The sequence below is a fragment of the Anolis carolinensis genome, chromosome 1 (genome assembly GCF_035594765.1).
Source record: "Anolis carolinensis isolate JA03-04 chromosome 1, rAnoCar3.1.pri, whole genome shotgun sequence".
NCBI lineage: Eukaryota > Metazoa > Chordata > Lepidosauria > Squamata > Dactyloidae > Anolis > Anolis carolinensis.
In genome coordinates, this window is record NC_085841.1 from 298,882,849 (window position 1) to 299,027,027 (window position 144,179).

The 144,179-nt window shown below is 40.2% G+C and overlaps 2 protein-coding genes across 7 annotated transcripts; both read left to right on the forward strand.

Annotated features, from left to right (window-relative positions):
- The first annotated feature begins 1,795 nt into the window (after window positions 1–1,795).
- Window positions 1,796–26,165, forward strand: api5 (apoptosis inhibitor 5). The gene is made up of 14 exons (XM_008105712.3): window positions 1,796–1,991; window positions 6,302–6,463; window positions 6,969–7,062; window positions 8,272–8,337; window positions 8,515–8,666; window positions 16,300–16,506; window positions 18,020–18,124; window positions 18,579–18,668; window positions 19,302–19,483; window positions 19,775–19,868; window positions 21,229–21,285; window positions 21,568–21,644; window positions 22,144–22,280; window positions 24,215–26,165. The coding sequence occupies exons 1-14, from the start codon at window positions 1,923–1,925 to the stop codon at window positions 24,292–24,294; spliced, it is 1,572 nt and encodes a 523-aa protein (XP_008103919.2). The 5' UTR covers window positions 1,796–1,922; the 3' UTR covers window positions 24,295–26,165.
- A 3,122-nt stretch (window positions 26,166–29,287) lies between these two features.
- Window positions 29,288–115,268, forward strand: ttc17 (tetratricopeptide repeat domain 17). 6 transcript variants are annotated; one of them, XM_016992496.2, is made up of 26 exons: window positions 29,402–29,522; window positions 34,243–34,300; window positions 47,905–47,994; window positions 50,745–50,914; window positions 52,650–52,761; window positions 53,622–53,753; window positions 55,020–55,129; window positions 55,963–56,107; window positions 56,452–56,591; window positions 57,470–57,630; window positions 58,209–58,321; window positions 59,201–59,347; window positions 60,170–60,279; window positions 64,007–64,181; window positions 65,171–65,248; window positions 68,536–68,760; window positions 69,817–70,003; window positions 87,427–87,594; window positions 88,785–89,044; window positions 89,436–89,601; window positions 95,342–95,462; window positions 96,989–97,148; window positions 101,128–101,211; window positions 105,379–105,498; window positions 106,484–106,627; window positions 114,233–115,268. In XM_016992496.2, exons 3-26 carry the CDS (start codon window positions 47,917–47,919, stop codon window positions 114,362–114,364), a joined length of 3,438 nt encoding a protein of 1,145 aa, XP_016847985.1. In that variant the 5' UTR covers window positions 29,402–29,522; window positions 34,243–34,300; window positions 47,905–47,916; the 3' UTR covers window positions 114,365–115,268. The 6 variants fall into 6 exon arrangements, with proteins under 6 accessions (XP_008103929.1, XP_016847985.1, XP_016847989.1 ...); XM_062967904.1 differs by lacking the exon at window positions 29,402–29,522 and adding an exon at window positions 29,671–29,785; XM_008105722.2 differs by lacking the exon at window positions 34,243–34,300 and having other exon boundaries at window positions 29,288–29,522.
- Window positions 115,269–144,179: the final 28,911 nt, after the last annotated feature.

Sequence of the window (144,179 nt, forward strand, 5' to 3'; positions counted from 1 at the left end):
AACTCCCCCTCTGGGTACACAGAAGACTGGGCGACTTGGTAGGCACTGAACAGACTGCGCTCTGGCACCACGAGATGGAGAGCCAATCTTAAGAAATGGCGCTATAAGGCAGAGTCCACAACATGCAAGTGTGAAGAGCAAACCACAGACCACTTACTACAGTGAGGTCTGAGCCCTGCCACATGCACAATGGAGGATCTTCTCACAACATCAAAGGCGCTCAAAGTATCCAGCGTCTGGTCAAAGGAAATGTAATATAATGCCAAGATTTTTAAACTTTGTGGGGTTTTTTATACATTATAACTGTATAATCAATTTGCTTATGACAACATAAATAAACGAATAAGCCTGTGTTGTTGAAGGCTTTCATAGCCGGAATCACTGGGTTGCTGGGAATTTTCCGAGCTGTATGGCCATATTCCAGAAGAACTCTCTCCTGACGTTTTTCACACAACAATGGCAGGCATCCTCAGTGGTTGTGAAAGAACTATTGCCTGTTTGAAGAAAGTGTGAATGTTGCAATTGACCACCTTGATTAGCATTGGATAGCCTTGCAGCTTCAAGGCATGGCTGCTTCCTGCCTGGGGGAACCCTTTGTTGGGAGGTGATTAGCTGGCCCTGGTTGTTTCTTGTATGGCATTCCCTTGTTTTCTGAGAGTTGTTCTTTATTTACTGTCCTGAATTTAGAGTTTTTAAACACTAGGCCAGATTTTGTTCATTTTCATAGTTGCCCTCTTTTTGTTGACACACGTCTGTGGATTTCAATGGCTTCTGTGTAGTCTGACATGGTGGTTGTTAGAGTGGTCTACTATTTCCGTGTTCTCAAATACTATGCTGTGTCCAGGTTGGTTCATCAAGTGCTCTGCAATGGCTGACTTCTCTGGTTGGATTAGTCTGCAGTGCCTTTCGCGTTCCCTGATTCATGTTTGGGAATTGCTGCATTTGGTGGTCCCTATTTAGACTTGTTCACAGCTGCAAGGTATATGGTAGACTCCTGCAGCGGTGAGAGGATCCCTCTTGTCCTTTGCTGAAGGTAGAATTTGTTGGATTTTCTTAGTGGGTCTGTTGATTATTATTGTTTTATCTTTTTATATTGTGATTGTATTGTGTTGCTTATATTTTGTTCTTATGTTGTTGGGGCCACTGCCCCATGTAAGCCGCCCCGAGTCCCCTTGGGGAGATGGTGGCGGGATATAAATAAAGTTTTATTATTATTATTATTATTGATAGTTTGTAGGTTGTGTTTCTTCATCAGTTTCCCTATGTGGTCAGTGATGTATGGGAAGAACATTTTTCCTCCGGGTAGATCTTTGTTTACTCTCGTGGCTTGTTCTTGAGTCTTGGTTTTTAATATTGGCTACCAGCATTAAAGCAGCCATGCCTTGAAGCTACAAGGCTATTTAATGGTAATCAAGGTGGGCAACTGCAGCATTCACACTTGCCTCAAACAGACAAGAGTTCTTTCTCCCACTCTGGACATTCCACAGATACATAAAACCCAGTTGCCTAGTTTCCAACACACCTCACAACCTCTGAGGATGCCTGACATAAATGTGGGCGAAACGTCAGGAGAGAAAATCCTTCTGGAACATGGCCATACAGCCCGGAAAACTCACAGCAACCCAGAGTAAGCATCGACTAGAAGGGCTACTTCAGCGCCCCTTCCCCCCTCCCCAGACACGCACACACTCTCTCCAGCTGCAGCGCACCCTCCGCGCCGAAAGAGGCCGCTATAGGGCACGCACGGCCTGCTTCTCCGGCGCCGGATGTTGCGACAAGCCTGCGCGGCTTGACACGGCGCTTCCGTTCGTAGTGAGGGTGGTGAAGAAAAGCTGTTGTCGCCGCCGCCGCCGCTGTTGTTTTCGCAGAAGCCGAGGGTTTGACAGGCCTGAGCGGGAGGAGGAAGCGCAGCCCTCGCCGCCATGCCCACCGTAGAAGAACTATACAGGAACTACGGCATCTTAGCCGACGCCAAGGAGACCGCGGCCGAGGTGGGGAAGGGTGCGGGGCCTGCCGGGTCGCTCTGCGCGGAGCTCCAGACGCCTGGGCCTCGTCTTCGGAGCGGGGAGGGGGGGGGGGGCAAGGGAGCAAAAGGCCTTGAGTAGGGTCCTTGCGGATTCGCGCCTCAATGAAGGGAGCCGGGCTCGGATTCTCCCCCCTTTAGCCCTGGCAGGCCTCGGTGCGGCCTCCGGTTAGCTCAGTGGAAAGTCGTCCCGGTCTGTTTTGCGGGGGGAACTGTCGGAAGCTCTTTCCACGTCTCCCTCGATCCCCGGGCTCGGCTACGGAGTATATTCTGCTCTTTCATGTGTTGGGAGCCAGGGCCGCCGCTAGATTTTGCTTGCAGCATCATTGGCGTGAATTCAAAACTGCTTCTACAAGCGCCTTTCGCGCCACGTGATGAGTATTGGAGCTAAGAGAGGTAATAAGCGTTTGTGATTGTAATAATAATATAACAACAACAACAGCAACACTTTGTTTATATTCCACTCTTATCTCCTTGAGGGGATTCAGAGCAGATTACAACATACACAGATAGGCAAACATTCAATGCCTTAATACAATGGAATAACAATCACTAATACACAGAACAAAGGTAAAGGCTTTCATCTCCGGCTTTCTGGAGGCGGTGCTCAAGTCTGGCCATGGGGAGGTGCTCTTGTTCCATTTCCAAGCTGAGGACCCTGTTGTCCGTAGACATCTCCTGGTTGTGTTACTGGCATGGCTGCATGGGCCCCTTTATTACCTTCCCAATGAAAACGGTACCTGTTGATCTACTCAGATTTGCATGTTTTCAAACTGCTAAATTGGCAGGAGCCATAGCTGACAGCGGGAGCTCACCCTGACCCACAGCTTCAAACTGCCAACCTTTAGGTCAGCAGATTTAATATTTCAATGGTTTAACCTGTTACACCACCGCAGTATTGGAAAGCCATTTCAATCTTTGCCAAAAATTATTATTATTATTATTATAAAATTGTTTTATTTCTTATCCGCCTCTCCTCATGGCTTGAGGCGGGTTACAAAACAATTAAAATACATTAAAACAGCTAAAACACTACAAATACACATTAAAACATATCTTCATAAAAGTTACATATCAAAACTTATCTCTGACATACATATTACAACAGGTAAAACAGAGATTAAACAAAGGACATGCATCCAAATTCAGGTTTATATTTAAAGACTGTCTGGCTAGGCCTGCCAGAAGAGACAGGTTTTCACTTGTGTCTTAAATTCCAACAGCTGATTTAGCTGTCAGAGCTCTACCGATAGGTTGTTTCACAGCCTTGAGATGGCCGATGAAAAGGTCCTCTGGTTGGTTGTTGCCAGTCGGGTTCTGGCTGGTTGGAGCAAATGCCCCCCCCCCCCGAAGACTGAAGTGTGTGAAGCAGATTGTATGGGAGAATGTGATTTTTTAGATAGCCTGGATCTAAACCATGTCAAAACCAACACTTTTTACTTGCCCGGAAACTAATTAGCAGCCAGTGGAGTGACTTTAGGATAGCTGTAATATGCTAATTCTTAGATTTTCCTGTAACCAATCTCGCTGCTGTATTTTGAACCAACTAGGGTTTCCGAACTTGGTACGAGGGTAGCCCGACCTAAAGTGTATTGCAGAAGTCCAACCTTAAGGTTATCAGTGCATGTATTAGCATCTTTAGGTCCACCAAATCGAAGAAGGGGCACAGCTGACGTATCAGCCAAAGCTCATAGTAAGCACTCCTAATCATTGCATCTACTTTAACTGACATTTGAAGAGACGGATCTAAGAGCACTCCCAAGCTGCAAACAGTTTTTCAGTGGAAATGTAACCCCATCCAGAACTGGTTGACACAGCTCTATCACCAGATTAGTATCTTTGATGGCAAGCACCTCTGTTTTGTCTGGATTCAGTTTCAGTTTGCTTTTCCTCATCCAGCCCATTATCTCCTCCAGGCATTCATTCAAAAGAGACACACTATCCTTAGCTGAAGCTCTTTTTGAAGACATGTAGAAATACTTTTGGATGTCATAAGCAACAGTGTGTATGTTGAGGTTGAAGTGATATCTGCTTGGTTCAAGGTCTCCTGTTCCTGAATTAAGTGTGATGGCACACTGTCCACAGGAGTACGAGTATGGTCTAACGGTTTGAACGAAGACCGGGATTGGCTACTGGCATAAAACCCTCTGGTTGAATTTGAACAAGCCATCCTTTCTCATCCTCATGGGAAGGCAGTGGCAAACCTCTTCTGAACAATCTTACCAAAGAATTAGATACATACCATGGTTTGGTTTGTGGATACTTTACTTTCCTAAGATACATTGAGATTTGACTTATATTGAAATCTTAAATTTAAAAAGTGAGTTTCCTCCTGCTGCTGCTGTAACAAATGGCACACTTCACAATTCTATCATTTTATTTTTGTCTCATCAGTAATATTGGTTTTTGAGGTCTGTGTACATCCTCATAACATAATACAATGCATTATCCTTTTAATTGTCTGTATGCTGTGATGCTTGCTCCTTGCAAATCTTGTACGTAAAATTATAGCCTTCACATGAAAATTATGTTCCATGAGTTTCTTTTAGTAAGTTTCCTTGGAGCAGGAAAATGTGTATACATATGTCCAGGATTTATTTAGGTTTGTTACCTAGCAGAAAAATCTGGAACCTTCCTGTTGTTTTAGACTGCTGTTGCTAGAGAAGAGGCTAGAATATGTTGTTTCATTAAACCTGTTGCCACCCATGAGGACCCATGTTGCAGAAGCTTCCAGCATTACAAGTTATGTTAATTTCCAATCTCCAAAGATGTGTTTATTTATTATTTATTTATTTACAGCATTTCTATCCTGCTTTTCTCCACCTTGGAGGGGACTCAAGGCAGTTTTACATATAAGCAGCTATTGAAACCTTAAAAACAATATAAAATTAAAATGAACATTTAAAATAGAATAATAAAATCCATTAAAACAATTAGAAACGTTTAAAAACAATACAATCATAATTAATCACATAATCCACAAATATAATCCAGGCCGTTTCTATAGTCATTGCTTGTCATTCCATATCTATTGCACCTGTAGACATAATCTTGAGTTGTAGCAGAAAGCAGTTAAGAATTTTTGGTGCTTTAAAGGTTCCAAATTAATCTTTGTCACAAGACAGGTTGCTTTAATTTACAAGAACAGTCCTCATATATTTTAACAAATGCTTTCTATGACTGTATAGATTGTAAGAAGAGCCCCTTTCTTGCATGCATTTATAATCCAAAAGTCTTGGGACAGGTGGCATAAGCTTGCTTAAAGTCTCAATTATTATTTTTAAATCCACAAATACGAAAACTTCAAAGATTATTTAATTATTTATTAGGTTAAATAAGATGCCCAGCAACTGAAGCAAAGGGGAAAGCAGTTGCATAGTTTAGGGATAGGCATCTCTGGGTGTTTATATAGCACATGGATGATGGTGGTCTGTTAAAACTTTAGAAATTGCAGTGGGTGACTGTACATAGAAAGAAAGAAAAACAATAGTTTCATAAACCAGTACCTTGAATTGTGCCAAGTGTGGATGCTTAAGCCCTGGATTGTTACGCTTTTCAAATGTCATTTCTATGAAATATGACATTATTCAGCACCACCTGTACCTTCTGATAACCCAAAGTTGGGTTTCATTGAAATATGTAGTATTGTCCATTTCTACATGGAAAAAAGTGGTTTTGATTTTTCTCAAATTTGGAACTTTAAAGAGTATTGACCACCCAGGTCCCTTGTGAATTCGTGTCATTTGGGGAAGCAAGTTTTCTGCGCCTCTTATTTGGAATTCTGAATCAGAAATAGTCCCAAAATTTAAAATTGACCACATGAGTGACTGACATCTTTGCTTCTGATGATTCAGTATGAACAATAATAATAATAACTTTGTATCCCACCCCATCTCCCCAAAGGAACTTTGGTGCGGGGGAGGGTTACAAGGTTTGTTTCATGCACAAAATTAAAAAAATATATATTGTATAAAATTACCACCAGGCTATGCATATAAGGTGTATATGAAACATACATGGATTTCATGTTTAGACTTGGGACCCATCTCCAAGATATCTCATACTATACATATATACAAGTACAGATATTCCAAAATCTGAAAAACTCCAAAACACTTCTAATTAAGCATAAGGGATACCAAACTTGTATTAACAACTATATGTTCTTTACAGTTCTTGACTATTCTTTACAGTCAGGCATTATTATTTTCATTAATCCTTACAACATTTTGCATCCTTAAATTATATAAAGCTAATAACTTCTGTTTTCTCTTTTAGCACAAAGATGCCTATCAAGTGATTTTGGATGGTGTCAAGGGAGGTGCCAAAGAGAAGAGATTGGCAGCACAGTTTATTCCAAAGTTCTTCAAACATTTCCCTGAGCTGGCAGATTCAGCTATAAATGCCCAGTTGGACCTTTGTGAGGATGAAGATGTTTCTGTAAGTGCCTTTCATCCTTGTATCCTGTTCCTTCTTTGATGTAATGCTTTTCCCCGTCTGAAAATATTAAAATTAAAAACATTATTCATTCAGGAAGTCTTAAATTAGGAGTAGCAGCTATGCCATCTATCATATTCATGTTGCATTGTCGTATTTCACAATTAATACCTTTGATTTAAACTAATGCTCTCTGTGGAGCAACATGTTTGTCCCCTGCCCACACATATAAGGCACTAGGAGTAGAAATGACCAGCAAAACACTGTAAATCACTCAATTACTTCTGGTGACATTTTCCTTGAGTTCTTGAAAATCTGAAGTCTTTTATGACCTTAATTAAAGGAGTACATTAAGAAGGGTTTTGAAAATCCTCACATGGACAGAAAAGAAGAAAGATGTGTCTCCCCCCATCTGTTTGTTCAGAATATCATACAGCAAGGATAAAATTTAATTCATTTCTTTAGTTGTTGAGTAAGTGTATGTGTGTGTGCCTTATTGTGTTTACAGATCCGACGACAAGCAATCAAGGAATTACCCCAGTTTGCTACAGGTGACAACCTTCCAAGGGTGGCTGATATCCTCACCCAGCTTCTGCAATCAGGTAGAAAAATTGGTGTTTGCATTTGTACTCAGTTTGAAAGTTATAATCAAAGCAAAGATAAATATTGATTGCTCTAAGTTCCTTTGTCACTTTGGTCTACTCTGTTTTCTTTGCCAGTGTGCATTTTAAAAGACTTTCTGACCTTCATTTATATCTGGTCCTCTTTTCTTGGCTGTGTAGCATGCTATGATGGCCATTTATTAGCTGACCCTAATGTCTAGTATTAGGAGCAAGATAAGGCAAAGGTAAAGGTTTCCCCTGACATTAAGTCCAGTTGTGTCCGACTCTGGGGGTTGGTGCTCATCTCCATTTCTAAGCTGAAGAGCCGGTGTTGTCCGTAGACACCTCCAAGGTCATGTGGCCGGCATGACTGCAGGGAGCGCCGTTAACTTTCCGCTGGAGCGGTACCTGTTGATCTACTCACATTTGCATGTTTTCAAACTGCTAGGTTGGCAGAAGGTGGGGCTAACAGCGGGCGCTCACTCCGCTCCCCGGATTCGAACCTTTGACCTTTCAGTCTGCAAGTTCAGCAGCTCAGTGCTTTAACACACTGTGCCACCGGGGACAAGATTAATGACTACCAATTTATATAATCTGAGAACCACTGGTGACAGTTCTTGTTCTTAACTATCCTTAAATATCCTTTCAAAGGTGTCACTAATGTAGCCCTGTACCTGTACTCCCAGAGCTTTTAACTATAGGACAGCATATATGTTTTCTTGTGTTAGTGCTTATTAAAGTCTGGGGCAACTAGGTGTTACTCAACATTTCTCCCTATGAATGGAAGAAATTGAATCTATTGGTCCTGTTGTTTTCAGTTTTTAAAAGGAACATAGAAAAAGGTTGATTTTCCTCTTTCTTAAGAAAATTATTTAAAATCCATTAAAAGATGGTATCTTTATGTTTAAGGGATGGTTATATCCATATAACTTCCTCTGAGGGTAAGAGAGTATAAATTGCACAGGGTCACCAAATAGTTTTCCATTGCCAAGCAGGGATTCAAAGCTTGGTCTCCCATGATCCTGTTCCAACCCTCAAACTAGAAGACCACACTGTCTCTCAATAATGAGATAAGAATAATTTAATATCTTATTTTCATGGCTATGGAAACGAGGACACACATTCAGCCCAGAATATTCTGATTTAGTTGTGCTTGGCTTTGTTTTAGATATAAAGATTTTTTATTCTTCATTTTCTTCTTTTCCCTAGATGATTCTGCAGAATTCAACTTGGTAAACAATGCCTTGCTAAGCATATTTAAGATGGATGCTAAAGGTAAGTAATGTGTTTAGCAATGCAAACAATAATTGAATAATATTTAAATACATAAATGATAATGGTTCAGTAGTGCAACAACTATTGGAGAGTGTAATGCAGATCTGTTGGAATCAATTGGATTTTTCTACTGTGTTGGACTGCAAAGGAAATAATATGTCATCATTTTTTTTAAAGGAACATTGGGTGGTTTATTCAGTCAAATACTACAGGGTGAAGATATTGTGCGAGAAAGAGCAATCAAATTTCTCTCCACAAAACTCAAAACATTAGCTGAAGAAGTGTTGACAAAAGAAGTAGAAGAGCTCATATTGACAGAATCAAAGAAGGTAAATGTATTAATTTAGTTAAATTATAGAGGAAGTTATTATGGATGTGTGTTTATAATTAGACAGGATTATAAATGGCAAGATTAAATGAGATATTGTACATAAAGATAACTATGTTATTGACAACAACCATTCACAAAAAATGGTTGTGGATGATAGCACAGATTTATGGCAGTATCTGTCATAAATTTGTACATGTCATGTGATGAGAAACTGGTCAACATCCGGTGGCATGTGAATGGATCTACACTTAAGCATCAAATTTTGTCTGCTGCTCTTCCCATTTTCCCCTTTGGGTGTAGAAAACCCCTCGGTTCTCTAATGCAGATTTTGAGAACAGGCAGGGAACAGTGGAGAAGTGAAATGATCTTTCTCTCATCATTCCACTTATAGGATGTGTTCATCAAGCTTAATTGGATACTACTCAGTATTTCAATTTGAACAAAAGACAATAAAATCGAAACACTTCATGAGTTGCAGTTTAGTGGCTTTATGTTTCAGTCTTCCTCTGATGCTCTTTTGTTAAGTGATAGCATAACTATCAAATTTGGCTCTTGTTTTAAGAGAAATCTGGTGACTTTGATTATTACTTTTGAGATGTTTTAGCTCATGCCCTTGGTATGATTTCATGGATGAATTTCATGGATGGGAATGGAGGTGGGATGGCAAAAAGTGTATGTTATGCAATACTGTACTGCAGAGTCACTTATGACCGGATGCAAACCCTGATTGATATTTCCCAGTGGTCCTCAGTGATTTATAGAAAAAATGTTTTCCGTTCATTTTAGTTAGTTTTAGTAAACATATTGTAACTATGGTTACATTTGTATTTGCTACTTCTTTGTTTAATGCAACTTGAACATTGTTATGTTGCAACAGTAGGATGTCTGGATATCCATCCTGTGCTACATTTCTAAAGCAATCTTTCGTACCCTGACATAATTATATTATAGTCAATAAAACTTCCTTGAGTGTTTTATGAAATTATTTTGATTTATAAGAGCAATCAGGGGCGATGTCAAGGACAGAACGCCACAAGATTCAAAGTAACAGAGTTTATTAGATTACAGAACTCAAAAATGCCCGTAAAAACACAAGAGCCAGGCAGTTTTTGCCTTTAGGAGCAAAAAGGGACAAAAGTAAATGTTCAAAAGATAAACCGGATTAAACCGGAGTTTAATCCGGGTAAAAACAAACTGCTTGCTTCAGCCTAGGTATTAACAGAACGAAAGCCAAGGAACAAAAGATACAAAGAATGCAACTAATTGGCAGCAGATTCCTCTCTGCTGCCAGCACTGTGCTTAGAGTAACTTGCGTCGCTCCCACACACACACAGTAGACAGGATCTCCAACACGAGCAATTCAGCCAAGGATTGTAGAAGTAGAGTAGACCAGTTCCGTTCCGTAGATCAAAGCCAGAAGCAGACGTTTGTAGTTTTTCCAAGTCCAAGAAGGGGGGGAAGACAAGCCGTGGTCAGTTCAGTCCGGGTTCTCAAAGCAGGAGATGGCGTCCGTCAGAAAGACGACGGAAGGTCAAGCTAATAAGAGTAAGCACAGGTTTGCACAAACAAATGCCCACACAATCCCTCCCGCCGTCTGACCCTGGATTCCAATCAACTTACGTCTCAGCACAGGAAAGCACACAAGTCTTCAGGGAAGCGTCCCACACACACACACGGATCCCAAGCGTTTGCCCAGATTACCTTGCCCGACGCAATTTGCAATTGCTCCCAAGCCCCATTTTATGCCAGTTACAAATCTTCATCACTGTCAGCTGTCCTCCTTAACCCGGGCGTTTCCTCATCACTTTCCTCGTCAGAGCTGGAACACCTCTGACTACGCCCAACAGCATCTCCAGCTGTGGATCCCGTCCCATCCCTCCAGCTAAGCCATGGGTCTAATCCTGAAGGTCCCCATTCATCTTCTGTCCCATCATGACCAGTGGCACCCAATTCCTCCCTCACCCGAGTCCAATCCATCTCATCCTCCTCTGAGCTAACCAGCCCCTCCTCCATTCTCTCCGTAAACCCTTCGAAAGATTCTTCGTCAGATGGTGCTGCAAATATGTCTCGCAGTCTTTTTCTCTCTCGCTCCTCGAGAGTATCTGACTCTCGAGGAGTCTTACGCCCACGTCTGTCAGTAACAGAGCCATGAGGCTCAATCATAACACTATCCCCTCTCACAAAGGCCTCCTCCCCCGATGGCGGAGAAGTGGCAGTGATACCCTCCGCTATAGCACCACGACGACTAGAGGTATCAAGTTTCAACAGCGAACGATGAAAGACTGGATGGACCTTTAAACTAGACGGTAAACGCAAACGAAACGCAACGGAAGAAATCTTTTTAACGATAGGAAAGGGACCCAAATACCGAGGCGCAAACTTTCCCCCAGCCTGTTTAATATGTTTGGAAGATAACCACACCAAATCCCCTTCTTCCAACTCCTCCCCTGCCTGCCTGTGGCGGTCAGCCTGAGTCTTCTGCGTTGCCTTGGCTTCCAACAGTAAGCGACGGGCAACATCATGCAGTGCAGCCATTTCCGAAGAGCGATACACAGGGTCCGAAGAGACCACATTGGTCGACGGCGCCACACCTCCCCGTGGGTGAAAACCATAAGTTAGCTCAAACGGCGTATGCTGACTAGATGTGTGCACCGCATTGTTGTAAGCAAATTCCGCCACCGGTAGCCACTTCACCCAAGCCGTGGGTTGATCTAAACAAAAACAACGTAGATATTGCTCTAAGAGCCCATTAACCCGTTCCGACTGTCCATCCGTTTGCGGATGAAAGGCTGAAGAAACGTTTAACTTAGTCCCCAAGCACTCATGGAAATGTTTCCAAAAGCGTGACACAAATTGCGGAGCCCTATCTGAAATAATCACCTCGGGTGCTCCGTGCAAACGATAGATGTGCTTAGTAAATAGTAAGGCCAACGTAGGGGCCGCCGGAATGGTTGAACAAGGAATAAAATGAGCCAGTTTACTAAATAAATCCACCACCACCCAAATACAAGTATAACCCCCAGACTTAGGCAAATCTGAAATGAAATCCATGGAAATGATTTGCCATGGCCTGTCCGGAACAGGTAAAGACGACAACAACCCTCTAGGGCGCCCAACAGGCGTCTTACTCTGCTGGCAAACGGCGCAGCTGTCACAAAAGCGCAGAATGTCTTGCCGCATCTTTGGCCACCAATAGCTCCTGGTAATGAGCTGCACGGTCTTGAATCTGCCAAAGTGCCCAGCCATGGGTTCGTCATGGTGGGCTCTAATCACCTCCAACCTGAGGGCCCCCACTGGTACGTAGACCTGCCCCCTGCGTACCAATACTCCGTCTTGATCTTGTAGATGCGGCAGTATGGTACGGTTACCTGCTGAGAGCAGCATCAGTTGCTCCTGTGTCCACACATCATCCCTCTGAGCCTCAAGGATCTGGTCATGTAACCCGAGCTCATTATCTACAACACACAGAGAGGCAGTAGGCAAGATGGTCTGACATACAACCTGCTCATTGGTCTTAAACTCCGGCTTGCGGGATAAAGCATCGGCCCGCAAGTTTGCCTTCCCCTCTACGAACTGCACCTTGAAGTTAAACCTGGAGAAAAACAAAGCCCATCGGATTTGACGCTGGTTTAACTTCTTTGCTGTTTGCAAGTGCTCTAAGTTCTTGTGATCAGATCTGACCACGATCTGGTGCCGTGCCCCTTCAAGCCAGTGCCGCCACACCTCAAACGCCACCTTAATCGCCAACAACTCCTTCTCCCATATGGTATAGTTCTGCTCGAAGGGTGTTAGTTGCCGTGAGTAAAATCCACAGGGACGCAAGGTCCCTGAGGAATCCTTCTGAGACAATACAGCCCCCAACGCGTAGCTAGAAGCGTCCGCTTCTACCACGAACGGTTTGTCAACATCAGGATGGGTTAGTATGTTGTCCGATTGAAAACTAGACTTAAGTTGTAGAAACGCCTCGTGAGCTTCCCGCCCCCACACAAATGGCTGTTTCTTGCGCAGAAGCTGCGTCAAAGGTACCGTGAGCTTTGCAAAATTCGGAATAAACTCCCGGTAGTAATTAGCAAAACCTAAGAACCTTTGTACATCCTTCTTAGTTTTCAGCTCCTGCCATGAGTTGACGGCGTCAACCTTATGTGGGTCCATTTTAAGTTCCCTACCTGACACTACATGACCTAGGAACTCCACTTCAGGCACATGAAAGACGCATTTGGAAGCCTTGGCGAAAAGCCCATTAGCCCGCAGTCGGTGCAGAACCTGCTTGACATGTTGACGATGTTCTTTCTCGTCCTTAGAAAAAATCAAGATATCATCCAAATAAATCACTAAAAATTGGTCAATTAGGTCCCTGAACACATCGTTCATGAACCTCTGAAAGACCGCAGGAGCATTACAAAGCCCAAAAGGCATGACTCGGAACTCGTGGCATCCGAAACACGTGTTAAATGCCGTCTTCCATTCATCCCCTTCCCGTATACGGATTAAGTTATAGGCCCCCCGCAGGTCAAGCTTGGTAAAGACCTTAGCCCCTTGCACCCTTGATAACAGTTCCGAGATTAAGGGTAGCGGGTACCTATCCCGAATGGTGTATTTGTTTAGGATCCGATAGTCGCAGACCAGCCTAAGTTCCCCAGTCTTTTTGGCTACAAAGAATACTGGTGCCGCAGTTGGAGAACTAGATGGGCGAATAAACCCCTTGGCTAAATTTTCATCTAAAAACTCCCGCAAAGCTTGCCTTTCCGGTACAGTCAAGGCATACAGCCTCCCTGCTGGCAGTTTCGCACCTTCTGCCAACTTGATGGCGCAATCATATGGCCTGTGCGGTGGTAATTTGTCCGCTTCTCTTTTACAAAATACATCAGAGAACTCCCCATACTCAGCAGGCACTCCCTCCATATCAGCATGAGTAACGTTTAGAGTGCAACAATCCTGCCTCTTTAAGATCACTTTACGTGTTGCCCAATCCACTTGTGGGTTTACTACAGCTAGCCAATCCATCCCCAGGATCACATCATATCTAGGCAAGCTCGTAATATCCCACACAAACGTTCCCGTTACTCCCTGCACCTCCCACGTTACTGCTGAGGTTTCCTGGTTAACCACCCCAGTCTCCAGCAGTCTCCCATCTGCTCCCTCCACCCACACGTCGCATGCCTTGCGCACTCTAGGAATGCCATGCTTCTTAGCAAACTCAATATCTACATAGGAGACCGTAGCTCCTGAGTCCAGCAGTGCCAGAGTAGAAACAAGTTCCCTTCCCCCAACAGATAATGTAATGGGTACGAAAACATGCTTCCTCCCCTCAGTTGACTGCTTGAGGAGCCCTAGTGCGTTGGACTCACGTCGCACTAGGGCTGGCCTTTTCCCGAAAGCTGGGAAGGTTTCACATTACAATTTTTGGCAAAATGCCCAGCATTCCCACAGTACAAACATAAGCCCAGCTGCCTCCTACGGCTCTTTTCCTCTGTAGACAGTTTTTTAAAGACCCCAAGCTCCATGGGCTCTTCCCCCATCACCACAGGTGCCCTGGTTACATGCATGGGTGGCGCACACATTGCTTTTGAGTGTTTACGAGCCTCGAACCTTGCGTCTAAACGCAGCACCTTAGCTACTAAGGCGTCCCAGCTTTCAGCCGGCTCCAAGCGTGCTAATTCATCCTGGAGCATATCACTTAACCCGGCAGTAAATAAAAGCATGAATGCATTTTCCCCCCAATCCAGCTGGTGGCGATACAGGTTAAACTTATTTAAGTAATCCAAAACAGTCCCCTTTCCCTGTTTCAACCGATACAGAGCCCACCCAGCGTTCTCCGTGCGGAGAGGATCCCCAAAAGTATCAGTTAACAACTTTTTGAAATTATTCAAATTGTCCTTGACTGGGTCATTTCCCAAAATTAAATTAGTGGCCCATTGTCCTGCGGGACCGGTCAACAAACTCAAAATAAAAGCCACCTTACTAGTGTCAGTAGGAAAAGCATGAACACTGAGCTGAGAAAAATAAAGCTCCACTTGTGCCAAAAAGGTTGGCAACTTGCACCTGGTTCCGTCAAAGCGTTCAGGAGTCAAAACATGTCCTTTCACAGCAAAAGCTGTTTGGCTAACGGTAAAGGCCGTTTGCAATTGATCTACTTTGACTCTTAACTCATCCATCGTCTTCCTGACGGGTTTATTGCTGCAATAAACCTTTTATGGGCGTCGGGCAATCTGTCAAGGACAGAACGCCACAAGATTCAAAGTAACAGAGTTTATTAGATTACAGAACTCAAAAATGCCCGTAAAAACACAAGAGCCAGGCAGTTTTTGCCTTTAGGAGCAAAAAGGGACAAAAGTAAATGTTCAAAAGATAAACCGGATTAAACCGGAGTTTAATCCGGGTAAAAACAAACTGCTTGCTTCAGCCTAGGTATTAACAGAACGAAAGCCAAGGAACAAAAGATACAAAGAATGCAACTAATTGGCAGCAGATTCCTCTCTGCTGCCAGCACTGTGCTTAGAGTAACTTGCGTCGCTCCCACACACACACAGTAGACAGGATCTCCAACACGAGCAATTCAGCCAAGGATTGTAGAAGTAGAGTAGACCAGTTCCGTTCCGTAGATCAAAGCCAGAAGCAGACGTTTGTAGTTTTTCCAAGTCCAAGAAGGGGGGGAAGACAAGCCGTGGTCAGTTCAGTCCGGGTTCTCAAAGCAGGAGATGGCGTCCGTCAGAAAGACGACGGAAGGTCAAGCTAATAAGAGTAAGCACAGGTTTGCACAAACAAATGCCCACACAATCCCTCCCGCCGTCTGACCCTGGATTCCAATCAACTTACGTCTCAGCACAGGAAAGCACACAAGTCTTCAGGGAAGCGTCCCACACACACACACGGATCCCAAGCGTTTGCCCAGATTACCTTGCCCGACGCAATTTGCAATTGCTCCCAAGCCCCATTTTATGCCAGTTACAAATCTTCATCACTGTCAGCTGTCCTCCTTAACCCGGGCGTTTCCTCATCACTTTCCTCGTCAGAGCTGGAACACCTCTGACTACGCCCAACAGCATCTCCAGCTGTGGATCCCGTCCCATCCCTCCAGCTAAGCCATGGGTCTAATCCTGAAGGTCCCCATTCATCTTCTGTCCCATCATGACCAGTGGCACCCAATTCCTCCCTCACCCGAGTCCAATCCATCTCATCCTCCTCTGAGCTAACCAGCCCCTCCTCCATTCTCTCCGTAAACCCTTCGAAAGATTCTTCGTCAGATGGTGCTGCAAATATGTCTCGCAGTCTTTTTCTCTCTCGCTCCTCGAGAGTATCTGACTCTCGAGGAGTCTTACGCCCACGTCTGTCAGTAACAGAGCCATGAGGCTCAATCATAACAGGCGATGTGATTTATGATAATAAAGTACTGGAATGGACATAGGTACCAATATTCAAATCTCTGTGCAGAAATGACCTTGGTAGAAATTATCCTGAGCCGAAATCTTATAGAAATTTTGGGTTAAATAGCAGTTTGTATGCTGAAATACACTGTAAAACCAAATCAATTGTCATATATAAGGAGGAAAAATACAATTTTTCTACTTATTTCCATTAGTGCAATTATACATTATTTTCAATTTTCCCTCCTTTGCTTTTTTCCCCTTTAGGTTCTTGAGGATGTAACTGGTGAAGAGTTTGTTTTGTTCATGAAGATACTATCTGGATTAAAAAGCCTGCAGACAGTGAGTGGGCGGCAGCAGCTAGTTGAACTAGTGGCTGAACAAGCTGACCTTGAACAGACCTTCAATCCATCTGACCCTGATTGTGTGGACAGACTTTTGCAGTGCACTCGTCAAGCAGTTCCACTTTTCTCAGTAAGTATATACCTATAGTTTATGTACCCAATGTTGCTATTTATTAGAAATACTTACTGTTAGCTTTATGATTTTATTAATGGTCCCAGTAGGAAATTTATACCCGGGCAACGCCTGGTACCTAAGCCAGGCATTCGTTTTTCCTTTCCCCTATTATTTCAGAACTTTTAAAATTTTGCAGTCTTCTCTATTAAGTAGAAGTGGTGCAACTATAAAAATAGTTCTGATTCCTACTTGTATTGGAACAAGATAAGGATAAAAAATATCAAGATTTTCCAAAAGGTCCATGAAATTGTATTTTGGTTCATAAGATAGCAATAAGTCTTGTGACATAATGAAAATTATCGTATATGCTAGAGTATAAGCCAACCTGAATATAAACCAAAGCACCTAATTTTACCACAAAAAATTGGGAAAACATTGACTCCAGTATAAGCCAAGGGTGGGAAGTTTCAAAAATAAAAATAGATACCAATAAAATTACATTAATTGAGGCATCAGTAGGTTAAATGATTTTGAATATTTACATAAATCTCAAATTTAAGATAAGACTGTCCAACTCTGATCAAATCATTATTCTCATCTTCTTCAATGTCAATGTGCTTATGTATCCTTTTAATAATAATAGAGTAAAATAATACATGTAATAATAGAGTAAAATAATAAATGCAATAATAATAAGAAGAAGAAGAAGAAGAAGAAGATCAGAGTGAAATAATAAATGTATTAATAATAATAATAAAAATAGAGTAAAATAAATGTAATAGCAACAATAATAGAGAAAAATAATAAATGTACCATATATTCTCGAATATAAGCTGACCCAAATATAAGCCAACCAGGACCCTCACCCGATGATAAACCGAGGGGGGCTTTTTCCGTCTTAAAAAAAGGGATGAAAAACTAGGCTTATACTCGAATATATACAGTAACTAAAATACCATATAATTTCATGGACTGGAGTAATAAAGCCTGTTAGAAGATTATTCTACTATTAGAGTAAGGGCTCACTTTTCTTGATATTAATATAAATTATTTTCAAACAGTCCTCAAAGATTAAAATTATATTTACTCTCATTTGTGAAATTCTTTCTTCAGGAAGCTCAGATATTTGAAAAGTATTAGTAAACAGGTGTTTTAAATCTGCTCACATGGCCATGAGGAGGGAATCCTTTTTATCATTTAATAATAGTGTGTCCAGGCTCTTCCAAATATTAGTCTACCTGTGTATTAATAACTTGAATGTCTGAAATGGTTTGATCCATTGTGTAGGTGAATGGCTAACTGAAAATGCTATAGCTGCATTTGTATAATACTCCTGTTTGTCTGAGAATGTTGTATTTTTAAAGCTTTCGTGGTGTTTCTTTCATAAAAAATCAGGGCCATGTTTATCTTTGTTAAGATATATCACAAGCTTGCCCAGTTATCAAGATTTCTAGTGCTAGCTTCTATTGATTGAATTGAAATTGTGCAAAAAGCATGGGAAATTAAATTATTTTTATATATTCCACAGAAAAATGTTCATTCCACAAGATTTGTCACTTACTTCTGTGAGCATGTTTTGCCAAATTTGAGTTCTCTGACTACCCCTGTTGAAGGCCTTGATATCCAGTTAGAGGTAAGCTAAACTAAAATGTAATGACTATAACCTTGGTTAACTACACTTCTTATTATGCTAAGTAAACGCAGGAAGCAATTTAATACTATTTTGGATGTATAACTATGAAGCTTCCTTATTTCACTCCCTGCTTTTTATTTAAAAAAGCAGAGTCCCTTTTTTGAGTGTTTTTTAACAGAGGTTGGATGGCTGTCTGTCAGGAATATTTTGATAGCAAGAAGTTGGACCAGATGACCTTTTTGCTGCCTTGCCTCAAGTTTAAGGCCTATTTAGAGGATACAGGGTGTACCAAAAAGATCTCATCTAGCTTTTTAAAAACAGCGATCTTCTAAAAATGTCGTATCCAGTGACAAGCCAATTCTCTTTTTGTTTTCATTTTAGAATCTGCTCTATCTATAAAGTTGCAACTTTTAATTTTCCACGTATGGTCTTTGTGTTTTTCCCCTATTTCCAGGTACTGAAACTGCTTGCTGAGATGAGTTCCTTCTGTGGTGACATGGAAAAGCTGGAATCAAATTTAAAAAAGCTTTTTGATAAATTATTGGTAAGAAGATTGTTAGCTTAAAGGATATAAATATGACTTCATTAGAGCTCAGATTGTGTATTCAGTACTTCAGCAATTGAATGGTGCCTATTGTGACAAATAAATTGAAATTGAACTTGGATGTGTCATATAAAATAATTGTCTTAGTGGGATTATATAGCAGATCTTCTCTGCATGTAACATCAAAATATGTTAGAATTCATGGGTTTTGGTCTTTTGAGAATAGCAAAGCAGATATATGTTGGATGGCAGTTTAGAGATGATTAAATGTGTGAGGTTTTTTGCTTTCATATTGAACTGCAATGCTTCACATACTGTGGCTGAGTAAGTAACTTGTGTTTCACTCAAATTGTTGTTGGACTGCAACTGCCATTGCCTTAGTCGGTGCTGTTACGAACCTGATCTTTCAGAGAAAGAGCAGCTCCTTTCATAAAAGGCAGTGATCCCAATCCCAAGTTGATTTTGCTATCAGCCAGCAGCCTTTCTCTTTTGTGTAGATTAGGCCTCAGTCTCTTTATCCACATCCAGTCCTTTGCTGCTTTAAGACAACAATTCAGCACAGCCTCCTCTGCATCGATTGCACAGGAAAGATAAAAAATATGGGTGTAGGAATCACCTGTTTGTTTTTTACAGGAGTACATGCCTCTCCCTCCAGAAGAAGCAGAGAATGGGGAGAATGCTGGCAGTGAAGAACCCAAATTGCAGTTCAGCTATGTGGAATGTTTATTATACAGCTTTCATCAACTGGGACGAAAGCTTCCAGACTTCCTGACTGCCAAGCTGAACACAGAGAAAGTGAAAGATTTTAAAATCAGGTTGTGTGTTTTTTTTATTAATGAAGTAATTATTCCTGCCCAGAATTTAACCAAATAGCACTAACTGAAGTATAGCTACAGAGTAGTGCTCTTTTCCTCTGAAGGCTAGTAAGTAGCTGATTTTATTAGAGCAGGAGAGAGAATTCACTTTACTCTCAATTTTTCTAGTGGGTCAAAAGTTGGTTGATTAAATATTGACAGTGGGCACCTTTTTTTATTCTACTTTAAGAAGTTTCACCTTGATTTCAATGCTTGCTATTGCATAACTTAATCTTCAACTACTTTTGTTAGGCTACAATATTTTGCTAGAGGACTGCAAGTTTACATCCGTCAGCTTCGTTTGGCACTCCAAGGCAAGACAGGAGAAGCATTAAAGACCGAAGAGGTATGAGATTATCACACATTTAAAAATGCAAAGGCCAGGAAGACTTGGTACAAAACTTAGTTCCATGCATACATACAACACTTCTGTCATGAAAAAAACATAATTTATCGCTTGTTTTCTGACTCAAGTTTTCATGTTGCATGGGCTTTAATTAGCTTAATAAACCTGCTTCAGCAACACTGACTGAAAATTGGCCTGTTCTGAAACTAACCTGTTGTAAACAAATATCACTGATCAGACAAAAATTAAAGAAATGGAAGGTAAACAATGTTGATTTTCCTGGCAGATTTGGGAGAAAGGGGAATGTGTGAAAGAAAGTGTCGCGCTGATTCATTCTCAGATCACATAACAAGCTGAGGCTGAGGCAGGCTAGAGATCGACCTCTATGTGTATGAGTAGGTGAGGGGTTTAACCCACAAGTATAGTTTCAGTATAATTGATTTTTGTTCTAGCATTTCTCAGCAAACTATGTTTATAGTGATATGTAAACCAACTGATGTCTTCATTACAATATGCTCGCTCTATGTATGCATTTAGTTAATAATGCTCAGTTCATAATCATACTTGGCTCATTTCTATATTGAGTGGAGTGCCTGGGATCTCCTGTCCCACTTGAAAATCTGTTTGAAGGAGTTTGAAAAGATTTCTAAAATATACTGAAGGAAGGGTTGCAAAATTTTGGAACACCTTCTCCATCCATAATTGCCTGCGTAGGTTTAGAGTTGTAATTGGATTAATAATAGCCAGTTGAATCCAATGAAGCAGGACTGTAGATTGGACAGTAAAGAGACAAGGCAATTTCTGGTGGTTTCTCTGCATCCAGTGCCTATGAAAACCTGTTTGTGAGGCTTGGCAACCCCCCCCCCCCCCCCATGACAGTTTGTAAGATTATGTGAGTGTTGTATCAAATGAAGAAGTGTGTACAAAATACCACCCTGCCCTCTTTCTTGAGCAGAGACCTTTCGTTAGGTCCATGTTTATTCATCCAAGAGGATTCCTGTTTGCAGAAGGGTCCCTTCCAGGGTATCTAGGCAACAAGATTAACTGAATATTAATGGTATATATTGCTGTTTTTACAAATCCATTTCTGTATTGTTGGAAATAGGAAAAATAGTGCATTGCTTACATCACTGCAAAATAGGAAAAGAACAACTTTGAAAGAAACAAGAACTGAATTGCATAGTCTTTAAGGCAGTGTCTTGGGATATACAAAAACAAAATCCTGAATTAAACTGTTACAGGTGTATCCAATTTAGGGGGATAACCTGTAGTTGCTGCTTAGAGGAGGCTTACAAAAATATTAAATGTAGCTTTTAAAATAGTTTGACTTGAGAAATAAACAATATTCTCCTTTTTGCAGAACAAAATTAAAGTGGTTGCACTGAAAATTACTAATAACATCAATGTTTTAATCAAGGTGAGTACTTTTTGATTGTAGGGCTTGTGGCAATAGTCCTAAAACCAGTTTTATTATTTACTTAATCTTTATTTATCTAGTGCTTAGCAGACTACAGATGGTAGGGCAAACAAAAGTTTCAAAAAGGATAAATTCAAGCTTGTTTTGTTTTAAATAGGTTCTTTTTGGGCAATCTTGTTTCATGGTTCCAAGAAATTTGATTTCAGGAAATGTGAAAAACTTAAAACTATTTTTCTCTATACTCAGTTTCGGGGGGAAATCATCCTCTCATTTTATCTTTAGGATCTCTTCCATATCCCTCCTTCATACAAAAGTACAGTTACACTGTCTTGGAAACCTGTACAGAAAGCTGAAGCCGGGTAAGTATTGATGTGCTTTTTGCTATATCTATACTAATTTCTTCTCTGTCAGTTCCACTGAATCTTGTTTAATGTCATGTTAGGCTTTGTCGTCAAGGTAACTACAAAGCAACATGTTGAAATGGTTATGGTGAAATGGATACCGGTGTCCAAATCCACTCATGCTGTGTATTTACCTTGGCAGCCTAAATACAGTAGTTTGACAGAACAAGAAGCAAAATACAATATTTCATATTTACTAATGCACTTCAGCAAAATAAATAATACTTGCCTCATCAGTAATATCAATTGCCTCTGGCTCTATATTGATTTGCTTCCACTCTTTCAAAATGTCCAGTCTGTTTATTCACTTTAATTTGACCATTTAAGCTGACTCAGCAACCTTAGTAATCTATTCTTTCATTGGTGCCTTAGTCCATTTCCATGTTTGAGCAAACAATATTCTTGCTGTTATTGTACTGATCCTTATTTTATTCCTATTTTATTGCTTTCTCTGAAGGCAAAAAAGAGCCAGTGAAGACACAACTTCAGACTTGCCCGCAAAGAAGGCTCCAGCAGGACCAAAAAGAGATGCCAGACAGATTTATAATCCACCCAGTGGAAAATACAGCAGCAATTTGGGCAACTTTTCTTATGGTGCGTTTTACTCAATGTCTTCTTCGGAACAGGAAGAAAATCTTAAGCATTACTCATTGTGATACAATATGAATTGCCAGGCTACGCCTTGAATAATTTTGAACTTGTATCCATATTGGTGATTTTCATTTTCTACCTCTCTTGCTAATTTTTCATAATATTGCCTCATTATGACTTTTCTATAAATGTCAAATAATGGCTAGTATAGTATGTCTTTCTTCAGTCACTTCAGAACTTACTTTTAGATTTGCTGAGTGCAGTTCTTACCTCAAATTTTATTCACATCACCTTAAGAAAAGACAAATATAATAGGAAATAGAACCTTTGGATACCCTGAAATATATTTCTGAATTTTGCTTAGCTCTCCCTGGAAAAAGCTTTTTTGTGCTTGTATTCTGTCTGCTATATATCCTAATTCCCTTAGCATGAAATCCTCATGAGTGAAGATGTTGGAAGGATGGTGTTTAATTGTCTAATGAAAGACCATTTTCCCAGTGTCTTGAGAAATGCTTCCTTTTTTCTTGGGGATTTTCATTGAATGCTCTCCAGGTTATTTTTCTCTTTTTGTGCCATAGCATGAAGTAAACTGACTCCATTTTTATCCATTTTTAGCTGACTTAGATACCTTAGAGAGACACAAAAGAATTGATTGAAATTATTGAATTCAGATCAACTGAAAAGGCATTCGACAAGTTACTAGGAGCAAGCACATCTTTCTGCCCATTCATCTTTTTAATAGAGAAAAATCCTAGATAATATGCAGCTTCTTATTTTAGAAAAACTAAATATTTTTGTTATGGTTACAAAAATTATTACATACTAACGTGTCTTTTATGTGTAATTAATGCCATCAGTTTATTTTGGGAAACATATTGGCCAGATTCTAAGGGCTTTGTTAGTATTCAACAGCAATTACATGTTACATCTGAGTTTTGAGTTGCTGATTATAACTGTCCCAAAACTCTATAGGTATTCTGGATCAAGGAGAATTGATTATATGTACATATGGATTCACACTGAAGACACTGAAAGCTCTATGCAATTATAAAATTAAATTGGATAATATTAAAAATTATTTTCCTTTCCATTTTAGTAGATAATAGAAATAACTCAGATGACCGTGCTAAACTTTGCACCAATATTTCTTTCAGAGGAGCCTTTTGAGTGGCAAGAGTACACGATGCAGGGTTGTTATTACTATTGCTATTACCATGTCCTGTATTTTTCTCAATTCAGGACATAAAATGGCTTACAGTTAAAAGAAACATAGTTAAATGTTCATGGCACACAGAAGTTGAAGAGTAATTAAACTATCAAAAATTAAAATGACCAGTACTCACTGTGATGGAAGCTGATCTGATTCTTATTAGAGTTAATCCACATACTGTATTTCTTCAATTGTAAGACACACTTTTTCTCTATATAAACACTTCTAAAAGTGGGGTGCAACTTAGAATTGTAGTCAGGGCCATAGCCGGAGGGGGGGGGGTTAAGGTTTCAACCCCCCACGCCGAAACCTGTTTTACTCATGAATTTAAACTGGTTTACCAATTTATGAGGAAACCAGTTTGTTTTTTAAACCTGACATATTTTGGGGGGAGGGGGTGTGTGTGTGAAATTTTAATCTCTCCCCCCCCCCCCCCGGGCTACAGCCCTGATTTCAAGTGTACCTTATGTATTTTTGTCGGTAGTGGTGGTAATATTGAAATTAGGATGTCTTAAAGTTGAAGAAAAATGTTAATTTTGTTCCCATGTATATGATGATACGGAGAAATTTGAGAACATGAAAGAGTTCTACCTGCCAGATATATTGCGTTTTTTTTTTCAATTTTAGTTTTAATTTGTTTTTGAAAAGAAAAACTCGTGATTCTTCTTGCTTTACTTCATATATTTTAAATATATGCGCAATATGCTTGGTTTCCCTTTGTCCTCAGAGCAAAGAGGTGGCTTCCGTGGTGGAAGAGGGAGAGGATGGGGTGGACGTGGAAATCGCAGCCGTGGAAGAATCTACTGAAAACAGTGGCACTCAGTAATGGTGAGTGTAGTGGCACTTTCCCAAAGCCATTGAGGCTGAAACATCTTTTAAAGTTTGAAGGATTGCCTAGAAGGTGGTGCTGTTCGAAAGGACTGCCTTCCACAGAAGACTGATATAAATGTTCTTATACCTTTGTATGTATGATCTACTTTTCTAACAGACTACGAACTCACCTACAGTGAAGCAACAACTGTATTTTTGGATGTTTAACAGCTGGCATTTTGACTTTTTATTAAAGCATCATCAGGATTTATTCAGGAGAAGCATGGGTGTTCCATTGGATGCTGTTTCAGTAGAAATATTACATTCATCTTTAAATGCGGCTAGTACAAAGTGGACTCCATAATGTATAATAATATTCAGATTCTAAAGAATGGAGAGAAGAATTGAATTTCAAATCAATAGCAGCCTTTCTCCAGACAAAATCATTTTTGCAATAGATGGAGAAGAGTGATAATGAGCAGAAATTGACTACCAGTGGTAGCATCAACGATTTAAAAAATTCTCAGTTTTCAAAAAATAAAGCATTGATATAAAATACTCTTCTCTTTCCATAAGTTAATTCATTGTAAGGTGAATATGAAAGTGAATTTAAAACCACATCTTGCTCTTCTCCATGTATTGTAATACAGTTTTTTTCAAATGGCTTTTTAGTGTTCTTTAAATGGTTGTGTGCATGCACATACACAAAATACTAAAACTGCTACACATCTCTAAGACCAAGTATGTGATACTATTGCAGTTCTTTGGATATGGCATAGGAAATAACAATACTTCAACTGTTACTTAACATTTTGCATTAGTTTAGCAGCAGCATTTTTAATCAGTTCACTGGCTGTGACTATAAATATTAAACATGACATTAGACACTTAAAATGACATCTCAGCTGTACATCGTAAAGATTTCAAATATTATGAAATCTGTAATGATGAGAGAGATCCTTCAAATGAGCATTTCACAAATTTTATTTAAAAGAATATAGTCTTTTTTCAAAGTTTACCATGTATTTCTTGTTCCTTTTTAAAAAAACGGTGGGTGAGCATTATAGAATATTAATGTTGTATAGGAAAAAGAAATCCCTTCCACTGCAGGAGTATCTGAAATGGCCCAACTTTAAGCTTTATTTAAAGAACTGCAAGTTATTACTTCCCCTTCTCCATATAGTTTCACTAGAATGTTGATGGCCATCTTGCAAACCAAATCTTTGTACATAGGGTATTTCAGACATGCCCTTAATGTTTAACAATTTGTTTCTGAACTGAACAGAAATCCTGCCTTTAAAAAATTATAACTGCATAGTTTCCTTGTAAGTAATAGAAGCTTTTTCTGGTAAAACAAGTTTATGAACAAATTATTTGAAGGAACGGGTGAGTTCACATTTGCTTTTTATTTTAAAAAAAAGATGATTCTAAAACTGTCCATAACCAAAGTGACAGAAGAAGAAATAATTCTATCCGAATGAGATTTAATTTCTCTATTAAGCTCTTGCAGTAGAAAATGCCCAGTTTAAAATATAATTCAACAGTTTATCGTAAATTGATGCATAATGTTTTCTTGTTTTGGCTATTATGGCCGTTTGAGGGAACTTTCCCTAATGATGTGTAAGCTTAGTTTTTAAAGGTGTTTATAATCACTGTGCATGAATAGCTGTTGGGGAGGGTCCCTTGATCTACAAGTTGACTTCAAATGTTTCTACCCACAAATAATGTGCAGATTGTCCATAGAAATAGCTGAATATCATTTTGTGTTGCAGATGCAGTGAATTATTTTGGAGACATCCAATAACTACTTCCTTTTATTTGTAAATTCCCTTATTCCTCTGCAATAAATCCATTTTGTAATTTTGTTAGTGACTTGTGATTGGCTTGTTTCTTTTAAACAATACTCTGAACATCTACAAAAAATGTGCATTTTAAAATGTGTCCATGTCAGCAGTGCTGGGGTGTTCTCATAAGATGGTGTGGGCTTAAGCAATGCTAAAATTCACCTATTAAGAGTCTGGTTGTATAATGGTGTTTTTGTACTGAGTTCACTAGTCTAATGTATTTCTAGACTTGTTTTTGTAGTAAGTAGAAAAAGCAGAACTCATCAAAAGGAAATGTGTCATTTTTTCTTCCTGTGGATTCAGGGCTGTGATTTTTTCTCACTAAATCAACATTGTAGCTGGACAGCAAAATAAAGAATGCAGTCATGTGTAATTCATGAACTGGACATGCTGAAGGGAAACTAAGATTATCTCCCCTTGTGATAAACGTGATCATATGAGCATTGTTTCATCCAGTTAATAATGGCCACAGCAATTAACAGTAGATCCTCAGGGTTTCAGGCAGGAATTTCTTCCAATCCTGCCTAGACATAACAGTGATTGAACATGAGGCCTTTTAAATAACACCTGAGCTATGAAAAATACTGTATGTATAAAGAAATACTTTCTTAACCTGCCTCTGAAACAGCTTTCATGGTTTACTCTCACATTCTGGTTAAATGTATTCATAAATAACAATCATCTGTATTTCACAAAATTCTTGTGATTGTCAGTGACAAATTACATATTTATTCATTCCCCCTTTCCATGGTTGTACCCATTTCAATCAAGATGTTTTACATATATTTATATTATTTATTTTACTTTGTTTTATACCCTGCTCTCTTTCCCTCATTGAGGGACTCACACTCGGCTAATACTCAGCAACGATTCAATGCCATTCGAACCTAGGACAACATAAACTCAAAATACAGATAAATCAAACACACTGAATCACTCCCATTCCTCATTTCCCATCATATACAGTCAGTCAAAACTTTATTACAGCCCAAAGACCCAAACAGCTCAGCAGTAAAAGGTACACAAAGTGTGGACAGTTTAATAAACTGATTAAAACGCAGGACAATGCAGTATACAAGGTGCATATGAACTGGAGTGAACACTGCAAATAAATACAGAGGTAAGTTTCATCTTGAGTCTAATACATGTAGTTGTCTTCCCACATCATAATCCTATTTTAGCCTGTATGTCCCTTAGGAACACAGACACTTTTTATTTTGCCTGTGTAATTGTATGTGCTATGTATGCTAATAGCATGAATGAATAATAAGATAAATATAATTTATTAGGCATATTAGAAAGATCCATTTGATTTATACCACTTTTTTTAAAAAAAAAAACTCAGAACCATTTACAATAAAGAAGAGACACAGTAAAAACAGTTGTTCAGTCCTAATGAGACAGGTCAGGATCTGTTCCAAGAAGCAGAAAAAGAAAAAGAAAAATGCTTGGACAAATGGGTCTTTAGGAAACTGGAAACACTGTGCTGAGAGCTCATGTAATCTCAACAGAGAGATGATTCTTTGTTGAATTCAGTTTACCAAGACTATAGACTTCTACTTTGCTAATTAAAAAGTACTAGTGCTCTAAATTTGCTGACTATTTTTTAAAAATAGTTATTTTCTGTTGTTCATATGCCTAATATTGTCAAAGTTTAACTTCAGAGAAAAGGATGGGAGAAAGAAAAGTTCACTGGGTTGCTGTGAGTTTTCTGGGCTGTATAGCCATGTTCCAGAAGCACTCTCTCTTGACGTTTCACTCACATCTATGGCAGGCATGCTCAGAGGTTGTGCGGTCTGTTGAAAACTTAGCAAGTGAGGTTTATATATCTGGAAGGTCGAGGGTGGGAGAATGAACTCTTGTCTGAGGCAATTGTAAATGTGTGCATTGGATAGCCTTGCCGCTTCAAAGCTTGGCAGCTTTCCTGCCTGGGGGGGGGGGATTCTTTGTTGGGAGGTGATTAGCTCCTCTTGATTGTTTCTTGTCTGGAATTCCCGTCTTCTGAGTGTTGTTCTCAAACAGACAAGAGTTCTTTCTCCCTCCCTGGATATACCTCACACTTCTGAGGATGCCTGTCATAGATGTGGGTGAAACGTCAGGAGACAATGCTTCTGGAACATGGCCATACAGCCCACAAAACTCAAAACAACTGAGTGGATCCAACCATGAAAGCTTTCAACAACACAAGAAAAGTTCACTTTATTTTAGTTCTAATTAAAAACGGCTTTTGTCATGTCTAGGTTTCAGGCATAAACATCAAACCCCCCCCCCCCCCCAAAAATAATAAACATTATTGATTATTCCAACTCTGTATAAAAACAAAATCAAGAGGAAGAATCATTACTTCCACTCTTGATCTGAAAAGCATTAATTTGTGGAGCTGGGTATCAAAATAATGCAGCTACCCGAATCCCCTCTGCTGGCAGAGCTGAGAATTGTAGTCCAAAAAGTAATTAGATTGGTCCTTATTTCTATACGCGCGGCTGCAGCAACAACAACAACCACCGGGAGCCCCTCTATTCACAAGATCAAGAGAGGCTCCACCTCCAATCACCTTCAAGTGAAAGCACCAGGAAGCTCGCGATTGGCTGCCGCCGCAGCGCATCACGTGAGAGGGACTTTAAACGGGGGCCGTGTCTCCGGCCCCTCACCGTCCCGCCAATCACAGCGCTCCTATTCCCCGCCGCCCTCGCACGCCACGCCCAGTTTCGCCGAGGCCACGCCCCCTTTGCCACATTTTCCTCTCCCCCCAGCGCGGCGTTCTACCTGCGTGACCCAGCACTTCTCCTTCTCCGCTTTGGCTTTGTGCACATAGACATAGAAAAAGTATAGACTGCTACAGCCCATTATCACCTTATAATCAAGCATAGGCAAACTTCGGCCCTCCAGGTGTTTTGGATTTCAATTCCTAACAGCCGATAGCCTGTTAAGAATTGTGGGAGTTGAAGTCCAAAACACCTGGAGGGCCGAAGTTTGCCCATGCCGGCCTTAAATCAACACGTAACCGCCACGCTTCTCCGTTTAAGAATCCTAGCGGGCGTTTTTTGTTTATGTATTTGTTCGTATAAACCCAACTTTGCACTCCCTTGTGGCACTCTAATTTATTTCCCTTCCTAGATCTATGTTCCCAACCGTTGCCCGCCACATCCTTCCTCCCCCAAAATGGTGGCCTAGGACGTTCCGCTTCCGGGTGGCACGGGCAGGCCGGGCTTGAGGAAGATGGCGGCAGCGGCAGGAGTGCCCGGGTGGGGCGGCAGGGGGCTGGCGGGAGCCTCCCTGCGCTGGGGGCTCGGCTTGCTGGTGCTGCTGGGTTCGGCGCCTCCGCCGGGGGCCGCCACCACCCACTGGGTCGTCACCGAGGACGGCAAGATCCAGCAGCAGGTCAGGGAGGGAGAGAGGAGGGCTGGCTCGCGTGTGCGGGCGGTTGGTCGCCTTGGAAACCGTCGCCGTGGAAACGGCTCCCCTTCCTCGCCCCCCCCCGGACGTCGTCCCCCCCCCCGGGCTTGAGGGGCCTGCCGCCCTCTGCTTCGGAGTCCAGCTCTGTCAATGCTCCTCAAAGCGGGGCGCTGTGTGCCAGAGGGAGGGAGGGAGGGAGGTGGCCACAAAGCGAGCGTTGCCCACCTCAGATACCAGCCTCGGGTTGAGTATGTGGAATAATCCAAAATTGTCCACATGGGTGGCTGAGGGAGTGGAACCTTTGCTTTGTACTAGTTGAGTGGGTGAAAGGGGGAGGCCAATGCTTCCCTCAGTCAAGGCATATTTCCAACTGGCCTAAAAATGGCAGTGGTGAAACCACTGCTTAAGAAACCATCACTGCACCCCATGGAAATGGATAACTATCGAGTCTCTAATCTCCCCCGTTTTGGGCAAAATTCTGGAGCGAGTGGTGGCCTCACAACTCTAGGGATTTCTGGATAAAATGGATTACCTAGATCCATTTCAGTCTGGTTTCAGGCCCAGCCATGGAATGGAGATGGCTTTGGTTGCCTTGGTAGATGATCTAGGTAGAGAGCTTGACAGGGGGAGTGTATCCATGTTGGTTCTTTTGGACCTCTCAATGGCCTTCGATAACCAGCAACCATGGTATCTTTCTGGGTCGCCTTGCTGGGATGGCACTTGGAGGCACTGTTTTGCGGTGGCACCATTCCTTCCTGGAAGGTCGTGTCCAGATGGTGGTGCTGGAGGACTCCTGCTCCTCACAACCATTGTCTTCTGGGGTCCTGCAGGGTTCAGTTCTGTCCCCTTTGTTGTTTAACATCTTTTGAAGCCGCTGGGAGAGATCAGGAGTTTTGGAGTTCGGTACCATCTGTACGCAAATGACAGCCAACTCTACTACTCATTTCCACCAAAAGCCAAAGAAGTAGCCCAGATCCTGAACCGGTGCCTGTCGGCTGTTGTCGACTGGATAACGACAAACAAATTGAAATTGAATCCAGACAAGATGGAGGTCAGTTAGAAGGCAGATCAGGATATAGGATGGCAACCTGTGCTGGATGGAGTCACACTCTCCCTGAAGACACAGGTCCGCAGTTTGGATGTCCTCCTGGGCTCATCGCTAAGCCTGTAAGCCTAGGTGTCGGCGGTGGCCAAAAGGGCCTTTGCACAATTAAAACTTGTGCACCAGCTGCGACCATACCTTGAGAAGCCAAACTTGGCTATGGTGGTCCACACCTTAGTTACATCCCATTTAGACAACTGTAACAGGCTCCTTGTGGGGCTGTGCATGAAAAGTGTCCAGAAATTCCAAATAGTTCAGAGATCTGCAGCCAGGTTATTGACAGGTGCTGGACCCAGCAAGCATACCAGTCCCTCATTACAGCACCTACACTGGCTCCCAATATGTTTCCGAGCCCAATTGAAGTTGCTGTTTTGACTTTTAAATCCCTAAACGGTTCAGGCCCAACTTACCTATCAGACCACATCACCTCTTGCCAACCTGCTCAATAATTAAGATCTTCCGTACAGACCCTTCTCGCTTTGTCACCGCCTTCACATATACAATTGGCGACAATGAGAGAGAGAGCCTTCTCAGTAGCCTCCCCAGCTCTTTGGAACTCCCTTTACATTGGGATTAAAACTATCCCTTCCCCTTTATCTTTCAAGAACCAGTTGAAGACCTACCTGTTCAAGCAAGCTTTTGATGAATGAATTCAATTGCTAATGACAGCAAGGTTGATTTGCACTGAACTAAGCGAAATACTATTTAATTTATGAGTCTCCACAATAATTGTAATTGGTTTAAAATGTTTTTAATGCTTAATATTTATTTATGTATTATTTCTGGACATTATTAGGCTTTGTGTGATTTTTGTTTTGGAATTTATGTTAAATGTGCTTTGATTTGTATCGGTGGCGAAGTGCGTTAAAGCGCTGAGCTGCTGAACTTGCAGACCGAAAGGTCCCAGGTTCAAACCCCGGGAGCGGCGTGAGCAGCCGCTGTTAGCCCCAGCTCCTGCCAACCTAGCAGTTCGAAAACATGCCAATGTGAGTAGATCAATAGGTACCCCTCTGGCAGGAAGGTAACGGCGCTCCATGCAGTCATGCCAGCCACATGACCTTGGAGGTGTCTACGGACAACGCCGGCTCTTCGGCTTAGAATTGGAGATGAGCACCAACCCCCAGAGTCAGACATGACTGGACTTAACGTCAGGGAAAACCTTTACCTTTACCTTGTATTGTATTATGTTGTGAGCCCCTTTGGGTCCTGTTGAAGTAGTTCTCAACCTGGGTGTTAGCCACTTTGATTCTCCTTTTAGCGAAGTAAGCGATATATAAACAAATATAATATAATATATGTATGTATATTCAAAAATTGAAAAAGTTAGCTATCTTGTTCATCCTTAGTACAGGTTGAGTTTCTCTTATCCAGAATTTCAAAATACTCTTAACATCTGAAATTGTCCTTGGCACACAGGAAAGGCAGAGTGTTGCCCATATCAGCTTGAGGAACACTACTGTACCCCACTCAGGTTGAGGATCAGAAATAATCCAAAATTGCCGACATGAGTGGCTGATGGATCAGTGTGCCCAAATTCGTATGCAGGAAGAGGAATTCCATCTAAACATTAGGAAGAACGTCCTAGTAGTGAGAGCTGTCCAACAATTGAATATACTGCTTCAGAGTGTGGTGGAAGCTCCTTCTTTAGTGGCTTTTTGGATGGCCATTTTTGGGGGTGCTTTGGTTGTGCTTTTCCTGTATGGAAGAGGGTTGGACTCAATGACTCTGTGCCCTCTTCCAACTCTGATTCTAAGACTTTGTCTCGTGCACAAAAAATATTTTTAAAGTTGTGTATAAAAGTTACCTTCAGATTATGTGTGTGAACTGCATATGAAACATGAATCAGTTTCATTCTAACACCTGGGTCCCACTCCAAGATATCTCATTATGTATATGCAGATATTACAGAATTTGGGGAAAACACGCAACATCCAAAGCACTTCTGGTCCCAAGTATTTTAGGTTAGGAATATTCAATTTGTACTTGGTTCCCAGAGTAATTGTCACTGGAGGTAAAGTCTTTTCTGCTTCTGGCTTAAGCTGAGGTTGAGACTGCATCTCACTCCCTTCCATTATGAGATTCCCCTCCTTATATTTTCTATCTAGCAGACTGTCCATTAAGATTCAGTTGAAAAGCTCTCAAGTAACAGCCTTTCTTTGCTGCTTCTGTGCATCTGATCTTGCAAAGTGCAGGGCCTCTGGACATGGAAGACTTATTTAGTTATGAGATAATGCTACGAGTCCCTTCGGGGAGATGGGGCGGGGTATAAAAATAAAGTTATTATTATTATTATTATTATTATTACGTTAATGTCTGTTAATGTGTCTATTTCTTGTTTTAAAATGGCATAAGATCTTGTTTCTCCCCACATTACATTATGTAAATTCCCAAAATTAATAATGTGTTTCATGAATTTTCTTTCTGTTTATTGTAATCCTTTTGCCAGTTAGTTTCATTAGGTTGATCTAGCATCATGAGAGAAGATGGAAGATGTTTAGTCCACATAAATCTATGGACATCTTTCATGTCTCCCTTTTTTCTAAACTAAAAAGTATGGCCATGGAGAAGCTGCAGTCATCTAATCACTGAATTGTTACTGTCTATAATATTTTAAATCTCTTTCCTAATAATAAACAAGGAAGGGGAGATAAGAGCACTGCTAGATCAGTCTAAAGACCTCTCTAGTCCAGCATTGTTCGCCTACAGGAACAAATCAGATAGTGTGGGATTCAGTGTAAACCAAGAATATCTCCTGTAAAAGATTTTTTTATCTAAAGTACTTTATTGGAAGAGAGCTTTGTGGTTTTAATTTTATGGTTATTCCTATCAGTTTCACTTTTGTTCTCCTTACTCAGCTCTCAGTCTTTCATCATTTCACAAGACAGGGGTGGGTAAAGTGCAGCCACCAGGAATTAAAACTTCATTGCCTCGGTAGCTAATTTTAAAAAATATTGGAAAATATAATTCAGCAGTGGCTGAAGGTCCACACTTGACCTATATTTGCTGTAAAGAATGAAGAAAGTCTTGACAAGACTAGAATGTACAAAGTCCTATTTTGCTGAGGACAGATATATGACCACTCTTAGGTGACGAGTTCTGATAATACCAGTGCTGTTTGTATTGATTTACGTTAGGCATGAGCAAACTTTGACCCTCCAGGTGTTTTGTACTACAACTCCCACAATTCCTAACAATTCCAAAACAATCTGGAGGGCTGAAGTTTGCCCATGCCTGATTTACGTGAAGGTAGTTTAAGTTAGCAAAAGAAAGGGGCACATTTCTCTGAAGTTTAGCCTACGTCATCTAGTATTCATTGGCAGTGTTTGCACCCATGTACCAATCAGGGCTGACCCTGCTCAGCTACCATTATCAGATAGAATCTGGTGCCTTGAGAGTATTCTATGTTTACAGTCTGAAAAAAATCCTTAAAATATTCCCATATAGAATCTTTCTTAAGGTCAGCAGCCATGATATTCTGTTATGTTACATATGAGAATAATAGGAGACTAGACACTGACCAACTTCATTTGTTCCTCTTCCTTTGTTCTATTTTTCTGCTTCACTCTGCTTTTGGCCACCCCACCCTCAAAATACCAAAAATAGCAAGCAAACGTGGAATACCCTGGACTGATGGCAGCTTAGAGCAATTCATTTTCATAAGGTAAAATGAAATGCCTAGAATAGAGCAGTCAGTTTTTGTAAGGTGAAAATGAAATGCCTGTATTTGGCGCAACGAGAGTAAACTCAAATTTGAAACATCATCACATTAGTTCTTAGAAAAAGATTAGAAAAATCTCATTTGATTCAATATACTTGATAGCAAGCCTCAAAGATCTATCATGTGTTGTTCAGATTATTTAATATTAACTATCTTATTTTTAAAGAGAGACTTAACTAGAAACCTCCTTTTGAAAGTTCATCTTTCTAAAGTGTATTAGTAAAGTTTTTAAGGTTTGTCACATGCTGCTTATATCTACAGATGCTATTGTTAGGACACAGTTATGATGTTGAATTCTTGTCTTGGTACTACTTACAATGTTTTGAAAACCGAAAATACAATTACTTTTTTAAAAAATCTACTTTTTTCATCTACATTGCACCAGAGAGAAAATTTGAGGAGCACATTGTGGCAATGCTGATTATGAAATCTTGCGATATAATGTTCTTGGAATGAATCACAGCATGTTGCTTATTATTTTCAAAGAAAATTTTGTGTTCTGTATTAGAAAGAATTGGAATATCCATCAGTTCCTTAAGCAGCAATGGCTAAATAAGGCATTGGATATATTGCTTATACAGTAGAGTCTCACTTATCCAACATAAACAGGCCAGCAGAACGTTGGATAAGCGAATATGTTGGATAATAAGGAGAGATTAAGGAGAAGCCTATTAAACACCAAATTAGGTTATGATTTTACAAATTAAGCACCAAAACATTATGTTATACAACAAATTTGGCAGAAAAAGTAGTTCAATACACAGTAATGCTACGTAGTAATTACTGTATTTACGAATTTAGCACCAAAATATCATGATGTATTGAAAACATTGACTACAAAAATGCGTTGGATAATCCAGAATGTTGAATAAGCGAATGTTGGATAAGTGAGACTCTATTGTATAAAAATCTACTAAGTATGTGCAGTTTGCCAAAAATGTACCTGAAAAAGAATATTATGTGACCATAGATTCATTTTTTTTCTCATTAGTTGTTGTTGCATTATTGTGTATCATAGAATAATAGAGTTGGAAGAGACCTCATCCAGTCCAACCCCCTGGCAAGAAGCAGGAAATTGCATTCAAAGCACCCTTGACAGATGGCCATCCAGTCTCTGCTTAAAAGCCTCCAAAGAAGGGGCTTCCACCACACTCCGGGGCAAAGAGTTCCACTGCCGAACAGCTTTCACAGTGAGGAGGCTCTTCCTAATGTTCAGGTGGAATCTCCTTTCCTGTAGTTTAAAGCCATTGTTCCGCGTCCTAGTCTCCAGGGCAGCAGAAAACAAGCTTGCTCCTTCCTCCCTATGACTTCCCCTCACATATTTATACATGACTATCATGTCTCCTCTCAGTTCTCTTCTGCAGGCTAAACATGCCCAGCTCTTTTAGTCACCCTCCTCTGGATACTTTCCAGCTTGTCAATATCTCCCATCAATTGCGTTGCCCAGAATTGGACACAGTATTCTGACCAAGGCAGAATAGAGGGGTAGCACGACTTCCCTGTATCTAGACACTATACTCCTATTTATGCAGGCCATTGGCTTTTTTTTTACCACCGCATCACATTGTAGGCTCATGTTTAAATTGTTGTCCACTAGGACTCCAAGATCTTTTTCACACGTACTGCTGTCAAGCCAGGGGTCCCCCAATTCTATATCTTTGCATTTCATTTTTTCTGCCTAAGTGGAGTATCTTGCATTTGTCCCTGTTGAATTTCATTTTGTTAGTTTCAGTCCATCTCTCTAATCTGTTAAGATCGTTTTGAATTCTGCTCCTGTCTTTTGGAGTATTGGCTATCGCTCCCAATTTGGTGTTGTCTGCAAACTTGATGATCATGCCTTCTAACCCTTCATCTAAGTCAGTGATTCCCAAAGTGGGCACTACCACCCCCTGGTGGGCGCTGCAGCGATACAGGGCGGTGGTGATGGCACGTATTAGGAGACGGGGGTGGGGCCATGGGAGGGGAGGGGCCTCTTCCCAAGAGCCCAAGACAGGGCTGAGAATCTATACCTCTCCTGAGGCACTTGTTGGGACACAGAGGGTGGAGTTAGGGGCGGGGGCGGGGCCTCCTTCCAGGTTCCCGAGGCAGGGCTGAGCCTCTCCTGAGAGGCCTTTTAGGACTAAAGGGCAGGGCTAGGGGCAGGGCCTCTTCCCAAGAGCGCGAAACAGGGCTGAGTTTCTCCTTAGAGGCCTTTTAGAACTAAAGGACGGGGCTAGGGGCGGGGCGGGGCCTCTTCTCAAGAGCGTGAGACAGGGCTGAGCCTCTCCTGAGAGGCCTTTTAGGACTAAAGGGCGCGGCTAGGCGCGGGGCCTCTTACCAAGAGCGCGAGACAGGGCTGAGTCTCTCCTGAGAGGCCTTTTAGGATTAAAGGGCAGGGCTAGGGATGGGGCTTCTTCCCAAGAGTGCGATAAAGGGCTAAGCCTATTTATACCTCCCCTGAGGTGCTTGTTAGAACTCCTCTAGCCCCACCCCCTGTGTCCTGGCAGGCGCCCTGCCTCAAAGCTCGTAACTCCACCCATCCCAGTCCTGGCTGCCCATTTGTGGCCCCGCCCCCCTCCCAGCCCTGCATCTTGGACTAGGGGAGAAGCTTGGCCCTGCCCTCTTGAGCAGGAGCCACACCTACCCTCTAAGTCACGCCCCCCTTTCCAGGGGGCGCTGAGAAATATTTTTTTCTGGAAAGGGGGCAGTAGGCCAAATAAGTTTGGGAACCACTGATCTGTCATTAATAATGATATTGAACAGAACCGGGGCCAGGACGGAACCCTGCGGCACTCCACTCATGACTTCTTTCCAAGATGAAGAAGACGCATTGATGAGCACCCTTTGGGTTTGTTCACTTAACCAATTACAGATCCACCTAACCGTAGTTTTGCCTAGCCCACATTTGACTAGCTTGTTTGCCAGAAGGTCATGGGGGACCTTGTTAAAGACCTTATTGAAATCCAGTTATGCTACATCCATGGCGTTCCCCGCATCTACCCAACTTGTAACTCTATCAAAAAAAGAGATCAGGTTACTCTGGCATGATTTGTTTTTGATAAATCCATGTTGACTATTGGCAATGATCGCATTTGTTTCTAAGTGTTTGCAGACCACTTCCTTAATAATTTTTTCCAGAATCTTGCCTGGTATTGACATGTGGCTGACCAGACGGTAATTGTTTGAGTCATCCTTTTTTCCCTTCTTGAAGATAGGGACTACATTTGCCCTCCTCCAAGAACTCTCAAAGATTATTGCCAGTGGTTCCAAAATAACTTTCACTAGTTCCTTCAATGCTCTTGGATGTAGCTGATCCAGCCCTGTGGACTTGAATTTGTTTAGAGTGGCCCGGTGTTCCTGGACAACTTGTTTCCTATTTGGTGTTGGATTTCCCCCAATCCTTCGTCCATTCCATGTTGCTGAGGTTGAGGACGGCTTTCTTTTTTTTTTTGAGAAGACTGAGGCAAAGAAGGCATTAAGTAATTTTGCTTTTTCCCTATCCCCTGTCAGTATTACCCCATCTTCTCCTCGCAGAGGCCCTATCGCCTCCTTGTTCTTCCTTTTCCTACTGGCGTAAGCAAAGAAGCCCTTTTTATTGTTTTTAATGTCTCTGGCAAGCCTGAGCTCATTTTCCACTTTAGCCTTGCGAACCTTTTCCCTACAGGAGTTGGCTATTGGTTTGAATTCTTCTTTAGTGATTTCTCCCCTTTTCCACTTCTTGTGCATGTCATTTTTGAGTCTTAGCCCAGTTAGAAGTTCTTTGGACATCCATTCTGGCTTCTTTGCACTTGTCTTATTTTTATTCTTTGTTGGCACTGTTTGCATTTGCACCTTGAGTATTTCATTTTTGAAAAACTCCCATCCATCCTTAACTTCCTTGTCTTTTAGTATTGGTGTCCATGGAATGCTGCTCAGTATTTCCTTCATTTTTCGGAAGTCAGCTCTCCTAAAGTCCAGAATGCGTATTTGACTTAGTTTCGGCCTTCCTTTGTATTGCAAACTGCAGGAGCACATGCCCCTAAGGATCCAGCCACTTCGACTGCATTCATCAGGTCCTCCGTGTTTGTTAGGATGAGACTGAGAGTAGCCGATCCCCTTGTTGCCTCTTTTACCTTCTGGACCATAAAATGTCTGCAAGCCAAGCAAGGAATTTGTTGGACTTTGTACTCTTGGCCGGGTTTGTTTTCCAGCAGATATCGGGATAATTGAAATCGCCCATGACTACTATATCTCTTCTTTGTGCCTGTTTGGTCAGCTGTTGACAGAAAGCTTCATCAAGTCCTTCATCCTGACTTGGAGGTCTGTAGTAGACACCCACGACAAGATCTTTTTGAGTCCCGGTTCCCTTGATTCTTATCCAGATGCATTCAAGCTGGTTTCCCAGATTACAGTCTTGCATTTCTTCTGCAACGTAACTGTTTTTGACATATAAAGCTACTCCCCCTCCTCTCCCCTTTGTTCTATTTCTGTGAAAGAGGTTATAGCCTTCAATGGCTACATTCCAGTGATGGGAGTCATCCCACCAGGTTTCAGTGATGCCTATGACATCGTATGTGTGGTGCTGTGCTAAGAGTTGGAGTTTGTCTTGCTTATTTCCCATGCTCTGAGCATTAGTGTAAAGACATGTAAGCCCCTGTGACCTCCCCTCGAGCTGTTTATTTGGGATTATTGTGCTCTCTGTACTTGGTCCTTGCTGTGTTTGTGCAGCCACATAAGCTTAGTACTCACAGAAAGTCACCTGTTCTAGTTAGGGGCTAGAGACACCTATATAAACCAGTGTTGTCCTGGGTCAGGGCCGGTTCTCAATGGAGGCCCATGAAGCCGCCGCTTCGGATGCAGCCCTTGCTGGGCACACTCGAAGTGGCGGCGGCGGCGGCAACCATTGGGTCGCTCGCCGCGGAACAAGGAAGCACTTGGTATTCTCGCGAGATTTCGGGAGATCTCGCGAGAATACCAAGTACTTCCTTGTTCCGTGGCGAGTGACCCGAAGGTCGCCGCCGCCAGTAAGTTGAGGGGGGCGTAATTTCGGGAGGGGGAGGCTAGGTTTGCTTACATACTGTCCTGGGTTCTTTCCACTTGATTCCAGACTGATTTTTTTAAAGGCACTGTTTCATATAGAAGAAAATTATATCCCATCTTGCAACTGTTTTTCACTGTATCACAAAATGAAATTGCCTGTTCTTCATATTTGGAACAGTGCTAGTTTTAAGCAGTGAGTAAACATTATGCTGCAATCTTTGTGCCATTAGAAATGGAAGATCTGGAAAAGACTCTAGCTGCAGCAAGGCCAACTACCTGCTCCCTCAACCCTTGCTCCTCCCGATTGGTTAGTGCTGGGAGGGACTACGAGATCCCTTAAGGAACATCATTAACAGCTCCTTGGAACAAGGAATTTTCCCAGAGCGTCTTAAAGAAGCAGTGGTTCACCCTCTTCTGAAAAAACCAAGTCTAGACGCCGCCATACCTAGTAACTATCGCCCAGTTTCAAACCTTCCGTTTTTGAGCAAGGTGATTGAATGGACAGTGGCGGGACAGCTACAGCAATTTTTAGATGAGATTGCGGGCTTAGACCCTTTCAATCAGGCTTTCGTTCAGTTCATGGGACAGAGACTGTCTTGGTAGCTATTACTGACAAAATTCGTCGTCAGTTAGACCGAGGCGGATCAGCGCTTTTGGTACTCTTGGACCTTACAGCTGCATTTGACACCATGGACCATGACTTGATGATCCATCGATTGGCTATGTCTGGTGTACGAGGTTTAGCTCTTAAATGGTTCAATTCGTTTCTTCGGAACCGGAGACAGAGGGTGGAGTGGTTAGGCCAAAGCTCTGAGAGCTCCTGCCTTTGCTGTGGAGTTCCCCAGAGTGCTATCCTTTCGCCCCTGTTATTTAACATCTACGTCCGACCACTTGCTGGACTAGTGCGGAGCTTTGGCATAGAGTGCTACCAGTCTGCAGATGATACCCAGCTACTCTTGCATCTCGAACCTGGGACAACCACGATTCCTGAGAACTTTAAGCTGTGTTTCGACACAGTGATGGAGTTGGTTGCGAGCGAATAGACTAAAAGTGAATCTCGCAAAAAACAGAGATACTCTGGCCCGGCCAGCCACCAGAGTTAATCCAGTCACTGCCTGATATCGATGGGGAAGTTCTGGTTCCATCAGCTACTGTTAAAAGCCTTGGGGTTGTGTTGGACTCATCGCTGACGATGGAGGCCCAGATCACTGCCATAAGTGAGCAGGCCTTTTTTCATCTTCGGCAGGCAAGGAAATTGGCATCCTACCTTTCGACAGAAGCATTGGCAACGGTAATCCATGCAACAGTCATCACTAGGTTGGATTATTGTAATGCTTTATACACCGGCCTTCTGAAGATAAAAACCTAGAAGATCCGAATGGTCCAAAATGCGGCGGCCAGGCTGCTAGCGGGATCATCTATAAGATCCCATATTACACCAATTCTGAAACAACTGCATTGGCTACCAATAGAACATCGGATCTCTTACAAGATACTGATCCTGACATTTAGAGTTTGAAATGGCCAAGGACCATTATATCTTAGGAACCACCTCATTCCTTTTTTCCATCAGTGGTCACCTCGATCCTCCCAGGAAAATCTCTTATATGTACTGGGCCCTAGGGAGGTATACCTGGAAGCTACAAGGCGTAGAGCCTTTTCGACCTATGCTCCAATTCTGTGGAACTCATTGCCTCCATATATTAGAGCAATGTCGGAGTTGCGACCTTTTGTAAAAGCGCTCAAGACTTGGCTGTTTGGTTGTGCATTTAAGTAAATCAGATCTAATTTGCCAAATAGTCACTGTTGAATGTTTTTATATTGTGGAATGATATTTTAAATTGTAAGTCGCTCAGAGCACTCTGGTGGAGAGCGACTAATTAAGAAATAAAGTGAAGTGAAGTGATATTCTCTTTCTCTGGCTCTCAGCATTGTGGCCAATTGTCAGTTGCCTCCATCTTGGATAAAAAGGATTGAAGTGTGACACTCTGCAGGCTACATGGTGACTTGTGCAAGATTACAGTTAGTGTAAGTGAGTGGGGCAGCTGCTGTGGCATAGAAGAAGGGACATCAGATGGATATGATAGGATGGGGAGAGATCTGTGACATTGGTGAAACAGGGCAGCAGATAAAACTGCTTACTTGTGGGTGGAGAGGAGGCAGATCCAGAAAATAGCTACAGGACATCATTGTCACTTACAGAAAAAAGGCTGTCTTGAATTTATGTCAGATGTTCCATTCCGAATGTGTCCATCTTGTTTCTCTAGTTTCTGTCTTCGCACCATTGTAGTTGAAACCAGAACTTTGCTTCTAAAAATGCAGTATTGCTCTGTTCTGGGTTTTTTTTTCCTGCGGCTTTTTATAAATTCAGAGCTTAAGCAAGTTCTGTTTGACTGTATGCTGTGGACGTGGTCATTCTTGCTGTCTTGAATCCACCCTCCCCACAAGGGAACTAGTATACTATTTAGGGTTAGCAGAATTGCAAAGGGCTGAAACCCTTTGCTGTTTTGCAGTCTCATTCTTACCCTGCCTAGTGTGACTGTACAGATCTTTGTGCCTCTTTTGTTTTATCTGCTTTGTTTTAAAGGGTTAGGAAGAATATTGGGCATCTGAAACATGTGGGTGTATATTTCTGTATCATCTAGTAAAGGTAATACAAAACCCGGAGGATCAGGTAATGTGGTACAATTACAATACAGGTCAAAGCTGATCAGTGTAGATAGTTTATCTTTCTAAACTGAATCCTGATCTGGGAATGTCCAGGCAAAACATGTTACAGTGATGAAACTAACATGATACTAGGGTAAACAACACAATAATAAGGTTCTTCCTTTTTTACAAAGGAGGTATAACTGTTTTCCAAGTTAAAGCTGATAGAAATACCTCTGGCATAGCAGTCACCATGTGGCAGCTGAGATGCCAGATAACAAAAGTGAGATAAGAAATGTTTAAAAGTAGTAGGCTTAGAAGTACATTGAATGATAGTCTTTAGACATTCCTGGTTTTAAAGATTCTTCATTTTTTTAATGTTTTTGTTTAATCTTTAAGCTTTTTTCCATTAAATCTTGTCATAGTTTCTAAAGTAGAGTATTTTTTTCAGTGCTTCTGATTATAACTGTCATGCCTTTTTTTTCAAGTTCTGACTTAGTAATTGTCAAAACCTATACAACCACTGCATTTAGTGAAATTGTGATCATAGCACAGCCTACAGTCATGAGGTACCTCCTTGTCTTTTCAGAGTATTTCCTTAAGATTTGTTAGCTGTGTTTCAATGTTAGCTGCGTTTCAGTTCTGAATCTGGGATTCCCTACCTCAGTCCACAACATATAATGACGTATGTTTCAGCTTTCAACTGCTCAGCTCTCCTATCAGATATTACTCTTATTTTGTAATCAGATTGTCTTAGGTGGAGTCAGTTACAACTGCCCAAGATCCTATATTCTCAGGTTTACAGCTCAATATACAGAACAAGGTGTCTCAGCTGAAGTTTTATCACCAATCCTTGTTTCCACAACAAGCCACATTTTTCAAAATCCAATTGTCACAGAGACAGAAAGTGAAATGAAATCTTCTGAACAGGGGCACAGATAGCAAAACAAACACCACAGGGCTGTTAACCCTTCCCTATATTATCCTATATGTGTGTGTGTATTTATGTTTGTATGGCTGGAGTTACACTTTAAAATGTACCTGTTCCAATTTGCATACAAATTCAACAAGAAGAAACCTATAGAAACTATATTGTTCGTAACATGGGTACTGCTTGTTTCAGAATGATGGACCCAATTTCAAAGCAGTTTATTTAATAATTACAACATGTAATAATTACACAAAAAGTTAGCAATTGTTTAATAGGCTATCAAGTTATCAAATTTTACTAAGCACTTTGAGCCAGAAACAAGGTTAAAAAATATCTCTTCAAATGGAGACTATCTAATTAGACCTTGTTATAGCTGAGGCTCTTGGCAGTTTATGCACTGGGAGAGGCATCTAGTGGTATTCATTTGAAAATCTGGGCTCCACCTTTCAAGTGGAGTTTCATTCATGGGTAGTTCGAGATTGCAGAAATACAGCCATTTCACTTTGGGTCCATATTTTTGAAACACTCTTCAGTTATAGATACACACATATGCATACATATACATACAAATGCACACACATATTTTCCTTGCAATGTTCACCTTCACATTGTGTATAAGATTTAAAATAGATAAGAAAATATAATCACATATACTACTAATGGAAGATCATTTAACCAATGTTAATTTTTTAAACTTGACTGGTTCCTTATTCTCAAATATTTCAATAAATTTAATTGGATACTTATATGAATTTATTTGGAAGTAAAACTCATTGAGAAAACCAGCATGGTGTAATTATTTGAATGTTCTATTATTACTCTGGAGACTAGGATTCAGATTCATGTTTGGTCATGGAAACCCACTTTGGCAAGTCAAATTTTCTCAGCCTCAGAGAAGGCAAAAACTACCCTCCTCTGAACAAATCTTGCCAAGAAGATCCCATGATAGGTTTGCATGAGGGTTGGCATAGGTCAGGCAATACTTCTTTGGGGTTGGGTTTGAATAGACATGCTTATGTTTGGAGCTTGGATATATTTCTCAGCTGTCGGCTCCACACATAATATATGTCATGTAGTAAGAAATAATTTAATCCTCATTATGCACCTCAGAAAATGATGGACTCAAATCTATGTTTTGATATAAAGTACTTACTTACTAAGGTGATTCCTCGTAGTTCGAGGACAATGGTCTTCCATCTCTGGGGTCTTGAGGATGAGTTCTTAGGTGGCTGAAGAGACCTGTTCTTGAGCTGCATGTTCTCCCACAGTGAGGACATCGGTTTCCAGGTGGAAAGCGGTCCCGGTCAGGGTTGGCTTGACGGGCCTTCCTCTTGGCACGTTTCTTCCTTAAGCCCTCCATTCGTGCCTCTTCGAACTCCGCAGCACTGCTGGTCATAGCTGACTTCCAATTAGAGTGCTCAAGGGCTTCCCAGTTGTCAGTGTCTATGCCACAGTTTTTAAGGTTGGCTTTAAGCCCATCTTTAAATCTCTTTTCCTGCCCACCAACATTATATTTTCCCGTTCTTGAGTTGGGAGTAGAGTAACTGCGTTGGGAGATGGTGATCGGGCATTCGGACAACGTGGCCAGTCCAGCGGTGGTCTTTGCTTCTTCCAGCATGCTGACATTTGTCCGCCGTTCTTCCCAAGAGATTTGCAGGATTTTTCTGAGGCAATGCTGATGGAATCGTTCCAGGAGTTGAGTGTGACGTCTGTAGACCGTCCATGTTTCGCAGGCGTAGAGCAGAGTTGGGAGGACAATGGCTTTATAAACGAGCACCTTGGTGTCTCTACGGATATCCCAATCATCAAACACTCTCTGCTTCATTCAGAAAAATGCTGCAGAGCTCAGGCAATGTTGTATTTTGGTGTCAATGTTGACTTTTGTGGAGAGGTAGCTGCCAAGGTAGCAGAAATGGTCAACGTTTTCTAATGTGACACCATTAAGCTGTATTCCTGGCATTGCAGAGGGAGTAGCTGGTGCCTGTTGGAAGAGCACTTTGGTTTTCTCGATGTTCAGTGAGAGGCCGAGCTTCTTGTATGCTTCTGCAAAGGTGTTTAGAGTGGCTTGTAGGTCTTCTTCTGAATGCGCACAGACTACGTTGTCATCAGCATATTGGAGTTCTATAATAGATGTTGTGGTGGCCTTGGTTTTGGCTTTCAGTCTGCTGAGGTTAAATAGCTTGCCATCTGTCCGATAGATGATTTCCACTCCAGTGGGAAGCTTCCCATCAACAAGGTGAAGTAGCATAGCGATGAAGATGGAAAATAAGGTAGGGGCAATAACACATCCCTGCTTGACACCCGATTCCACCTTAAATGGGTCACTTTGGGAACCATTGCTGTCCAAGACTGTTGCCATCATGTCATCATGGAGGAGCCGCAGGATGTTCACAAATTTGTCAGGGTACCCGATTTTTTTGGAGTATGGTCCAGAGTACACTGGCATATTCATTATGCCTTTCAGGAGAAGCAATTTGCTGACATTTAGCAAAGTTGATCTAACTTATCGCTTACAATATCTTAACAACTATATTAATGATTAACATACCTCCTCACTGTGAAATTTTAATCTTAATAATGTTACACCCTATTGATAAATTTACTGGTACTGAAAACCTTAGAGGGAGTGTCATTATATAGACAGAAAAATGTGGGAAGAGGGACTTTATTTTTCAAAGCACAAAACTCTACATTTAATCGTTTTGGTATATTCTATATTTTGATTCAATCTCTTACACACTTCTGAAAGTTAATTCATATTTTAATTTATAATTCAAATCAGATGCCCTTTTACTTTGTGTTTTTAGCTGTTTGTTTGCTAGCCTAAGCAAAAATGTAATGGTCTTAATGGTTTCCAGTTTTGCAGAAAGCGAATTTTGGTTTTAGTATTTCAAGTAATGGTCACTTTGTACTAAGCCAGCTGTATGATGATGATCATAGATATGAGCTGAGAAAGAACATTCTTGTGAGATAGGCCAGCTTGTAAGTGGGGCAGAAATGTAAATTGTCAAACATAGAGCTAACAACTTACCTTTCTCCATAAACAGCATTTCAGTGGAATTATTTTGTTTCTGCCATAATTTGCATTGCTTGCACATGCTTCTGTGCATTCGTGTGTGCATCCATTTGGCAAATAATTGTTTTTTGAAGTCTTGAAGAATTTTTAGGCCCTTCCATTCCTTAAACGTCTTACTGCTGTACTCTGAGTAGTAAATGACTAAATATTTTACTGTCTCCTTAAATGAATTCTTGATAAGCTCATTTTTAAAAGTTGGATCCTTTATTAAGTCTTCATCTTAGCAAGCAAAGTACATTTTTCCGTAGAATTTTGTTAGATGGTATGGGCTATAACATCTTAAATAGTGTTGTCTCTGTGGTGGAAGTAGCTGCTAAATCTACAGAGTTGCTCACAATATTGCAATTTAAATCTATAATATATAAATATTAAAATAGAATTAAACATACAAATCAGTTTAAAACACTTGAAATGCCTAAAAACAGTTAAAATACCCTACACACACCTCGGTTCACTCTTTCTCACTTTCTTGTTTAAATGCCTGCCTAAATAAATAAAAAATACCTTATTTATTGTATCTTTGAAAGTCATTTAGTTTAATCCCCCATTTCAAAAAAATCATTAAAGACATATTTTACTTTACTTGACATCAAATGATCAGTTCTGATCTGAACATTAATAATTGTGATTAGTATTTAAGGCCCAGTTGAGACATAGAATTCCTGATTTGTTAAGACATTTTTAACAAATGGAGCAAGCATTACTTTCATTCCCTTACGTGCACATCTTTGCATATTATTTGTGATTAACTTAAATTGCAGCTTCATCTAAAATGGGGAACTATGATTTAATGTTACTTTAACAACCAGATTCTTAAACTATGTTCAAACTGTTTTAAGATCCTGTTCAGTAAATGCACTCTGAATTGTAATTAATTTTTTACCATGAGGTAAGGACCTACCGTATTTTTCGCTTTATAAGACGCACTTTTTCCCCCCCAAAATAGAGGGGAAAAGTCAGTGCGTCTTATAAACGCAATATGACCTCACGTGGGCGGAGCTAGAGGGATTGTGTGGTTACCTGGGTGACCTGGGGAGCGCGATCTCGCTGCTGCCGCTGACAGTGTTGAAGAGCAGCAGCAGCGCGATCCTGCTCCCCGGCCACCACTGTCACCACACGCCAACCTCTCCCCGCAGAACAGAACAGCAGGTCCGCAATGCCGCCGCGCCTCACGAACACTAGAGGAGCCCGGCTGTCATACACGGCCAGGCCCCTGTAGTAGCTGCCGGCAGTGATAACCCTTTAGACGCCGCTGTCTGTACGTCCCTTTCAGAGGCCCCTACGTCACGGCCCTCTGAAAGCAGGCTGCGCGAATGAGTCGGAGCCGCCCGCAACACAAAATTTGGGGCAATGGGTCCAGCATGAAAGGCGCGCCGGGCGGCCCGAAAGAGCGGCCCGGAGGAGGAGAAGGACGAGGCAGGAGGGCCAGAGGAGCCCGAGGAGGAGGCACCGCGCCCGCCATCGGGCCCGCCCGGAGCCTGCTCTCCCAGGCGGCGGCGAGGAGGAGGAAGAGGCGGGCGCCCTCCGCGTGGCCAAGATGATGGTGCACTGCGCCGGCTGCGAGCGGCCCATCCTCGACCGCTTTCTCCTCAACGTCCTCGACCGGGCCTGGCACATCAAGTGCGTCCAGTGCTGCGAGTGCAAGTGCAACCTCACCGAGAAGTGCTTCTCCCGCGAAGGGAAGCTCTACTGGAAGAATGACTTTCCTCCTCTGAAAACTAGGTGCGTCTTATCATCAGGTGCGTCTTATAAAGTGAAAAATACGGTATGTCCTGCATTCATTCCTGTCTTGATACACTATGATTTAGCAAGCCAGGATTGCTTCATCTAAAAAGGCTCTGAGTAATCACATTTAAAAGTTGTAACCATGGTTATTTTGAATTCTCTTTCAAGGTTGATTCACCAATGAACTTGAAGCATCCTCATGATTTAGTGATACTAATGAGACAAGAAACAACTGTTAACTACCTCAAAGAGCTGGAGGTGAGTTGTGTAATAAATTAGTTTTCACACTGCATTGTATATAATTGGAAGTATGAAACACTACTTTTACCTTTGAATTATATTAAGAACATTTGAATGTATATCCTTTAAACTTGATCCCATGATATGCTGTAAAAGTGGTCCTCCAAATGTTGGATCAGTCCTTGCTAGCTTAGCCACTGATGAGAAGTGAGTAGTGGGGATCCTCATTATCTTTGTTTTTCATATGTAGTAATAAAACCTTTCCTCGTTATCGTAGGAAATAATGACTAGTTAATCATAACAAGTTTGCTTTGAAACCGAGTGCAGTTTCAGAAGTTGTGATCAGGCAACTGATTTAAAGGGTAGTGGATGTTTATTGCATGAGTCCAAGTAGCTTTCTGGATTCCAGCAAATGCTTGAGCCTGGCAAATTTACTGATAAAAATTTAGCTTCTACTAATTGGACCAAAAACTTTTTTCAGTGGCACAGTATTGGGGAAACAGTGTACTGGGGGGGGGGGGTGCAATTCAAAGAAATGGTCCATTTGATCAATGCCAGCTGCAATTCTGCAACAGGAAAAGAAACAACTGTAGTCAATAGATACACATATGATGCCAATCCTTGGCATACTGGAGAAAACACCTATCTTTAAAAAGCACAATGCCAGGGATATAAGATACCCTCGTAAGCAAATGTCCAGCTTCCCGCATTCTCTCTCTGTCTCTTCTCTCCACCTCCCACTTGTAAGTTGACAATCCAGTCTTTATGAATATTCTAAAACAGACATGGGCAAGCTTTGGCCCTCCGGGTATTTTGGACTTCAACTCCCAGAAATCTTAGCCAGCTTACTGGTTGTTAGGAATTGTTGGAGTTAGTCCAAAACTCCTGAATGGCTGCAGTTTGCACATGCCTGGTTCTAAAAGCTCCCACTCTCCCTGTGTTGTTTCCAACCTCCCTCAATAAGTTAACCCCTTTTTCAGAAGCATTTTGATATCCTTTAGATCATGTAACATAGTCAACTAATTTGCAGCTCAAAATCTGAGAAAACCAGATCCTTCCACCTGGTCTGGTCATAGAATCATAGACACATAGAATAATAAAGTTGGAAGAGACCCCATGGAGCATCTTGTTGAACAAAGTACCCCTGACAGTCAAAGTACCCCTGACAGATGGCTATCTGGCCTTGTTTAACAGCTTCCAAGGAAGAAGCTTCCACCACACTCCGAGGCAGGGAATTCCACTGCTGAACAACTCTTACAGTCAGGAAGCTCTTCGTAATGTTCAGGTGGAATCTCCTTTCCTGTAATTTGAATCCAGTTGCTGTTGGGGGTTTTTTATTAGTAAAGAAAGTGTAGTAGTGGGCTGTGTGATGTAGAAGTGCATCTTTGACATTTGGCAGGAAGGAATGGTACCCTGCTGCTGCTCCTGGAGAAGTTACAGGGCAGGGCCAGAAGGGGATACCTTTTTGGGAATTTTTTTAAAGGAAGTTTTATTTCTAGAAAGAAAATAAATTACTAGAAATAGACCCAAACATTACGAAACTTGATGGGCCAACAGTGGTAGATGTGTCCTCTAAGTGTAGGCCACCAGTGGACCTGATCTTGCCACAATTTCTGGCTGCAGACCAAAAAGGGCCATTTAAATTCCTGCTCGTTTACTGGAGGCGTGTGAACATGGATCCTTAGGTCCCCCAAAATTCGGTTAGAAGAAAGGTATTGAGGTTCAGCCGAAATGCACAATCCTAGTGGTTATTATTCAGTTATCAAGTCTCTTTGCTACAATGTGAGGAACTCTTTGAAATATTATTATTATATTATATTTGTATTCCGCCCATACCCCCGAGGGGACTCAGAGTGGCTTACAACACAATAACAATAACAATATTGCTTATGCAAACCATAAACAATAATTAAAATAAACAACAAAATTAACTTTGTAAACTAAGTGTTGTATGCAGCATCAATATTTTAAAAGGGTATTATAAAATCTATAGTTATGTCTACTGAAGATTGAAAACTAGAGCATTGAATCCAGGGAGGCATTTATAATAAATTTTATTTGTTACCTTCCTCTCTTCACAGCTTGAGGCAGGGTACAACATAGTTAAAACACACTGATAAAACACAATATCATTAAATGCATATATTAAAATACATAGAACAAAGATTAAAACACCAATATTAATGAAAGGTAACATTAGAATTCATAGTTTGAAATTGACTGAGTAGTCCTGCTGGAAGAGACAGGTCTTTATCTTTAATTGTGTCTTAAATTTAACAGTTTGTTTAGCTGTTGAATCGCTTCTGGCATGTAATTCCATAGGAAATGCTTATTTGCCCAGCTCCTCATTGCCAATGTTACACCTTCTACAGATGTAAACAGGCACCAAAAGTCTCTCTCAAGAGCTGGGAACCTCTTCAAATGATTTGAAGTATACAGTACATAGTACAGGGGACTGCAGAAGGAGAGGAAATTGGGAGAAGTGGTGTGGCTATTTCCTGCAAACAGCTTCTGCTCACAGAAAGGATCCTTCATGTTCCAGACATAATATTCTACATCCATGTGCAATTAGTTACTGTTCCGTGTTTGATAAGCATCTAGAAATATTTGCCATATTTTCATTGTCCAACTCTTTGTGGAAACAAAATGTATGAACATTTTTGAGAATATTCCTTTCCAAATGCTTGAAATTGTCATAGAGTTATGAGTTAATATCTGTTAATAATTTCTTTATTTTGAACATGTTTTATTTTTTGTACATCTTGTAGAAACAATTGGTTGCTCAAAAGATCCATATAGAAGAAAATGAGGATCGAGATACAGGACTTGAACAAAGACATAATAAAGAAGATCCAGACTGCATTAAAGCGAAGGTGCCCTTGGGGGACTTGGATCTCTATGATGGCACATATATTACCTTAGAAAGCAAAGATATCAGGTATGATATGACTAATTGTACATGAATGGAGAAGAGTTACAGTTGAAGGTGATGGGACAAATTCTACCTGAATTTAGCCCAGTTTTTATTAAATAAGGCATGCCTTTTTGGATTATTGAATCACCTTTGAATTGCCTTAGAGTTGGGAAGGGAGGAACCCTGAATAATAGATGTTTAATGCTAAGTGAATAAACACGATACCATTGAATGAAATTAGCTGTCTGTTAATGAGATGACATGTGCCAGAGTAATGGATTCCTGATCCCTCTACACCAGTGGTTCTCAACCTGTGGGTGCCCAGATTTTTTGGCCTTCACTTCCAGAAATCCTAACAGCTGGTAAATGGGCTGGGATTTCTGGGAGTTGTAGGCCAAAACACTTGGGAACCCACAGGTTGAGAACCATTGCTCTATACCCTCCTACTGTACTCTGTTCTGTTCATGTAGTCTCTAGTATGTATTATAGAGACAAAGGCATGCAGGCAGCAGGGCTGAGGGCAGGAAAAGCTTATTTATAAGAGCAGAAGTCAATTCATGACTGTGACAAAGAAGTAGTAGACTTGAGCTTTTATACCAGATTTTTTTGTGGATTCAATCAGTGACATTTAAGAAATATCTCTGACTATACAGAGATGCAGTCTATACAATAGTATTAGTAATTGCCTAGTTCTCAGGCTGTTGAAATTGAAAACAATAATGACTAAACGCACAACCTGTGCTTATAAAGCTGTGTCAATGGCTAAAAGCAGTAACTAGTAACATTTTCTCCCTATGTATTCACCATAGCAGTGACTACCAAAGTTTGTTTCCCCCCAGGTGTTTTGGACTTTAACTCCCAGAAGCCCCAGCTACCTTGACCATTAGTCAGGAGTTCTGGGAGATGACATTCAAAACACCTGGAGAACTAAAGTTTGAGAAACACTGAATTATAGTCATGTAGATTCTTATTCTTTATTGACTATTGGTTCAAGAGATGTTTCCAAAATATGCCTTTTGGCTGAGGTAAATGATATGTCCCTGGAGGATACATTTTGTTCTCTCAGAGGAATTAATGGCCATTCTTTTACTAATGCCTGGATGTGCGCAATTCTGTACTCATAGGTTCATCTATAGATGGGTTTGTTTAATTATTATCCTAAAAATCATTGTGGTCTTTAAATGGTACAATGGGGAACAATACTGATGTAAGTAGCAAAAGTATTGAATTGGAATCATAAATCTTCCCCCTCCCCTAATGGATTGGAGGTACCTGCTAATGGAAAGTGAATCTTATCTTTGTTGAGAGACACTTTGGGCCCTTCCATACAGCCATATAACCCAGAATATCAAGGCAGATCATTCACAATATCTGTTTTGAACTGAGTTATCTGGGTCCACACTGTCATATAATCCAGTTCAAAGCAGATAATGTGGGATTTTATACAACTGTGTGGAAGGAGCCTTTGTTTAGAGAGGGAAACATGTGCCCTTCAAAATACATCATTTAAAAGATTTTTATTGTGGATAATGGTGCAGCATCCTTGGGGAGAGACCTTCACTATTGTTTTCTAGACATACCTTAGTAATACACAGTCATGCTATTAATAAATGTTGAATTATATATTTGAAAAACAGTATTAGTTAAATTGGAATAAAATAGTGGGTATTTATCAGCATTTCTACATGACTTTATTTCATTTCTTAGTATTTGGTGATCTTTTTCATTGAAAACAAATGTACATTGATTTTTTTTTCAGCCCTGAAGACCATATAGACAGAAAGTCTTCTTTACCTCCAGACCTGGAACAGCCAGAATGTACAAAAATTCTAGATCTTCCATATAGTATTCATGCTTTCCAACACTTAAGAGTAAGTAATCAACTAGGTATATTTCTAGCATTCTATCTCCATTAAGATATGTATGTGCCCTTGCCCTTACTGGTACACATCCCATTTTCTTGTGTTTGCTGCCTCCTACTAGAACAAGCAAATGTCACACTAGTGCTTCTGGTCTGAAAATGTCATGAGAAGCCAGACCCCATTTCAATCTGTGTGTTGAATAAATCTGTTTTAGTTCATTTCGCCACTCCCACTAGGAGAATGAAATAGGTAGGTAGGCTACATGCTGGCAGGCATGTAGTCGGGGGTGGGGGGGGGCTTGAGGGGCTTCAGCCCCCCCGAAATTCTCAGGATGGTCTGCGAGAAGGCCTTACGTTTATTATTTAAACTGTTAGGTTTATTTGTATCATGATCTGATCACCATACTCAATATATCCCATATGCATGGGGGTATTGGGATAACGATACAAAAGGTTTGCTAGGATAGCTCAGACTCACCCCCTCCCCGAACCAAAATCCCAGCACCCCCTGAATCAAAATACTGACTACGGGCCTGCATGCTGGCATTCAGCTTTATGCAAATGCACCACAGTGTTATCACCTATGTAGTTTATTGCTTTGCAACATACTCATTGCTTATTTGATTGAGTGCATGTCCAAGTTTCACATGGAATAGTTATGTCTTAGCTGTCAAACAATTCTAATGTTCACAGTCCCTGTATAATGATATAGTGAAATACAGAAATGCTAGCAGAACAAGAGAACAGACCATTGAAATGTTAAATCAGTCCAGCTGGGTACTAGAAAATCCCATTGCATATACTAGTATGTCCAGTAACTTAGTGTCTCTCTCTCTCTCTCTCTCTCTCTCTCTCTCTCTCTCTCTCTAGGGTATTCAAGAAAGAGTTAATCTTTCAGCACCCTTGTTACCTAAAGAGGACCCCATATTGACTTACTTATCCAGACGGTTAGGAAGAAACATAGAAGAGATTGGTCATCGCATTTATGAAGGCCTCATGAAGGTATGATTACAATGACCACCTTGGCTTTGTTCAAGAAATAAGAATTTTCTAGGACAGGTATGGCCATCACACCCACAACACTACCCAATTATGTACCTCCCCCAACATGAACACATGCCAGCTTGTATTTATGTGTATGACTTGTCTAGGAATTCCTTGGCTAGGAATTGTGTGGCCTTCTATATACTATTGCCCTGGAATGTTCCTTACAATTAACTGTGTGGGCTAGAGCTGGTAGCAGTTCAGCAACAATTCAGTGGCATTGAATTCCCATCCCTCGCTTGGACCATGATTTACCCCTTTTTTCTTATTTTGTTTCTTTTTCACATTCATTTTTGTCCCCCCCCCCCATCTGTCTTTGTATATATAATTTGAAAAATCAATATTTGTTGTTTTTTTAATTGGTGGGCTGGCAGTTTTTCCGAACTTCATTAGGCAATGACAAAAAGACTTTAAAGGAGGTACGTGCATTAAAATGAGGTCCTCAGAGAGAAGCCGGTTGGTGCTCTTGGAAACCTCCAATAAGCACTAATCTGCTTCCAAACAATTCATGAATTTGTCCTGTGAATTTTTTATTTAAAGGGGGAGGTAGTGCTGAGGAGTCTACCATGCCACTCCAAGCAGGAGGTTGTGGTTCCCAGTCTTCCAACCCCTGGAAGTTGCCCACATATGTTCTAGATCACTGTTTCTTAAGTCCTGACCCCCAAATGGGATCTTCTTAGCTCAGTGCTAGGGGTCACAAAAATTGGCAATACTAAAAGGTTTCTGAACCCCACCCATTTACACAAATCTGTTAACAAGAAAGCACAGTGTTTACAGTGGAGTCCACAGAAAATGCTTCAGCTGCACTCCACAAAAAGGAAGAACAGCCTATTTAGCAATCATTGCAAATGCTGGTTTATTATCAGTAAATGTTTTATTTTTATACCTTTTTAATTTCTCAGGTGGAAAGTGATCACAAGTGGAAAAAGTTTAAGAACCTCTTTTCTAGGTTGTTTGAAACAGCTCTTAACATTTGTAATTGAAAATATTTGTATCTGCAATTGTTCCCTGCCTACTTCAGATTAGAAATGTGCTTATACTTGTGTGGACAGTTCCTGCTTGTTGGAATTAGTTTTGGATTTCGTATTTATTATGAAAAGAGGGTATTACAAAGAATGTGTTTGTTATGAAGAATTATGTTCAAAACCTGATTTCATCCACATCTAACAAAAAGCTTAGTCAACATCTGTCTTTACCGTTGATCATTTCTTTTAATTTATTCAGAATTCTTCTTCCTGGGTATTATATAATATGGCTTCTTTTTATTGGCGAATAAAGAATGAGCCACATCAAGTTGTGGAGTGTGCCATGCGGGCTCTACATTTTTCTAGCAGGTGAGACCTCCATGAATGAGAGAGATAGTTTTTACTGGCAGTGTCATTCGATGTATGATTGTAAATTAAAATAAACAAGGGAAGTAAATGCATGTTGATTAGGTTTGATTGAGGCATGCATGCATGTGATAAGAATTTTATTCTAACTTTTTGATGTACATGATCCATAGGGTCAGCTGACATCCTCTCTTGCCTGTGCCAGCTGTTCCAGATGTGTGCTGCTTATGTTAGCTAATTTGAACCAAATTGTAGCAAATGTTGTTAGCCTAATTTGACAGCTTTATACAAAACATTTCTGCACAGCCCACTTCTTTTTAACTTCTTATTTCTAGATGTAAACCCTAAGATAGCAATATAGATATGTCAAGTTTGGTGCATGAACAGATGCTTAATATTGACATTTAAGCTCATTAAGCCAAGTGCTGTCAATACCGTTGGCACTCTGTCCATATTTTCAGTTCCTCTGCCTGGTTTCCCCCTAATGCTATCATCTACAGCAGTGGTTCTCAGCCTGTTGGTCTCTAGGTGCTTTGGACTACAACTCCCAGAAATCCCAGCCAGTTTACTATCTGTTAGGATTTCTGGGATTTGAATGCCAAAATATTTGGGGACCACAGGTTGAGAACCACTGATCTACAGTAACTAGGTGCAATCATTCAAACATGGGTCTGAGCTTTTGACAGTTGTTTAGAACAAAAAAATTCATTTTTGCATGATAAGCTAACCTTTTTGTAAACTGCCTTCCTGGAGAAAGGATGACATAAATTAATTAAATAAATACAGAAATAACAAATCAACTGCTTATTGACAGTCTTATTTCTTTTCTCTTTCAGACACAATAAAGATATTGCACTGATAAACTTGGCGAATGTGTTACACAGAGCACACTTCTCTGCTGATGCAGCAATTGTAGTTCACGCAGCTCTGGATTACAGTGATGTCTTCACCAGCTATTACACTTTAGGAAACATATATGCAGTAAATATGAACTTATTTTCCATTTATTAGTCAAATTTTCAATAATTGGCGAGCTCTTTTCTTAATTAATGAGGGAGGCAGAATGATCAGGGCAACAACTATTTGTTTCTAGCAATCTCTGCTGAGGAATTAATCTGTAAATTGACAGATCATTATTTATCATTTATATGAATTGGGAGGCCAGGTTTGTTTTGAGCTGAAGTAGATAATGTTGTATTTAACGGAATTCCTCTTTCAAAACAGTTGTCTCACAAAACTGGTAACTAATGTGGCACAATTCAGAGTGGTATTTAATATCATTTGAATTTTATTAACAATCTCTTTAATCTCATTCCTTTTTTCAGATGCTTGGGGAATACAACCACTCAGTACTGTGTTATGATCATGCTTTACAGGCCAAACCAGGCTTTGAGCAAGCAATTAAAAGAAAGCATGCGGTTCTTTGCCAGCAAAAGCTTGAGCAGAAACTGGAGGCTCAGCATAGGTACTATATTTTGCTTAAAATCAAGGTAAAACACATGAATAGTTTTAGATGGACTCCCAGCCAGAGTGTTTCCACTCATGGAAGGCTTCGGTTAGTGGAATGGGAAGAGATGTAATTTTAAATGTTCCCTTCCTTCTCAATGCTTTCTTCCCTCCAAGCATAATTCTTCTGAAAGGTATAATAAAATAAATAATAAAACCTTATTTCTATACGGAGCCTCCGGTAGCTCATTGTGTTAAAGCACTGAGCTGCTGAACTTGCAGACCGAAAAGTCCCAGGTTCAAATCTGGGGAGCGGAGTGAGCGCCCGCTGTTAGCTCCAGCTTTTGCCAACCTAGCAGTTTGAAAACATGCAAATGTGAGTAGATCAATAGGTACCGCTCCAGGGGGAAGGTAACGGCATTCCATGCAGTCATGCCGGCCACATGACGTTGGAGGTGTCTACGGACAACGCCGGCTCTTCGGCTTAAAAATGGAGATGAGCACCAACCCCCAGAGTCGGACACGACTGGACTTAACGTCAGGGGAAACCTTTACCTTTACCTTTACTCATTCCTATCCTGCCCCATCTCCCCAATGAGGAGTCAAGGTGATATAGATAACGGTAAAGAGAAAGTGAAATTACTGACACAGGTATGTGTCTCTCCTTATAGAATCTTTCTGTTTATGACAAGGAACCTAATTTGGTTTTGCTCCTTGCTTACATTGTTTTTGTCCTATTAATATTTCTAAAATGGTATACAATAAATAAAAATAGCAACTTGAAAAACCTACCATGCAGTAGTAAGTTGTATCAGTATTATTTTAAAATACTGGAACAGGAAAATAATATTTAAACTAACTCAAATCTGCTTTTCTTTGATACTTAATTTTTTCAAGATCACTTCAACGAACATTGAATGAACTGAAGGAATATCAGAAGCAGCATGACCATTATTTGAGGCAACAAGAGATCTTAGAAAAGCACAAGCTGATTCAGGAAGAGCAAATCCTGAGGAACATTATCCATGAGACACAAATGGCAAAAGAGGCACAACTAGGTATTTTATATCATGAGAGTTCATTAACAAATGTGAAAAGCAACTATTGTTGTTGTAACAAATATGAAAGTTTAAAAAAGAATTTCTGGTCTGTCAGTTAAATCTGTGTATTCTCTTGTTCTTTTGTATATGTGCATGCAATCCCTGAACTCCAAGCTACTGTTACTCGTAGCTTTCAGGGCCATAAAGATAATATACCACAGATTTAAATGTAGGCGATGATAGTGGTCAGTTAAATTGTATAGCTAGCTTTTTATAGTTGTTTGCAGGTCTTTCATATTCTTAGACAGTGGCCTAGCTACTCCTGTATAAGATTACAAAAGCCATCTCATAGAGAACATAAATACTGCTTTTGTCTTGACTTTCCTGATTCTTAACTAGCTCTTCATACTGGAAACAGATGCTCTAGTTAAGGTTGCTACGTAGGTGCAAATATATTATTGATACCTTCAGTATGTACAATGTTCCTATGCAGAATAGAAATTTAACAAGTCTTTTTATTACTTTGCTGACACTAAATGCTGTCTGTGAATATCTTTATTAGTCTTCAACTTGTATCTTGAATGAATATACTGCAGGGAACCACCAGATTTGTCGCCTGGGAAATCAGCAGCACAGTTTGCATTGCCAGTGGGACCAACCTGTTCGTTATCATCGCGGTGATATGTTTGAAAATGTTGAATATGTCGAGGTTTGTCTACAAGGCATTGGCCTTTCTGCTTCTTGAGAACCTTCTTTTCTAGCAGTTTATACTCATGACAGTGGCTTTTAAAACAAAATAAGTGCACATAGGAATTTTCGCTAAGACATTTTGCTTCCTGGAGAAGCAGTACTCCTTTAGACCAAGGTGACCATTTGCCCACACAGATGCTCATCTTTTAAAAATAAAATTCTAATTTGTTTTTTTTAAATTAAAAGTGTTGTTTGGTTTCTGAATTCCTGAAGAGAGGCTGCTGTGAAACCAGAAGAATAACATCCATGCACTCTCAGGGCTCACTTGCCCCTCTTGTGTGATATCTTTTGTATGGCTCCTAAAACTATGAGTGTAACTTTACTTGGGCTGGAATACTTAGAACCTTGACAACTGCTAGTACTGATTAAACATATCCCTGGACATATTATCTATTCCTTGTGAAACCTAAGGCATTTTAATTGTTTTCTAATACCCATATTCACATTCTAAATGAGAATGCTAAGAGTGTGATGGCTTGTTTAATTGCTTATTGTTAAATTGCATACAAAATAAATATTTCATTGTGCAAAAATACACTGAAATCATTCCTTAACACTAAAAAAGAAGGCTAAAAAAGAAATAGAAATTATGTTGCTTGTCTATCCGAAAATTTTTGTCAGTCCATATATTTCTGTGATAGTGCCAGACTTCTGTAATATTCTAGAACTTTGCTATTATCTTAGAAATTAACTGGAAACATGTTGCAAAACTGGATATAATGCCACTGTTTCTAACTGGACTGTAGCAATTATTTTTGTAGAGGGATAGCTTTTGTCTTAATGGAATTTCCCTGATCTTCAGTTTCATGCTGAATATTTTCCATCTCTTTCTTTATAGTTTGGTGGTGATGTCTCCATTTCCAGTATGACGACCATGCATTCTGAGCTTCTTGCCAACCACAGTGACTTTAGCCACTCTTTGGAGTCTTCCCCTTTGGTCCATTCTGTCTTCTCATTATGGGGCTTGGAATCTAATGCTTACAGGGTAACTATGAAGATAGGGGCTATTCTCTTGATAGAGTTTCATAGCACACACTATTTATATGGCATGCAAGAGTGGGGATCAATATCTATTTATATGGCATTATTTATATGGCATGCAAGAGTGGGGATGTGTGAAGCAAGATTGTCATTCACTGCCTATTATCCTCCATAAGTAAGATAACTAAAAAAAATTGCTGATATAATGACAAGCCCAGTGGAATCACTAGGTGAGATTTCTCATGGCATTTGCTAGGATTAGTCATGTGTCTCCAAGCTACAGTCTCTTCCCTACATGAGGAGAAGGGTGAAGTATTTTTAATGAATGATCTTAGGCACCAGCCCAAAGCAGCATATGGGAATTCCCATTGTTATCACCAGTCATAGACCATTAGGAAAAGTGAAAATGTCTTTCCGGAGACTACAAGAGGGTTGGTTGTATCCTAAGAACCAAAAGCCAAAAAAAAATCCTGGGCTCAAGATAGCCTCAGATTCTGAATTGCATCATTCCAGCTTTGTACCTGCCTCTCAACTGAAATTTTCAAATCCTGTGTAGTACAAATCACAACAAAGCTATGATTTCAAAACCCGGTGCACAGATACGAAAACTAGCTTCTTGACACTAGTGAAATATTTGACCTGTTGTGACCATAGATGGATATTGATAACACTATGAATAACTGTCAAGAAAAGTGAAAACATCTTTTAAAAAATCCTCACTTGTTTATTTCACAATTTGAAAAATACAACAAAAACTAACAAGCAAGAAAAGTGATAGTAAAAAAGCACTTTGTGATAAACTAAGGAATATTTTCTTTCTAATCAGCAGAACATTATGTGGCCTAAAAGATCTGATTGTGTACAATCCTATCCAGTTATTCCTTCCCCAGAGGAACTACCAACCTATTTCTTGCATCCAGAAAACAGGGGACAAAGGTAAGGATGAATAACGAATATATGCCTGTGGCACTTTCCTAACGTGTTTTTTAATAGTACATTTAAGCATAAAATATAAATAATGCATGTTACAATGCAACTGCTACTAAAAACCAAGAATGATGATGAAAGCAAACTAAATTGTCCAGTAACTACTTTCCTCTGAGCAACATACAGCACATTAAAATACAAAATACACACCAGATAGCATTTTAGAAATGACAGTAAAACCAGTAGTAGAGAATAAAGATACCACAGCTTGTGAAACTGAAATAAAAGCACTAACAGGATAAGACTGCCAACCTTAAAAGCACTGTGAAAAGTTTTCAAAATTCATGGGGAAAATAAAGATATTAATTGGCACTGAAACACCATAATATAGATGCTTGGCTAGCCTTCATGGGGAAGGTGTTCTACCAACATTCTTGAGGAGACCTGAGTGTGGACTAGTTTGTTTTAAAAATTATTTCCATTATGGTGTGACCCACTCTGTTGATGTGATCCACTCTGTGATTCAGGAATAAGGATGCTGGTTAGTGTTAGTTTTAGAAGATTACCAAGGGAGTCTAACTTTATTTATTAAACTATGCAGAATAGTTAATAAGTTACAGTTTCTAGTTCCAAAACTGACAAAACCCAAGCTGAGTAATATCCGGCCAGGACCCATCCACTCCCAACTGAGCTTCTGAACTGTAACTAACTGACCCCACACACCTAAAAACAAATCCCATTCCTAAGTCTTTACCTTTACCCTCCCTCCTATCACAGCATTTTCTGTCCTAGGATTGGCTGCATTCTCAGCTTAGTACCTACTAGGAATGTGCGATCCAGGGAAAAAATGGTTCTAAACTCTCTTCAAAAGTAGGGGGTGCTGGCGCTTTGTTTCTAAAATCATTTCTGAATTTTGAAGCAAAAAATTTGAAACTTTCCAAAACTTCTGAACGTTGGTAATCAATTTGTTAATGGCGGACACACATGCGCAATAGCAAAAAACAGCACTGAGGAGGGGGAACTTTAGGGGATTCTCCCACCCTCATTTTTTGAGCTATCCTGATCAAACTTGCTACAGTGGTAGAACACATTTACCACTGTTAGCTCACCAGGACATTTTCCTTATCCTCTGATTTTTGGGGAATTTTCATAGGTTTTATAAAAAAAAATTTTTAAATTATTATAGAAATTTGATCTGGGTTTGAAAGTCTTATTTCCTGTTTCATTAGGTTGTCTTTACTTTAAAAATCGTTGTCCTACTTCAGAAACTTTGTTTTTGTGGCTGAAACTGTTACATTGGTGGACAGGACACTCAGCAAACCATAATGTGCTATTTATAGGACAATGTTCCTTGCGCAAAGACAAAGTTTTGACAGTGTAATAAAGTTTTGCTATGTTTTTGTGACAGAACCAATTAGGAAATGACAATTATCAACCAGGAACTGAAATCATAGCATACCATCAAACCACTCCCGACTGATGCCCATCAGCCTCAGAATAAGGAAATCTGTTCCTGGTTTGAAAGTGTTATTTCCTGTTTCATTGGGTTGTATTTACTTTGAAAGTCATTGTTCTACTTTGTTTTTGTGGATGAACTTTGTTTTTGTGGATAAAACTCATAATGAAATTCATAATGTTTTACTTATCCATGGAATTTTAGGGAATTATTACAGCTTTTTAAATCCGCTTTTTAAAAAGATCCTCTCTGCCTCCCCCTTGGAATGATGGGACATGCAGTGCTTTGAGGAGGCCAAAAAAAGAAAGGGCCTTGAACCCAGAGGATTCAGCTATGTAACATTGTGCTGCCTATCCCCAGACGCAAGGAGGGCAGTACACCACCAGCAGAGAGGGTTTTTGGAAATGATGGGACACGCAGTGCTTCGAGGAGGCTCAACCCAAACAAACAAACCCAAAAGGCAGAGAGGGCTTGAAACCAGAGAAGGATTCAGCTTTGTAACATCGCTGGGCTTCCCAGACTAAGGGAATACAGCAGAGAGGGTTTTTGGGAATGATGGGACATGCAGTGCTTTGAGCAGGACAAAGGCGTCAGATTTGTAAAACAAAATAATCCCTTTCCCCTCCTCAAACTTCCAACCCCCACTTTTGTCTAAAAAAAAATGCTTCTTCTTTTATTCCTTTATTTTAGATTTTTAAAACAAAAAAACAACAACCCCTTTCCCACCCACCTCAAAAAATGCCTTCTCTCTAAAGCGTCAACTCATTTTTTTCAATGGCTGCCACTGCCTTTAGGTCCCCCTGCAACAACAACAGGCCAGGCATGCAGGCACAGGCAGCAAAAGACCAACCACCCTCCTCACTCCAACTTCCAAGCCAGAATGAGCCTCGTGGCATGCAGCTGACGCTTTTAAAGGAGGACGACCAAACTCCTCCCCTTATGTGAACATCCACACCGATTGGGCAGGGAGGCAAGCCTAGGCTAGGCTGCTGCTCCCGACAAACAAGTTTGGTTGCTTCAAAAACGCTTTCTTATATATCCGATCTAAATTACGAGCCTGTTGAATGAATGGGCTTCAACGCTTCAGAATTGAGAGTTAATTCCAACGCGCTAATGAAACCCGTTCGAAAATAGGAATATATCCAATTTTATTCCAATTTACTATGATTCCGAGGAATTCGCCCATGCCTAGTACCTACTCATAACAGACCCTAGTAACACATTTACAAGATTACCTTCTTTTATTTTCTCTTTTTCTCTGTAAAAGTTCACAGGGCACCCGGAAGAGGACTTTTGTTTATGATTTTAGGTAATTTAATAAATAATAATAATAATAATAACTTTATTTTTATATCCCTCTCCCATCTCCCCAGAGAGGACTCAGGGCGGCTCACATGGGAACAAGCCCAGTTCCAAAATACAATAAAATACAGCATAATTAAACCAATGTAAAACAGGTAAAAATAGTATAATTATACAAACCAGCATAAAATATCAACATAAAACATTAGAACATTAGAGTCTGAACCAAATATACAAACTGTAAGATAAAATTCAGCAGACTCTACAAAAGGGAATTAAGGATCTCATTACAGAGTTCAATCAATAAGAGCGGGGTGTGATAAAGTGCAGTAGTTGTGGCCACTAATAACTAACCAGGACTATTTACTCAAATGCACATCGAAATAACCATATTTTAAGGTCCTTCCTAAAGATAGACAGTGAGGGTGCCAGCCTGATCTCCCTGGGGCCCCAGAATTCCAGATCCGAGGGGCCACCACCGAAAAGGCCCTCTCTCTCGTCCCCACCAACCACGCCTGAGACAGGGGTGGGAGCGAGAGGAGGGCCTCCCCAGAAGATCTCAAGGCCCGCGTGGGTTCATGGGGGGGAGGCGGTCACGGAGATAAGCAGGCCCTGAACCGTTTAGGGCTTTATAGGTAATAACCTGCACCTTGAATTGGGCCCGGAAACTTATTGGTAGCCAGTGGAGCTGCTTAAAGAGGGGTGTTGACCATTCCCTATAGCCAGCTCCTGTTATCACCCTAGCCGCTGCTTCTTCTTTTACTCCTTTATTTTAGATTTTTAAAACAAAAAAAAAGCAACCCCTTTCCCACCCCACCCCAAAAATTTGAAAGCAGGAGACCTCACACCTGTTCCTTGAAATGTAAATTACTGCTGGTTTTATTAGATTTGTTTGTGATCTGTATATTTGCTTAAAATTAATGTCTCTACAGTCTCAATCATGTGGTTACACTTGTATATTGATCATTTGATATTTAGGGCCCATTCCATACTTAACAACCCAGGGGAGAGTCATGCACAAACAGACGTCTATGAGCCAGATTGTTCTTCTATTACTGATGTGCAAAACAGTGATTCGACATATTTGTTGACCAAAGAACTAGGCAGTCGTCTAGATCTGGATGTAAAGATGCCTGATGATCATGCAAAACAAGTAAGATGTGTGTGCATAACTGTGCTGCTCTATTGTTAACAGATTACCTTCTCAATTTGAAAATATTTGAGCCATTAAAAAAGGCGTGAATTGTTTCAATTTGTACCCCGTCTATTTATAAGGTATGGAAACCAGCCCACTGTGATTACATTTTGTGGGCTTGCTTTATTCATTTCGCTACATGCAATATAAAGGAGCACTTTACTGTGCATCCATTGTTTTTTTTAAAAAAAAACTTTCCTGTCAAAGGCTTTGTTAAGTAAAGTATACCTCTACTCTGAAACAGTTGGGCTTCCATTGTGATAATACAGTTAAGAGCTAGAAGCTGGAACTAAGGACTTGCAGAATCCATGATTTGAATTTTGCCTCTGCTGTGAACTTAGGTGGTCTAAGGCATGCTGTTGCCTTTCAGTCTTAATGCTCCACTGACCCAGCCACATGGGCAAATATATTACAACTACAGTAGAGTCTCACTTATCCAACACTCGCTTATCCAACGTTCTGGATTATCCAACACATTTTTGTAGTCAATGTTTTCAATGTATCGTGATATTTTGGTGCTAAATTCGTAAATACAGTAATTACAACATAACATTACTACGTATTGAACTACTTTTTCTGTCAAATTTGTTGTATAACATGATGTTTTAATGCTTAATTTGTAAAATCATAACCTAATTTGATGTTTAATATGCTTTTCCTTAATCTCTCCTTATTATCCAACATATTCACTTATCCAACGTTCTGCTGGCCTGTTTATGTTGGATAAGTGAGACTCTACTGTACCTTGTAATATATAGTTGATTTTAGTCCTTCAGAATACCAGACCATAATTCTTGTCAGCAAGGTTATTGGTCATGCTCTATAGACATTGTAGTCCATAAAATAAAGAGAATTAGATTTAGATAATTATAGTTGAGCGACTCTTTGCATTAAAGGCTTGCTTTTTATATTTCCTGATGTTTGGTATTAAATATCTTTTGATGCAGATATTATACTCTCGTATGAACAATCAGTCAGTCACGCAGCAACAAATAGGATCATTCATCCATCATGCTATTGTAAAGGTGAGTCCAGATCCACCAGCTGCAATGTGATCTCTTTGTTTCTCTTTTTTATGAAGTTTGTGCCAGAGTAGCAACATCTGCAGAAGCCACTGTCTTTTTAATCATTCAAAGCAGTCTAGTTTAGTTAACTGTAAATAATTCTATCTTTGTCCCTTTTGGTTAGAACTGTTTATGATTTTGTTCCATGAAAAAAATTACCGTATATACTCGAATATAAGCAGAGTTTTTCAGCCCTTTTTTTGGGCTGAAAAATCCTCCCTCGGCTTATATTTGGGTCACGCTGAGCAGCGGAGCCTGGAGGCGAGGCTCTGAAGCTGGCTGTCCATGGAGGAAGAGGAGGACAAGCAGTGGAGGCTTCACAGGGGCCCCCAGGCACTATGCAGCGAGGACTGCTGTTCCGCCAATCCTCAGCCTCCTCCAGCTGGCGGGAGGAGGAAGAAGAAGAGGAGAAATGGCAGGGGCTGCTGCTCCCCTTTCTCCTCCTCCCAGTTCAGCTGGCCATCTTGAAGGAAGAGAAGGAAGAAGAGGAGGAACGGGGGCAGCACCCGCTCTCTTTCTCCTCCCACTTCAGGAGGCCATCTCAAAGGAGGAGAGGAAGAAGAGGAGGAACACTCGCTCTCTTCTTTCTCCTCCTCCCACTTCAGCTGGCCATTGAGGCAGGCAGGCAGCTGGTGGATCACAGGAGAGCGAGTCTCCTCCGTGCTTCCATTTCCCTCCCGTGATCCACCAGCTGCCTGGCCTCCCCTCCTCTTCCTCCCCCTCTTGCTTCCCAGGATGGAGACCTGGAAAGCAGAGAGGAATTGAAGTGCAGAGGAGTCGCCCCCTTCCACGATCAAGCAGCCCCTTCTCAGCTTTTATTCCCCTCCCTGATTTCCAGGTCTCCCTTCTGGGGAGGGGAAAGGAGGAGGAGGGAGAAGGAAGAGGAAGAGGAAGGAGAGCAGGCAGGTGGCTCTCCCAAGCAGCCCTTTCCAAAGAGCCAAAGGAAGGACCCCCACCCACAATTCCCCTCCCCAAGCTTTCCCTTTTCTCCCTTCCTCCCCATCTCAGTTCCCCCCCCCACACACACACACACACACATTTACAGCACCCCTTTCTCACCCCAGTCTTCCCTTTTTCTAGTTTCCCACCTACATATTCCAGGCTCTCTTTCCCATTTCAGTCTTGCCCCTTTCCCCACTGCAGTTTCCCACTTTTCAGCCCCCCTTTCCATCTCAACCTTTCCTAGTTTCCAGCCTCCCTTTCCCACCTCAATCTTTCTCCCTTCCCCAGTTTCTCCTTTCCCACCCCAATCTGTCCCAATTTTTCCAGCTATCCCCTTTCCACCTAATTTTCCCATTTCTTCAAACACCCCTTCCCATTCCAAGTTTTTCTCATTTCCAGTCCTTCTTTTCCCCCCTTCCCAAGTCAGCCTTTCCCACTTTTCTCATTTATAAACATACAGCACTTTCCCCAAAATGTATACTGTAGTTAAAATAATATATGGAGATTATTGTATTATTATTATTATTTGTTGTTGTTACATTTATTATTCTTATTAAATTTATTATTTTTCTCTATTTATATTTATTATGTTAATCTCTTGTTATTATTACATTTATTATTTTACTCTATTATTATTACATTTATTTTTCTCTATTATTGTTATTACATTTATTATGTTACTCTCATTATTGTTACATTTAGTATTTTACTCTATTAGTATTATTACATTTATTATTTTATTCTATTTATTATTTTTACATATATTATTTTACATTTATTATTTTACTCTATTATTATTACATTTAGTATTTTATTCTATCATTATTGTTACATTTATTATTTTTCTCTTATTATTACATTTATTATTTTAGTCTATCATTATTGTTACTATTACACTTATTATTTTACCCTATTTATTATTATTGGAAGGATACGTAAGCACATTTACCGGTACATTGAAGAAGGTTAGAATAATGATTTAATCAGAAGTGGATAGTCTTATTTTAAAATTACAGTTTTATGTAAATTTTCAAAAACATTTAACCTACTGATGCCCCAATTAATGTAATTTTATTGGTATCGATTTTTATTTTTATTCTTGTAATTTATCAATAGCTGCTGCATTTCCCACCTTCGGCTTATACTCAAGTCAATAAGTTTTCCCAGTTTTTGTGGTAAAATTAGGTGCCTTGGCTTATATTCGGGTCGGCTTATACTCGAGTATATACAGTATGTACCTCATATACAGTAGAGTCTCACTTATCCAAGCTAAACAGGCCAGCAGAACCTTGGATGAGCGAATATCTTGGATAATAAGGAGAGATTAAGGAAAAGCCTATTAAACATCAAATTAGGTTATGATTTTACAAATTAAGCACCAAAACATCATGTTATACAACAAATTTGACAGAAAGAGTAATTCAATACGCAGTAATGTTATCTTGTAATTGCTGTATTTACTAATTTAGCACCAAAATATCACGATATATTGAAAACATTGACTACAAAAATGGCTTGGATAATCCAGAACCTTGGATAAGCGAGTCTTGGATAAGTGAGACTCTACTGTACTTCTATAAGTTAACATCATGTTTAAGCCGAGAGCAGGTTAGGGGCTAAAATTATGGATCTGAACGATGGTCATTCCATGAGGAAAGTAAAATGCCACTTTCACTTTGGGGCCAGCAGCGCTGCCCACCACAGCCATTTTCCAGTTAAGACACTCAAAAAGAGCAGAAGCAGTACTAAAGCAGAAAGAGTAGAGGAGGGTTGGTGCTTATTTTAGGTTATTCTGGTCTCGCATTTTGCCATTCTGTTCAAAGAAGGGAATGGTAATTTTTTGATGTTGTTTTTTCTATAAGGTTTAAGGTACAGTACTTAAGTTGACCTGTGGATTACTTGACCCTGGTTTTTGGGACTAACATTTCTAGATTTATAGACAAGTATATACAGTAGATTGAGCTAACATCTTCTGCGCACAAAGTTGGGTAGACATGGAGTAAAATGAAGAGTATTTCCAAGTGGAGAATTTGTTTCTTTGTAATCTTACTAGCTAAGCATTGAACATGTCTTAAACTAATCTCAATAATAATTCCAATCATAATCAGTTTTTTTTCAAAGATTAATATCTATTGGTAGCTATGCAGTTTTCAGTTGATGAATACAGCAGGCAATTGGATACTGATTTGAAGTTCAATATTCCTCACATACATATCATTCGTAGTTATAACACCTGAGACAGCAACAGGGACTGGCACTGAGAGGAACATTGGTAACCTTTCTCTTTCTTGCTTGCTTACTTTCAGGCAAGGGAACCTTTATGGCTGGTGCTCAATGAGGCTGGCCTTTACTGGCGTGCATTTGGAAATGGCACCTTTGCCTTCAGTTGCTTACGAAAAGCTTTTAACTTGACCCCACACGAATTCCAAGATATTCCTTTAGTTAATCTAGCAAATCTTCTTATTCATTATGGTCTTCATCTGGATGCCAGCAAGCTTCTACGGAAAGCTTTGGCTATCAATGGCTCTGAGGTGAGTGTTTTTGCTTTGAAATTGTTCAAAAGAAGAAAAGCATGCTTCAGAAGAAGAAAATAATTTCAGAATCAGGCACAATAGTGGGATCACTTCATTACATTTGAAGTTTGGAAAATTATTTCTTGAATCGACTCGGAAATTAATATTACACTTCCCAGATTTGACAAAGTCATCTTTTATCTACAGTCCACCATTTACCTTTGTTCAATGATCCCTGACTGTCTGGAGAGACTCCTAGGGAGGCATGTGGTGAGGCTCTATTGGAAAAGCATTTTCATATCATTTCCCTTAGTATTCAAGCCAGTAAGCTCATTGGAACACGACTGAACAAATACATTAATATTAAGCAATATGTTATTGTTTCAAGGACATACATATTTTTATATTTTCTCCTATATCCTACACCTTATAAATTACAAAATTTTAAGAACTTATTTTGAATGTATACATCTGCTGCATGTAAAACAGTATCACAGAGAAGTATATCAACAAAACGCTTTTTGAGGCTTAAATAGATATGTTAATATTTTGCACTTTTAACCAGGATTCTCAAGAATATGGAAGTACTTGTAATATCCCAACTTAATTTGACAGCACATTAGTGTCTTTTCATAGAAAAACAGAGTTGGAAGAGACCACAGGCCATCAACCCCCTACCATGCAGGAAATGCACCATCAAAGTCCCCCTGACAGGTTGCCATCCGGCCTCTGTTTAAAAGCCTCCAAAGAGGGAGCTTCTACCACACTCCAAGGCCGAGAGTTCCACTGCTGAGCAGCTCTTATGGTCAGGAAGTTCTCTTGATCAGGTGGAATATTATTTCCTGTAATTTGAACCCATTGCTCCAAGTCCTAAGTCTCTGGGGCATCAGAAAACAAGCCTGTTCCCTCTTCCTTATGACATCCTTTCAAATATTTAAACATAATAATCGTGTCTCCACTTTTGGAAAAGTGAAACACATAAAATTAAGCAGTGTAGAAAACTCCTTTTTAAAATTCCTCCCCCTCTACCTCCTACAGTGCTTGGTTGATGGAAGTATTTTTTTTGTCTTTTAGCCCCTGACTTTCTTGAGCTTAGGTAATGCCTATTTGGCTCTGAAGAATGTCAGTGGGGCATTACAGGCTTTCAGGCATGCCCTGGATATCGCTACAAAATGTTTGGAATGTGAGAAGAGCCTGAAACTGATCCGCTGTTTGCAGTTCTATCCATTCTTGTACAACACCACTTCTTCCTCCTGCAGTGGTAAGCAGCTGCCAAAAAAGTCCCCAAATTAATAGCCTGTCTCTGTAACCCTGGCCACAGAAACTGAAACTTTTCTGTCTGTCATTGCTGACCTGATCTTACATCTACTCTCTTATGTCCAGCAGGGAAAGGGGACAATGCATAGATCTAACATAGAGAAATTATCAGAGTCCAAACCAAAACTGTTTTCTTTACTTTTTCTTTGTGATTTTCCATACAGTATCTGTGTATAATCTTCACTGCTTAATTTCAAGATGCATTCAAGAACATTGCTTCTATTATAGGGCTGTTGAAATATGTTCATGTTTATCGACAATATTTTTTGTTATCATTGTGTGCCTTCAGCTTGTTAACAACTTAGGCAAACACTAAGGTGAACCCGTGATGGGGTTTTCTTGGCAAAGTATACTCGGTGCGATTTGCCATTGCCTTAATCTGAGGTAGAAAGGGTATGATCTTGCCCAAGATCATCTAATGCAGTGGTTCCCAAACTTATTTGGCCTGCCGCCCCTTTTCCAGAAAAATATGACTCAGCGCCCCCTGGAAAGGGGGCGTGGCTCCTGCTTAAGAGGGCAGGGCTGAGCCTCTCCCCTAGTCCAAGATGCAGGGCTGTGAGGGGAGGTGGACGGGACCACAAATGGGCGGCCAGGACTGGGATGGGCAGAGTTACGAGCTCTGAGGCAGGGTTGAGCTATCCCTGTCCTTCAGCACCTTCCAGGACACGGGTGGGGCTAGAGAAGGGGGCGGGGCCTCTTCCCAAGTGCCTGACGGGGCTGAACCTCTATACCCTGCCCCCGTGTTCTAACAAGCGCCTCAGGGGAGGTATACAGAGGCTCATCCCTGTCTCGCGCTCTTGGGAAGAGGCCCCACCCCTACCCCCACCCTTTAGTCCTAAAAGGCCTCTCAAGAGAGGTATAGAGGCTCAGCCCTGTCTTGGACTCTTGGAAGGAGGCCCCACTTCGTTCCCTAGCTCCGCCCTCTGTGTCCCAACAAGAGCCTCAGGAGAGCTATAGATTCTCATCCCTGTCTTGGGCTCTTGGGAAGAAGCCACGCCCACTCCTCCAGCTCCGCCCCCTGTGTGTCCTAACAGGTACCTCAGGAGCTCAGCCCTGTCCCTGGCACTTGGGAAGAGGCCCCGCCCCTCCTCTGGCCCCGCCCCCGTGTCCTAATAGGTGCCATCACCGCCCCCCTGGATCGCGCCAGCACCCAACAGGGGGCAGTAGCACCCACTTTGGGAATCACTGATCTAGTGGATCTCCATGATTGAGCAAGAATTTGAACCCAGACAAACAACTGCAGCACACTAACTCATTCATTTATTTGGCAAATACCAAGAATCCAGGGGATTTTCTTGGCAGAACCTAGTCCAGAATATTGTCACTTTAAACCCTTGGTACATAGAAAATGCTCCTATATTCAAAGCAAGTGCTCTTTATCTTCAGAATCTGCAGTAAGTATTTGAAAAAGTTTAAAATTCTTGTTTAAATAAAGAAACGAAAAGCATAAAGTAATGTTGTGTCCAACACTGTCCACAACAGGTGTGATACAGTGTCACTCCTTAATAAACAGTTTCTTAGACATGTAATCAGGGAGAACTCTTACTCTGAATTAATATATTTATATCTATTTACCTTGTAAACCAATATGTCAGGAGTATCTAAGGCTGAAGGAATCTTTTAAAAAAGGTATTTTTCATGGTCTTAAAAATGGACTGTTGATTTAAGTCCCCTGCACAAATGCAGGATCTAGAATCTTGTTTCATCAGAATTTCAGTTCTCAGTCTCAACATAAATGTTCCACATTTCAGTTGCAGAGACATATTTGATTAGTTGTGCAGTAGTCCAGAGCACAAACTGACTGTCCATAGTCCTAACATCTTTATCTTTCCCCCACAACCACTCAAATGTGCTATTTGCTCCCGTTCCATTCTTCTTCAGTTTGTAACCTCAATCATCTTTTTTTATTTTATATCACCAATACTGCTATTCACACATTTTAAATTGTCCAGTTTCCAATTAGTCTAAAAGCAGAATCCAGGGAAACCAGAAATGTGTGGAACCCCCATAATTGAATGCTGCTTACAGATACTCAGTACCCATTCTCCCTAAATTATTCATAGTTTCTATCCTTCAAGGATCACACATGATGTTACTCTCTCTTGCGTATACACAAGTGTGTATTTCTGGGTTCTGTGAACATGCCAAATAAAAGGCCCCCTATTTGGAAATTTAGGATCATAGTATCAGCCAAAGAACTCTGCCTTTTACAACTAAGAATCACTATTGGAATGTGCAATTTTCATCCTCTGTTCTTGTATGTCTTTAGAATCAGACCTTTTCTTCTGTTATACTTTACATAAGTATAAATAAAACCATGAATAGATTTTTGGCTTTATTATATACAAGTTGTGAATATTGCACCATTCTACATTATTAATTGTTTCAGCTTTCATGACTTCATGAGAGCCAAATAAAAACCCTGTCCATCTTTTCATCAGAATGATGCTTGCAATGCAGGCAGTTTGGTACTAATTTAGGATCATATGCATTTTATTATTTGGGTTAATAACTTGGGTCTCCCCCAAAATATTTATGGTATGCCAGAGGGAAAATAAGACACAATGTGGATGCAGTATTGGAAGTTTCCATGTTTTGATTATCCCCTCTTCGCTGTTCTTCATATGCTGTGTTCCTTTCTTTTATAGACTACAAAGGTGGGCAACACTTCAGTTCATCTTGTCCATCCCCTGCTAATGTGAGAGCATTAGAACTTTGAACATGAGAATGATGTGGACATTTAATTGTTGTTGTTTTTTAGAATGTGAAATAAACATTCTGGTGAATTCAACTTCTTGATATTGATGATGTTGTTTTTTGTGGGGCTACTTCAGACGCAAAGAAGAAACTCTGGGAATTGGCCATCTTGTTTAATCATTATTTCAATGGGCTCAAAAGAAAAAGTCAAGCATTCAAACATTAGACTGTTGGCTAAAGATTAAGAGTATGGAGAACTAACTGAACATAAACTGCTACCTCCTTTTCCTTGCTCAGCACTGTCTTCTGCCAGTGGTGAGAATCATATGGTTCTTCAAAGGCCACTGAAATTCAGTTCCCAGCGTTCATCACTATTGGTTATTCTGTCTGTGGCTCCTGAGGCTTTCAGTCCAACAATATCTGGAATGCCACATGATTCCCACCCCTGCTTTTCTCTGGGAGCAACAGCAGTATTCCCAGATTTCAGGTAGAATCTTTCCAAGCCTATCAAAGATGCAGTGATTGAACTGGGAATCTTGTCCATGTAAAGCATGTACTCTGCTATTAAACTAAGACCCAGACCTGTATACATAAAAATATAAATTAATAATATAAATATTTGTGTTAGTTCACCCTTTTTAAAGTGCTTTTGGCCCTATACCTGCCATTAGTATTGAATACGGCACTATGGCAGCTAGTGAGATAAATAATGCAAGATAATTGTATTTTGCAGTGAATACTAAAACTTCACCCAGCATGCAGTTAAATATAAAACTGAGACAGCTGTAATATACTTCTTATAATCTTCAAAAGGAAGAATAACTAAAGTCAGTTTATTTCTTCTTCCTCATTCATTTCTCTAACTGTTGATATGTTGATTTTCCATCAATATTTAGAATGTATGAACATCTTTCCTATGTAATTTTTTTAAAAAGCTGCTTTAAATGTATTGTTTACCTTTCTCAATGGGCATCCTGAACTATCCTTCACAACAGATGTCCATAGCATTATATATCAAAGGTGACTGGTAAACATCTGTGTGGTTGTAGCAAATTTTCAAGAAGAGTTTGTTCTCAGCTATTTCACTGTAGCAGCATTGAAATGACTACCACTTTCTTAATGTACACTACTAAAATGCAGAATGAGAGTGAAGTAGTGGGGAACAAGACCAAAACTGGAGTTGTATTTGAATGGACTATGATCTCTTGTTCAGTTCTGATGACTCAGAACAGGTTTGTGGGGTCCGAATTCTTAAATTCTAAGTTAATGATTTTGAACCAGCTTCATTTAGGTGGATCTAAGAATTGAAGTAAAACTAAAACCTGGTTCACTCTTTTATATACATACAAAAATATAAAGGTCACTCCATGCATGTGATTGACATAGACTTAAGTCTATGAAACTCATGCTATCTGTCATGAAAGTCAGTGGCATTCCTCTGTAAGAAGTATGACTTGTATGTCTCAGACAGTTCACATATAGCAGAAAATTCTTATGTGACTTTTTCAACCAGGGTGACAGCACAAAAATGAAGTAATGTAGTATTTTTACAGTGGTTACTTTGCATAATCAAATAAATAAGTCTATTTAAGGCTTGATTGCAATCCACATATTAAGTGCATCACTCCCTATTAATTGTTTGGCATTACTTTATCTGACAAGACTTGATCAAAATTAGATTAAGGTTAAATAAAAAAACGGAATTAAATATTAAGTCTAATGGTGCATCACTTCCAGTAATTTTTAGTATACTTACCATGGATAGATTGGTTGCTATCATCATTTACATGGGATAAACATATTTGCATTGACTATAGTGAAAAATGAGATTCCCTATTTTCTGAGAACCTGAGAAGATAAACCAATCCTACCCACTGTGATGTGTGATCTTTTTCTGGCAAATGTTGTTACCACACACCTGTTATTTTGAAGTGGCACTAAAAGAAAACAGAGAAGTATGAGGAAAGGGATGCAGTACCAAAAGTTAATGCCTCTCTTCCATGATCTAAGAATACACATTGCCTATTGGACAATCTTTATGGTGTCTTCAACTGAGTACAGTACAATACCCCCCAAATGTACCAGGTTTTCAGTTTTCTGTTTCCTCCATCTAAAGTCCAGGTATTCTTGGAGAAAAGCAGTTAGGAAAAGAAGGCAAGCCTAATTTGTATTCAGCTATTTAGTGAAATATTAACACAATTCAAACAAAAAAGGTTTTACACATACAGTGTTCCCTCACTACTTCGCGGTTCACTTTTCGCGGATTTGCTGTTTTGCAGTTTTTCAATAAACTCTAAAAGACTATTATAAATCATAAAAAAATTACTATTTACAGCCTCAGGAAGGGAGGAAGGAGAAGCCGAAGGGAGAGAAAAGGAACCCAAGTGGCAGTGGTAGGAGAAGGAGGCGATTTATCAACACACAATTGGTTGATAAAGACTTAAAATAGTGTATAACTACTAAAATACTGTATAAATATTAAAATAAATATAGCGTCCCTACTTCGTGGATGTTCACTTATTGCGGGTGGTCCTGGAACCTAACCCCAGCGATAAGTGAGGGAACACTGTACATAAATCTATTTGAAAGTAAGTTATAATGAGCTCAGTTAGGCTGGGTAGAAAGACTGCAACCTTTTGCTTGGGTTAAACCCACATGAATATCATCAAAAAGTAATGGATAGCCATAGCAATTGTGTCCCAGTTTCTATCAATAACATATCTGTATTCCAGATTAATGAGAAAAAAAATCAAACATTAGTTTTAAGGATAGATTTGTAACTGACCAGAAAAACAATTTCCAAGCCAGATTGCAAAATTGTCTTACTTATTCCGGTGCCTTTTTACATTTCTTCCCAAAGATAAGGTAACTCTGACCCCCCAAATGTCAATGGATTCCTGTTCCCATCATCCCTAACCATCACAGCAGGTGGCTGGAGAAGACAAGAATTAGGAGTGTGATAATATATAATCAGTTGCCCTACCCTACTTAAACTTTAAGCATTTGTGTCCTGTTTTTCAATCTATCTTTCTGGTGCCTTCCTATGCCATGGAGGTATTACATTAGCTTTTCACAGCACATTTATTCTGTGTGTTTTTTGCAATAAAACTCAGATGGTTTCATAGAAAAGACTTATCTAATTGTAGGGTATCCAACTTTTCTTAATTTTAAACTTTATTGTTGTGTACCTCCAGTCATTCTGGACTGATGGCAAGCTGAAAGCAAATCTATCATGGAGTTTCTTTTGGCAAGATTTGTCGGGGGGGGGGGGGGGAGTTGCCTCTGCCTTCCTCTGAGGCTTAGAGAGTGTGGCTTGCTCAAGACTACCCAGTGGGTTTCCATGACTGAGTGGGGATTTGAACCCTTGTTTCTAGAGTCATAATCCAACATTCAAACCACTACACAACACCGACTCTCTATTTTGTGATATTAGTCTTTAGGTACAAAGAAGAAACACTGGGAATTGCGCCTTCTCCCATGTTTAATTATTGTTTTTATTTCAGTGGGTCCAAAATACTTTTAAAGGAATTAAGACAAGCATTCAAATGTTAGAGGGTACATCAAGTATTAAGAGTACCCAGAACTGACTTAAAATAAGATTTTAATACCCTTATATATTTATACAATGATTCAGTTCTCTTCTTGAAGAAATAAATTGCTTGACAAGAGCAAAAATGATGCATTTTTATACAAGAGGGCTTTGAAGAATCTGAACTTTTTAACATAGATTTCCCCCATGCTTTGGTTTTGGCTGGAAGTTCTATTTTATATGCCAACATTTCAAGTTAGAATAAAGCTAGCATGAAGACTGAAAAAATAAATTATATCATAACATTGTCTCCATTACATTTGCATAATTATAGTACGAAGAAAAATTGTATCGTGTTTGAAAACCACAATTACCAATCCCATCATCCGGTGCTTACTCTCCTATGAAACAAAATCAATGTGCACAGTCATTAGGAAGACTGTATCTTCTTTTCATTATGAGAGAACCACCTCTGTTGGTAGGGAACAGGGCTGGAGCGTACACTGTAAGTAGCTGCAATTACGTTTAGAAAACAAGTTTCATTCATATCTGCTCACATTGCATTTGGTATACTAAAGAAGATCAGTGCTGGTTGAACTGTGAGACTCCTCTCTACATGTTTTTCCTACATTCAGTAAATGAGTAGCACAGAAAGGGAAGTTTTTAGTTACATTTTAATATGACTAAATCAGAAAGTCAAACTGGGTTGATATATTATGTGTCTTTTTGAAGACACACAATATATCAACTTCGTTCGACTTTGTACAGTTCTTTGTGTTTACTTCTTACAAGTATAGTTGTTGTTGTGTGCCTTCACAATGTTTCCGACTTTCAAATGACCCATTACATGGTTTTCTTGGCATGACTCATTCAGAGAAAGTTTGCCTTTGCCTTCCTCTGAGGCTGAGAGTGTACAAGTTGCCCAGTATCCCAAAATGGCCTTCCTTTGCTGAGCAAGGATTCAAGCCAAAGGTCTTCCAGTATTCTAGCTGAACATTCAAACCACTGCACACTGGTTCTTCATAGAAGTGTAACAGGACAAGAAAATCACATATAGCTATTTTACAAATGGCCAACTTACACAATGCCATTTGACTTATTCTAAAAATGTCTTTCTTTCGTAAATATAGAACGTTGTATCAAATTTAGTATTCACTAAAGAGGAATCCTCCAGCCCCAACCTCTCAAAAGTCATTCCCTGGTATAGAGGGCCTTGAGGAAAGATTTGAGATTCTAGAACTTCAGTGGGCTTGTGTGTGTATCCACATTCCCAATCCTATCCTTCTAGCTTTTCATGAGAGTCTCCTGGCTGTTCAGAAAGGCTTGTGGTGGACAAAGAGGATTAAACAGCTGTAGTTGACTGAAGGTGATAATTCTTCTTAAGGAAGTGATAAAAGTGGCCACAGCAATACCGTGGACCCTTGGTATCTGCTGAGACAAGGGCTCCCATCAAAATATGTGGGCACTTAGGTCCCATTACTGTATGTACAATGCTGTAGGATAATGGTGTCCCTTATATGGCAAGCCACAGATGATAGAATCCATGGAAGCAGAATCCATGAATATGGATTGCTGAATGTATTGCACAGTTACACCAGACAGAAGACAGTACAGTGAAATTTTACCCATTTTCCTGAAGGAAAAATGGGATGTAATCTGGGAGAAAAGGCAGCTAGCCAGAGAATCCTGTCCATCTACACCCGTGAGATATCTCTGAAGAATTCATATGCAGCAAGTGCTATCTTCGCTTAAATTCATCATGCTTTTCATTCACTTTCTGTAAAATTTATGACACTCTTTCAAGATCAAGTTACATCTTCACAGATATGAGTCTGACAGTTCAAAATGTAGCACTGCAAGAAAAGTACAATTGTATTCATGAAAATAAAGGGCAAAAAATGTTTTTAAAAGATGACAGACGCACATTGGTAGCAGCAGCCTTCTGAGAGTCAGCATGGTGGAGTGGTTTGAGAGTTGGACTATGATTCTGGACAGTAGGGTTTGAATCCCCATTCTTCAATGGAAAGCCACTGGGTGATCTTGGGCAAGGCACAGTCTCTCAGAAGAAGGCAAAGACAACCTCTCCTGAACAAATCTTGCCAAGAAAACTCCATGATAGATCCACCATAGGGTTAAAGGTCAGAAATTATTTGAAGGCGTACAATTAAAACAAAGCAGCTTTCTGCCATCCAGACTTATTTGTGATTCATTTGTGGTTGTAGAAGTCTACCACTTGTGCCTGAACACTATCAAATTTGTGTTATTTTGTAATACAGCTTCTAAATAAGCTGGCGTTCTCTCTTTGCGATCAGTATGTCAACTACATAACCTGTTCTAGTCCTGACCGCATCACTGAACTGGAAAATGATTTCATATTTTCCACTTTGACTTTTAAGAGAAACTGAATGCTGCTCTCAAATCTGGATATACCATATTTACTCAAATCTAATGCTCACCTTATTTGGCTTAATTACATAGCCAAAAGTAAAGTGTGCATTAAATTCAATGGTGTGTTAAAATTACGCATGTAAACTTGCCAGCCTCAGCCTGATGGAGGAGCATAGCTTTCCACCTGTCCTCATTCATGAGGCTTTCAAAACTGACAGGGTGGTTTTGAAGGCCTTGTGAATGAGTCTTTTTCTCTTTTTTGCAATGTGCACCTTCAAAATTGAGGTGCGCATTACAATAAATGGTGCATTAAACTCAAGTAAATATGGTTCAGGTCCAGGATATTTAGCTGACCACATCCCTTTGTACAAATCTGCCCAGGCCCTGAGAACTTTTTAGCTGGCCCAAAGAGCTGCAGCCAGGTTGCTCACTGGGGCTGGCTACAGGGAGCAGACAACACCCTTGTTGCAGCAGCTTGACTGGCTGCCAATCTGTTTCCGGGCACAATTCAGAGTACTGGTTATGACCTTTAAAGCCCTAGACGGTTCAGGTTCAGGTCCAGGTTATTTGGCTGACTGCATCCCCTTGTACAAACCTGCCCAGGCCCTGAGATCTTCAAAAGAAGCCCTTCTCTCAAGCTCAATTGGTGGCAACGAGAGAGCTGGCCTTCCTTCTCAGTGGCTGCCCCTTGACTCTGGAACTCCCTGCCCATGAAAGCCAGAATGGCCCCCTCCCTGCTGTCCTTTCAGTGGCAGGGTAAAACCTTATTCAGGCAGGCTTTTAAAGATGAAGGTATTTAAGATCTAGTCAGGGGGTGCTGTGGTTTTTAACTTTGAATATGTTTTAATTGTTTATAACTGGGAAATTTTAATACTGTTTATATTTAATCCTGATTTAATGTTTGCATATTTGTGTATTTTAAATCATATTCTGATGCTTTTATGTTAAGCTGCCTTGAGTCTCCTGCAGGAGAGATAAAGCGGGGTAATATGATGATGATGATGATGATGATGATGTAGTATATTCAAGGGCCCTAAGTTGGTCATTTTCCCCCCTATGCTAGAAGGTAATCAAGATACCAATATGTAATCAAGATACCAAGATGCTCTATAAGTAGAATCAGAATTCCCTGAGAGGCATTGCAAATAGCATTTCCTAATATTTTGTTCATTTCAGCATAGGATTGTCACTAAAGCAAGACCAATTCTGAGTCTGGCCCATTGTCAACAAATTGCTTTGTAAAAGAACAAAATAACATCAATGTTAGGAAAAAATTTAATTGGAACTAACTTGGCTACCATTACTCTGGTTTGTTCTTGTTATCCATAGACAGAATAATTCATATGTAGAAGCCAATACTGGTGTTTTTTTAAAGTAGCTGGAGAGTGGTTCTACCTTAGGGTAGCTTGCTTGTTTAAAAAATAACATAGTGTGCAAAAATAAAAAGAACAGCTGAAATAAGGATGAGAAACCATTCACACATAATAGGTTTTCCAATAAGCCACCAACGTTTCGAAGGTGTGTGCCTTTCACTCTCCTGTATCTTCCAAAGGACATCAAGTTATTTTTGAGGCACTAATTGAAATTCAAGGCACAACACCACGTAGCCTGCTGCTCTATATGTAGCATCAGAATACCCTGAGAGGCATTGCAAATAGCATTTCCTAGTCTTTCTTATCTGCTGACGATGTTGGAGAGCTAAATTTAGAAAATCATCTTCCATGTTGGGCCTCATTCCAGGCACTGCTGAGAACATACTGTGGTCTCTATTCACGTCACAAAGAGAAAAATTCTCTTGTATCCATTGACAAGAGAGGTGTGGCGGCTTTTAATGTAGCAGTCCTGCCACCACCTATCATTAATGGATTGATTGTATATTTTTGAATGGATTGGGGGTACTTTTCAGCAGCTCAGTTAGATTTTCTTATGAGTTGGGCTTTGTGTACACAGTGTCCAGTTCGTGCTACATACTGTTCAAATTTAACAGACATTTGTCCTCATTTTCCTTTTCATGATTTATTTAGTGATGGTTTATATTTCATAAGGGTAATTTTAGTGCTATGTACACTGGGAAAAGAGCATATTACGCAATGGTCAGATCTTAGTTTGCATGCAGTATTTTGCTGCTGCTTTTTTTGGTAATTGGTAAAATATCTCACAAGAGGAGAAATTTCAAATTAGGAACATTAAAGATAATTTCTTGTAATAAGTAAAACCAGTTTATACAGTCACACACAATTTGGCATAAGGGGGACACTATAAATTAACTGCAAATCTACACAGAGAAGTACTGGTTTAATATCAGCTTAGTGAACATCTTGTTGATATGTATATAATAAACTACGTTTTGGAGTGTTTTAAGCTACGGTCAGAACTTGGAGAAATTATTACTCTATAACTCTCAGCATCCCTTAACGATGCTGACTGGAAGACTAAAAGTTGTAATCAAAATAATTAATTCTTTCAAGTTCAGCATAGGGCTTATTACATTTTTCCACCAGTGTAAATGATTGAAACTGTGTATCACTTGCTAAGGTGCCCTACATTTCATTCTTACATGCTAGGAGCTCATCAAATAAATTGAGGAGGAACATTCACTGAATTTGCTTTGCGTATTTTTTCCTAAAATTTAGGTGTTTGTGAGGCTCAAATAGGATAACAGAAGTAAAGTAAATACAGGAAAGTGGTACTATACACTTAGAGCTGCCAGATATAATTTATTTTAAGGAATATCTTTTATTTAAGGACCATAAAAGCTCATCTGGTATGAGCATTAAACAGGATGCCAAAAATCCTGCATTTTCAAGCATGCTGACCTCAAGTTAAATGTTAAATGTTGGGTGCCTGGTGCCTCTTCCTGTTTGTGATTGTGTGCCACATTGATTGTAAAACAACTCAATATAGAAGTGTATTTGGAACATCAAAATCAATGTAGGGAAGAAAGTGGACTCGTCTTGCACTAATGTGAGATTTGTGGTCTAATACACTACTTAGTGTTGACACAGTTTCTTTAAGACTACTAATTAGGGTTATTATTGATGTCTAAAATGAGTTGTTGTGTTGACTACAAGTTATTGCACAGCAGTAAATTGATCACTTGGTGACTAGCATAAAATGATGGCTTCCATGTTTGAATGAGTCATCACAGTTCTAATACAATTTCCAGAACGATAACCCAATACAGTTTTTCTTCTCACCCACTGTTATCAAATGTAGAGCTTTTAAGTAGCTTAAAATGCCCCTTCTTTTGCTGCAAATTGTCAGCTGTGTGGTAGTCGAATAAAGTACATGCATATGAGTCAGCCTCTATTTAATTCAAATCTGTTGCCTTTTGTCTTTTTCTTGATCTCGGTGAAAAGTAGTGGTTCATCTTTTCTATCGTCACATTAGTATTTGGAAATTTATGGCTCAATACTATTTTCTTAAAAATATATATGCTTAGATATTTAATTGCTTTCCTAACCAAAGGACATATCCTATCTCCCTAATGATAGATCATCTCTTGATTTCTTAAACATCTGTAATTCACTGAAATTTATTATACACCGCCCCTGGACACCAGATTACAATTTTGAAAACAGTAAGAAAAAGAAATGAGGGGAAAGGAGGAATACAAGCTCTGGAGCAGCACTTCCTTCTCCAGTCCGTGGGGAGGCAGTCTCGTTTTGCTGTGAAGTTCTTCCTTGGAAGTAGGGGATTAATTAGAGCAGTGGTTCTCAACCTGTGTATCCCCAGATGTTTGGGCCTTCAACTCCCATAAATCCTAACAGCTGGTAAACTGACTGGGATTTCTGGGAGTTGTAGGCCACAGGGTGAGAACCACTGAATTAGAGGAAATGCTTGACTTCCAAATGTTTCAGAGCAGCGTAAGCAATTGCATGGGGGGCCAGTGGTCAATTAGGCCCCCCAACCTCCCATCAAGTTCCATTTTCCTTTACCATCCTTCTCAAAATGGTAATAGAAACGGACATAGTTGCCTCTATTTTGAGAGGAATTGCAAAGGAAAATGGAAGTACTTTGGGGTAGAATGGGGTTGCGGAATACTTGTGTGGGTGGGAGCATATTTTCATGCATTTGAAAGATTTTCTGTGATTTGAGGGCAAACATTGCACTGATTTTTTTTGTTTTACACAAGAGCTTTGAAGAATTTGTGGGAAACTTCAGATGATACAAAAATGGGGACTAGTTTGTGGCCTACCCTGTGCCCACTCTGTTTTAGTTATGGTCCAACAATCCTTTGAAGGTGTTGAATAAGTCTGCTCAAGAGTTGAAATCACAGCTTGCAGGAAGGCAGAATTTCAACATGCCTAAGATATAGCTGTCCAAGGCTGTTGGTCTTCTGACTGATGGCAAAGGCAAAACATATGTCCTTTCTACTCTGTAGTCCCAGGGTAAGCGGCAGATGGACTAGATTATTCTTCTTAGCAGTGAGGGAGGAAGCTAACTCTCTGCAGCTGTTGCTTCTTTTGGTTGATTGATTAGACCAAGTGACTTAGCTTTGCCTTATGTTGCTTTCCCAATGCCTTTTCTTGTTAACACATATTAGAACATGTTATGCAGAGATGTTCAAAATAATTCAAACTCAATATTACAGAGAATGTATTATTCAACTAAGCCAAAAATAGATTAAAATGACTTGATTACAGTGGTATCTTGCTATTGAGTTATGTTTGTGATTTTATAATGAATGTCTTCCATAGCTAAGTTACTTCCTACTGTTATTAAGCTGAACCCATGTTTGGTGTAATTAATGTGGTACATGTTGTTAGAAGCATCATACTTCCAATATTTGAGATCTCATTGATATTAGACTAGTGTGATGATACCAAGAAGTGACTCTCCATTATTCAGCCAGCCACGTTATTTTGTAAGGAACCTAAAGTTGTTTTGCTTTCTAAGTATAACAGAATTTTGATTAGTAATGTGGTCTGGAATTTTGGGGCTTCCTTCATCCTTTTCTATAATGTTGCGTTTATAAAAATTTCCCCTCAGATTATTTATCTACCTTTTATCATAATAAAAAAGTGGGCAAAGTTTCTTCCACTTGAAGTTATCACATTAATGGAATACACCAAACATATTTTGAAGTCAGTCTGGATCAGATGTCAGTGGAAAGGACTAATTTCAGCATCGGAGTCCAGTGTTCGCTATCTCCTATGAATTACACATGAAGCTGTATGCATATTGCAGACTTAAAAATATAAAACTAATTAAATATTTAATGACTGGGTGAGGAAAGAGAGGATGTAGAAAGAAAACATGAGGCTTGGATGCAGCACTTGAAGCGGGAGGAAACATCCAAGACAAATTTTATTGGATAGCAATTATATAAAGTTTGTTTTGTCTTAAAGTAGTATTGTCGTTCTCTTGTAAACAGAACCCCTATCTATGTCTTTTTGTTGTGTGTATGTATATGTATATATTTGCCCTCCCCAAATACCAGTGTATAGCCTACTTCAAATGGAATGCTAAATCATCATTATCAGATTTCACTAGAGGCAACTGATACACCTACAGGGAGGAAATTTGTCAGGGGAGAGCACATGTTCCATATCACTATCACACAAATGGTTTCACTAATCTACTTGCATGTGTGTACATTAAAAATAAATAACACATTTCCAATTCTTTGGGCTTTGTTATCATGGACAAGCAGGTGGTTCTGGTGCACTATATTGCTTTCTGTTCTGACATGACAAACCTCCTTTGTGGACTTTTGTTTAAGACTTCTGTGTCCTGAGTAGATCCATGTAGCTCTTTGGCCTATAAACGAATATGAGCCTCAGCATCAGGTTCAAGATTACTTGGTGTTACTGTAATGGAAAGAAGTGCTATTAAGAGTGAAGATCATCACCACTCCTGAAGTTGACCAACAGAGGAAATTGGTACTTCACAGGAGTGACTTGCCTCCGACGGAGAAGTTTTTCCTGTCAAAAGAGCCTCCCACATGATGGGAGGCCCCAGGGCTATTTGTACATGAAAAGCTACTGATAGTGGTTCTCTGTTCAGCAGTAGCAAGTTCAAATCAGATTGGGTTCCAAAAAATTCAAAAGTACTTTGTTACCATGAAGCGGAGTCTATTCTAGATCCATTTCGTGAAATAGCTGAAAGCTGGCATGGTCCATTCCTTTGTAAGCAATGGGAGCTAAACTGCTTACGCAACCCATCCCCCAACAATCTTCTGAGAGTGAAGGGGGGAACAACACCTTCAGACCTGGTTGAATCAAGCATTGAGGCTTTGGATGAGACATTAAATCCATCACATAACGTTCTCAACCCTTCTTCATTTATGTTCACTCTTCTTTGGCTCAGTGCTTTGCCTAGCTAACTTTTAATTATCAAACTTTACCCAGTGGAAGACAGTTTTAACATACATGGTATTTTGTGACTAGGAATTAATGATCTGCTAGGTGATTTTTCAGCCTTTAAAAATCACTCTTCTTGAACTTCTTTTGCAAACTGCTTTGGACATTATCTTCATTTTCAAAAGCAGTTGCTTTATGCCGGGGAGACCTAGGAGTCCAAATTATTTATATGTACTAATGGAATCATGTAGTTGTATTCTTGGTTATGTAATTATTTCTCATTACTAGCCAGGGCCTTTTTGATGGCATTTGCTGTAAGATTTAATTAAAAAGGCTGCACTATTTCCTAGAGAATTACAGAGGACCTTAAAGTTCCAAAGCCCATGACACAGAAAGTATCCGTCACACATTACACTTCCCAAGCTTAAATCATATTATTTAATTAATTATAGTTCTGGGTTGCTTTTCACCCAAGCTGATTTTTAGGAACTGCATTAAAATCAATTAAAAGCTACAGAATCCTGACTGCGCAGTATTCCATATGCAGAACAAAAATGTCCTCTTTGACCTGTGTTTGTTTCAGTCAGCATATCCCATCTGAATATGCATAGTGATCAGATAGTTCCAGACAAATCAAGCATGGAAAACAAACTTCATACTGCAAAAGAAAGAAAAGGGCATGAAAACATCACCATCAATTTTAAGATGGTTTTTGACATTCTATGTCAATCTAATATACCAATGAAATTTTATATATGTATATATACATATTGAGAGCTGACTCTGCACACTTTCTAAAGATTGACATTAATTTCATCAACAACCTGCCAGTCCAAAAACATTCTTTAAATTTCAATACCAAGAATGTTTAACTGTGAAATTAAATTGGTAAAATTGTCATCCCTCTCCATATTCAGATTAACTAAATGCTGTAAATTTGATGCTCTTCTACAACTCCAAATGTATTAAAACCTTAGGCTGCAATAAGTGTAAATCCATTTAACGTATTACTTACTCTTGAGTATACAAGAACAGAATTTCAAAAGGAATGATTCTGTTACCATTCCAAGTTGTCCTTTTCTTCTGATAATATTATTATCTTACAGAAACAACTGTGGGCTCTAAATGATAAACGGTGCATAGCATTGCACAGTAGTTATGTGTATTACAATAATGTAGGCTATGTAGCAGGAGTGGCCCTGCAGTAATCACTTCTACATTCAGAGCTTGGAGATTTGGTAGTTAATATTAAGCTATTAACACATATGAGGTTTTTTTCTTAATGTGTCTTAACTCTCTGAATTCCCTGATTAATGCTGAAGTTAATCTTATACTTTAATGAGTTCATTATTTATAGCATGTTAGTATCTGTTGCGGGGGGGGGGGGGGAGGGGGGTCTTCACCTGGCAGATTGGGAGTATCAGGAATGGTTAAAGATTGGGACTGGAACATACCTCCAGTGCTAGACATGTTGATTTGCTTGCTGTAGTTGAAACAGAAGTTACGCAATCCCATCCAAGAATATTTGAGAGTAGATTAAGAATTGGATTCAAGAGCAATTGAAGAACTTAGTGAGGTTGGAGAGGAAGAAAAATAGTCCTGAAATAGAATGGGCAAATTGTTTGTATTCCCTTTCCCTCAAGCAGCCACAGACCTTACTGTATGTCTAGTCTGTTACACCTGTTCCCATCAACCAGATTCTTCTCAATCCTCTTTTGATTGTATCTGGTTTTTATTGTATAATAAACAATGTTGTATATTATTTTGGGTGAGCTGCAGTGTACCCATTTGTAATCCTGAAGTGTGTTTATTGTTGCTTACGCAATACTAGGCACTTGATAATTCAGAGGAAAGTTTTCCGCATGTTTCCAAAACAAAAATTCCTTACCTCCCAGCTTCTCCATCTCACCCCCTCCTATTCTGCTTTTCACCCACTCCTTTCTTCAGCTGATCATAAACACTGGTGAGTTTGATAAAGTTTAAAGTTTTGAAGGGCAAATGAGAAGCACATGTGTTATGGAGGGAAGAGAAGATTGCTGCAGATAAGAGACAAAACTTAATTGAGTAGGCTGTGAGATTGTGTACCTCAAGATAGCATTTCCCATACTAACCGTTTGAAGTCCCAATGTCACCCAGCAACAAATTATAATGTTGGCTTTTTGCAGGTGAGAGGGATTGCACATCATGAAAAGCAACCTTAAAATAATAACATATCGCTTTTGAAAATGATAGTAATAAAATTTGCTCAATTCCATTCTCTGTAAATCCTATGGTCTATCCTGTGGTTCAAACAGGGAATTAATAATGATAACTTGACATATTATCTGATTTTCAATCATTTATGTTAACAATACTGAATTAATATCCCAGTTTCTAATATTTAACATTCAATTTTCAAACAACATTTCAAGCTCCATCTACATCTGTGTGTGTATATATATCTCACAGGCCACTGTCACGAAAAGATTCAAGATAACAGCCATACCAAACAGAAGTACTTTGACATGCAGGATTCTGATATTGTATTGATGGAAGAAAATCTTGAGTCATCTCCAGATGATTCAACAGATCTCATTCACAGCTCCACAAGAGAGTCATCTCCTTTGACCTTAGAGAGTAAGTGAATATTGGAATAACAGGGGTGGTAAATATGATCAATGTTTCTCTCCCCCCCCCCTTGAACAATTTATATCTGTTTTTTACCCAACCAATCAATATATCACTTATGTTTAACTATACTCAGCCCTCCACATTCACCAGGGTGGAGTTCAGTTCCCCAGTGAAAGTGGAACTACCATGAATTAAAAGTTATCTATTTAACCTAAGAGAACATCTCTTGTGGAATCTCTAGGTCCTCCACTGGGAAATTGGCCATAGAATTGCACTGAAGGTGCTACAAATGCCTAGAGAAGTGTTCTCTACAAATCTTTAAGTCCTCCAGCACACTTGTGTGGTCAGACTCTGGAAGAAGTTGAGGAACCCTCTGGAATATCATGGAGCTGGTTGTCAGGTGGCAGTGGGGAGAGGGAATTGTCTGCCACGACCCTCCAGCAGTTCAAAGACCCTTTTATTCACAGAATGGCTTTTTCCATGTGTGAAAGAATGTCTTCATATCCCACTCTTAATATACTGACTTCATGATTACAGAAATACTCAGTTTCAGTTCACATTGTTGACTCATGTGACAACACAGAAAGCTATCTTCTACCATACAACATACTAGAGAAGGGCAGAATAAAGCCCTCAGTAATCTTGGAACTTCCACTAGCCAGCATAACCCATAGTGAGGGATGCTGGAGACTGTTGCATTTTGCGCAGTGGTACCTTATTCAACTTTAAGCCCTTCATCTATTGAACAATTGCTTATTCTGGCTAGCTATAGCTCACTAGGGATTACTACCAAACTGTAGCCTCACCTTGAGAAATATTTATTCAGAAATCATTCACATAAAATATTTTCTCCTATTTAATATTCCCAGTGCTCTACAGTTCAACTTTGTATCCCCTATTTCAGAAATCCTCACATAATAGTAATAAGAATAATATTATACAACTGATTAGTAATTATAAGTGTAGTAGTAAATGTAGCTAAGCAAGTAAAAGTGGCTCACATCATAATTCTGTACATGAAACAAAAGATTAGCAAACACCTTACTTAAGACCACAAGGAATTTCTCTCCCCCCTCCCCTCCCCCCGATCATTTTCTTTGAGTAGGCAAATAGAAGGCAGAAGTGTAATGTTTTCTTGCCTCTTTGGAATGACATCAGAACATAATTATAATTCAACTTTTGATTCTCCATTACAGGCACTCTAATTGCTGAAAGCAATGGCTCAGAAGAGGTAGAAAGTTTGGGAGATGCTCAGATGTCTGAAGAGATGCTAGCCTTAGTAGATGAGTTTGAGAACTCTTGGCCCCTTGAAGGCTTTGAAGGGGCCCTCGAAGTTAAAGGGCATCGAATGGACCTGCAAGGAATCCGTGTCCTCAAGAAAGGTTCTCCAGATGGACTAGCTAGCTCCTGTTTTGGAGATTGTGGAGATGATGATGATGATGATGAAACTGAGTGGGTAAGAACTCTCATCAGCAAGTTCTTAATGTCCCCACATGTCTCAGGTCCTATTCTGGTTGGATTTTTACCAATGGGAAACCCATTTTGATAAATTATGTGGATTACCTGTCAGCTTTCAGATTTATAAGATTCTTTCCACTGTAGCTTTCAGTGCTGGAAATGTTACCCAACCTTATGTTAAACTAATTATTTTGCATGCTTTTGTTTGTGTAATTGATGCATTAAGATGCAAGCAGAATAAGGATGGCCAGAGAAACAGAAAAAGTAAGCTGCCTGGAAATTTCCCTTCAAATCAACTTAGTCTGCAAGAAGTCAGCTAACTCTTCATTTTTAACAGCACACACCTGCTATATTTGGTCCTCTTACCCCCACATGTTTTTCTTTGACAGATCACATTCCAAGTAAAACGTGTAAAGAAACCCAAAATGGGAAGTGTAGATCTACAGGAGCCTGCAGGAAGAAATGGAGAGGAAGGACTGAATGGAGAAAATGACAATGTTTACCAAATGGCACTGGAGATCAGTGGGCCAAAAATACCTTCTCCTGGGCCACCAGGTAGTAATTTCATTTTTTTTCAAGAACAAGAGTGGAACTTTTTTCACAACTTCTGGGTAGATTTTATTCACATATCAAGTGACTTACAATAAAAGATTACATTAGGAGATATTATGCAGAGTAGCCTACTGTCTCAAAGTGCTGAATAGAACTTACTTCCAGGTTGATGCACACAAATTTTCAGCCTCTTCTGTACCAGCAAAATTCTGTACCAGGAGAACAATGTGATTTTATATAGTTCCTTAAATTGCATTTTGGAGCTCCCGGTGGTGCAGCATGTTAAAGCGTGAGCTGCTGAATTTGCGGACTGAAAGGTCGCAGGTTCGAATCCAGGGAGTGGAGTGAGCACCGCTGTTAGCCCCAGCTTCTGCCAACCTAGCAGTTCGAAAACATGCAAATGTGAGTAGATCAATAGGTACTTCTCCGGCAGGAAGGTAATGGTGCTCCATGCAGTCATGCCAGCCACATGACCTTGGAAATGTCTACGGACAATGCCAGTTCTTCAGCTTAGAAATGGAGATGAGCACCATCCCCCAGAGTCGGACACAACTGGACTTAAAGTAAGGGGAAAACCTTTACCTTTGTCTTAAATTGCATTTATGTGTAATTCCCCCACTCTTTTCCTATCGTGAATATGTATGCCATCAGCCCACTCACAATTTACTTATTACCTCATGCCAAAACACAAAATCTAGGCTAAGGAACCTTTGACTTGCTAGATGGTTCATCTCCCAGCAGCTCTGCCCAGTGTGGCCAGTGATAAAGGGTTGTGGGTTCGAAGTCTGAACACCTGAAAGGCTAATGTTTCCTCACCTCTGCTGAGTCTAAACTCTCACAAAAGCTTCCAGTCTCCTTGTCACATGTTGGAGCAAGAAAGAAATAATCTGATTCGGAGACTTCCTCTAACTCTTGTAGACTGACTGTGGTTTAGCAGAGAAGTAGGCTACTACTAACCATTGTCCATGTTGGTTGGAGCCAATGGGAATGTAGTTTCTCACTCTTCAAGGTTTTCTCTAAACACAGCCTTTGAGCTTCTTGTCTTTTATGCTGATCACCAAGGCAGTAGTTTTGCTTCCATTGCTAATGTAGAAGCATTGTTATTATTTTATTGACACAAAGACATAGTATGACACCGCAAACGAGATATATATGCTGGATTTCGTATTACAAAATCACAAGTCGAACACTTCCCAAGTGTTTAGGACTGTGATCCGCCCTCTCCTACGGACAATGTTTGGGCTTTTTCTGACCAGATGGTCTGAATGGCTGACGCTCTGGGCCTAGAAATAAAACAAACTTCCAAAGCCGTTAGGGATTGTGACCATCTATGATATCCTCTACCTCCTACTCTGCCTGTTGCGGATTTCACCCTTCACTATTGAGGCACTTTTATATGTTAAAATGCACTACCTCCTCAGCTGTACTTGGTGGTCACAGTACCCCTGGGCCTTTTATTGCATATATACCTTGCACTTGGCCACTAACGTAGGCCACTCTATTTACATTGTTATTATCTCGATCTGTGCCCGAATAAGTGATGTGTTTGGACATTCAACTCGTTGTCGGGTTTGCTCTGTCCCACCAGCCTGCACTTTAGCTTGCTAGCCTCCACTAGTGTGCATTCACAGAGTACACGAAGAAATAGGACAAGTTGCTTATCAGTACAAGCTAGAAAAGACCACAGAAAACAAAGAAGGACAGGTTGCTTGCCTGTAACCATGTTCCTTTGAGTGGTACTCTGTGAATTCACACAAACCTGCCCATCCTCCCCTCTAGCAAACCTCTCCCTTTCTTGTTGCCTTTACGGCGTAGGAACTGGGGAGCAATCACCCAGGGCTGCCTTTTAGGCCCTGCAGGGAGGGGGTGGGGTTACTTCCAAAATTTGAAAGATTCAGCTTGGAAGAGTTTCCGTTGGAGCCAGTGCAGGCACAGTTATCTCCACTAGTGTGAATTCACAGAATACTACTCGAAGAAACATGGTTACAGGTAAGCAACCTGTCCTTCTTTGTTTTCTGTGGTCTTTTCTAGCTTGTACTCATACCAGGTTTTACTGAAAGGTAGGCCATACTTCTTACAAAGGTTCCAGCGCACCATTTCTGCTAGCCTGTTGTAACTTTCAATATCGTCAGTCTTTCTTGCAACCGCAAATGAAGTGCTCCACTGTCTCATCACTCTCTTTGCATAGATAGCACTTTGGGTCACTGTAGGGCTTATCAATTCTTGTTTTTATTGCATTTGTTCTTAAGGCTTGTTCTTATGCAGGAAAAATCAGGCCTTATTATTATTATTTTATTATGACACAGCAAACAAGATAGATATGCTGGATTTCGTATCACAAAATCACAAGTTGAACACTTCCCAAGTGTCTAGGACAAGTGTCTAGGACCGGGCTGTGGCGCAAGCTGGTGAGCAGCCAGCTGAGACCAATCACTCTGACCAAGAGGTCATGGGTTCGAGGCCAGCTCAGAGCTTGCGTTTGTCTTGTCTTTGTTCTATGTCAAGGCATTGAATGTTTGCCTATATGTGTAATGTGATCCGCCCTGATTCCCCTTCGGGGTGAGAAGGGCGGAATATAAATGCTGTAAATAAATAAATAAATAAATAAATATTTTCGGATGATGTGTGCAGATCCCAGTAGGGTGGCCTTTTGCAGTTGGCAGATCGTGATTTTGTCAATGTCTGTTGTTTCCAAATACTGGCTGAGATCTTTTGGCACGGCACCCAATGTGCCGATCACCACCGGGACCACCTGCACTGGTTTCTGCCAGAGTCTTTGAAGTTCAATCTTGAGGTCCTGATAGCGGTTGAGTTTTTCCTGTTGTTTTTCATCAATGCGACTGTCATCTGGGATGGTGACATCAATGATCCAAACCTTTTTCTTTTCCACAACTATGATGTCTGGTGTGTTGTGTTCCAGAACTTTGTCAGTCTGGATTCGCAAGTCCCACAGTATCTTTGCGTGCTCATTTTCCAATACTTTTGCAGGTTTGTGATCCCACCAGTTCTTTACTGCTGGGAGGTGATACTTGAGGCATAAGTTCCAATGGATCATTTGGGCCACATGGTTGTGCCTCTGTTTGTAGTCTGTCTGTGTGATTTTCTTACAGCAGCTGAGGATATGATCAATGGTTTTGTCAGTTTCCTTGCACAGTCTGCATTTTGGGTCATCAGCTGATTTTTCGACCTTGGCCTTAATTGCATTTGTTCTGATGCAATTGGCCTTAATTGCATTTGTTCCTGGGCTGCAAGGATCAGGCCTTCTGTCTCCTTCTTCAGTGTCCCATTTGTGAGCCATAGCCAGGTCTTCTCCTTATAAGCTTTTCCTTCAATTTTGTCAAGGAACTTTCCATGCAGTTTTTTGTTGTGCCAGCTGTCAGCTCTAGTTTGTAGTGTCGTTTTCTTGTACTGGTTTTTTGTCTGCTGTGCTTTGAGGAGTTTCAGATTTTTGACTTCAATCAAAGCAGGTTCTTCACTTTGCTTTACATATTCTGCCAGGGCATGTTCTTCTTTGACTGCTTACTTGTAAGAGTCCTCTGCCCCCTGATCTTCTAGGCCGGTCAACATCACTGCGAGGGTGCAGTGAATGATGAATGGTCATGAGTTTTCTTGTTTTTCTGTCCAAATTGTCCAGTTCCGCCTGTGTCCAATTTATAATGCCACCAGTATATCTTATGACAGGTATGGCCCAGGTGTTTATGGCCTTGATAGTGTTGCCTCCATTGAGCTTGCTTTTGAGAATTTTTCTGACCCTTTGTGTGTATTCTTTGCTGACCACAGTTTTCACATGTTCATGCCTGATGTTATCCAGCTGTAGTATGCCCATATATTTATAGGCCTCTGGCTGGTGACACTTTATTGTTTGGCCATTAGGCATATTTATGCCCTCACTTTCAATGATTTTTCCCTTCTTCAATGCCACTGTTGAACATTTGTCCAAACCAAACTCCATGCTGATATCAGTGCTAAAAATTCGGACAGTGTTGGTCAGAGACTGGATTTCAGTTTCCGTTTTCCCATACAGCTCCAGGTCATCCATGTACATCAGATGTGAAGTTTTGTGAGATTTCTTAGATGTTTGATAGCCAAGATTTGTTTTTTGTAAGATTGTTGACAGAGGGATCATGGCAATAATGAAAAGCAGAGGGGACAATGAATCTCCCTGGAAAATTCCTCTTCTGATGTTGACAAGTCCATAGCTTTCATTTCCAACAAACAGTTCAGTTTTCCAGTGCTCCATCATGTTTTCAATGAAGGTGCCAACGTTTTTACAAATCCTGATGGCGTCCAGGCACTTGATGATCCAGCTTTGTAGGAGTAAGTCAAAGGCCTTTTTGTAGTCAATCCACATCATGTGAAGATTAGCTTTTCGGCTCTTACAGTTCTCCAGAATCATTTGTCAATCAATAACTGGTCTTTTGTGCCCCTGCTTTTCCATTTGTTGCCTTTCTGTTCATCTGGCAAGATGTTTTTTTCTTCAAGATAATCTTGAACTTTGTCAGCTATGATGCCAGTCAGTAGTTTAAACATAGTGGGCAGACACTTTATCGGCCTGTAGTTTCCTGGTGCTGCTCCTTTTGCTGAATCCTTTTGTATCAGGTATGTTCTTCCAGTTGTTAGCCATTCACTGATACTTCCTGTCTGCATCATCTCATTGAATTGTTGGGCCATTTTTCCATGTAAACTAATCAGATGTGTGAGCCAAAATCCATGAAGTTGATCACTACCAGGCGATGTCCAGTTTTTGACTTTTTGCACTCGTTTGCTGATCATTTCAGTTGTTATTTCCATCTGTTCCATTTTGTTCTGTGAGAATTTTCCTTCAAACTCCTTTATCCACCCAGCGTTTTTGTTGTAGTTATTATTTTCCCAAAGTTCTTTCCAGAACTTCGTTGTTGCAGTTTTCTCTGGCTTTATGGTTATTGTGTCTGTTGTTTGGTTCAGACTCTAGTAGAACTGTCTTTGGTCTGATTGAAACAGTTGATTTTGTCTGTACTGGATGATTCTGGCTTCATATCTTTCAATTTTTCTGGCTGTTGCTGTAATTTGTTCTTTCATGATTTCCAAAGCTTCTTCAATTTTTCTGGTGTTTAGCCAGTACTTTCGGATCAGGTATTGCTTGATTTTGTCATTCTTCAGTTTCTTCTCTTTCATATTTTTCAGGTTACTTGCATCTGATCTAAGCTTTTTGATTTTCATCTCTAACCTGACCTTCCACTTTGGTTTTCCAGTTGATTTTCTTTGGGGCTGCCTTGGTTGTAGGAGCCTAAGCTCTTCTGTTATTATCACTGCTGTACTGTAGGCATATTGGTTTGTTTGTTCAATTGATGTTATTTGGACAGTGGAGAGTACTGTATTCACTTCTTTCATGAGAGGCGCCAGGTATCTCTTGGGCACTGTTTTTAGAGTTGGGAGACACTTTCTTATTGCATTATTATTATTATTATTATTATTATTATTATTATTATTATTATTATTATTATGCTTTTTCTCTTTAAAAAGAGACTCAAAGCAGCTCACGGTAAAACCAATACAATACAATTAAAACCTAAATATATACAAACATTTAAATGAAATTAAACATGTGTTATGTTAATTGTACCACTTCTAACTAAGGCCATCAACCCTAGCTGTTTCAGTGAGCTATCCTCCTAAAACAGAAAAACAATGGAAGGAACTTCTGTTGTTTTACTCGTAACATTATTTACTATTTTGTATGCTTTTTTAACTTGCTCTTTTCCAGGAAAAAGGAGAGACTATCTCAGCCTGGGCTGGCCAAGTCCTGATGAGTGCCTAAAACTCCGCAGAGTAGAGCTTACTACAGTAGCCAGCACATGGCTAGCTGTTTCTGCTAAAAATATTGAGTGAGTATTTTTGCTACGAACAAAACTAGGTCAGTGTATAAACTAGGACAGATATGTATAGCACAAAATATTCTTTCTGATAAGGTGGTACACTGAACGGTGACTATACTGCAGGTAAACTCTAGCCTTTCACCTACTCTATTATTGTTATTAGAGCTGATAATGTCATCTATATTAATCCAGGCTTATTCACCTAATAGCCTCTAATGTCAAATGTGTCATCACCTGCCAATAATATCGTCTAGCAGTTGATAATGCTTTAATCATATATTAATTGACTAATTCAGAAATTATCTGGAATCAGGAATGAGTACTGAAGTAGCTAAGCTACTGCCACCGTCACCCCAAAATTGGAAGGATCCCAGAAACATTTCTCCAAAGCGGGCAGAAAAATAGCAAATGCAGTTTTCAATATACTAAGTACAGGGGAATTAACATATATTTATGGGATCAGAACAGATTATGGTTGCCTCAAAGAAATAGAGAGATCGTATTGGCTAGATAGATGATACATGACCTCATCATTTTGTAGTGAAAACAGTAAATACATTCTTGGGAATTAAGTAGAAAGGGAATTTCAAATTGAGTTGAGTTTTTCTTAATTTCTGTAAGTGCGTTTTATGTCAATTGGTGTTGTTATTGATATTTATAAATGCTGATGTATCTTGTGTGTTTTGTGTGGCACCACCATGTGCCGCCCTGAGTCCGTTTTGGGAGATAGTGACAGGATATAAATAAAGTTGTTGTTGTTGTTATTATTATTATTATTATTATTTATTAATAGCATAATGCTTTGTATAAATTCAGTGTGATATCACATTGGCATGCATACTATGTACATTTCTAGTTGACCTATCATGAACATGAGATTATATAGGTAAAATTGTATAAAACAGTGGTTCTCAACCTGTGGGTCCCCAGATGTTTTGGCCTTCAATTCCCAGAAATCCTAACAGCTGCTAAACTGGCTAGGATTTCTGGGAGTTGTAGGCCAAAACACCTGGGGACCCACAGGTTGAGAAACACTGGTATAAACCACCTTGCTGGAAAAACCCTCATGGTTAAAAAAATAAACAGTTGACTGTGTGACAGCCATACATGTTTTGTTAGAAATAAGTATCACCATGTTTAGTGACACTGATTCTCCCTTCTCTGGAAATCTGAAATCTAAAATACTCAAAAAAAACTGAAAAATTTTGCCAATAGCCTCCCACTTTTGCCTTTTGGGGAAAGAAGCCAATCACACATCCTGGTAACTTGATATAGCTCCAATTCTTAGCATTTTGATTATGGTTTCTCAAAATTTCTTTTCTGTATTTTACTGTTGTTGAGTATTTACTGTTATAGTTCCAAAGTGACTTGCACAAAAAAATAAAAAACGGTATCCTTTTTTAAATAACTAATTGAAGAATTTAAAACTATGGGACTAGCAGATAAGCTGATGCTTCACTGAATCCCTTTTACTTCAACCTTCGTCTCTGAAGACTTGACTTATGCTATCAATATCCTTCTCTCTTCCTTTCTAGTATAACAGAGCACATAGATTTTGCCACTCAGCTTCAAGAACCAGCCATGGAGCCTCTCTGCAATGCCAATCTGCCTGCGAGCATGCACACCCTGGATCACCTACAGGGTGTTGCCAATCGAGCCAGTCTTCATTACTTGGGAGAGAGTCAGCTAAAAGAGGTAAACTATCATCTCACCTCATTAACACACATTGGGTTAAATCCAGACTTAGTCATTTTTAGAAAACTGTGAGGAAGAAGTAGTCATGACTTCACATCTCCCAGTGATTCTAGTGAGTCTGTTCTAAATATCATCATTGACAACAACAACAACAACCACCTTTATTTATATACCACTCTATCCCTCATGGGGACTCAGAGCGGTTTACACATAATAAAAACAATTCAATACATATACATCATACAAAATACAAGAAACCAATATAACAGCAATTAACAAAAACATATTTAAAATTCCAACATTTTAAAACAATATAATACCTTAATAAAAGCAATTGCAATCACTCCCTTGGGTGATTCTTTAGCCAATGAGTATACTATATAAATTGAACAAGATGTCAGTATGGGCCAGGGTAGGACTCACGTAGTAAAAATAGGCATAAGCCAGGGGTGAAGTGTGACTAATAGCAAGGAACCTAGGCCAGGATTTCAGCACTTCAACCTATTGTACACTAAAATGTCACTGAATCAGAATCAGGCCACGGGTAGAAAGCTACAGTTTTTATGGAAAGTTCTGATTAATAGTGAATACTTGCGGCCATAGATAGTTTAGCAACATGTATGAAGAGGATGTTCAGAGGTTACTTCCTGCTGGCCTAAATGACATAGTTGCACCAATGCAGGAGCAGAGATGAGTCACAAAGCAATCCATAGATATACTTCACTTCACTTAGTCACTTAGACGATCTGTTCCTCAGCTTATATGCGGGTCACATCATCTTCTCAATAGATATACTACTCCTGCTTAATACTATTCAGCATCAGTGGTGTTCTAGCTCATAGTGTTACATTGTTAATAGGCACCTGCTTACACACACACCCAAGGATGACAGACAAGTTTCAGTTGAACAGTTCCACCAAATGACTTATGGAAATCTGAAATTCTGAGTGAACATGATTCCACACTTTCCTCACAAAATCAGGGGAAAATTGTCACATGACCTGTCGGAATAATTACTATTATTATTATTTGGTACACAACAAGATTAGTAAACAGCAAACAAGATCAGTATGCTGGTTGTTGTATTGGATCACACGTCAGACACTGCCCAAGTGTCTAGGACTGTGTGATGTATCGGCAAATAATGCATGCAGATCCGAGTAGGGTGGCCTTTTGCAGATGACAGATGGTAGTTTTGTCAGTGCCTATTGTGTTTAAGTGCAGGCCAAGGTCTTTAGGCACTGCACCCAGTGTGCCGATCACCACTTGGATTACCTTTACTGGCTTGTGCCAGAGTCTTTGCAGTTCGACCTTTAAATCCTTGTATTGTGTCAGCTTTTCCAGTTGGTTCTCTTCAATCCTGCTGTCACCTAGGATTGCAACATCGATGATCCATACTTCGTTTTTTAACACAATCATGAGAACAGGAGTATTGTTCTCCAAAACTCTGTCAGTCTAAATTATAATTTTTATTATTTAATAATATTATTATTGTTATTTCATTTCTTACCTGCCTCTCCTTGAGGTGGGGCACAGCATAGTTAAAATACTTCATCAAAAAACATTATATAAAAGATAATGTTATAAATATATATAATGTTTTTCTGTGAAATACATATGGTATGTTAAAATACACAGAACAAAGATTAAAATACAGTACACACTTGAGTTTAAAATTCATAAATGACTGGGTAGGCCTGCCGGAAGAAATAGGTCTTCAAATTTCTTTTAAATTCCAACTGTTGATTTAGATGACAAATCTCTTTCCAAGGCTCATTCAACAGTCTTGGGGCAGCCAATGAAAAGACCCTCTGGGTGATGGTTGCCGGTCAGATTCTGACTGGTTGGAATAGAGGACCTCAGAGCCGAAGGCAAATTGTATGAGAGAAGGCAATCCTGTAGGTAACCTGGACCCAAGCCATGTAGTGCTTTTAAAGGTCAAAACCACACTTTTTACTTTGCTCAGAAACTAATTGGCAATTAGTGAAATAACTTTAAAATGGATGTAATATGCTAACTCCTAGATTTTCCTGTAACTAGTCCGACTGCCATGTTTTTAACTATTTGGAGTTTCTGAACATGGTACAGAGATACCAATAACCAATAACTCTTACCTACTACACTGTCTTTTCACCATTTCAAAAACATTTTGTAAAGTGTTTCTTTTGCCACTTTGTCTGCAGTGCTGCTTAGCATTTAACATTTTCTATAGAAATTAGTCTGGATTGTTACCACTATTATCTTATAGGCAGTTGGAAGAGAGGAAAAACTTGTCCCTTTGCATCCATATTGTCTGGAATTTGAAGGAAAGCATATCTGGATTTAAATTCACATAATCAGTACAGGGATACTTCAGTTAACATAGGAGATGTGTCCTTGGGCATTACATCTTTTACAGAAATGTTGATACCAACAGCAGAAATAACTTGGAAAGAGTTGGGATAGTTCCTGTATCTTAAAAAAGAACAGGACAGCAATTTTTTATCCAAACTTAGCAGTATGCATGTGTGCAATGAAAAATCTACTTGCAAAAGTAAACAAGAACATTTTGAACCTTCCAGAAACAATTTGAAAGCTGCTTCCAAAATGCATCCTAGGACATATATTTTTATTTCAGCAGTCTCCACATTTTAACGATTTTTATTTAGGTGGCCAAAATGAGAGACCTATGCTCTTTTTAAAATTATACTCAGGAGATCTGGTAAGGCAGGCATGCCTGTTCTCCCCTTTTTGCTCAGTGAGAGATTCTGGCAGGAGCTGCTGTTTAACTTGCCTATTGTAGGTAGGCACACTCAGCTATAAAAGAATTGACTTAGAATAGGATCTTGCAAATAGGCTCTGTGGCAGCTAAATGATGCACACATATGAACAAAGGCCCAAACTGTTTAACATGGTCTTGAACCATATTGACCAAAGATACTGGTTGCTCTGAATTCTCTCCCAGAATCTGGAGCAAACTGACTTTGGGCCCCGTGTAAACAATTTGGCCAGTTCCAAGATGGGATGCAGCTGTTTATACAGCCATCCCATGTTCCCCACGCTCAAGCAGCCCTGGGACACAGGTTGGCACTCACTGTCCCCTTTCATTCTCCTCATTGCAGTCACCAGCAGGTGCGATGCTAGCCAGAGTGACAAGGCAATTGGAAAAACAATCGGGGGGTGGACTTGTCACTCTGGCAGCCCGGTCAATATCAATTCAGTCGATGAGTGACCAGCACAACCAATGCCACATCTTCTGGCCACCGTAACTAAGAAACCATGTGGTGGTAAAGTTGGCTGTCCAATGGGGCCACTGACTGGTCAGGACTCCCTTCTGTTTCATAGCAGCCAAGGGATGGTTGTCTGAACCATCTCAGGTTCTTCGTGCCAGATCGGCTCCTGGATAAGTGATCAATACATTAACTGAGGTATTTTATCATCACATTTTATCATGGTGTCTTAATATGTTTTACAAATATCTACACTTATCTGATTTTCCTTATTTATTTCAGTTGCAAAATCGAACCATTAGCAAAATCATTAATTGTCTGCAGAGAACAATACTACATTGTGTGGGTGGGAAAGGTAGAAAAATCCATGTGTACAGCTGGGAGGAAAAGGCATACAATCTTTGTCAAAGAACTGGTATCTGACCTCTAAAATATCTGATGTGCTACCTCAAGGTTTCTAAACAGTCTCTAACAATGATTTTTGTACACTTTTCTAAACAGGCTGAATCATGGCATCTTAAAGCTTTCTAGATTTGAATCTGGACTGACAATTGCATTGAGGAAACTTGAATTACTGGATTCATTCTGTATTTGATTGTTGTGTAGCTTCATTTACAGAATACAAGGAAGTTTAACTATACATATAGAAACTTGGGGCTCAGCCTGTCAGAAAGGAAGAAATTACATCTTTAAAGAGAAAGATTTTAGAATATTATTAAATTAATTTGGCTGTATCTTCCTCTGAGCTATCAACTTTTCTTTTTCCTCAGGTACTGCAGAATCTGGGAAAAGACCATTATCCGCCACAGTCCTTAGAACAAGTTGGAACTCGAATAGCCAAAGTTCTAGAAAAGGTAGCTGCACATCACAGCAATTTGAGCTGAATGATAATCATCTCTGTGATCTATAGTATTGTCTTAACAATTGCTATGCTGATCATATTGGTCTTGAACAAGACATCATACTGCATGCAGTGTAATGTAATCAATGCCTACATGGAAGACAGGATAAAAACAGTCTGGTATGCAGTGTGTGAGACAGTAATTGTGCAACAAAAATACAAAGAGAATTGGACATAATACATAGTACTGATTACTTCATTATGTCAGGTATCTCTGCTTCAACAGTTAGCTTCTTAGCCTAATGATTTATAGTTGTGCCCTTGTTTCAACATTGCACACAACAGGGAAAGTGTTTTGTCCTCAGCCAGAGAGAAAGCTAATCCCCTATGATTTTCCAAAACCCCTTTCCCAGAGCACCTTTAGCCTCAAGAGACCTATCCAGAAACCAGCAGGAAAATGGCTGTTTGGAGCCAACAGCTTTCTTTCTAGAGACAATGACAGAGATCCCTTTCTCTGCTTTGCCCCTATTTCCACTGCACACATTTTGCTTGTGCTGCTGCCACTGTACTAGTGCCACTTATACTGATGTAGTTGTGCTGGTCAGCAGGAACTCAGCCAATGTTTGAAATGCATGATATATTAAGAATCTAACCTCATCTCTGCATCATAAAGCAGGAAAAGTATCTAATCATGTCCTTATTGGGTTGTTGTATGTTTTCCGGGCTGTCTGGCCATATATGGCAGGCATCCTCAGAGGTTGTGAGATATATACACAACCTCTGAGGATGCCTACCACAGATGTGGGCAAAACATCAGGAGAGAATACTTCTGGAACATGGCCAGACAGCCCAGAAAACATACAACAACCCTGTGATCCCGACCATGAAAGCCTTTGACAATACATGTCCTTATTGTTGTCTGGTGCATTGAAAAAGTGAGTGTGAATGAGTAAACTGAGGCTCAATCCAGACAAGATAGTTCAAACAAGACAGTAGCACCATAATAATAATAATAATAATAATAATAATAATAATAATAATAATAATAATAATAATAATAAAAACTTTATTTATACCCCGCCACCATCTCCCCAATGGGGACTCGGGGCGGCTTACATGGGGCCATGCCCAAGACAATACAATAAACCATAACATAATGCAATTAAATAATACATTACATAAAATAAACAGTACAACATAAGATCAAAACAGTAATATAACACGAGCGGGCCGCATGAATACTACATTTAAAAACTAGATTAAAAATTAAAAATTAAAACTCTGGGTGAGAAAGGGATCAGAATAAAACCTCGAGGGACGGGACATCAGATAGTGAACCAGTCTAGAGGATAAATATCGGGGGGGAGTAGCATAGAACATTTACTCTCCGAAAGCACACCGGAAGAGCCATGTTTTTAAATCTTTCCTGAAGGCTAAAAGGGTGGGGGCTTGCCTGATTTCAATGGGCAATGAGTTCCACAAGCGAGGGGCCACCGCAGAAAAGGCCCTCTCCCTTGTTCCTACACCAAAGACACAACTGTAAACATTTAAGTTGAAACTGGACTCCCTCTGAGTTTTTAGCTTGGGTGTTCTTGGGATGACTGCTCCTGAAAGTCCAGGTAGCTTTTTAACCAGGAGTGCCTTCACCCAGCTTTGGTTGGTCTACCCTTCCTTAGAAAAGCTAGATCTAGACACAGTGGTTCATGCATCAATTAGCTCTTGATTAAAGCATTGTACAAAAGGTGTTTGGAAACCACCTCATTTCAGATAGTTGTTACTTCCTGAATATAAGAGCTGTTCAACAGTGGAATATTCTGTTTCCTTGGAGTGTGTTGGAGTCTCCTTGTCTGGAGGTTTTTAATTACTCAGATTTTTAAAAAAATGTTTTTCCAAAATAGCTCCCATTTCTTTGCTGTTAACATGCACCTCATTTTATTTATTATGTTTAATGTTGGGGAGGGGTATATCTCAGTGGTAAAAAAAATGAATTGTTTTGCATGCTAAAGATTGTAGGTTCTTGCATATTTAGGTACGGCAAGGGAAGAATCCTACCTAAAACCTAAGGATACCAGTTAGTATCAACAAGATTAGTAGGGTGCCTGCTGTGATTCAGCATTTGGTAGTTTGCTGTGTTCTATCTAAGCAGCTTCAGTATGTCTTATCATTTAGACCTCCTTCTAAGGTCTGGATCATTTGTCAGCATGACCCATGACCCAAGAAACACATTTTTTCTTTAACATATTCAAATGATACATCAGCTTTATGTGAGGTGTCTCATAATAGCATTTTAAAGACACAATCTGTAAAGTTCATGGCAAATAAAGTATTAACAGATTACAATTATCATACTCATTTCCTGAAAATGTGGGTTTCGCTGCCACTGCTACTTATTTATTTATTTATTTACAGCATTTATATTCCGCCCTTCTCACCCCGAAGGGGACTCAGGGCGGATCACATTACACATATAGGCAAACATCCAATGCCTTTTAACATAGAACAAAGACAAGACAAACATAGGCTCCGAGCGGGCCTCGAACTCATGACCTCCTGGTCAGAGTGATTCATTGCAGTGATTCATTGCAGCTGCTCTCCAGCCTGCGCCACAGCCCGAGCCCTGTAATTACTTCCCTGTAATGACATGCCCTGGCCATGACTTTTGTAGGAACCTATCCCATATATTCACAGAAGCATGTGTGAAGCATGTTGGGCTCATACTTTAACACAAGTTCCAACATATATAAATTCTGAAGTTGGTGGAATAGTTAAGAACCCTGACCATTTCACCTGTAGAATTCAGCTAGCTCACATGGAAAGTCTACATGTGCTAATGTCCTCTGAGTTGTAATATGATATGTATGGGGGGGGGGGGGGGGGTGGATTAAAAGGTATATTTTAAAAGGTAGAAACTGCATATTGTATTACACCAAAATTTAAATGTATGTTTTTATTTATGTAGAGTCTTTATGCACCATCCTTCAACCAAAACTCACTAAGTTGATAGTTCCTCACCCTCCTCCTCCTTCTCATTATTATTATTTACTTTATTTTCATCCCACCTTTCTCTCAGTAAGTGGACTCAAGGTGGCCATCAATAGATATAGAAGTAAAACAACACTAATTAAAACAATGTGAATACATTAAAATACAAAAATAAAAATTCAAGCATTGATATCACTAAAACAATTAAACATTAAAATGAATTAAATGTATTATTATTATTTACTTCATTTTTACCCCACCTTCCTTGACCCCTGGAGGGGACTCAAGATGACTTACAGATCTCGCAAAAATTCAAGGCCGTACAGGTAAACAATAAAACACATCTCATCAAAATATAAACAATCTAAATATATAAGCAATTAAAACACATATTAAAGCTCCATACCCAACCCCAGAATCCCAATCACACCACTCCCAAAAACAATCTTTAAAAGGTAGAACACACAAGGAAAAACAGATAGCTGTAAACCAGAGCAGTTTCTGGCTGCTCTTCTCTCCCTCAGCAATAGAGATTGAAAATAGAGAAGAAGCTTTCACCAGTCAATGGAGCTAAATTTGGCTGTTCTTCTCTCCCTCTGAGGCTGGAGCAATGGCAGTTGGGATATGGATGTAGGGGCTCTCACTTGCTGCATAGGTATTCTCCACTTTTAACAGGGCATGTATTTATCTTTCTCCTTGGTGGTATGCCAGGGTCGCAAACTACATGCACTCAACAGGTCATGAATTGGTTCAGAGGACAAAGGGTCCTTTTTGATCCCCTTGAAGACTTATTAATGGTAGCGCTCATCCCAGGCTCGCCCCTTTCCTCTTTCTCTGGCTACCTTTCTCCCCCAGGACATCACATTGGGGAATATGCTTTATAACGGAGGAGTAAGCAAATGCTGTAAGCAAATGCACCACAGAGTGGCAGCATTCTTACACACTTAGGAATATGTAGGGTTCCAACTTTAGAAGAAAAATGCATAGCAATTATAACAATAAGCAATATCTGCATACATTATCTCATACATTATTCCCTATAAAAACAAAGTGTTAACATATTCATACAAAGAAGCCTTTAATTTTCCATAATTTTAGTATAAACTTAGGCTGAAGGAGAGAAATAACAAGGGCTTGGCAATCAGTACGTGGCAATCTGAAATGTTTCTACCTTTTCGTGTTTTTTATGCCATACCAGAATCAAACCTCGTGGGTCCTCTCCAGCATGGCAGCGCTCTACTGGAGGGTAAAAGGTCAAGGAAAGAAAGCAATTGACTGCCTCCGGCAGGCCTTACATCATACGCCATACCACATGAAGGTGTGTAGGTAACATTGTCTACCTTGATGCACTGGGTCTGTTTGTGATATGTAGCTGTCTGTGTACATTCACTGAGTCACAATGGAAGTGTAGCAGCTGCCCTGAAACCACTCTCTACAACAGTTTTCTTTGCCAGCCTGACAAATTGGACTATAACTCTCACCATCTCCAGCAAAATAACCATTAGGCATGGAGGTTTGGGTGGCAGGTGCTGTAATCCAGGGCATCTTGAGGAAGGCTGTTTTATACCTTTGTAATGTGTATAAACAGTGTGAAAGGCACTTCACTCACAGTACTTATAGGTATCTTGCTGATTTTTATTCTTGGCTGTGCCAAATGATAAGCCAATCTAGAGGGATTCCTTAAGAGCAATGTGGAAGAGGCTTATTGCTTCTCCCCCTTCTTTTGAACAGCTTTTAAATTTTATTTTAGAGGACTGTTGGTCCCAGAATCCCCTTTCAGCCTGGTTACTGTAACAGTAAAGGGAAATTCTGCCCTTGAAGAAATGCACTGAAGAAAAGCCTGTATTTGATGCATTTGCAGCAGGCACATCTCTTGATTCTGCTCCTGTTCTAGGAAACAAAGCAAGTACAAACCCTTATATTAATGTGGAGATGAAGTGAAATTTTCAACACATAAACCCATCAGGTTCTTCCTGCAGTAACAAAATGGGTGCTGCCATTTTAGAATTTGTATAATTTCATCTTGATAGATTTTAGACAATTCATATTATTGCAGAAGTTCTTCTTTTAGCCCTTGTCAGTTAAGCGAGACAATAGATTTCTCACAGTAATGAGTCTGCATTGAAACAGTCGGCATTTCTTTATTCTCTATAAAAAACTGTTCATTGGCAATGTGGAAAGAAAAATTAAGTTGACCCTAATATGCAAAGTAATTTCTTTCAATGGTCATCATTGTCAATGACCTGATTTAAAAGGCAACATATTCTGCTCAACAAATTTGTTCCATTTTTCTTCTATTTCAGGATGTGCCACTCATAAGCCTAGCAAACATCTTCCACAATGCAAAGCTTTGGAATGATGCCATCGTTGTGGCTACAATGGCAGTAGAAATCGCTCCACACTTTGTTGTCAATCATTTCACATTGGCCAATGTCTATGTAGCAATGGTGAGTGAATAATCACTGGATTCTGTTTCATTTCCTTGTATAGCAGTGGTTTCCAACCTTTGGGGCCCCAGGTGTTTTGGACTTCAACTCCCAGAAATCCCAGCCAGTTTACCAGCTGTTAGGAACTGTGGGAGCTGAAGTCCAAAACACCTGGAGGCCCAAAAGTTGGGAACCAATGTTGTATAGCATCCTTAAGCTCCAAGTATTACAGATGTTGAAATTTAGGAGCAAGAGCAGAATCTATAGCTTCAGATGGAGACAGCAGGCAGAAGTGGGATAGGATATGTTCTTTAATTTAATTTGGCAGTTCTGATCGTTTATATCTTTCAGCTAATTCTCAGGAAAGGGTTCAATTAGCACTCATGCAATCTGTGTCCTCTTTCCTTTAGTCTGGTGTAGAGGATTTTTTTACGCACATGTATCAAGCTCACGACCCATGGGCCAAATCCAGCCCCCCATGCCATTTTATGTAGCACTCCAAATACAGGATTACAACTCCTGTATTCCTCATCCTTATACATCATGACTAGAGCTGATGGGGGTTGTGATACAGTAACATCTGGAAGACTGCAGTTTTCTCTGTTTAGTCAGGATACCGAGGTTTGAATTTAGGTGCAAGGCTTGTGGATAGGATATCTGACTTTAAAATGCCCTTTAACCTTTCCCCAATCTCAGAGCCACAAGTGCTGTTGGTTTGCAATTCCCATTATCCCCAGTCTGCATAGCAGATAATCAGGTGTTGTAGCTCAATAACATCTGAGGACCAAAGTTGGATAAAAACTAAAGAGCACGGACCACTATGTAAAAAATATTATAGTTGGCTCTCTGTATCCACGGATTCTCCATTCATGGATTCGGTGGCCCTTTAGAGACAACCTTAAGGCTGATTCAGCCCTTGATGAAAATGACTTTGACACCCTTGCCTTAGCTGCCATTAAAAACAGCACTATAGGTCACACAATTTCCTCAGCCCACAGAGTATGCTGTGCTTTCTATCTATTACAGCACTGTTCTCCAGTTCTCAGCATGGCATATCTAGTTGATCCATACCCCAGCCTCTCCTCTCACTTACATTGTTTCTAGCTGGCCCTGGGAAGGTAATTCAGCCTCTCAATAATTTTTGCATTTACACATACACATATCCTTATGGATATTTGCATCCATATGAATACAAGTAAATGCAAAATCATCAGTCCATTAAATTCACCTGATGAGCTTTTTATATAAAAGACATGCATTGGGCACCTGCAGAGATGGAAACTGCATGACATAACAACAGGGACGGGCAGTCTCTAGAAGCCATCAATCACCCTCTGTGAAGAGATCCCTACCTTCATTTTCACCCCCCTCTCATTCAGCCCAAAATATTTTCTAACTATCAAAGGCAAAGTGTACCCATGGGAACAATTGTTGAAATTGCAATATTTCCTATTACCTACGCAAATACATGGAAAAGTACTTAATAATACATGATAATTAATATTATTTTAGGAAGTTTATGGTGATCCACCACGCATATCCTTATAAATACCAATCAGGAGATTTTCTTTTCCTGCTTTAGCTAATAAAAAGGGATGTTATTTACATTTATTAATTTCCAACATTTATACCCCGCCTTTCTCACCCGAGGGAACTCAGGGCGGATTACAACAGTTGGCAACATTTAATGCCAAGAACATAATAATAAAACAAGAACAGTACATATAATCAACTAAAACTATAAAAATACATTATTAAAATACATTATAACAATTAAAACATATGTAAATTAGATCCATTTGTCTAAAAACCTCATGCTTCAGTCAGAGTAAGGGAAAGTATGGGGAAGAGGGAGAAATAGTCAATGACCTGTCATGCCCTTCTGCCAATCTCATGCTTGATGAAAGCTTTTGGATTAATAGGAAGCGTGCTAATCTTGCAAATTAGCAAATTGGGCAGGAAAAACATCTTGACATGGCAATGCTAGAAGTGCCTCCTTTGGTAAAAGATGAACAGTAGGGAGCAGCAAAGGAGAACATATGTTCTTGGTTGTTCTTGCCAAGCAATCCTGTGACTTTTCAATGGATGATGATCCTTTAATCTCTTTGGCTATACATTTCTGAAATGTATAGCCTTGCATAGCTCCCCATGATTCATCATTTCCCACCTATTGCGCATCATTGCAGTTCAAACTCCGTTTTATTTTGTTCAAAACCATAGCTTCTTTCATGAATTTGAAATAGATGTAAATAGGAAAATCATTGAAAAATAGTCTTTGGACCAGCTGAAGTTTCTCAACACTCTTCATAGGCACCCCCACGCAGAGCATGTTACAGTAATCTAGACAGGATATAACAAAGGCATGTAACACCATGGCCAGATCTGGCTTCTCAAACCTCGGGTCATACACTTCTAATTCTGGTAGTCTTTTGTTTCGAACCACAAAGTATATTTTTAAATTTGCTGAAGTCAAATGCCCTCTTTGCTTTGCCTCTTGATATGTTTTGAGTTTCACTCTGAACGTTTTCCTTTGCCAAACAAACTTAACTATATTATCATCATCATCTTTTTTATATATATCCTGCCTTTCTCCCCACTGGGACTCAAGGCGTCTAACATCTGTTTACACTAAACAGTTTTAAAAGAGCAATACAAAAGTTAAAAACAATAAAATAATAATGTGGTACAAACAGAATTAAAATACAGCAAATACATTAAAATGGCCTTTAAAACTCATAACGCCACCCCCAATCCCTCCCCCCCCCAGAACCTCCCCTTACCCTTCCTTAAAAGCCTGTTAGCAGAGAAAAGTCTTGACCTGCTTGCGGAAGGCCAGGAGGAATGGGCCATTCTGGTTTCTCTTGGGTGGAAGTTCCACAGCCTAGGAGTAGCCACTGAAAAAACCTTCTCCCGTGTTCCCACCAAGCGTGTTTGAATGGGTGGTAGGACTGAGAGGAGGCCCTCCCCAGTAGATGGTAGATGTCTCTCAGGTTCATAGAAAGAGATACAGTCCTTCAGATAACCTGGACCGGAGCCATACAGGCCTTGTAGGTCAAAACCAGCACTTTGAGTTGTGCTTGGAAACATGTTGGCAGCCAGTGGAGCTATTGCAACAGAGGAGTTATATGGTCCCGGTAACCAGCCCCAGTTAGCAGTCTGGTTGCTGCTCTTTGAACCAACTGAAGTTTTCAACCACTTTTCAAAGGCAGCTCCAAGTAGAGCGCATTACAATAGTCCAACTGGGATGTGAACAAGGCATATACCACCGTGGCCAGATCTTACACAACTTAACATAGTTATTTAAAAATAATATACATTTCATATTTGTCATTGTAATACCTAAATATTTCAACCTTTCTTTCAGATCTAAATCCAGTTGTCTGTATCAGTTCTGTTTGATTTGTCATGTATATGTTTTTAACCAGCATCATTGGCTTTTGTTTATTAATAATAATAATAATAATAATAATAATAATAATAATAATAATAATAATAAAACTTTATTTATACCCCGCCACCATCTCCCCAACGGGGACTCGGGGCGGCTTACATGGGGCCATGCCCAGAACAGTACAATATAGCAAAATATAAAACAACATATCATAATACAATTAAACAATACAATAAAATCATGTACAATGCAACACAATATATAACAGGGCGGGCCGCATGAAACACTTAGTTAAAACTTGGGGTGAGAAAAGGATAAGAATACAATCACGGAGAACAGGGACATAAGATAAAAAACAATCTAGAGGATAGATGTTGGGGGAGTAACAAAAGAAGTGTGTAATAGTTACTCTCCGAAAGCACATCGGAAAAGCCAGGTTTTTAAATCTTTCCTGAAGGCTAAAAGAGTGGGGGCTTGCCTAATTTCGATGGGCAGTGAGTTCCATAAACGGGGGGCCACAGCAGAAAAGGCCCTCTCCCTTGTTCCCACCAGGCGGGTCTGGGATGCAGGCAGTGGCGACAGGAGGGCCTCCCCTGATGATCGAAGAGATCGGGCAGGTTTATGGTAGGAGATACGGTCACGAAGGAAGGTATTAAGCTTGAATCCTGCCAGATTTCCAATGGCTTTTAAATTACTCTTTAATCATTTTATATGCTTCAAAGGATTTTTCAAAGTAATCACCAGATCACCTGTAAATGCTCCTAATTTATAAGATTTTTTTATTTTTATACCTCACAATTTTATTTAATACGTCAGGTACTAAAATAAGCAAAAGTGGCAATAACAGACATCCTTGTCATGTTCCCTTTGTATCTTAAATGGGTTAGATAACTCTTCATTATGAGATTTTTGTATTGAATAGATTGATGTAACCCATTTTGTGAAAGTGTCACCAGAAGACATTTCTTCTAGGTCTCTTAATAAGGAAGGCCAGTTCAGATTGTCAGAAGACGTTTCTGCATCTAAGAAAATCAGTGTGGCCTATTTCTCATTGAGCTGTTCTAAATATGCCCATATGTGTGAGTCTGTTTTTTCCATGTACAGAAGGAGGTTATAAATTGAAAGGGAGTTGGGCTAAAATAGCAAGTGCGTAATAAACTACAGTTTTAAAAGGGAAGACTGATTTTTTTATCATTCTGTTAGGTATGCTCTCCTCCAAGGACCACCAAATGGTTTTCTGACAGTCAAAATCCTGAATTATGGACCAATGTCATAGAGTCAATATGTTATGATATGATAAATCTAGGCTATGGGGCCCCATGGGTGATTTAACAATTACTGACCCTATAGAAAATGTGAAGGATTGTTTGTTGTCTGTGGAGCCCCCTTTGAGGCTTTTCGGGTTTACAACCCAAAAAGCAGCCCATACACCTTTTGTATCCTAGAGGGTGATGACAATGTTTAATTTTTTAAAGTCACACATTTCTGTATAAATAAGAATAACAAGAACAATATTTTTTCCGTGAGAATGCAGCAGGGAGTGAGTGGTTCTATATGACCCCCAGAATCAGGTAGTTCCCTGCCCCAGCTTTATAATATGGCAGCTAACCAAACATACTGTTCCATACGGAATGTGTTTTGTATAGTGACCTCATATATGCCAGGCTAACATGATTGAAATGAGCCAATAGATGTCATGAAGTGTTTCTCACGTTGAAGCATTATGTAGACAATCTCCTTTTCAGTGGCTGGTATAATACAAAGATATCACATGTGTCTTCCCTTATGCCATTCACAATAATCCAGTTCAGATAGAAGTCTTAACTATTGCCCCATTTACACTGACATATAATGCCGTTTGAAGCTGCATTATATGGTCAGTGTAGACCAGGCATGAGCAAACTTTTTTTGCCTTGGGGCCACATTGCGGACCTGGCTGGGAGGGCTGGGCCAGGAGGTAGGGGAGTCAGGAGGTAGGGGAGTCAGGCACATACTGAGTGGGCACTGGCCCAGGAGAAGGTGGGATCAGGAAGGGGCAGGGCAAGGGCCAGGTCATCCTCAAGTTGTCCTCCCAGCATAACGACGGGACACGCAAAGACTGCTCCCCATCTTTCTCCAATCTTTCTCAAATCCTTGGTATTATTCTGGGAGGAGGGCAAGACAGGCGGCAGCTGAGAGCACTCCTGCTGCATGCCGTCCTCCCTTGTATTTTTGGCATAAGGATGTGGAGAGCCACCATGTCCTTATGCCAAGAGGATAGGGAAAATGGAAGGGCCTGAGGTAAGCACCCAAGGGGGTGCATCTGGCCCCTGGGCTTTAGTTTGTCCATGCCTGGTGTAGACTCATATAATGCAGTTTAACTGCATTGAACTGCATTATAAGAGTTAGATTCTTCATCAACCAAATAATGTAATTTCATACTGCATTATATGGCAGTGTAGATGGGGCCTGTGTTTTAGCTCTAGGTCCAGTATATGGGAATTAAGTGACCTTAGATACTGTTAGACCAGTGATTCCCAAAGTGGGTGCTACCGCCCCCTGGAGAGCGCTGCAGCGATACGGGGGGGGGGGGGGTGATGGCACCTATTAGGAGACGGGGCAGGGCCATGGGGGGGAGGGGCCTCTTCCCAAGTGCCGGAGACAGGGCTGAGCCCCTGAGGCACCTGTTAGGACACAGAGGGTGGAGCTAGAGGAGTGGGCGTGGCTTCTTCTTAAGAGCCCAAGAAGGGCTGAGAATCTATACCTCTCCTGAGGCGCTTGTTGGGGCACAGAGAGTGGAGCTAGGGGCAGAGCCTCCTTCCAAGAGCCCGAGGCAGGGCTGAGCCTTTCCTGAAAGGCCTTTTAGGACTAAAGGGCGGGTCTAGGGGCGGGGGCGGGGGCAGGGCCTCTTTCCAAGAGCATGAGACTGGGCTGAGTCACTCCTGAGAGGCCTTTTAGGACTAAAGGGCGGGGCTAGGGGCGGGGGTGGGGGCAGGGCCTCTTTCCAAGAGCATGAGACTGGGCTGAGTCACTCCTGAGAGGCCTTTTAGGACTAAAGGGCGGGGCTAGGAGTGTGGGCAGGGCCTCTTCCCAAGAGCGCAAATCCTTTTAGGACTAAAAGGCAGGGCAGGGCTGAGCCTCTCCTGAGAGGCCTTTTAGGACTAAAGGGCGGGGCTAGGGGCAGGGCCTCTTCCCAAGAGCGCAAGACAGAGCTGAGCCTCCATACCTCCCCTGAGGTGCTTGTTAGAACTCCTCTAGCCCCACCCCCGTGTCCTGGCAGGCGCCCTGCCTCAGAGCTCGTAATTCCACCCATCCCAGTTCTGGCTGCCCATTTATGGCCCCGCCCACCTCCCCCTCCCAGTCCTGCATCTTGGACTAGGGGAGAGGCTCGGCCCTGCCATCTTGAGCAGGAGCCACACCCACCCCTCTAAGCCATGCCCCCCTTTCCAGGGGCGCTGAGTAATATTTTTTCTGGAAAGGGGGCGGTAGGCCAAATAATTTTGGGAGCCACTGTGTTAGACTACACCTCCCATCATTCTCCACTGTCGGCTTTGTTGATTAGAACTGATGAGATTTGCTATTCACCAACATCTAGGGAACCACATTATTCCCATGCTGTGCTATGTAGATAAAGAGGCCTAAGTGCTCAGACCTAAGTGCATCCCTTCCTCTCTCCTTCTTCAGCATAGGCAGCAAAAGGGTATTGGAAGCATTGCTTCCAGAATTAAAATGATTTCTATTGACCACTAAATGTGATCAGGACGAATTGTGGTTAAAGGTATGGTTTATTGAAATAGACAAGATCATGCTGTGACTTTGATCCAGGCTTGTTCTAATAAACCACAGTATGGGATTTATGCTCTTACTTTAATGTTGCCAAAGCCCAATTTTCAATTCTGGAATTGTGGTATATGACCACCATTTTACTTCAGGGGATAGGAAACTGGTTAATCACATGGATAAGAAATACTTAATAGTAGCATTTGTATTTTTAGTGAAGTTTGAAGATGTGTGTTACCCACATCTTTTAACTTTGTGAAAAAAAATATTTGTTTTGTGAAGTAAATAAAATGACCTCAGTTTCTTGTTTTGATTAATATGCAGGATCCATTAATGTTTCAATCTTTCATGAATACAGAAAATTTTTAGCCTGTTGTTCAACACTAGTTCAGTAGATAGTACCCATTCAGTATATAATGTGCTAAGATCTGTGCTACTTTGTCTTCTTAACTGTTACTCATCTGTAATATCTTCAGGAGGAATTCGAGAAGGCCATGAGATGGTATGAATCAACATTGAAACTCCAGCCTGAATTTGCACCAGCAAAGAATCGAATTCGTGCCATTCAGTGTCATTTACTCATGAAAAAGGAGAGACGTTCGCCTTGAAATCACAGTCTTCCGCCCTTTTTCTTGTATTTGTTTTTTTTTTAAAACAACGAAATCATTGTTCACTATTATGCTTGTAATGAGGTGTGCTAACACAAATTCAGAATCTGGGTCTTCAACTAAGATTTGGGGATTGTTGTTTTTTTCATAAAGCTACACATCTTTTTTTTTGGGGGGGGGAGGCTTTAGTAAGAACAAGCTCTTACCAAACATCTGTATGATTAGATATCGAGCCCAAAAATCTTCACATTCCTGTGACCCAATGTTTTCCATCATTCTCCATTTGACGCCAGTGTAGACTGTAACCTGCTTCTTGTCTTAGCATATCTATGAAAATGCAAAGCACATCATTGCAGCAGACACTGTACGTAGCAAGAAGCCATAATTAGCTTTTCATCCATCAGGAAAACATGTTCTTTCCCCTCACCCAGTCCATATTACAGCATTACCAGCTCAGAGATAGATGTGAGATAAGAAAGCAAGTGGTGGCAAGCCATTTTTAATGTGTTTAAGAACACAAAGCCTTTTTATTGACTGTTGTTTTATGGGGAAGAAACAGAATCATATTCAGTGTGAAATGGTATTTTTGTTACAAAAAGAAAAGGGAAACAAAAGAATCAAAGGGTTTTTAAAAAAAATATCAATATATATTTGAAGCCCTGGGCAGCCTTTAGCCTCTCTTTATGAATAATATGTTTTACCAATTGCGTTTAAGGTGCAAATGTTACAAGCATGTGTAAACATGCTTTTCTTCTCTGTGTGTCTCTGAAAGCTAGAGAAAGTCAGAGAAGCCAAGTGGTCTGTTTTCAAATCAGCATCCACCTGGGTCAGTAAAGGATCTCAACTGAATCAACAAAGGCACAGAACTTGGAACAAAAATAAACAATTATGTTAATGAACAGAATATTGACTCCTATTTTTGTTAAATACTGTAGTTAAATGTTTTTGCTAAAAATGTGCAGAATGTTCAATAGAGGTGAAATTCTACTTTAACATATTGGTGTAAAAACTGTTTGAATCGTAGTCCCCTTCAAATGTGGTCAAATCTACACGGAATAGAATAGGAGAACTGCAGTGATCCTGCTCCCACATCCCCTTTGCCCTGTCTATTGTACATTCATTGTGAGGCAAAGTTTGAAAGGAGGGCCTTGGCTTATTTACTGAAGTGTCCTCCCAGATTCAGAAACCCACAAGCTGAAATGATCAGCTGGGCAGAACTTTGAAAAGTTACTGCTTTGGGCTTCCCAGAACTGCCTTCCCAAAATAACCAGTTATCTGCACTGTTGTGGGACCTTCAGTCAAAAATCTTTTTTTCCTCCAGGCTGGTGGTTTTAAGCAGTTTTCTGTGCTTTACTACTGTTGTGGATTCACTCTGCCAAAGAGTTCTGTCAAAGCCTTCTTTCACCACCATCAACAATAACAGCTCCTATAGAACAGCTGAATAATTATGGCTCTCCGGGTATTGTCGGAGTCAAGCCCCATCAGCTCTGACTAGAATGTTCAAATGGATGGTGTCCTCCTGTAATCTGAGAATGTGAAAAGCAGGGGTTTTCGTCCTCTCTTCTCTGTTGGAGGATTTCTCATTACTTCCTTGCCATACTATGGTGGAAATGGAAAGAAAAAGGCAAGTGCGGCCAGATCAGAATAGGCAGCAAGAAGACCTTCTTTAAACTAGGTTATGCCTGTGGGGAAAATCATTAAAGAGCATATGGTTGCTTTACTACTCCCAAGGACTTCAAAATTAAAAGACAACATGAAAAGGGTGTGTTTGATGCATCCATCCCATACTTCTCCCTTTTGTAAACAAAGCTGGAAGATTGTGGCTCTGTGATCCAGATTCTGAATAGAAAGCTGGTGCGGCAGTCCATTGCTGCAGAAAAATTCTGTGTCTGGCTCTGTGGATCAGGTACATCAGTTGTGAAGGATCTTTGTGCTCCTCACTGATTCTTTACTTTTTCTTTTACAACAGCAATTTTGAATTCCAAGCTGCTATATGATGGGTACCGGGTAAAAAGAGATAAAGGCCTGCTAATAGATCTTTGGGCCATTTGCACAAATTAGGAAGATTGGCAACCAAATTGCATAAATTGGCAATAATTGACTGGTGAAGGAATAGTAAAGAGGTATTTTGTCTTCTGACCTAAACTGCCATCATCCCTGATCTGCTGTAACTCAGATATAGATGTATACCTTTCTATAGGTTGTTTGAGGATATGGTTCATAGAGTACAATAGGTACTTGAGAAAAATGATCAATCAACAGTTGCATAACATAGAATCCCTGTTACTCATAGACATCAACAATTAAATGGATGCATGTCCATATTTCAAATATGAGGATCTACTATTGGTCACCTGAATAATTTTTGCTTCACATTAATTGGCTGCAGTATAGAGAACATGGACATCTATGCTTGTTTGCATTCTAGAAAATGGTTGGAATATGAGTATAGCATTCAGGAATGTGAAGGTGTACTCATTTTTCCAGGAAAATAAGATCAGTTCATTTTTTCAGAACTCCATTATTAAGCCTAACAAATGACTCAGCAGATACCTAATCTTTTCATTATGTCCCACAAGAAGAGTAACTTGATCTTCCCAGTGAACCTTTTCCTTCCTTTTTTATAGCTAATGTTCTATATCAGGACTGGTATAAAGGGGACACATGCAACGTCTTTCTGGGTGTTTTGTGCCCCTCAACCCCTCCAAATTTTCTGAATCAGCCTTTTGCTAACCGGAGGGGGGGGGGGGGGGAGAGAGAGAGAGATAGCTATCTCTCTTGGAAGCCTTCAGGTACACAATATATCTTTTTAAATATATTGTACCTGGGGATGACCTGCACTATGTAATATTTTAAGACACCCCCCTCCCCCGCATTTCCAAACAGAGGTAGACTTATAACCACTTTCAGGGTTTTGTTTTCTTTCCCTCTTCCCCCCCCCCCCCCCACCAACTGCAGTTGCCAACCCTATGTTTCAGTCTTCTCCAGGCAACAGAGATAAAACATCCATCTGAAGATTTTATCTTTTGCAATGACCTTGTCTTCCAAATTTCTGAGTAGCTAGGCTTGATGTGGACAAAAGTGAGAATAGAAATGACTTCTGGAAACATGTTCAGCTAGATTGCCCAAACAACACAATAGTATATTGTTAAATGTTCACCAAGTTCTTTTGTAGCCACATCACTGTAAGAACAGCGTCATAATCTAAACAACATGTCCAAAGAGCTGACTCTGTTGCTGCTCAAAAAAAAAGATACCTTAGAAGTACCTCAGTTCTGTTCCCTCAGTAGAAGCCCACGGGTAACTTATGAGGGCTGGAGCTAAATGAATGGGAAGCAAAGTGAATATCAAATAATTATGCTGTTAAATGTTTACAGTACTGGAAACTATTCCGTTCTAGAGAGAAATATGTGATTCTTCCTTAGATCTAAGTCTTGCCCAAGCAATTATAAATGAATAAAGACTAGTAACTTACCAAGTTAAATTTTGCCTCAAGCTTTAACTTTAAAAGTAAAAAAATATCTAAAAATGTGCTTATGCAAGACTGTGAGGGACTTCTACCACAAGGGTTTAATGGGAAGCAATTTCTCTTCTTTTAATTCACCATTCACTTAACTCTATCGAAATGAATGTGCTAGGAAAGATTATTGGGAGTTTAAGCATTTAGCATTCTGGGAGAAAAGGGTTGCAATATCATTAATACATACACAATATTAATCTCTATTCACCACTATCAACTTTGGATGTCAAAATTGCTGTGAAAATCTGGAATCACCGCTTAAAATTATAGCTTTAAGTACTGGGTTAAGCATCCGTAGAAGAAGGCTCAAGTAGGAGACATTGCTGATGCAAGGAATAACTACTATAGCCCATCCTAGATCATGTTATATTTTCCTCGGAAAATATGAGGATGGGTCCAACCTTGTTCCTGGATAGGCAGATAGTTGCTGTGGAAAGTAATACTTCTGCTCAGTTTTGATTGCCACCACCTTTCCTAGCCAGAATGCTAGACAGACAGACTAAATTCTTCAAATCATTGTTAGTGCCTTGGCCAAAAGCATGGAAATCCATTGTTGGGACACCTCCCCCTTCAACTGAGGTCTTTACAACAGTATTAAAAAGTGTAGTAAGCATGGTAGCAGAATCAAAATAACATAGAATACCTGTGTATTCTGTATGTTTCCCAAATTCAATTCCCAAATTTATCTGTGGTGATTATTCCCTGTAATCAGGTACCTTGTATACCATTTAGTCCTTGGTGTCTTCAGAAGTCTTGGTTTTTGACCTCTGATGGACATTTCAACCACTCCATCTCCAATGGGACCAACAATTCTGAAACCAGGAAAGGGTCCTCCATCCAAAACTCTGCAGCCTATACTTGACCAGGAATAATTTGAGACTACAGTTTTATCATTACACTACACACCCCAGTCACACAATTTACAGAAACTTCACAACACTATTTTCTATTTATAATCCTTCTTCATCTTTTTTTTCCCTTACCACAAAGAAATCTAAGGAGCAGAAACAGACAGAATAATTATACTGTGCCTTCTAACTGCTAATGTGAGGAGACCTTTGTCCAGAATTCTCCCTCGGTGGCTTATCAAACAGCCATGTGAAACCACCCAGGTATTTTTGTTGATAAACAAAAGTATTTATGAACCCTGTAGCAAATGTACAAACTGCTGCAGGTACCTGTTTTCTACTGATTTTTATTCCCTTAAGACAAAGGTTCCCCTGTTTTTTTCAGATTGGCAGTAATATCTGCTAACCTTTGCCTTGTTGAGAACTGCTCTGTAATCTGTTAACCACATTTTAGGAAAGGTTTATCTAAATTGCATCATCATCAGATTTTTCTCATTCACTCATGGATCGTTTCCACATTATTGCATCTAGCAAACATCTCTTTCACACTTTGATACCACTTTAATAACCATAGCTTCATCCTATGGAATCCTGGAATTTGTAATTTCGCAAAGTATTTTAAATTACCTGGCAAAGAGCTCTAGTGCCTCCCCAACTGCAGCATTGTACCAGGTATGGCTTTTTGGAAAGATAATAATCTTGCCATTTAGTGAGTGGAATTTTATGACTTAATTCAATGGCTCATCTTTCAAATTTGTCAATATAAAGACATTCCCCACCATGAAAACTGAAATCATGTCAGAGAAAAGACATAAAAGGCTTGCTACATTATTCTGGTTAGTTGAAGGCCTCTGCATCAGCCTCTGCACAATTGCTCCTCAACCCATAACATTTCAAATAGCTTGCCATGTGAGTCACCCTGAAAGTGCTGAAAGTTTCTTTGCCACTGCCTAAGGCTGTCCAGAAAGCAAAGCTTGGAAAAATTGGCCAGAGAGTGTGCTTGCTGGGAGATTCTGGAGTCGTCACCCTAAAAGATAACACTTCCAAGTTCTACAAGGAAATAAGGTAAAGGCCTGGGGACATTCCACATAATAAGCCTTATCCATACGAAAAGTTGTTCACAATGTTATGGCTGATTTGGGAAATGACTGTTGTGTAGAGGCTGTTTCAGGGGATTATCTTTTTTAAGGAAAAAGAGCAATGAAGACAATTGTTCTAAGTCTCACCCATGAAGAGGTCATCAAGAACAATGCACTCTGGAAATTAGTAGGTGAAAATGCTCAAATTAACTTTCAATTTCTGGTTTTTCCAAATCTTTAAATAATTCCTCCACTATGGGAGGGACATCAATTGTGTCTAATTTTTTCCTATAACACAGTAACAACATTTTTTACTTGGAGTTCCTGCCCCAATTTTTACTTGGAGTTTCTTGTATTATTGAAATGTCATATTTTCTGTAGATATCAGGTGCATGTTACAATATCTTCCTCTGACTTAGGACTGATATGTGCCCCAACATGGGAGTCTGGCTTGAGCACAAAATTAGATCGCAAAAGGGTTCCTAAGACAATCTTAGGGTGCATCTATACCAGGAATGGGCAAACTTTGGCCTTCCAGCCAGCTGTTAGTTGAAGTCCAAAACACCTGGAGGGCTGAAGTTTGCCCATGCCTGATCTATACTGTAAAAGGAATGCGATTTGATGCCACTTTAACTGCCATGGCTTAGTGCCATGGAATCCTGGGAGTTGTAATCTGGGGAGGCATCAACACTTTTTGACAGAGAAGATTGAAATCTCATGAAGTTTAAGCAATCTCCATCCAAGTACTAACCAAGGCTAACTTCCTAAAACAATCTTAGGGTGCATCTATACCAGGAATGGGCAAACTTCAGCCCCCCAGGATCTGATGCCTTTAGAGTATTTAGGCTGCATGTATAACTGATACTGTAAGGCTACGTACCTGTACATCCAACACTGAAACTAACATATAATCCTAACAACTACTAGTTGCCACTGGTAGCCTTATTCTTCAAGAATTGGACTGATCTGTTTTGGATTAGTCATCCAAGTTGTTGGTTGTCATTAATTCCATGTAAGTGAGTCTCCTTCGTAGATTATTGAGACTGCAAATTAAAAATTATCAGTTCCTGTCAGATGTTCAAAGTATTTTATTACCTGGATTGCCAGTGCTTGTTTTAGTCGTTAGTTTGTTTTATGATTGTTAACTTGCTTCATGAAGCTTTTGACTGATTTCTTTTGAAATCCCAGAGGAGTAGGCATAGGGAGGGAGGATAGGTGAGATTGGGAGGGGAGGGGATCCTCTTTGAAAGTCTTAGCAGGAGGTAGCGTATGCATTTTAAAAAAGAGAAAAAGAAACAAAATACCATTATGTTACATCCAATAACTACTCTGAGAGAAATTCCAGTTTGTGCTTTGATTGTAAAACTCTGCTGTCCTTTCATGGAGTTTTATGGCTAGTGACATATATGTTGATTTCTGTCATGGACATTGGCCATACCAAACGTGCAGGCAGCTATGTGTGAATAGAGGAGTTATTGCTCACCAGCATAATTACACATGGAAGGAAATGTACAGGATCACTGCTCACTGGAGAAGATGGTTAAAGCTGGCCTGACCAATGAAATGTAAATGTTGAATTAACATGTTCCCATGGATTTGTTAGGTCTACTCTAGTAGAGACTAACAAATACATTTAGGCCAAGTAGTGATCATCTAACAAAAAAGTGACCACTAGCAAGCTTGTTCTATCTCTCCAGCAATGTCCCACCATTCCACAATTCTATTTGTTTTAATAGAGAGATATGATAGATTTTTTTTTCGTGTCAGGAGCAACCGAAGTTGCTTCTGGAGTGAGAGAATTGGCCGTCTGCAAGGATGTTGCCCAGGGGACGCCCAGATGTTTTGATGTTTTACCATCCTTGTGGGAGGCTTCTCTCATGTCCCCGCATAGAGCTGGAGCTGATAGAGGGAGCTCATCCGCACTCTCCCCAGGTGGGATTCGAACCTGGCAACTTTCAGGTCAGCAACCCAACCTTCCAGTCACTTAGTCCACTACGCCATCTGGGGGCTAACCCATATGATAGATAGCTAATTATGATGATAGGCTTCAGATTTATATTATAGGCATTTGGTCATTGTTGTAGTGGTTGTCTGCCTTTAATTCCTTTCCGACTTATGGTGGCCAAACACAGGGTTTTTTTGGAAATATTTGTTCTGAGAAGGTTTGCCTTTGCCTTCCTCTGAGGCTGAGAAAGTGTGACTTGTCCAAGATCACCCAGTGGGTTTCCATGGCTGAGGGAGATTAAACATTTGTCTCCAAAATCATAACTCAATGCTCAAACCAATGCACCATGCTGGCTCTCTGCCCCTTGGCCTACGATATGCAATTATAACACTTAGAAATAGGCACAGCAGTTTTAAAATAATCTATTTTTAACCACTTATTTTTGTACATTCAGAAAGTAAACAGCTGCTTCTTTGTCACAAGAGGGCACCATTCTAAAAGAACTCATCCAGCCCTGTGTGAAAAGAGGACACTGATCAATCTGATGAAGAAAACCGTCCAGTGAAAATTATGAAGCTCATTATTGCTATGGATTTGGGATGAGAAAGATTAATGCAAAGAAATCAGAGTCAGAATTTCTAAATTAAAAACGTTTTTTAAAAAAATATTGCTTCAAGGGGCTGAAGTGGTTTGTGGTTGAATAAATCCTCTAGCCACTCTCTCAATCAGATTGTTACACAAGGAGAAAAAATAGCTAAAATAGTCTAATTGGGAATTGTTTATCGATTCTAACCCAATTATCCGGGGGATTAAAATATTTCACCCATCTAGGTTGGCATTTTTTCTGCTCTTCACACTTTATCTTCCTCTGTCAGTTTTATATCTATAGACTATCTTAAAGCATTCCTGCCCTTCATACATCTCCTAGTTGTTCTTCGCCTATAGATACGAGTATATAGATAACCAACCACAGCTAACAAGACAGCTTTGCAGTGATTCTTCTTGTCTAGAGTCCATTCATTTTATCTGTGGTATCAAGCTGATTAGATGCTGTGATGTGAATCAAAAAGCAGCTTCTTCTCCATTAACGATGCAATACAAAATATGGAAAAAAAAACCCTCTCCTTCCCCCCCCCTCTCTCTCTCTCTCTCTCTCTCTATATATATATATATATATATATATATATATATTCATTCCATACACTATTGGAAAATTTACTTTGGGTGCTATAGCTCCCAAAATCCACCAGTTGGCCATGCTAGCTAAGGGATTCTGTGAGATGTAATCCAGAATATTAATTTTGCCTAGCTCTTTAGTATGTGGTGGCAAATGTGTATTTTCCACCGAAGGCGTGGAGGTGTAGTTACTTCCATGTCATGCTTATCCTTGTCACACATGACACACATTGGTCATCCACATCCTTTTATATGGTCAGTCACGAACATGAAATGTTTAGGCATATGGCTTAAACATGTGCCATGACTAGAGGCCCTCAATCTACTTAACCTCTGATCTTTCAGTAGTCATCCTTTATTATTTGCCAGAAAAGAAATGACGCAGCTACTGTCCATGGTAATAAAGAGTTCCCCACTCTTCTTTGATGCATTTCTTATATATGTATCTTTGCCTTTTTAAAATATCTTTGAAAATTACAGGTGTCATCATTTCATCACTGGAGGCTGCGGTTTGACGTGATATATGTTTGCTCTTTTTAAAAAACTAAAAGTTTATCCCCCGCTCTTTAATTAAAAATGTAAAGCCCAAAAAAGGTGTGGTCATTTGAAGATGGTGATTTTTAAAAACACTGTAATGCATGAGCACTGAAAGACAAAAAGCAATGTATCTTGCCAGAACATACAAAGACCAGCTCATTAGACAAAGAAGGCAATAGTAAATGTAACCTTTGTTGTCATATTTTTATATGATTCCTATTTTTAAAAGGGGGGACTACCAAATCAAAAGGAATCGTGAAAACAAAAAAGGAACAAATACTCTCACTCCAAGCTGAGCGCTGCACAGACACAGACAGGAACCTGCTCTGACGTACATGAAAACCCCACAGGGATTAACTCTCTCTTCCCCATGAAAGCCAGTCTACCCACAGAGTCTGCTTTGCCGTGTGTTTCGTGTTCCTTCTGTGACACCACAAATAGATGGATTTGATCTTGCTGAGTACTTTTCAATTAGATATTTCAGACAACCCCATGCATATAGAGCACTAATGGGTTGGTAAGAAAAAAATCTGTCTCCACCCATAGATTATTTTTGCATATGGTAATTATTGGTGCAATATTTTAAAAGTGGGGAGGGGGTCTGGATTTCCTCCTGAAACTGTATGTCAATCCAGCAATCTCCCTTACCTGCTAAACAAAAGGAGCATAAAGGCTTTCCAACTAGTTTTGTCAGCTCTTTTCTCTGGCAGCAAAACAGGTGTTAAAAATGCTTTGTCCATGGCACCCTTCACAAGATTTCAGAGCATTTTAGAGAAACACCAGGAATGAAGATTTGCATCATACCCCGAGTTGTATCAGCCAAATGAGATGCAAAACAGTGGAAAGCTTCTTCCAGGATGGAACAGTTAAAATTTGTGTCAAAAGAGAAGAGAGAATCCCCATTGTGTTCACTAGTTGCCACTACCTCTGATAAAACTGCAGTACAGAGGTTGCAACTATGGTAACAAATTTCCAAATTCTGCTTTATGATCACTTCTGCTGAACGTCATAGGCACTGGTTGATGGGGTCTCTCCAGACTTTATCTTCTCCCTTTCAACATGAAACCATTGGAAGAGATTGGCCAGTGTTCTGAGTTGCAGTCCCATGAGAAAGGTGGTGACATACAGATCTCTCTCTCAATCTCTCTCTCCTGTCTGTCTAAAATTTAAATTTAAAAATGCTCATCTAGTTCTAACCTGGTGTCTGATGCCACTAGTGGACTGGACAAGGGCAAACTAAGTGAAGCTCAGTCCAGACAAGACAGAGATGCTCTCTAAAAGCTGAAAGGCAGATCAGGAAAGAAAGGTTCCATATATTATTTCACTGCCCCCAACAACAACAAAAATAGATTAACAATTTGGCTTCACTCCTGGTTTTAGCCCTGAGCCTAGATGCCCAGGTTTCAGCAGTAGCTACAGCATGTTTGCTCAGCTGGAAAGTCTGGGCATGGTAACCTGTCCTTTGGCTACATCCCATTTGGATTTCAGTGACCTTCCCTGTTTAGGATTGTCTTTTTTAAAAAGCTCTGAAATTTAAATTTGTCCAAAATACTGCAGCCAAAGGACTAAGGAATACATGCATGGCTTCCTTCCTAAACATTAGAAAGAACTTCATGATGGCAAGAGCTGTTTGTTCGGCAGTGGAATATATTGCATTAGAATGTCATGGAATCGCCTTCTCTGGAGGTTTTTAAGCAAAGGCTGGATGGCCATCTGTTGAGGGTGTTCCTACATAGCAGGGGCTTGGACTGGATGGCCCTTGTGGTCGCTTCCAACTCTAAGATTCTATTATTCGCTGCCTCCAGCTTTGGGGAACTGATGAAGGATTTTTAAACATGTAAATGCTATATTTTTTGAAGAGCAGGGTGTAATTCTCTGCTCTGCCATGGAAACCCACTGAGTGATCTTGGGTCAGTCACATCAGAAAACTCAGTGATAGGATAACCATAAAATTGCCATAATGCGTAAATGACTTGAAGGCAAACAACAACACTAAACCATACCTTCCAACATTTCACAGTTACAAAATGGGGCCTATGTGGCTAAACAACACCCAGGTGCTGTCAAGATGGCTAAAATTATTCAAGAGGAAGCACATACAAGATAGGAAAAGCTATAGCAATTTACTTTTGCCTGACCCAACTGGGAAAAGCAAGATTCTGCCCCTCCTCTCCCTTCTGCTGAGTTGACTGCAGGCTACTTTTGTATGTTGAACTCTGTTCGCAAGAAGAAAAGTAATCTGGGGGCAAAAGGGGAAAGTGGGAGGAAGAGACAGAACATGGAATGCTGCAAAAGCAGCTAAAATTGGAACAAGAGCAGATTAATCAGAACTGTCCCTGTTAAATCAGGACAGTTGGAGGGTATGTACAACCCTATGCATTTTATTGGTTTACAACCAAGCATGTAAGATAGTACATATCTTCTAACTGTCTCATTTGGGCTCAGCCTTTGTTTCTGATTTACAGTAACACAGGGCTTTAAGTGAGGCCCAAATTAGACTGTGCCAGTTTTAATGTTTGAAGAATGGCTTAAGGCAGTGGTTCTCAACCTGTGGGTCCCCAGGTGTTTTGGCCTACAATTCCCAGAAATCCCAGCCAGTTTATCAGTTGTTGGGATTTCTGGGTGTTGAAGGCCAAAACATCTGGGGACCCACAGGTTGAGAACCACTGGCTTAAGATATAATTGTTACAGGGAACTAAAGTGTTATTGGAGGGGAACTATTTCATCCAATAATTTGGTGCATTGTCCATACCTATTAAATTGTAAATATTGAGACATCTTGTGCACTTTTAAGTCTTCACAATTCAGCCTAGTTTGGGTTAATGTAAGTCAGTGAAATACTATAAGGCAGTGATGCTCAGCCTTTAGTCCTCCAGATGTTTTAGGTTCCCAGGTGCTCCCCCCAAAGTGGTCAATAAGGATTTGAGGAGCTAAGTCCAAAACATTTGGAGAGCCAATGGTTGAAAATCATTGTCACATACCTGTAACAAAAAAGTAGTGTTCTGTTTTTGAAGTTGTTTGTGCTTGCTTCCTTAGTGGAAGACTATACAATTTTCCAACTAAGAAGCCCGATACCTCATAGTTTCCGGAGCTATAATCTTTGTGCTGCTGCCATGACCACGATATCAGAGATGCTTCATAGCTGTTTTCCTTCAGCACTATTCCTCTTGCTGTTTCCATTTGTTAATTGAATATGAAAACTTGATACCTAGTAACCTAATGCAAAAACCTTGCAATTCTTCTGTTTATGAAGAGCCCCTAATACAGCTAGCAACATAATGAAATTGTAGGAAATGAAGTTTACCAAACTCTCCATTAACCACAATCTAATGCAGTGAAGTGGGATCAGATGCACAGCATACGTGTCCAGTAACAAATGACTCATTCTGTATCTAACTTTAAAAAAGAGTGAAATATATATTTTAAAATTCAGTTGGCATAACACCAATATTATAGGAATTGTGCCAAATTAAGGAGGGCTAACTGTGCTACATCAGTAGGTCACTCCAATGAACACCTGTATAGTTCCTAAATATCTAGGTTTGGTGCTTACATAATATTGTCTGGAATTACACACTCATATTTCATGGGGTCTGTACCCCATGCTGCATTCATATTACATTTGCTTCACCTTTTTTGCTATTCGTTTTTTCTCCCACTATTGCTTTTGAAATTAATATGCTCAGTTTTGCAAGTCACTAGTTCTCAATGGTGATATGTGTGCAATTAGTGAGACGCAGGATTAGTCTAGGTGGGGCATAGAATAAAAACAGAATTGTTGCCTTTTGTCTTTTTGTGTTTATTCCCATCAATCATACTGCAAGTTGCATGATGTTAAAAAGCTGTAAATGTGAGATATAATAACAGATTATCTGTAAATATATAAATATCCTTTTGTTTTTACCATAGGTGAGACCCAAATTTCTTGCACCTTTTTGGCATTATCCACTAACTGCTATGACAACATCCTGTGGACTCCTTTAACTTTCCATTTAATTAGAGGTATTTTGAATTCTTAAGAGTGTTCCAGTGTCTCGCAGAAATACAAACCCCTACATAGTATGTAGCCAGTGCAGTTTAAGTAGAAACAGTACTGTGAAAGAGCCCTAAGAAGAGATGAGAATCACTGTTGCTGATAAAACATACAGTCACAGAACCATGGAACTAAAGAAGTGTGTGTTGGGGGGGATGAAGGGCCATCTAGAACCAGAGAAGAAATCTATTACTATACCTCTCCAAGAGGCAGCCATCTGTTAAAAAAAAACTCCAATGAAAAAGACTTCACCACCTTCTGAAGGAGTCCATCCCACTGTTGAATAGTTTTTATCATCATCAAGTTGTTCCTAAGGTTTAGCCAGAATCTCCTATATTATCCTTTGAATCCACTGGATCCTTTGGAGCAACAGAAAAGATTTCTTGGTCTTCTACATGATAGCCCTTTGGGTGATTCCATTTTTTAAAAAATAACAAAGAGTGGCTTTAAAAGAATCTCCTTGTTATAGAAGAACCAGAATTTAAAAGGAAGATAGGGTTCATTATATTGTAAGCTAGTGGAAAATATGACACATTGGGGCAAAAAGAAAATGTATCCCAAATTTGCATGCTCATTGATTGGATCTGAGTTGTTGGTGACTTTGCCCACGAAAGGAGTGTTGAGACTTTGGCAGCTAAATCAATGAAAACGTTCACCCAGTGAGCAGCTGCTGCCTTAAAAAATCATGATGGAAAGCAATAACAAAACTACAAGTAGCATAATGCTTTCCTTAAATGTACTAGTAGTGCTAAATGTACAAAGCATCAAACTTCACTGGGATTAAAGCTTACTATTTCAACTTTACCTCAGTCCTCTTTCTCTCCCTTCCTTTTATCTTTCTTTCTTGCTGATTTCTACCCCAGTACTATTTAACCTATAGCAGTGTTACATGAGTTAGGAACTCCTTAGTCCTCTCCATTGACTCCATGCCTTATCCTCCTGCTCTCTTGCATTTATTTCTTCCAATTCCTTTCTTCCTGTTGGGTTATCTAAGCAATCATGCATGCATTTTCAATGTGGGATGGTTTATGTAGTTAGTTATGTCTGTTGCTTAGTAACATGAGCCAAGATGCATTACAGAGTTGAAGCCACCATTTAAGGGTTTTGCATATGAAATGGGAAATGGGTGTATCCTTTCTGGGGACACACAGGAAGTGATGTACAGATGCCTCTTCCTGTCTCTTCCTCTTTGCTCCTGACCATGCCATGCTGATGTTCCTGTCTGTTAAGAGATATGTAGTTTCCTGAACTGTTTTTCTTTGGAACTAAGATGTTTTTGCCTGTATGACCATCATCATACAAGATTGTGAGTAAACATATTTTTGCTATTTTATTTGATGCCTCTGATGCTTATTTTATGCGCATGACTTTTTAAAGGGAAAGGGAGGCTGGATATTTTGTCTTACTGTTTAATTTCTTTTTACCTCTGCTCACATAAACCCCTAGTCTTCTGTGTTTTTACTGCTCTGCACGAATATTTAACCAATATTGGAATCATAATCTTAACAGGTTATGAAAATATATTCCTATTAGGTTATGGGCTCAGACACAAAAAGGGGATATATTTTTAAAAGAGCAATTTTAAGAGGTAATATTTTGTTTTGACTCTTTGTTTGGAGAGAAGTTTCAGATCTTCTACAGTAAAGAGAGCTCACACATTGAGAAGGCATTTCCTGCTTCTTTTGTTCTGGCTGAGGCTTGAAGATTGCCTGAAGGCAAAGCCTTTGTGTTGTAAATAGCCTGGCTGCATGGTCGCCATTTGAATGTTTGCAGGCCTTGCCAGCCAGAGGCTTGACTTTTAAAAGGACACTTTTTTTTCCTCCTCCTTTCTCCTGTGCATGTGCTTATCAGAGAACCATTTTGATTTTTCTTTTTGGCAAATGTTTCATTTTAAGCCAATATTTTGAGATTTTGATTTTGATTTTTCATTCTTTTTGGAATTCCTATATTTTTGATTGAAGAATTTTGATTTTTGGAATTTTGTTTGAAAGATGGATGATAGAGAGAGAATGTATTTGTTGAGAGACGATTTGAACAGCCATAATTTTCATTATTGGCATGATAAAGTGTTGATACTCCTTGAGTATGAGAGAGTGTTGGATTGTATTGAGAGAACATGTCCAGAGTCTAATGAGGATGCTATTTCAGATTGGAAAGTGAAGGATGCAAAAGCCAGATATTTGATCACTTCTTCTCTGAAAACTAAGCAAATGATGTATGTAAGAGATTGTGTAACAGACAAGGATATGCTGGATGCACTAAAACGCACATTTGGCCATATTTCAAAGCTGGCTGCTATTGGATTGTTGAAGAGACTTATGAAAACAGAGCTTAATGATAAGAAAGAGTGTGATAAACATTTAGAGAATTTTACAGAAATGCTTGATAAGTTAAAGATGTCTGGTTTTATCATTGAAGATTTTTATAAGGTTGGATTATTGATCGGCTCTTTGGGAAATATTTTTGACCCATTTTTGTCTTCAATTGAGTCCAATCCAGATATAACTTTTAATTTGGCCGTTGCAAGGTTCAGAGACTTCTGCAATGATCAGCATAGAAGTTCACATGTGGATAGCCCCAAAGCAAATGAATCAAGTTACATAGCGTCAAGTCGCCACCCTCATAGGGGCGGAGCTTCAAGGGACAGCCCAAAGGGGAGTACATGTTTTAATTGTGGAAAATTTGGTCACATTGCTAGATTTTGTCGCCTACCAAAGAAAGATGGTACGCCATCTGGTGGCAATAAGCAAGTAAGGCAAGAAAAGAAAGTTTTTTACAAACAAGCCTGCTGGAAACAGACAATCACAAAGAGGCTTGATGGCTGCTCATTCTATTTTAACAATTAATGAGAACAAAGACAAAGAGGATGTTTGGATTGTTGATTCAGGTTGTACACAGCATAGCTCAAATAACTCTGAGAATTTTGTTGAACTGAATCAAGGGGTTAAAGGTGATTTGAGAATAGCTAATGGAGATTTATTGAAAATAAAAGGATCTGGAAAGTGTATTGTGAAATGTAGTTTGCCTGATGAGGTTGCTGTAACTGAGATTTCAGATGTTCTTTACATTGATTCACTTCAATGCAATATGCTAAGTGTTAGTTCCATGGACAAGAAGGGATTTGCAATTCATTTTGAGAATGGTCAATGTGATATTACAAAGGAAGGTGTTTTATATGCCAAAGCTTTTGAAAAGAATGGAATGTATGAATTGTGTGTTTCATCTGAGCAAGCCAACATGGTTAAGACACATGTTGATGGAAAGAATCTTGAAATTTGGCATAGACGTTTTGGTCATAGAGATGCAAATGCAATTCTGCAGTTGCAGAAGGACAATTTGGCTACAAACCTTGAGATAAGCAATACAGCTTTTGATAAATGTGTAGTCTGTGTTCAACAGAAAGCAGTGAGTCCCTCTTTTCCAGTCAACACAGAAAAGAGATCTACTAAGATTCTAGATTTAATTCACAGTGATATTTGTGGTCCCTTTAAGACTTCATTTGGAGGAAATAATTATGCAGTTATTTTCTTTGATGATTTTTCAAAGTTTTGTGTTTCTTATATTCTGAAAGACAAATCTGAAGCTCAAGACATGTTGCAGAGATATGTTGCTATGGTGAAGACTAAGTTTGGATGCACACCAAAAGCTATTCAAACTGACTGTGGTAGTGAGTACACTTTACATCGCACACAAAGGTTCCTGGGAGAGAATGGAATTCAGCATATTAAGAGTGTTCCTTATACTCCTCAGCAAAATGGAGTGGCTGAAAGGAAGCTTAGGTCTCTAGTTGAGATGACAAGGTGTATGTTAAAAGATGTAAATCTTCCAGATTGCCTCTGGGGCGAAGCTTTTGCCACTGCTACTTTTCTTCAGAATCGTCTACCAACGAAAGGTGCTACTAAAACTCCTTTTGAGTTGTGGACTGGTAATGTGCCAAGTATGAAACGCATCAAAAAGTTTGGAAGCATAGCTTATGCTTACATTCCCAAGCAGAAAAGGCACAAGTTGGACTGTAGATCTGAACAAACTATTTTAGTTGGTTATGCACCTGCAAATAAAGGCTATAGAGTCATGAACTTAATGACTGGTGAAGTATCTACATGACATGTAGTGCATTTTGATGAACAGAGCAAAGTCAATCTAAAAGGGACTGTGCTAGATTTTTCAGATGAAGAAGAGAATACTACTTTACAGCTTACAGAGTCCATTGATGACGTACCAACAATTTCTTCAATTGACACACTGGAAATGTCACTGGAGTTCATCCAGAGAGGCAAGGAACGCACCACAGACGCTAGAGGCAGTACGCAAACAGGAGGGCCAGAAGATGATGCTGGTGAGTTGTGTCCTGGAGTAGATGGATCTGCGGAGGTAGGTTGTCTTCCAGAACAAACTCACAGGTATTCATTGCGTCCTAACAGAGGTGTACCACCCTCGAGATTGTCTTACCTTGCAGAGTCAAAATTATCCAGTGAACCGTCTACTATAGAAGAAATTGAGATGCTACCTGCCACAGAAGCTGAACAGTGGAGGAAAGCAGCACAAGAGATTGATGCTCTACACAAGAATGGAACTTGGACATTAACTGAACTTCCACCTGGTAAGAAGCCAATTGGATGCAGATGGGTATTCACATTAAAGAGAGATGCAGAAGGAAGAATTGAGCGCTACAAAGCGAGACTTGTTGCTCAAGGATTTTCTCAGAAGTATGGAGTGGATTATGATGAAACTTTTGCACCTGTAGTGAAACACAGCACCATAAGACTACTTCTAAGTATTGCAGCTTCAAAGAAGATGACTGTACGACATCTAGATGTTGAGACTGCATTCCTGCATGGAAAGATTACGGAAAGTCTATTTATGAGACAACCACCTGGTTTTGAGGACAAGAGAAGACCTCACCTTGTTTGTAAACTTCACAAGGGTTTATATGGACTTCGTCAATCAGCAAAAGCCTGGAATGACAAATTAGATGAAATGCTGAAGCAATTGGGATTCAAGCAAGGAGAAGCAGATCAGTGTTTGTACACTAGAACCAAGAATGGACATTGTACTTTTATTCTGACCTATGTAGATGATCTTATTGTATCAACTGAATCAGATGGTGATTACACTGAGGTTGTACAACATTTGAGCAAACAAGTTGAATTGAAAGAACTTGGGGATGCTACGTACTATCTTGGAATACAAATCAAGAGAGAGGAAGATGGATCTTTTCTCTTGAGTCAGAAGCAAAAGATTATAGATTTGCTGGAAGTTACTGGACTTCAAGATGCAAAAACAGTAGCTACACCAATGACTACAGATTTCTTGAGAAACAATGAAGAAAGTGAACTTTTGCCAAACAACAACCAGTATAGAACTGCTATAGGAAAGCTCCTATATTTAGCTACCAGTACCAGACCGGATATATCGTCTGCTGTTGGAATTCTAAGTAGAAAGGTCAGTGCACCTACTCAGAGAGATTGGATAGCTGTCAAGAGAGTTGTAAGATACCTGAAAGGAACAAAGGACTTACAACTGAAGTTACCAGCAAGTGACAAACCAAGATTGATTTGTTACTCAGATGCTGACTGGGCTAGTGATTCTTCAGATTGTCAATCAACTAGCGGATATCTCTTTATGTACGGAAATGGTCCTATTGCTTGGGCCAGCCGGAAGCAAGAATTAGTGGCTAAATCCACTACTGAAGCAGAATACATAGCCATTTCCCTAGCATCAGATGAACTTTTGTGGCTTCATCAACTTCTGACTGATTTTGGAATTGATGAGCAGAAGCCTATTCAAGTGTTTGAGGACAACCAAAGTTGTATCAAGTTTGCCAAGTCTGAGAAGATGATGATGCGTACAAAGCATATTGGGATAAGGTACCATACTGTACGCAAACTTTCTCAAGATGGAATGGTTGAACTGACATACTGTCCAACAAAGGAGATGGTGGCGGACATTTTGACTAAACCGTTACCTAGAGATGGCTTCCAAGACCTCCGTGTCAAGATGGGACTAATTGTTTAAGATGCATGACAGATTGAGGAGGGCTGTTGGGTTATCTAAGCAATCATGCATGCATTTTCAATGTGGGATGGTTTATGTAGTTAGTTATGTCTGTTGCTTAGTAACATGAGCCAAGATGCATTACAGAGTTGAAGCCACCATTTAAGGGTTTTGCATATGAAATGGGAAATGGGTGTATCCTTTCTGGGGACACACAGGAAGTGATGTACAGATGCCTCTTCCTGTCTCTTCCTCTTTGCTCCTGACCATGCCATGCTGATGTTCCTGTCTGTTAAGAGATATGTAGTTTCCTGAACTGTTTTTCTTTGGAACTAAGATGTTTTTGCCTGTATGACCATCATCATACAAGATTGTGAGTAAACATATTTTTGCTATTTTATTTGATGTCTCTGATGCTTATTTTATGCGCATGACTTTTTAAAGGGAAAGGGAGGCTGGATATTTTGTCTTACTGTTTAATTTCTTTTTACCTCTGCTCACATAAACCCCTAGTCTTCTGCGTTTTTACTGCTCTGCACGAATATTTAACCAATATTGGAATCATAATCTTAACAGGTTATGAAAAAATATTCCTATTACTTCCCTCCTCCTGCCCCCACCCCCTTCCTTTTTTCTAAACCCACCCGTCTTCTTTTGGAACTGACCTCTACAACAGCTATTCCAGTGTTGAACACTAACACACTTTACTGCTATAGCATAACATGCATTGGTGCTAAATATTACAACAGATAGCGCATGGCAGAGAAGTAGTCAAGCCCTTTCACTGACTGATCCAGCACTTCCATAGCCAATAGTATAGTTGGACCACCACATGAATACTTCCTAGACTTATCTCTACATAAATCAGTTAAATCCCTGTTAATGGATAAACAGGGCACCTGGTTTGGGGTACATTCCCTTTTAGACCTATACAAATGGAAAATGAACTCCAAAAAGCTATATTGTACAGAAGCAAAGAAACAACATCAAAATGCACAAACAGAACCAGTCTTTTCCTTAATAGCAATGGGATCTGTGCAATCAGGCTAGTAACAAAGAAATGTTATCTCCTCCACTTGGTTCTCAGCTTTCGTATCTTTTTCTGGCTTTGTTCCTGTTTTCTGCTTTTGTTTTTTTTATTTTGATTGTGTATTACATTAATTTCTCCATGTGCTTCCACCTCCAACTATCATTTCAGGTTAGAGGAGTAAAACAGTGTTTAAAGACCAAAATAACCCCTCATAGGCTCTGTTTTTTCCTATTTTGTTTTTCAGCCAAAATGTCTTGTCAAGGAAGAAAATGAAGGCAGGGTTGCAACAGAATATTAAGAAAAAAATAATGACTATAGATTAGTTACATAACTTGAAAGTAGGTGATGGAGGTATCAAAATAATTAGCTGTTAGCATAGGTTTTCATAGATTAGGTGAGATCTACATTGTAGAAGTAATACAGTTTTATATCACTTTAACCACCATGACTCAATGCTATGGAATCCTGGGATTTGTAATTTGGTCAAGCATCAGAATTCTTTGACAGAAAAAGCTAGAGACCTTGTAAAACTTAAATCTTATGATTCCATAGCATTGAGCCGAGGAGTTAAATGGTGCCAAACTGTATTAGTTCTACATTGTAGATGCACCTTCAGACTACTTCCTCAAATGCAGATATAGATGAAAGTCTTGTCTTGTTTGGCCACTTATTCCATGACCAGTCTGGGACAGAAATGCTCCAGACTGGCCTCAGTGGTAGCCACATACCCTGTTCCTAATCTGTGATGCTGTCAACTGGACCAAGTCCAGATGGACTAGCCAGGCCAAGATTGCCTCAGTCCCACTTGATCATCACCTGCTGCCATACCTGCTGACAGTCAGTCACAATGCTCCATGACAGTTCCTGGCCATAACAGGTGCCTAGTGCTGATATAAACACAGGTATCAGTGTGAACAGGATCTCTCCCAGAGCCCTGTGGCCATCCAGAAGTTACAACAGCAGTGACATGAGCCTGATTCATCCCCTTTCCCTTGATGAGTGCAAGGAAAAGAGAATGGTGCTGGTGGCCCATGTGAACAGCAGGCCAATCCAGATCTAACCTGTTTTTGCTATCCAAACTGTCCCAAAGCTGCAGGATACTCTAGAGTTTCTTCCAAACTCCATGACATCCCTGATTCCTTCTAATGTGGGGCTACATCTTTGGGACAGTCAGGAGCAACTGCACAGCAAGTATGGGCTATTAAGTTTGTTTAGACAAGCCCTGGGTCGACTTCCTCAAAAGACTTGCATCTAAGGAAGTAGGCTAAGATGCTGTCTACACCAACAAAAGATTCCTGTTACAATTCAAAGTATTCTTCCCTGGATTAACCCCATTAGTAACCTACTCCAAAAATACCAGATTTGTGACTATCAATACTAGTTTCATGTTCATTTTCATGTGGTATTATGTCCTAACTGCTGTATGTTTTTAACGTGTATGTTTTCTGTTGTATTGGAAACTGCCCTGAGTCCCTTGAGGAGATTGGGCAGGTATATAAAGTTTTTAAAATTATTATTATTATTACACATTTCCCATGCTCAAATTCAAATAGTTACAAAAGGGTACATAAACTAATCAACAAATTACTTTTATTGTTTACCAGTCAGTCTTACTACCTACCTTGCACTCTCATTGGATGCCCTCTTCCAATCCTCTTTCCTTCATGCTCCAGTGAGTGAACATGAGTAAAGGAGGAAGCTTTAAACATCTCTACACACACATATGTACTAGACCAGGGGTTCTCAACCTGTGGGTCCCCAGATGTTTTGGCCTTCAACTCCCAGAAATCCTAACAGCTGGTAAACTGGCTGGGATTTCTGGGAGTTGTAAGCCAAAACACCTGGGGACCCACAAGTTGAGAACCACTGCACTAGGTGGAAAAAAATCTTAAATGTTTCTTTACCTGCCCCCGCTCCCCATCCAAATCAATCCATGAAATCAACAGTGAGGGATAAATCAGGCTACCTGTTCATCACTAATTTTGTGATGGGTGCTTTGTCCTTTCTGAAGCCTTTGGCTGCTTGACTAGAAAATACTAAATACCATATTTTATCGCATAATAATCACACTTTTTATTCCTTTTTTTGAACAAAAAAGGGGATTTAACTATTATGGAATGATATATGGTAGCTTTTATATCTGCCCCTAATCATTATCACTAAGAAATTCTGACCCACACACAGCCTCCCCGCTGCAAATAATCTAGCATTCCCTTCCACATGTCTTGCTACCCTGCCCTAACCAGCTTTGATATCTCAAAACATTAAAATCCAATTGTGCCCATTCAATTTGCATAATTATACTGCTATTATTCTGTTTTAGCTGCCATGGTTCCATCCAACAGTGAAGCATTAGACAAGAGGAACTCTCTGAGAAGTCTGAAGACTTCTCCATAGGATAGAACCATGGCAAGTAAAATGAAATAATAGCACTACAGCTCTGTAGTGTGAATGGGCCCTAAAGAGGTCCAGTGATACTCCTTTGGGGAGCGGTGTATCTCACCAAAATTCAGAACACTGGAGGCCTTTATGGAAACTTCTATTTAATTTAGTTAAGAACACAATTCTAAATCAAAACAGCTCAAACCAAGCAAAGGGTTAAATACTCACAGCTGGGTTTAAGCAAGCACCATTACTCAATGCATTGCTTTAAAAATCTTGTTCATTATACCATATATTGAATGCAGAGCTCTCAAGATAAACACAAGTGCAGATCTTTGGGATCTCTGGTTTTCTAGGAACCAGACATGTGGGTTGGGACACTAAAGGGAAGCATTGCAATGGCATAGTTGGCAAGCTCTGCTTCATTGTGGCTATTATCCAAAGCTCAAGATCTCAAGTTCTTCCTCGATGGACAGAACAGTTACTGAGAATCTGGACAGAACATATGAAAAGAGGCACCTTCCTATTTTTGTTCTGATTATTTCTGGTGTAAGAACCAAGCTGGGAGCTCTCTGAGCTCAAGCTTCTAGTTAATGAGAAGGGGAAGAGCTCAAAAGCTTATGGAAGATCCAAAGAGCTCATTTGCTGGCAACAGGAGTAAGAATGAATAAAAGTTGACACTTTTCTGTGTTTAGTGTTCATCTCTTAGGTTTGTCTAGTATTATTCAAAATACAATTTTGCTCATCATTTAAGACAATTAAAACAGCTATTGTCATTGTGATACTTTCATATTGTCCTCAGTCCAATGTCAGTAACATGACATTGAATTAAGGACAGTTTTGGGGAACACGGGCAGCTAACTATAGGGGAGGAAAGTGTTGCTTTAAATAAAATAATATGCATTACATGCTATGCTCCAGGAGTAGAAAGAGGGTGTGTGTTAACATAGACTTTACAGGCAAATTTCAATGGCTCATAAAACAAAAGGACATTGCTGCTACTGTAATAGCATTCTAATTGTATAATTGTAGGGGTAGAATATGACAGCCTTGTTAATGTTCTCTAGGTGTTTTTTGTAAAGAGAATACTCACTTTTTTTTCTCCCCAATTAGTTATGAAATAGTATAGAAACAACAGAAAGTCACTTTGCCTTGCTGACCACAAATTACACCAGGCATGTTATCTAGCAGAATCCATGATACTTGCACATTTATTTGCCACATGACACAAATAAAAGCAAATGCAAATGCTAGGTGGAGCTAGGATCCAATTTTGCTAGGCAATATCTGATGGAAAATTGTGAAACTAACAGCAGAGGCAGAGCTACCTGTCTTGAAAGATCTTGAGGAAAAAAAGTATTTGTAATGAATGTCAATAACCACTCATTTCTTTCACAAACAACACATCTCTTATCATCTAGAAAAGTCACAAGACCTTGCTGATGACCGCATGTCCCATTCCAAGCTTTGTTTTTCTTTCCAGTATTTGTATGTTTTCAAAAATCAAATAAACCTTTCCCCCTTCACACACTCCTGGCAACAAAATTCCCATCTTAAGTAACCTTCTGCTGACTTTGCTCATAATACACCCTAAATGCATTATTTATATTTAGATACGTACACATTGCAGATGACAGGTGGCAAATGTTTATTTATAGAAAAATACTTAAAACTACAATTGTATGAGCTATTTAAAAGCTTCTACATTCCAGTTAAACAAATAATTCTTACTTCAAAGTAAATGAAGGTGTAACTTTCCAAATACAAACAACCTAGATTTTTTTAAATATATATATATATCCTTTATGATTGCAGGGTTGAAGCTAGTTGCTATCTGGGTTTCAAAATATTTGCTCTCCATTCTGCCTTGTCCTTTATCTCCCAGGTCTTTGTACGTCACTAAAGCAGCATGCACAACTCTCAGCCAGGGCTGCCTCTGTGACTGTGTTGCTCTGTGTTATTAATGGAAGCAAGCACTGTTATATCCAGTATTAAAAATACATCTTCCTCTAAATATAGAGTCTTTGTATGCCTATCTACTACAATGAGAGAACTGAAGGGACCAAAATATTGACATCCACTGGGTGTGTATAATTTGTTTTGGTTCCTGCTCTCTTCCTGGGTATTATCCACACCTTCATGGAAAATCTGTTATTATTTAGTAGGAGGAATGTGCATGGCATTATTGAGATGCGAGCTTGTTAGATGGAGTTTCCTCTGTTTGTTTTTCCATGCTCTGTCCAAGCCATGTCAATGAGAAACCCGTTTACTGAGCTATTTATAAATCTCTCCTCCTCCCTCTTTCTCTTCCCTTTGCAAGTGGCTGTACCTTATCGTCAACATTGCAAGAATATGGCATCACTTGCCTAGGGCAGCGCGGGGGGGGGGGGGGTGAGGGCTTTTGGGGACACAGTTCGGTGAGTGTGCAACATGGGGAGGTGAACGAAGCACAGAAACAGGCACCTAGTGCAAGGAGGAACCAAGGACAGGGAGAAAGCACAGTGAAGCGTAGAGACCTGGCATCACAAAGGAGGGCACAAAAGCAAAGGACATGCTGATTCCATGTTCATTCAAACATTGTCATGAATGACTCTCTTGTCTCATTCACTCCCAGCTCTTCACTCTTCTCTTCCTTCCCACGTTCTGCATGACTCCCCCTCCCACTGTCTCTCACACAAGGTTGCATTCTGACTTTCAAACTGCATCCCATTCCATATAAATAATTCTCCCTTTTTATTGTTTTGCTTCTTGTCTGCAATTGTTGTGACCTCTTTCCAGCCTGCTGTGTTGTTTTGTCAGATTGAACAGATGGGTGTGGAAGTGGGAAGGTTGAGAGCTGACTTGCTTGGGCTAACAGCAGGACTTTGCCAGCACTGTTTGTTTGCTTTTTTTAAAAGCCAGAGCAATAGCCAAACCAAGTAAGGGTGGCCAACAGTAGAAGATATAGATACTCCTTCCTACCATCTGATAGTCTCATTGTCTTATGGCACAAGGCAAATGAGATCTGGAATTCCCATGCCTGCTCTGTGTATAAAAGGCTTGGTGGCCCTGTGTTGAATAGGGTATGCCTAACAAGGTATTCCCATATTTTTATATATAGATAGATGTAGAATTGTTTTGTATTGGGGTGCACAGCATTTTTGCCCTTCCAAGTTGCATGTAAGGGTGCACTTCTAATTCCATACACATCACAGCAATCTTTTCTTTCCTTTTTCCTCACTGAGGCAGAATAAGGGGCTTCTCCATCCCCTACTAATACAGGGCCCTCTTTTTTCTCTACTAGCAGGAGTAGGAAAAGATCCTTTGTTTCAAATTAGAAGCAGAGGGAGTGGGTGTCAGAAGCCCGCTTTTGAAGGCACATACATCCTTTGGACAGAAGGTTGAGTCCTCTTGATTTCTATGATAGCTCATTGAATTGAGTCAGCTCATTGGATCGTGTCATCCACCTTTTACTGTTGTGACTAGAAGTACACCAAAGTTCTCTCTGACTGCCATTATTATTATTATTATTATTATTATTATTATTATTATTATTTCCCCACTTTATCTCTCCTGCAGGATACTCAAAACAACTTAACATAAAAGCATCAGCATACAATTTAAAATATACAAACTTCAAATCAACATCAAATATTAAAAATAAACAGTATTTCAAAATTCCCAGTTAAAAACCATTAAAACATATTCAAAGTTAAAAACCACAGCATCCACTGACTAAATCTTAAATGCATTCGTCTTTAAAAGCCTGCCTGAATAAGAGAGTTTTAGCCTACTACTGGAAGGACAGAAGGGAGGGGGCCATTCTGGCTTCCCTGAGCAAGGAGTTCCAGAGTCAAGGGGCAGCCACCAAGAAGGAAGACCCGCTCTCTCATTCCCACCAACTGAACTTGAGGTGTAGGTGGGACCAAGAGAAGGTCCTCTCCTGAAGATCTCAGGGCCCATGCAGGTTCATATAAGGAGATGCAGTCAGCCAAGTAGCCTGGACCTGAACCGTCTAGAGCTTTAAAGGTCATAACCAGCAGCACTTTGAATTGTGCCTGGAAACAGACTGGCAACCAGTCAAGCTGCTGCAAAGGCGGGGAGGGTTGTCCACTCCCTGTAGCCAGCCCCAGTTAGCAACCTGGATGCAGCTCTTTGGACCAGCAGAAGTTTCTGAGCACTCTTCAGAGGCAGTCCCACATAGAGTGTGTTACAGTAATCCGGATGGGATATAACTAAGGCATGTACCACTGTGGCCAGATCTGACTTTTCAAGGAACGGGTGAAGGTGACACACAAGTTTTAATTGTGCAAAGACCCCCCTGGCAACCACTGACACCTGGGCCTCCAGGTTCAGTGCTGAGTCCAGGAGGACCCCCAAACTGCAAACCTATGTCTTTAGGGAGAATGTAAGACCATCCAGCACAAGCTGGATTCCTATTTCCTGGTCTGCCCTCTGATTGACCACGAGAACCTCTGTCTTGTCTGGATTACGTTTCAATTTGTTCACCCTCATTCAGTCCACTACTGATGGCAGGCACTGGATTAGGGTCAGGATAGCTTCCTTGGCATTAGGTGGAAAGGAGTAGTAGAGCTAGGTGTCATCTGCATTTAGGTGGCACCTTACTCCAAAACTCCAGATGTCATCTCCCAGCAGTTTCATGTATAAGTTAAACAACATGGGGCACAAAAAAAAGCCCTGACGAACCCCACAAGTCAATGGCCAGAGGTTTGAATAGAATACCTCCAGCACCACCTTCTGGGTACGGCCCTCCAGGAAGGACCTGAACCACTGAAAGACAGTGCCTCCCAGTCCCATCCCAGTGAGACAACCCAGAAGGATACCAAGGTTAAAGCCACTGAGAGATCCAGAAGAACTAACAAGGACACACTCCCTTTGTCTAGCTCTCACTACAGAAGTCATTCACCAAGGTGACTAAAGCTGTCTCTGTTCTATAGCTAGCCCTAAAATGAGATAGACTGACAAAGAACAGCAAGATCTTCTATTTTGCTACATCAGACAGTCACTTCACCCTGCTTAATGGTAGGGCTGGCCTTACTTTTTCTCATGTTGAAAGTCTGCTATGCTGAACAATCTCTGTGGGGTGGATGGCTTTGATTGATGCAAGAGCAAACTAGTTCATCAATGGTGTAATTGGAGAAAATGCTCCAAGGCCTTCAGAAGCAAATGTACCCATGTAACAATAATAATAATAATAATAATAATAATAATAATAATAATAATAATAATAATAATAATAATTTATTTGTATACTGCCCTATCTCCCAGAAGGGACTCAGGGCAGTTTACAACAGTAATACACAGCACACAATACATAATAAATACAATACATAACAATATGATTACACAAAATAAAATGTTACACTAAAAATAGCAATCAATGATAATAACAGGTTCCAATCGTGGGGTGAGGGTACATAATCCCATAGGTTAAACATGGTCCATAATTAGGAAAGATGAGACTATGCAGTCAGTGCAGTGCAGATGAGACTATGCAGTCAGTGGGCTAACCAAAATGGATTCATTTGAACACCTGCTGAAACTACCAGGTTTTGAGTTCCTTACAGAAGGAATGCAGAGTAGGGACCAACCTAATCTCCTTAGGGAGGGCATTCCAGAGCCGGGGTGTCTCTACTGAGAAGGCCCGCTCCCTTGTCCCCACCAATCTTACTGGGGATGGCAGTGGGAGCGAGAGGAGCGCCTCCCCAGCAGATCTCAAGGACCACACTGGTTCATAGGGGGAGATGCGATCACTGAGATAGGCAGGGCCCGAGCCGTACAGGGCTTTGTAGGTCAAGACCTGCACCTTGAATTGGGCCCAGCAAGTTATCAGCAGCCAGTGGAGCTGCTTTAATAGGGACGTTGTGCATTCCCTATATCCAGCCCCGGTTAGAAACCTGGCTGCCAACCTTTGAACCAGCTGAAATTTCCAGACAGTCTTCATAGGTAGCCCCACGTAGAGAGTGTTGCAGTAATCCAGTCTGGATGTAACCATGGCGTGGACCACCATGGCCAAGTCAGACTTCTCGAGGTATGGTCACAGCTGGCGCACAAGCTTTAACTGTGCAAAGGCCCTCCCAGCCACTGCCGACACCTAGGCTTCAAGCGTCAGCGATGAGTCCAAGAGGACCCCCAGACTGCAGACCTGTGCCCTCAGGGGGAGTGCAACCCTGTCGAGCACAGGATGCCACCCAATACCGCAATTAGTCCCACAACTGACCAGGAGGGCCTCTGTCTTGTCTGGATTAAGCTTCAACCTGTTACCCCTCATCCAGTTCGTCACAGCTGCCAGGCACTGGTTTAGGGTCTGAGCGGCTTCCTTGGAATTTGGTGGAAAAGAGTAGTAGAGTTGGGTGTCATCTGCGTAGAGATGGCACCGAACTGCAAAACCCTGAATGACCTCGCCCAGGTTTCATGTAGATATTAAAAAGCAAGGAGGATAAGATGGAACCTTGCGGGACCCCACAGGTCAAAGGCTAGGGGTCCAAGGAAGTATTCCCCAGCTTCACCATCTGGGTGCAGTCCCTCAGGAAGGAGCGGAGCCACTGCAATGCAATGCCCCCAAGACCCATTCCCGAGAGTTGCCCCAGAAGGATACCATGTTCAATAGTATCGGACGCTGCTGAGATGTCCAAGAGAACCAGTAGGGATGCACTCCCCCTATCCAGCTCTCTGTGGAGGTCATCCACTAAGGTGACCAAAGCCATCTCAGTCCCGTAACCAGGCCTGAAATCAGACTGCAATGAATCTAGATAATCGGTTTTGTCCAAGAATTCCTGGAGCTGAGAAGCAACCACCCTCTCCAAGATCTTGCCCAAGAATGGGAGGTTGGAGATTGGTTGATAGTTGTTCAATAATGAAGAATCCTACGTGGTCTTCTTCAACATAGGTCTAACAATTGCTTTTTTAAGGTAAGGTGGTATATGCCCTTGTTGAAGAGAGGCATTGATGATTCTCATAAACCAATCAACCAGCCCCCCACTGGCAAGTTTAATAAGCCAAGATAGGCAAGGATCTGAAGCACAGGTGGTAGCCCCTCACCACTCCAAGAACCTTCTCAACGTCATCAGGCTGAACAGGTTGAAACAAATCCAACAAAACCTGACAAGCAGATGCCTCAGTTACATCCCTTGGTTCTGTAGAAACGCAGGTGATCAAGTTGGAGCGTATTCAAGCGACTTTATCTGCAAAATGATGTGCGAACTCACCACATCGGGTTGTCAGGTGATCGGGGGGGGGGGGTGGAGAAGCTCCCCGGCCACCTGAAACAA

What these genes read in the sequence shown, in the direction of transcription:
- api5 (XM_008105712.3), top strand. Translation starts at nt 1,923, where the DNA reads ATGCCCACCGTAGAAGAACTATACAGGAACTACGGCATCTTAGCCGAC. An exon ending in CACCCAGCTTCTGCAATCAG is followed by an intron (nt 7,063 to 8,271) that starts GTAGAAAAATTG and finishes TCTTTTCCCTAG; the next exon opens with ATGATTCTGCAGAATTCAAC. An exon ending in AAGCATTAAAGACCGAAGAG is followed by an intron (nt 19,869 to 21,228) that starts GTATGAGATTAT and finishes TCCTTTTTGCAG; the next exon opens with AACAAAATTAAAGTGGTTGC.
- ttc17 (XM_008105722.2), top strand. Translation starts at nt 29,361, where the DNA reads ATGGCGGCAGCGGCAGGAGTGCCCGGGTGGGGCGGCAGGGGGCTGGCG. An exon ending in TGGCTATCAATGGCTCTGAG is followed by an intron (nt 68,761 to 69,816) that starts GTGAGTGTTTTT and finishes TTTGTCTTTTAG; the next exon opens with CCCCTGACTTTCTTGAGCTT. An exon ending in ATCTCCTTTGACCTTAGAGA is followed by an intron (nt 87,595 to 88,784) that starts GTAAGTGAATAT and finishes TCTCCATTACAG; the next exon opens with GCACTCTAATTGCTGAAAGC.